This window comes from Mustela nivalis (assembly GCF_964662115.1).
Source record: "Mustela nivalis genome assembly, chromosome: 6".
Taxonomy (NCBI): Eukaryota; Metazoa; Chordata; class Mammalia; order Carnivora; family Mustelidae; genus Mustela; species Mustela nivalis.
The window spans coordinates 10,966,623-11,106,484 of NC_139025.1; the positions used below are offsets into that span (position 1 = coordinate 10,966,623).

Below are 139,862 nucleotides of genomic sequence, written 5' to 3' on the forward strand. Positions count from 1 at the left end.
GTGAACCCCAGCTCAGTGCTCTCTCTCTCTCTCTTTTTTAAGATTTTAATTATTTATTTGAGAGAGAGAGAGTGACAGAGAACGCAGGAACACAGGTGGGGAGGAGAGGGAGAAGCAGACTGCCACTCACTGCTGTGGGACCTCAGGTGACTTCCAGACCCTCTCTGGGCCTCTGCTCACTTACGGAGAGAGTTGGACAATCTGAGCAATTTCAAAAAATAAAGAGAGAGAGAGAGAGAGACACTTTAAAAATATTTTTTAGTAAATGAGCCTTTTAAACAAAAAAATCTTACCCAGAATTTCAGTGTATGTGTAATGCACTCTTTTCCTTAGCTGCCGCTGGAAAGAGCGGGGAAAACTGTCATCTCTTTGGTCCTAACAATCAGTCTTCTTCCTGAGCTTTTTGAGGGCTGCTTGGAAGACAAAAACAGTCCAGTTGGTTTTCAGGCTGGGTCTGAGTTGGAACTGTGAACAGTCCTCTTAGGGCCTGCCCCACGGCTGGGTATAAACAAACATAATCTGGTCGGAATGGGCTCTCTTCTTCCCGCACTGCTTTGACCCGGAGGCTGGCTGGGTTGTCTGGGTGGAGGGGTCTGGAGGAGGCTGCTGCCAGGCCACAGGTTTGGAGATTAGGGTCTCAGCCTCTAGCAAAGGAGCTGGGCACCTGAGGGCTGGAACCCCTCTCTCTCCCAGTATTTAGGGCTGGGCTCTGTGGCCCACGTGACTCACAGTTGAACTTTCCCAGGCTGGCCAGGCCCCGGGTGTGCTCCCAGGAAGACCACACATCATTACATACAGTGTGGCCCCAGCACACCTTTCTCACCCCCCTGCTCCCTCACTTCCCCACTTCCTTAAGTCATGAACTTAGGATGGTTTCAAGTGCAAGAACCTTCCCCGTGCTTCCCCATCTCACAGCCTTTGCTCCTCGGGTGCGCCCGTTTCCCAGGCTCTGTGTGAAGCCCTCCCGGATGGCTAGGCGGACATGAATTCCTCTGAATGTCCTCCACTCTGTCCTCTGTCCATTGTCCTTCTATGGTGTGGATCCCTCGTGGCTATGACCTGGCCGGGGCAGGAGGATGTGATAATTACAGGTATGGGCAGTGGCATCAAGAATATTTATGTTGTGATTCTCATGTAATAGCTCTTGGGCGAGCCACTCCTCCCTGTGCCTCAGTTTCCTTATCTGTAAAGTGGGAGTATTTGTACCCATCTCGAAGGTCAGTTGCAAAGACTAAATGAGATGACCCTGAAAAGCACTTGACACCGTCCTTAGTATCCAGTAAGTACCCAATATATGTGGGCTTTGCACGGTAGAAGGGTCTGAGTCTTTTTTTATCCTTGTGTGACTAAGCCTGAAGGGAGCGAGAGAAGAACGATCCTTGGGAAGACCAGGAACCCACAGGGTTCGAAGTGCTTCACCTCTGTGCTCTCGCCGTCCTCCTGGCTTCTCCCCACTCCTTCATGCGGAGCCTGCCACTCTGAGCTGGAAAGCTGGTTGAGATACAAACCTGTGTGCCCTTCCCTGCTGGGGAAGATCTGGAAGAATCAGAGCTGGAGATGGAGTTAGCCCCCCTCCCCTCTCCCCAACCCCGACCTCCTGGGAGCTGCCCTGTCTCCCCAACCTTCCATCCCTGCCCCCCCCACTCCCCGCTGGGGGCAGGGTGGAAGAAGAGCCTTTATTTTGCAGAAAAGATATTTCCAGGAAAAACAATGGAAGTTGGGAGATTTGAGAATGGGGAGGCAGGTCTGGCTGAACGGGAGAACATGCTGGAATTGGGGGAAGGGATGGAAGCAGGTGTCCCAGAACAGGGGCACTCCTCACTCTGGCATCACCTGCTGGCACCGCCCAAGGGAACACAGGTTCCTGACCTAGCTGGCGAAGGTCCCTTCTGTCCCTCCCTTCAAGGCGCTGTATATATTAGGTCAAGGAGCGCAGCAACAGGACCAGAGGCCGTCCATTCAACACTCCCAAAGATTCACTGCAGGTCTGATGGGTGGATGCACGACCTGCTCGGATACGCACATCTGTGCACAAAACGGGTGAAAACCACTGCCCTCACTCAGCCTCCATTGTCTTGAGGATGTCACCACTAAACCCACTGCCCAGGACCACACTACCCCAAAAGGGTTGGCGTAGGATGGGTGGGAGCCCCCCGCCCCCCGCCAAACAGCTGAGATTTAATTTTCCACCAACCCCAGGAGAGGGGACACCCAGTGAGAGTTAACTTTACTGTGGGAACGATGAAAGGACTGTGATCTTCCTTGTAACCTCAAAGTGGGCTCCAGGCTGCTCAGGCTTTCCAAGTGTCAGCTAAGGCAATCTGGGAGAGAGAGAAATTTATCAGGCTAGGTTACCCCACATCTCTGCTCGCTTCTCAGATTCAACAGGACTCACAGCCCCAGGAGAGTGATAGATGGCCCAGGGCTCTAGCCGACTGCCCATCTGTGTGTTCCCCTAGGTCTGGGGTTTGAGAGCTAATATGTCTTCAGCTCAGAGAGCAAACGTTGGACCCCAGCAGCCCCCCGGGGCCAGGGGGCGAGTGCTATCGGGCTTTCACGGGAGGAGAGAGCAGGGCGTGTGGTTTACAGAAAGCTGAGGCCCAGGCAGGGTAGGGGTCCTGGGCCTGGTGGGAGCTGCCAGTCCCCGCCCGGTCCTCGCCATGCTGAAGAGGGGCAGGGACCCCAGCTCCTGGACAGTGTGTCCCAGTTATGAGACTGGACTGAAGCCTCACGGACAGATGCAGAGCCAGATGCCTGCCTAGCCCTGCCCAGATGCCTGACCCCAGGAATAAGCAGCAGGTAATAAATGTTCATTCTTTCCAGTGAAATTTTGGGATGATTTCTTACACAGCCTCAGATGACTAAGACAGCCTTTCTTGCTCTCAGCCACAGTCTGCTCCTCCGTGAAATGGGGTTAATGATACTTGTATCTCTGGGTTGCTTTGTGGGTGACCCCTGTGGCTTCCTCAGGCTCCCTCTGGAGACACAGTAGGGGTTCCACCCCACCATCCTCAGTACTGCTGTAGTCAGACAAGATAATGTCTAATTGCAAATTCTGGCAAGTGCTAGGAAAAAAGCAGACAGGGTGTGGTTGGAGCCCGTGACTGAGGGCCCTGGTCTCATCTGGAGGGGAGGGAAGTCTTCTCAGAGGAGGTGAGTTTTGGGCTGAAGTCTCAAGGATGAGTTGGTGGAGGTGACATTTGTTCTTATCTTCCCTGCCCCCGGCATTCGTCTCTTTCTCAGCACTTTGTGATTCTGTCCTGCCGTGGATCACAGGGCACGAGGACTGCTGTGTGCCTGCCTCGGGGCAGGTCCCAGAGCACAGGGACTAGGTGAGGACAGTGTGCTGAGATGGGGGCACACAGCACGTACTGCTGTGGTCGGGCCAGAGACCGGCCTGCAGGGATGAGGAGGGAGCGCGCAGAGCAGGGAAGTGTGCAGGGTCGGGGAAGGCCACATGGGTACCACCTGGCAGCTGGCCAGGTGTGGAGTGGCAGGACAGAGGGTCTGGGGTGACTCCGAGATGTGCCCGCCCAGGGGAAGGAGCCATGGGGGAGTCAGCGCAAGACAGTACAGCCTCAGTGAGCCCAAGCAGAGCTCAGGGCCTGAGAGAGTCCCGTGAATGGCATCTCCCAGGACATGAAGAATAGAAAAGCTCAGGGCTCTGTGATCCCTGGAAACTCTCTAGGCCTCTGGAGAGCCTGTGTTTACAGATAATGGAGCTTCTCTGCCCGAGCCCCAGAGGCCCCCCGCCCCCCCAAGCTCCGCCAGGCAGAACGCGGAGTGCAGCAGAAACACAGAGCAGCTTTCCTGGATCATCTGTTGTCCTCAAAGATTTTGGCAGGGAGAAAACATGCTATTTTTTTTTTTTTTTTTTTGGTACAAGAATAACATATTATGAAACATAAATGCGAATTAGCTTGTATAAAATTTTCCAATGAAACACAAATGTGCAAAGATGTTCGGTTCCCCTCAGGCCTGAGCACCAGGCCCCTGAAAAAAGGTCTGGGTTCACTCTCCTCAGTCGTTAGAGGAATTTAGGGGAAAGTTCTAGAAACTTTATTTAGAAAAAGTGCCCTAGTGCTGAGGTCAGCCAGACTCGGGTTGTGCCGCCTGGGGACTGTGTGACCTGGAACGAGTCACTGCGCCTCTCTGAGTTGAAGTATTTGTTTCTTAGAAATTCATTTCTTCCCTCCCAGAAGAACTTGGAGCCCATGTTCCTCTCAGACTGGCTTTTCCACTCATGATTTTCGTCTTCTCACCACTTCCTGAAGGAGAATTAAAATCAGGTGGCAGCATTTTGGCCAGAATAATTTCTTACATGAGATTACAGGAAAAAGGTGAAACCCAAAATGACAGGAATATGGGTGCACCCCGGTCCCCTACTGTGTCCTATCTAGGACTTGATAGCAAAATTCAATACAATAGGATAGTAAAAATCCTATAAAGGTCTTGGATCAACTTTCTGAAAACTTTTAAAATGATGTGCTATTTTTTTTTTAAGATTTTAGTTATTTATTTGATAGAGAGAAGGAAGGAGAGAGAGAGAACAAGCAGGGGGAACATCAGAGGGAGAGGAAGCAGGCTCCCCGCTGAGCAGAGGGACTTGAACCCAGGACCCTGGGATCATGACCTGAGCTGAAGGCAGATAGATGTTTAACCAACTGAACCGTCTGGGCACCACGAATGTTGTACTATTCTATGTGAATGGCAAAAAGACAATTTGAGAGCCCGTGACCTCCATGAGCCAATTTTCTAGAGAGTGTAAGATCTTATTTTTAGTCAAATCTTCCCAAACCCGTCCTCTAGGTAATCTATCCAGCCATTTGTGAATACATTCGTAATGGACAGAAATATAAATATTAAATTTAAAAATGCATGCGCATACACACACACAGACACACACACACACTCATGGGGTCCATACCATTTTTCTATTCCCTTCCACCCCATCCATCCCAATTCCATGTGTTAAGAGCCATGAGGTCTGAGAAGCTCGAAGGAGAGCAAGGCTCTGCTGGGTCCCCAGAGATGGGCGCCATCCTGGGTCTGGGGATGCTGGCAGCCCCCAGGTCCCTTTCCCCCTATTCCTTGGTAGTATCCCAGGGTGACTAGGCGCAGCATCCTTGTGATCTGTGATACTGTGGAGAGTGGGGACAGGGAGCTCTGCCCCGCACAGTTCCCCTGGAGAGCTCCTTAGCTCTTGGCCAGTTTATTAGGGCTCCCCCAGGGAAGTACTGGGCCCTGAGCAGAAGACACGATGACCCTGAGGGCCAAGTGGTAGCCAAGATTCCTCTGCCCCCTGTGGACCCCTCATTTTTGTCTCCTCCCTGTTCCTTAAAAGTTTCAACTTAGAGATTCACTCCTTTGTTTAAGACACACATTCATTTACCATTACACTGAGTCTAGAAGGAGACTGTGCCAGACTGCACACTGGGGCTGGGGCAAGTGGTGAGAATGAAGCCCTGTCTGGTAGACCCAAAGCTAATATAATGCTATATGTCACATCTACCTTAATAAAAGACACATAAAAACAAACATAGAAACAGAAAAAGATGAGCCTTTTCTCTTGAGAACGTCTCCTTCCAGGGGGGCAGTGTAAGCCTAAACAACTACATCTACAAGCAGTAGGTGAGACACAGAAAATTCTACCAGTGGCTGGGAGGCCCGAGGTGGGCTCTGCTCTCTCTGCCCGGGGCAGGGACAGGTGGGGAGGTTTCCGGGAGGAGGTGAGGCTGGAAGTGGCAAGGGCGGGGCAGAAGGGACCTCCCGCAGAGCACACTCTCAGACTGCAGTTTCTCCCCTTGCCCCGCCCTCCCCCAGGCATTGCTCTTCCCAGATCACAGCCTCTGTGCAGAGCCCCTGGACGCTGAAAGCGAGGCGCCATCTCAGAGTCACATCCCCACATGAGGAGGACGCCCAGCTCATTCAGAACAAAGGAGACCAGCACTACATTGTGCACAGGGATCTCCGGGGATCTTTCTCACAAGTGCCAGGGGATGCCCCGGTGGTAGGTCCTTGGAGCACACTTGGGGTGGCAGGCGTCTGCACACGCTCTCTTTATTCCCTCTGGAACCGTTAGAGATTGGAACATGGACTCCTGCTCTAGTTCTCGATTCTCCTTTATGGAGACAGCGACGGGCTTTCTCCCCTTCTCCTCTCCTTCTTCAACCTCAGGCGAGCGTTTCACCTCTCCGAGCCTGTCCCCTCGTCTGGAAAGTGGGGACTGTCGCTCTCAGGGTTGGAAGGCAGACCACCCACAGCCAGCATCCAGCACCTGTTAGCTTCTGTTCTTCATGTTCTTTTTGTTACCAAACCGTCAAACCGTTTCCAGTTACAAGGACAGTTGTTTCTTTTGGAGCCAATGGACTGGGGCTCCCAGCCCCACTCAACCACTAAGCGGCTGCACGATCTTGGACCAGTCACATCCCCATGGAGCTGCAGCTTCCCTTTCTGGAATACGGGACCCAGAAACTGATGCTTCCCAGCTCCTGACTTGTAGGGAGGGCGTGGGGAGGTACAGTGGCCCGTAAGCATCATTCTGGTTCTGCACTGGCAGGTGCTCACTGCGGGCAGACCATGGGAGCCCAGCCCTCCTGATTCACTCACGCACCTCTCCCATCCCTGGCTCTGCACCAAGCCCAGCCAGGCACGGAGGCTGAGGAACCACAGAGCGGCAGCTCCGGCCCTTGTGTGTCCCCTTCCATGGTGCTGGAGAGCAGCTGGTAACCCAGCGCTCTCACTGTCTGCACTCAGCATGCAGCACCTCACACAGCACTGAGCAGTGCAGAGAACGCACGCAGCTGGTGGCCAGGGACAAGCGGGCACCAAAGGGCACGGAGATGCCTCCTAACAACAGTGGGGTGCATGCTGGGGCCAGGAACAGAAGCCTTGAAGTAGCCCAGCTGTTCCCAGGCCAAGAGCAGGACTGGGCAGGACATCACTCCCCAGGTGGGGCGCTGGGAGTGAAGGCTGGAAGGTCTGGTGCGTTTGTAGCAGGGCCCATGGCCAGATAGCTCCTTCCAGATGTTTCCTGTCATCCCCATCTGGCCAGCTTCCTTACCTAGGGGATGGAACTCAGCATAAGACACCACATTTTAAGGCTAGAGACCGATGGGGACTAATTCAGAGTCGAGCCAGAGTCCCTGAACTTGGAGGAAAGTCGGTATTCAGGGAGCCAAGAACCCTGTCTTCAGTTCTGAAGATGGTCCTGTAGGTGGGTGAGTTGACAGCCAGCCTTTTTCTCAGGGACACCAAAGGGAGGATCAGTGAGATGCTAAGAAGAGTTAGCTTCCAAGTAGTCTTTCCATTTTTTCAGTAAAGCTTTCTTTCTCTAGTTATAAAAGTGAAACATGGGGGCGCCTGGATGGCTCAGGCTGTTATGTGTCTGCCTTTGGCTGGGGTCCTGATCCTGGGGTCTTGGGGTCGAGTCCTGCGTGGGGGTCCCTCCCTTGCTCTCTGTCGAATAAAAAAAGAAAATCTTAAAAGAAAAAGAAGTGAACCATGCTCATTGCAGAAGCTCCAGAAAATATACATACAAAATCATTAAAAAAAAAAAAAAAAGATTAGAGTCCTGGGATCCAAAGCTAACCATGGTAAACATGGCCCTTAGCCTCCTAGACTCTTCTGACCATCCCAGCACGCCTTAGGAACACAGTTCATGCCCCTCAGGTGGACTGGCTCCCCACACACTGGTGATGGTTGGTGATGGTTGGGTTGCGGGGATCATGGAATTTGAAGGAGGTACAGGTGTGTCCAGCAGCTGTTGCTATGATACTGTGTAACCAATGACCTTGGCTTCACTGGCTGACAATTATAAGCATTTATTTCTCATTCAGGGTTGTCAGGTGTAGTCTCTCCTCCGCAGAGCTCATTGGTGATAAGTCCTATTGCTGGTGAGGGTTGGTGGCGCGGGGTGGGGGTGGGGGGGAGATCATGTTTTCAGCTTCTGATTATGTCATAATGCACTAGTAGCCTATCTACCAAAACAAGTCACATGGCCAACCTCGAATCAAGAGATGGAGAGGAGTCCTCCACGTACCATGCGCCTCTGGCAAGCCCCTGGAAGTAGACACCGCCACGGGGGAGGGGACACCGGGGACCCCTGACTCGATGTCTTGCACCGGGTGGATATTAATGCCCCCTCCACCCGAGGGCCATGACGCTCCCGCTCAGAAGCACTCGTTTAGTACATATCTTTCCACTCTTTTCTACAGAGGACTTTAACCAAATTTGGCTTGGATTCTATTTTTTTAGATCCCTATAGAATTTTTTACCGAATGGGCTTAGATTCTATTTTTTAAATCCCTCCTTTTTTTCACTGAACTTTACATCCTATATTCATCCTTATACTAAGTTTGAAAACCTGTAACGGTGGCTGCAGATTTATAAAATCACGACGTTTGGGCATTATTGGACTGAACTCTTCCTCTGAGATACTGAGGTCATGTGCAGTTCGGTTACTTCAAGTAACGACGTGGTGGGCATCTAGGTCTAAACACCCCTAGGGCACCTGTAACAGGCGTGTCTGGGTTTTGCCCACCCAGTGTCAGGTCCCACCTCCCGGCGATCACAGTGGCCTGCGGTCCCTTCGGGGAAGCCACATGTCCCCTTCTTTTAGCCCATGTAGTTTATAACGCATTAGCACTGGCTCCAGAGGATGGAATCTAGTCATAAAAGATGGGCCACCTCACTTAAACTCAAGAATTTGACCCAGGCCTGGCCAATCAGAGGATGGATCTCCCCCTAGTTGCAGAGATCAGTTGAGGATTGGATGCATCGCCCAAGCCTGGCCAATCAGGAATTTGTTTATAGTGAGGCATCTGACCCAAGAAGAGCCAATCAGAGTGAACCCTGGGACTTGCCCTGGGACTTACTGTGAAGGCGCGTCCTCTTGTTCTTCCTCTGACCTCCGCTTTAGAGAATGCGGAGCCGGGGTGGTTTACCTGGAACCGGAGAGTGAAGCCAAGAGGTAGAACAGAGCCTAGAGAGAGAATTCTGTCGACTTTGAGCCCCTGATCAAGCTGTGCCTGAAGCTAGAGTCCTTGGCCTTTCAGTTTTATAAGCCAGTACATTCCCTTTTTGGCTTAAGTGAAGTTGAGTTGGGCTCTCTGTCAATTTTGAACCAAATAGCTCTGTTTTTTTTAGATTACATTTCTTGGCTTGGAATTATGGAGCCAAAGGACATAAACATTTTTTTAAGTCCCTTGAGACCTCCAGTTGAATTACTTTCCAGAAAATTTATGCAAACAGTGTAAAGGTTTAGACACTAGCCTATCTTAAAATCATTAGTGTATTACCTTAATTTTTTCTTATGGACAGAAATTATGTGTTTAGTCTTATTTTTAGTGAGGTGAAAAATGTTTCTTTTTTTTTTAAGATTTTATTTATTTGACAGAGATCACAAGTAGGCAGAGAGGCAGGCAGAGCGGGGGGGGGGGGGGGGGGGGAGGGGGCAGGCTCCCCGCTGAGCAGAGAGCCCAATGCGGGGCTCGATCCCGGGACCCCGAGATCATAACCTGGGCCGAAGGCAGATCATCAACCCACTGAGCCACCCAGGCACCCCACATTTTTAATTTTTATGCAGTCAGATTATTTTCAGGTTTCCCTTCTGTGACTTTCGTGCTTCCCAACTGAAGAGCAGGTCAACACAGACCAGATTTTCTTCTTTTTGGCATTTACACACCCAGTATTTCTTACCCTGATGTGGGAGAGCCCTCTCATTGCAACTGCCCCAGTTCTTACTAAGAATGCAGATTCCTGGGCCCCCTGCCCAGAATCAGCGTCTCTGAAAACAGGCTCTAGGCGTCTCCATGGTTAGCAAGTATCGTGGTGGTTTTAAGGAACATGGAAGTTGGAAAGCAACCACCCAAAGGAACTGGAATGCCCTACTGTATATGGTCTAAAAAGAGGACATAGTTTTATTTTCCCATCAAACAGCCAATTTCTTCAGCACCAGCCACTTGCCAATAACACAACTTTCCCAGGGCAGTCTGTAGGAAGAATTTTCTCACACTGGGAGTTACTTAAAGCTGAAGTCCATTGGCAGGTAATGAGTTCACGGTCTCACAGAGTGTCCAAGCCCTGGGCCACCTGGGGTCTTGGGGTCTCAGGGTCTAAACAGGCAGTCAAATGAAGTGACATTTCATAAGGTACTCAAACCTCTGCTTTTTTCTCCAAATGCATTTGAAGGTCTTTTTGCAGCTAACATGGGACCCAAGAGAAAGCTTTTGAAAATGTATGAGGTTGGGGCTGAGACAGCTGTTGGACATAAAAGCCCAGAAAGCACGAATCCCGGTGTTGCAGGACATGCCTACAGCAGCACCGCTGAGCCCAGCCCCCCTTCTGTTGATTTTGTGACCCAAGCCCCTCAAGGGGAAGGCGGGGAGCTCCTAAACCATGGGGCTGCCTGTTGCAAATGCGGACTCATACCCAGGCCCCTGCCACCCCAGGCATCTGTTCTGATCGTTGTCCTCCCTGAGGAGTGTGACAGAGAACCTGGAGCAGACCTACAAAGGCACGACCGGTGCCCAGCATGCAGATGGCAGGGGACAGGCAGACAAGAGCCCCCTTCTCCCACAGGCCCTCACAGGCTAATCCAGGAAGCCCGAGAACCATGCCCTGGGCATATAGAAGGATATATGTCCAGTCCCTCCCGGGAGGTTAGACAGGGTGGGGACTGTCACGCAGCCCCATCATGCTGAGGGGACACTGAAGTTCGGCCAGGGGGAGCTGGTGCTCAAGGAGGAGCAGAGCCAGGCTAGGCATTGAGAATTTGCATTATTCGAAAGCAGCGGTTCCCAAACTATGGCCCTGGGCCCTGCGGCATCCGCCTCTCTTGGGGACATATTAGAGATGCAAATTCTAAGGCCTTTAAGACCCCAGATTGTGCCATCAGAAGCTCTGGGTGGCCACACTCTGTTTTCACAAGCCTTCCTGAGGATGGTTCAAATCTAAGAATCACTGGACTGGCGTGTGTCCGCATTACAGGGAGAGTGATGGGTCACTTTAGATCTCTCTGGAAAGCCGATGTTGTGGCAAGAAGAACTGAGAAACATTAAGAATGTGAGAGGCTCCTTGCAAGGGACGAATGAGTCCTTCCACCCCAGATTCACATGGTAAGATCCTAACCCCCAGTGTCTTAGGAGGGGAGGCCTCGGGGAGGGGAGGAGGTCACGAGGGCGGAGCCTCCACGGGTGGGATTAGTGCCCTGATAAGAATGAGCCCACAGAGCTGTGTCGCCCACCACGTGAGGGCACAAGGAGAAGACGGCCGTCTATGAACCGGAAGCAGACCAGACCATCGGTCTCCCCAAGTGTGAGAAATAAATGTCTGTTGTTTTAAGGCCCCAGTCTGGGCTCTTGGGATAGCCACCCAGGAGGACTAGGACATCCCTATGTGTGGCCTCCAGACCCAAGTCCAAACCTTGTAGCCAGCCTGGGTCCTGCAGTCCACGTGCTCACCAGAACCGAAAGCTCCTCCCCTCGTGTTCCCTTCTGTTTCTGAGCCCTCCCATGACCTTGGCCTTCTCAAACCCAACTCAAGCCCGACCTGAGATGTCCGCTTTGCTCTAGAGGCCTGTGAGATCAGAACTCGAAAACATGCTCCCTCCTCCTCGTTTCCTCTCTGTTTAAGCTGCTTGTAGGGAGGGACGTGAGGGTACGGAACTTCTTTCACCGATTCTGCAGCCAAATCCTTCTCACGCTCCCACGTTCCCTCCCTCAGAGCCTCCTGTCCCCTCTCCTGTCCCCGCTGGAAATAAGCAACCCTCACTGTTTGTTGACTGCACAGCAGCATCTTTTCTGAAACTCTGAGAGTTAATTTGCAGACCACTGTTCACAGCTCGCTGGTTGCTCTTGTCCGACAACTTTTACCCAAACCGATAAACTGATGCAGACCTCCGGAGGTGAATTCTTTCCAGGGCTGTAGGGTTGCTAGGAGGATTCCACGCCGTGACACAATAAAACCAAACCAGGGCCTTCCAGGTAGACCAAGCTGTCCCGGCCCTGGTCTAAGAATGTCAGACTGGGGAGGGGTCTCCCTTAGACACACTGTCACCCAATCTTGCAGGTGGCAAAGCAGCCTGGAGAGGGGCTTTGCCTGGCTAAGGTGTCTCTGGGAGCAGCATTCATTGCAGGCAGCTCTGGGACCCTCGGGAAGGCAGGAGGTCTGACTCGGTATCCAGCTTCTGAGAACCAGTGACGAGATGCCCCCAAGAGACAAACCCAGTAGCCCCGGTCTGCTGTGTTCCCCGGTCTGCCATGCTCCCCAATCAGCTGTGGGTGAGGGGAGTTTCCATGCCTCCTACAGCCCTGGGTGGCTTATAGGAGAGTTCCTGTGATTCACATGTTCCTAAAAGCTAGACATCTACCCCAAGTTCTTCTCAGACAAATCCGCTGCTGTCTGTGAGCATGCGGCCTCCAACCCGGGACCTCCAACCTGACTGCCGCTTGCAACCCAGGAACCCGCTTCTCTTTTCCCCAGTCCTAGCCTCCATGCCTGCTAATCCCCCAGGATGGGGAACAGTGCCCCCACCCCCAGACTGCCTCCCACCCCCTTGGCGGGGGCGCTGTGGTGAGAAAAAGAGGCTGGACATGAAAGAAGATGGTCTTGATGCTGACGGGGTGTGCGTGGCCGCTGGCTGGCTCAGCTCGAGCTGGAGCGCTCCGAAGTCTGGGTGCCCGGAAGGGGAGTTCTGGGGACTGAATCTTGATTCCTTGGGCATTTCCTGAAGGAGCTGGAGTATCTTCTGGGGTTCTTGAGACGGTCCCCTGACCGGCATACTCTGGGTTCCATGAGCAGTGAGATAAATTTCACTGTCTCCATTTTGTCCAACATAAATTCCTGGGAGGAAAAAGAAATTTCTCTCACCTTCCAGGGCTTTGGCTTCCCCTTCCCAATGGCCAAAGCACCCTCGGAGGCTACCTACACTTTCATTAACTCTCTCAAGTGCCCTGCAAAGGATGTGGTATCAGTGACTCTTGGCCACTGTGCAAACGGAGGCTCAGAGAGGTTAAGTAACTTGCCTGGAGCTGCACAGCCCAGGGCTGGCAAAGCTGGCAAAGTCTAAGTCCTGCCGTGGCTTCCTGATGGCAGTTGCTAGTCTCTTTTCACTACTTCCTCCGCGAAGCCCACCCTGTCTGCCCCCTGGCTCCCTCTCTGAGAGGCATTCATTTCTTAAAGACCTTCCACCTCCAGCTCTTTACTTAGCACAATGCTGAGCACATGTGGGCGACTCAGTAAGTCTTGGTTGAGTGATTGTTGCAGGAGACCCTCGGCACCTCCTGACATCACCGTGTAATTTCTTCCTTTTTCTCGGGGGGAAGATGAAATTAACTCAGTGTGACTATTTAGACAAATGTGCCCTTATTGAAAACGAAACCATATCACAACGTGAATATGAATAACATGAGTTGTGCCCCTGGGGATGCCAACAACGTGAATGGTGTCCCTGGAGCCGTGCCGCGGAGCAGCCCTGACGCTGTCTGAGAGCTCCTGAGGAGTCCTCCAACAGAGAGGCAGGCTTTCAGACTGTGGGCTGTTGCCACGGCAACCCCGGGGCAGGGACTCGCCCCTTTGGTGTTCCAGAGGAAAGGAGCATCTTGTGTTTGAATGTCCCCCCTGAGCCTGCATCAAGTGAGGAGAGCTAGCTGTGACCTAGGCGAGGCCAGTCTTGAGGATCGCTCAAGGCAGAGCGTGGAAAGGGTGAGTCGTGGCTGATCCAGGGAGCCTCGGTTCACACCATGCCTGAAGCCCACCCGGCTTCGTGGTGATGCTTCGCATGATCCAAACATGCCCCGTTAGAAGAGTCAAACCACCTCAAAAAAAAAGGAGCAAAGTTGGAGGACTCCCATCTCCTCATTTCAAAATTACAAATCATTACAAAGCTCTAGTAATCGATATTGTGATACTGTGATATTGGCATAGGATAGACACCCAGACCAATGCAATAGAATTGAGGGTCCAGAAATTTACCTTCACGTTTGTAGGCAATTGATTTGTCACAAGTGAGAGGAGACAGTTCAAGGGGAAAAGATAGCGGTTTTTTCCCCAATAGATGGTACGCGGACTACGGAACATCTTTATGCAAAAGAATGAAATCGGACCCTATATCCCATACCGTATACACAAGTTAACTAAAAATGGATCATAAACCTAAATATTAGAGCAAAAACTATACATTTCTTATTAGAAAGCTTAGGTGTAAATCTTAGTGACTTGGGATAATAGTTTTTGCAATGTGATGTGTTGTGCTAAGGACAAGTAGCCCAAGGGAAGAAAATAGCTCAGCTGGATTTCATCCAAATTAAAAGTTCTTGTTCTTCAAAGAACACTATCAAATGAAAGGACAACCAACCCACAGAAAGGGAGAAAATATTTGCAAACACATATATCTGATAAGGGACTTCTACCTAGAATATATCTTAGAAAACAACAATTTTTAAAAAACCCAAATAATCTGATTTAGAAATAGGCAACAGATTTGAGTAGATATTTCTTCAAAGAAGAGATGTAAACAGCCAATAAGCGCGTGTAAGACACTCAGCGTCATCAGTCGCCAGTGGCTTGCAAAGCAAAACCCCAGTGAGATACGACTTCACACCCCATGGGATGGCTGAGTTACAAAAGACAGACCACACCGGGTGTGGACAGGATGTGGAGGAAGTGGAACCCCCGCACGCTGATCGTGGGATCGTGGGATCTCCCAGCCACTCTGGAAAACAGTTTGGCAGTTTCCCAAAATGTCAAATATACAGTTACCATACGACTCAGAGATTCCACTCCGAGGTATCTAGCCAAGATAACGAACATACATGTCCATGCTAAAACCCATATGTGAATGCTCACAGCAGCGTTATTCACAGCAGCCAAAAAACCCACAAACAACCCAAAGGCCCATCAGTGGATCCACTGGTCCACACAGCGGCGTATTATCTAGCCCTAAAAAGGAATGAAGTATGGATTCATTCTATGACGTGGATCGACCTTGAAATCATTATGCTAAAGGGAAGAAACCAGATGTAGAATGTATCTTTTTGGGGTGAAGAGCTCTTCTGGACAGCGGTGACGGTTGCCGGGGTCTGACTAAACTGAAAACCTGAAAGTGTATGCTTTAAGAGGGAAGATGTTATGGCACGGGAATTGTGTCCCAGTAAAGGTATTATTGAAAAGAAAGGGGGCACCTGGGTGGCTCAGTGGGTTAAGCCTCTGCCTTTAGCTCAGGTCATGATCTCAGGGTCCTGGGATCGAGCCCCACATCGGGCTCTCTGTTCCGCAGGGAGCCTGCTTCTCCCTTTCTCTCTGCCTGCCCCTCTGCCTGCTTGTGATCTCTGTCTGTCAAATAAATAAAATCTTAAAAAAAAAAAAAAAGAAAAGAAAAGAATGAAGACGTGCGCTGTGGTCAGTAGAAGCCAGTCTGCCGACACACTCTCTGTACTGCAGCATCGGCGTCTGACGGGCGGGGGGCTGGTTCCGGGGAGGGGGTGGTCAGTGAAAAGGGAAGCTCAGGGGACTTGACCCAGAGTCTGAGGCTTCCACTGAAGAGGCTCCCTTGGTCATTGAAATGTGTCCTCCCAGAGTGCCTGCGAGTGTGAATGTGTGACCACACCCCCATGGGCTTCTCTGTGTCTGCGGGTATGTCATGTGTAACGTTAGGCATGTAGAGAGCACATGAATGTCTGTGTGACTGTGTGTGTGCATGTGTGTGTGTGTGTGTGTGAGACACGTGCTGTGGCCGGGCCACAAAGAAAGACCAGGCAGAGCTGAGTTCCGTTACAGCTGCCTCCGATCCTGCATCAAATGGGAGCTTGTTCCAAGTTTGTTGAGTGACTAACAAACACCCCAAGACTCACTGCCCCAGGAGCCTGCATAGCCATGGACGGTCGGGCTCACAGGAGTTAAACATGAATGCACCATGAGCTGCGGCTCAGGAGGGGCTGAGGTTTGACACCAGCCTGGGGCGGCAGGGAGGTCTTACCTGAATTAGGTCGAGCTTCGAGAAGAGGCCCATGCTCTCAGGCGCGCGGTGGGCGGAGGCAGAGCGGTGGGTGGAGGAGGAGCACTGCCGGACCATGTTGTTGATGATCCTTTGCAGGTCGTTGAGCAGCTGGTTCTGCAGGAGGAGAAGGTGGAGGACGACGAGGTTCTGGTCCTATCCCAGCAGCCCCTGCCCCCCGATCCCCAGCTTTCTTGGGCCGGAAAAGCTACCTTCTGTGCCCCACTCCCAGAGGGCCTTGCTTGCGTCCCCCAACTCCAGGGCCTGAGCATCCTCCCCTGCCATGAAGGACATTGAACCAACTTCCCAGAGGGTCCTCCTGGCTAGAGACCCCTGCGGGCCACACCAGGGGCCGGGCATGGGAAGGGTCATGAGGGAACCCTGGAGCCCCTCACTCTGGACAGCCCCGGAGTCCTAGACTTAAGATCTTCAGGGCTGTGGCCAGTGGTGGTGGTTTTGCTTTCCATCTTAAAGAGAAAGATCCAGAAGGGGCTAGATAAACAGTAGCCAGTCTACTCCCTCGCTAACCCCCTTGGCTGAAGGTCAGCAACGTGTAGATCCCAACCCTCATGTCTTCCAAATTAGGATCCCCTGGAGACTGAGAAGGCCCTGCATTTGCTGGCCACACTCTGTCTGGGCCTTGGTCCTGGTGTCTTCCCAGCAGCCCCTGTGGCTGGGAGGTCAGAGGCTCTGGTTTTAGTGAGGACCCAGGGGCCAGAGGTTAACCAGTCCCTATTCCAAAGGCCAGGAAGGAATAGCTCAAGGGCTTAAGCCCAGAAATCCTGGCCCCTGGTCGTGGACTTTGGCCATGACTTACTCTTTCTGAACATTACTTTTCTTATCTGTGAAATAGACACAGGTAAGGATCCGCCAACATTTAAGAGTGCCTGTCCCAGATGAGGTCTGTCCTGGGTTAGGAGGCCAAGCACTGCCTGGGACGACCATGGAGATGTAGGAATTACTGAAGATAGTGCCTAGTAACCACTCACTTAAATGCCACTGTTCTGTTATTAACCACAGGCATTACAGAAGGACTGGGCAAGCACCCAGTTTATGCCAAGCCCTGGGACTGGGCTGGGGATCCCAGTTCTGGTTCTTGTCAGGGGTGTGAGTGTGTGTGTGTGTGGGGGGAGTGTGAGTGTCAGGGGTGTGAGTTTGTGGGGGATGATGCTTATTGAGGAGACAGCAGCCCTCAGCCCTGCCCTCACCCCCATCCCGCAGATCAGACTCACATTATAGCTGTCCATGTCCTTCCGGGAGGTGACACGGTGTCCCAACCCCCACAGCTTCCACTCATGATGACATCGCTTCTGCAGCTGACACAGTCGAATCTTGAGGGTCTGTGAAGGGAGAGGCGTGTCACCCGGTGCAGCAAACTCTGTTGGGGCGTCTGCCCTGGGCCTGGTCCAGAGGTGCTCACAGCCCCGGGAGGGAAGGGGTGGGGGAGGGGTGTGCTCAGCCAGGGTGGGGGCAGGTGGAGGGGAAAGTTCTGGGCTTCCCAGCTGTTCAAGGTACCAGGAAAGACCCGAGTAGGCATGTCCAGGCTGACTGAGGTTTGAATGTTGACTCATGGCTCCCAGAGCCCCTTTTCCTCCAGTAACCAGAGCCAAGAGTCTGTGCCCTTGCGGCCCCGGGGGGCCGCTGGGAGGGCATGTGGAGCAAGGCAGTGGACAGCCTCTTGTGGCCCAGCCTGCTCCTGCTGTGTTGGCTGCACCCTGACGAGGCCCCATGGGGCTTCAGTTCGGCACGGGACATATGCAGGTGTCCTCACTTCTCCCCATCTTAATCTCCTCCCGTGGAAAGTGGGCACAAGAGTGCAACTGGGTCTAAGATGTGAAATTTAAGGCGGTGTAGGAGCACTCAGCGTATGCTTAAAATGAAGACAAATTAATTAAGATAAATAATATCTTAATCCAATGTTTTTAGAAAGTCAAAGTTAATAGAAAGTATCCACGATGGACAAAATATTAAAATTTTACATAAAGATGGGCTCCAGTCAGCACCTGAATGCTCACCTGTCTTATATCCCCTTGTCTCAGGAATTAAAGCACTTAGCTCTAGGTGCTGGCGTGAGATTTAAATGAGATAAAGCAGGTAAACTGAGGCTACCCCCGTCCTGCCCAATCCTAAAGGGTCTGGCTCTCCAGAGGGGAAAAAAGGTGCAGGGTGGTATAGGTTTTCAGTGCGGCCACTAGGGGGCAGAGACTCTCTGCAAACATCACGCAACGGTCCTTTGCAAGAATCAACTCCCCCTCAGCCTTCCTATCCAGGTCCCCTTCCCCTCCCAGCCCTCAGGCCCCAGGATGCAAATTCATCCAGCCAGGCCTTTGCCTGGGCACTTTCTCCTGGCTGGAGGGCAGGGCTGGACCTCCTGGCCGAAGTTCTGTTTATTATACGATTAACCAAAAAGGAAAGAGAAGTGACTTCTTGGGGCACTTGGGCACCGCTCTGTGTCACAACAACCAATGAGCTTGGTTGCATCGCCATTGGACAGATAGAGAAGCTGAAGCTCAGAGAGGGGCCACCCTTGCCCAGGGTCATGCAGCTAGTCAGAGACTGACGTGTAATTGGAACCCAGTCTGTTTGAGTCTAGAATTCGTGTCTTTTCTCCCACCAAGAACACCTTTTGAATATAAGCTTCAGGAAAGACCCCGAGTCAGCCAGCACAAGGGGAGAGAAAGGGATCCAGAGCAAGGCTCTGGAGAGACAGCGCCACCCAGACCCTCCCAGCAGCCCACCGCTGCTCCGAGTCTTCCCCTGGAGGTGCAGAGGGGAGGGAGACTCCTCTGCCCCCAGTCCTATGGGCTAAGGGCAACAGACCAGGCTGCAGATAGCTGTTACCGGGATAAGAGCCCTGTGGCTCTCCTCTAGAGACTCCAGCCTCTGGTGGAAGACCTGGCTCATCTTGGAGAAGGCTTCCAGATGCTCCCGGATGTCCTGGCTGATCGTGAAGAGCTGCCCATAGTGCTCCACCATGGCCCCCACCAGGGCCTCGTCTGGCCCCTCTGGCTCCTCCCCTTCATTGTGGCCTAGGGAGACAATGCCGTGGTGGGATGAGCGGGTGCAGAGAGCCCAGCCCTCACCTGTCCCCTGCTGGGGCGATGCTACCAATGTGTCGGAGGGGGGACTTCTGCCGAGGTCTTGCAATTCCAGCGGCAACCCCACAGATGAGAGGCGCCGGGAAGAGCCCGTGCGGGGCTTAGCCCAGGACAGCAGGACGGGTCCAGCAACTGGCCAGCTCCCTCACCCACCGCCCGCCTGTTCAAGAGATGCATTAACATTTGAAAAGTGCCCTACCAGCCAAGAACCCAGATTCTGGAGCCAGGAGCCCCAGTGAGACAGGAGGTGGTCTCCAAGGACCTGGAGCCTTCACCCCTCCTTGGCTTGGTTCTCAAAACTTTTTGGTGCTACTCAACCTTCCAGTCACATCTCCCAGCAGCCCCTGCCAAGTTCTGGTGCTGCAGCACACTGGAACACACCATGCACAAGTTCATCCTGCAGGGCTGTGGCTCCAGCCTACGTTCATGTTGTTCCCTCTGTCTGCAATGCTGTTCCCTGTTGCTGAACTCGCTGGAGCCCCTTGAGAGGCCACCTCTTCCTTGAAGCCTTCCCTGATATCCAGAACAGTTTGGGGGGGCCTCTTGTCGCTCCACAGCATTCAGTGCAGTGGCCCTGAAGTCAGACCAGAGTCTGAGACCCAGCCTCACCACTTCCTGGCTGGGCATTTTGGGCACGTTCCTTAACCTCTCTGAGCCTAGGTAACACAATTCTCAGAAGCTCACACAGAGGGGTAAAATGTTTTCCAAAGAGGTGAGCACAAAGTTAGTTAATAGTCATTAGTAAATGGTAATAGTTAATAAATGGTAAGAATTATTATTATTGATGATGATGTTGAGATAATGATGGTAAAAATACATGGTTGATTGCCTTCCCTTTCCTAACAAGCTTCTGGCACTGACAACAACAGGCTCTGGTACTAATCGCGATAAAACAAAACACAAAGGCCATTTCTGGTGTCTGCATAATTTTAACTGATAATAGCAAAACAAACAAACAAACAAACAAAAACACAAAACCAAAGACACACAAAATAATAGCAATCCTAGCTAACATGGACTGGGCGATCGCTGAATGCCGGCCACTGGGCTCCAGGCTCATGAAGGATGAGTTCATCCGATCTGTGTAATGGGTGCTGTTCCCCTTGTACAGGTCAGGAAACCAGGGCCTTGGGGACACCTGGGGGCCTCAGTCCGTTAAGCGACTGCCTTCTGCTCAGATCATGATGCCAAGGTCCTGGGATCGAGCCCTGCTCTGCGGAGAGCCTGCTTCTCCCTCTCCTGCTTCTCCCCCTGCTTGTGCTCTCTCCTTCTCTGTCAACTATATAAAATATTTTTTAAAAAAAGGAAGGAAGGTAGGTAGGTAAAGAGGAAGGGAGGAAGGAAAAGACCAGGACCTCGAGAACTTTCGCCGGCCACACCAGTGGCTCTGGTGGCACCGGGTTCACAGGCAGGCTCGCTTGGCACCTGTGCCCTTTCATACCCGGGCGGCATCGGCTTTTGTGGGTCCTCCTCCTGCAGATGAGGTCAAGTCTCACACCGCGCCCTAGTCCCAAGGCTGGGAGGTGGCAGCCGAGACGAACCGAACAGGCATACATACCCTTAGGGATTATCTCAAGGACCTTAATCAGATAGTCTTCAAAAAGCTTGTGCTTCTCAACCTCTCTCTTCAGCTTCCTCTGCCTGCAGAGACATTTCAGGGACAGCAAGACATGGTTTAGAGTCCCCGAGGTCATGACCTCTTGCAAGGCCATTCTGCGTGGATCTCTGGCTCAGACGTGCCCTGGACGGGCCCACCACCCCCAACCCCATCAGTGGGCCGCTGACTTAAGCCTCCCCACCCCATGTCCTGATGAGAAACTGAGCCACAAGCAGTTCAAAGAACTGCCATGATAGGGCACGAGGAAGGAGCGCCAGGGAGAGGGGAGTCTAGTCTTTCTGGTGTGGGATGGGGTCCTACGGATCCTCCCTTAGAGGCTGGTCTGAGTCCCCCTCTCCCCGCAGCCACCAGCTGGTGACCTGGCCAGGTGCTTCTGCTCTGCGCTTGGCGAGCCCATCTGTAGCAACAGTAACGTCATCCCTCCCTGCCCCCTGCCCAGGCGGGCCGGGACCATGTGTGGGGCCCCCAGCACATAGCAAGGAGAGACTGGGGACCTCAGCACCCCCAGAGGGGAGACAACCATGTGCCGCCGCCCAGCCATGGCTGACTCTCGGGCGAGCCCCTGAGCAAGCTGAGTCTCCAGTCTGTTGCCTGCTCTGTGCCCAAGTCAAGTCAGTGGTCAAGGGCAGAGGCAGAGTGGGACCTGCCCCAGCCAGAGGCAGCGCTTCCAGGGACTGCGGTGGGCTTTCTGAATGGCTGCTCCGGGACCCAGGGCAGGCCTCTCCGCCTCTCAGGCCTCACTTACTCATCCATACGGTCCTGGAAAAGGCAGGGAAAAGCCATCCTTCCCTACAAATACCGTGTGGACCCTGCACACACCACGGGGCAAAACCTTAGTGGGGTCGGAAGCCCTGACAGGATCTGATGGAAGACTTGGAACTTTGCTCCACAAACTCGCTCACAGCCACAGCCTTTGCATCTAATTCAGGCTTTTATGGGGCAGCCCGAAACTGATGTGCTGCCCCATAAAAGCCCCAGGGGTGAGGACCAGGGTCACCCCATGAGGCAGCTTCACTGGTTGACTTGAGAGGGGCTGAACTGACAGGTGCAGGGGTGGCTCCCCAGCTCCCCACAGCCCTGCTTCTGGGATGGGAGACTAAGCCCAGAGTGGGCCGGGGAGGGCCCAAGATCTGAGCTCGAAGGACCAGAGCCAAGCCCCCACCCCCTCCCCACTGATGCCCCTCCTGTTTCCAGGGATTGCTCCCCGCCTTGTCCCTTCCCTGCCTGGCCCTGCTGTTCGCTCAGCCCCAGCCACCTAGCCCAGTGTGGGCACTGCTGGGCATGGGGCCGGGGCCCAGTAGGGCCTGAGACCTCCCGTACTTTGCCTGGAGCTGGCCGAGTTCCTGCAACAGCTCCTGCAGGTCCCTGTCCTTGTCGCTGGCAACGCTTGGGCCAGCCCCCTGGCTGGTGTCCATGGCCACCAGCATCGCCCCTCACCACTCTGGCCGCACAGGACGACGAGGGTCCCAGTTCGTGGAAAAGGAAACAGAGGCTCAGAAGGGGTCTGTGACCAGCTCAGGGACACACAGGGGGGCTGGATCTGAACTTGAGGCTCCTTGAACCTGACGTCGGGGGTCTTCCAACAGGTGCCGGAGAGAGTCCCAGAGTCAGGGCTGGGTCTGGCTCAGAAGACAGTGTGCACAGGGCGGGGACACCTTGGTGGCCTCTCCTATCCACCCGCCCTCCACCCATTTATGCCTTCAGTGACATCACATATTCTGAGCGTGTGGAGAGCTCATCAAAGGGGAGTGGAGGCTGAGGCAGACACTTTGAATGAGCTCATGGTCACGCTGGGAAGGTGGCCTAGGTAACAGGTAGTTTCCACGAGGCCTTGTGAAGAGCTCCTAGACCATCTGCCTAAGACTTATTCCCAGTTATGGCCCAAAGGAGAAGGCTGTCTCCCTAAGCCTGACATTCATTGGCCATCTGCTGGACCAGCCGCAGCACAGGGGTCGGAGCAGGGAGAGAAGGGGCAGGGCTTCGTGGTGGACCTTTCCAGCCCTGAGCATGACTCTGGGGTACAGGCAGCGTGGGGAAGGAGGAGGGGGCCCAGCTGACTCCCTCAAGGATCCAGGAGCTCCAAGCCATGGCCACTGGGCCGTGACATCATAATGCTGGTCTTTGTCCATTGCAGGACCCACCTGTGGGTACAGAGCCACCTACTCTGTGGCCTACGCCTGCCTCCTTGGTTCCCAAAGACAAGGGGGAGAGGCATTGGTGACCCCAGGAGGGACTCAAGCTATTTTTTGTCCTTTCTTTCAGGTTGGTCATTCTTAAGACCCTTACTTGGTGGCTCCCCAGATCCCACTCGCGTGTCCCTGTTACCTCCTTCTACCTGAGAATGGGCATCTAGAGCTTGTGGCTTCCCCAGTGAGGGCACTCAGCAACCCGTTCGGGTTCAGCTCTGCCAGTGGCTCAGAACCACACCTGGCCCAGGGCAGGGGAGGGGGCAAGGTGAAAGAGGCTTCAGGTCCTCAACCTGGGACCTGCCCCTGCCTTATGGCTTGGCCCTGGTACCTGCTGTTGGAGTCTGTGGGCCTGTGGCCTTTGGGGCATCTGGGCCCACTGCCCACCCCTGATGCCCCAAATAGCTGTCCAGGCCTTCCCCCAGCAAAGGCCCCTGATCCGTCAGAGCCAGGGCCTCCACAGAGGGCAGCCTGGGGAGTCACCACGGGAGGATGGGGTTCACTGAGAAGAAGGCTGGGGGAAGAGAGGGACCAGGGTGAGGGCAAAGGCGGAGGGAGGAGCCTGGGGCCCGGGCTGGAGCAGAGACTAAGGCAGCGCCTCTGGAACATTTGAGGAGCTTCAGCGGAGGCATGAAGGTTCGGGCCCCGCGTTCGTGCGTGGGGACAGCCGGTACCCACAGAGGTCTGCGGTCCAAGGTCGTCCAGAGTCCGAACCTGCCTGGGGAGGGGCAGCCGGGCTGGAGGAAGTCGTCGCCGAGTTGACAATGCTGGAGGTGGTCCCCGAGGATAAAAAGGAGCCGGGAAGGGTCATCCCGGCGGAGAAACAGCTGGGAGAGTTCAGAGGCACAAAACAGCATCCGTGGCGGTGGGAGCTACAGGCAGATGCTTAGAGGAGAAGGTCAGGGAGAGGGTGGTGCGGCTGCCACGGGAGAAGCCGTCCAGGTGTACGGGCCGGGCTCTCCGCGTGCCTGCGACAGAAGCTAACAGGCTCTGGGCATCGACGGCGCGGGGCAGGTACCAGGGAGGCCAAAGACCCAGGCCCGTGGAGCCCAAGGGCCCAGGGCAGCGCTGAGATCCAGGTAGCGGGAACTCAGAGGGGTACCTCCCCTACCCCTTTCCACCAGCGCCTTCATACCCAAGAAGCAAGGGCCTCAGAGAAGGCACCCGATTGGCTGAGCCTCGTCATGTGCCCGCCCCTCAGCTTGATGGACAGTCACATCATAGGCACAGCTTTGCGGGCTGGAAGTTTCCCAGAGCAAATCCTGGGCCCTTTGGCTGGAGGCTGGGAGGTGGGTGCCCAGCGGGTGCTCAGGACACGGAGGCCCAGGGAGGTCCCGGGGAGTCTGGGCTCCGCTGAAGGAGTGGCCTGGTCATATGGGCATTTTGGTGCGTGCCCTTGGGCTCGGAGTGGGGGTGAGTATTGTCAGGACACTTCTAAGTGCTTTCCATGCAGGGCTCAATGTTAGGCAGCATGCCACGAGGCCAAGCGGTTCTTCCCCAGTGGGGAAACTGAGGCCCAGAGAGAAACTTGCCTGAGGCCTTGCTGTTGGGAAACTGGTGAGCTGAGCTGTTAATCTAGAAAGTCTGGGAGGGTGGGCTGCCGGGACTCGGATGCTGATCCCGTGGGCATCCCACAAGCGGGGACATAGGGTGAGGGGGCTGCTCCCAGAGAGACCCCATTAGTGCCTCTGTCAAGGGCAGATGCCTGTGCCCCCCCCCCCCCCCCCCGCCCCCTAGCCCTAGGCAGTCGCAGGAGCCGCCTGGTCAGACCTCCTCTCTCTCTGGGCTCAAAAACCCTAGGACCACATCTCCATCTCGTTTCAGCCCTAAACCTCTGGACCCAGTATGGCCGCAGGCAGGGGGGTGTGGGTTGGTGGAACAATTTACTTCCCAGTAAGGATTTTATTTTTGGCCTCAAGGTTCCCACACCCACCCCAGGCTGGGAGATGAGCTGTGGCAGTTCTGGAAATCCGTCTCCCTACCAGGCCTTAAAGAGCGACTGTCTGCGACTGTCTGCGATTACCAGGGATGGACTGCGATCATCTCCTGCTGCCTGGCGCTTTACCTGCAGTCTCTCATTTACTTCTCGAGAAGTTCCTCCAAGTTCGTGGAAGCACGGCCCCATTTTGCAGAGGAGAACCCTGAGCATCTACAGGGCAAAGGAACTTGCCAAGGCGCCAGGCTAATCTCTGGTGGCAGGATTGGCTCCGCAATTCATGGAGCCTAGTGCGACCTGAAAGTGAGGTGCTCCTGGTTTTAAAAATTAAGAATTTCAAGACAGCAGTGGGAACACAAAACCGGTAATGGACTCTTCTGAGCATGGGCCCAGGGCCAAGCTGCTCTGTAGGAATTTGAACTCCTGCCTAGAGATTCCAGAATCTAACTCTTACCCAGGTCCCTTCCAAACTCTACACCTTATCCTGCCTCAGAGCCTCTGCTGGACTCTGACTCTTCCTCTTCTCTTCCCCACCCCTACCCTCACCCAGCAAGCTTCAGACCTCACCCCCACCCCCATTTTCTTCATGAGGGGAAAAATTGGAGGCTGCGAGGAGCTTTAGACCAGATAAGAAGATCCGGGTGTAGGAAGGCTGGGGTTGCAGCTGGTGAGGGGTCAAGTCTCAGAAGCCCCCCGATTTCCTCTCTCCCCGGGGCTGTCGGGGAGGTAAATCCAGGACAAGGCTGTCTATTCCAGACAACTGAGAACCTTGAAACCTGGGGGTGCACTTCAAGGGCAGAGCCACAATAAATGGCAATAGAGCCCCATGTTTTTAAGCCTTAACAAGGACTCCTGGGGCTGGAATTTGACCCCAGGGCTTGCGTCTCCCCAGTGCAGCCAAACGGATAGCCAGATCAGGCCTCTGGCCCAGAGTTCCAACCCTACCTGGCCTGCAACCCTAAATGTCCCCAAGGGGGACAAGGCCAGCCCTTGGCCAGACGTAGGCGATGCTTAGGACGCAGAGTGAGGCTGTGCGGCCAAGCAGGGGTACCGCCTGTGTGACCTTAGGAAAAGTGCATAACCTCTCTGAGCCTCCAGTTTAAATGAGACATGCAGAGGCCCCTGGGTGGCTCAGTTGGTTGAGCATCTGACTCTTGATTTCAGCTCCAGTCATGATCTCAGGGTCCTGAGTTCGAGCCTCCCATTGGGTTCCACACTTAGCCTGGAATCTGCTTGAGATTCTCTCCATCTCTCTCCGCCCTGCTTCCCAACCTGGTGTCACACACGCACTCACTCTCTCTCAAAATAAAATTTTTTAAAAAGGTAAATAAGGAGGCCCCTGGGTGGCTCAGTTAGTTGAGCATCTGCCTTTGGCTCAGGTCATGATCCCAGGGTCCTGGGATCAGGCCCCACATCAGGCTCTCAGCTCGGTGGGAAGCCTGCTTCTCCCTCTCCCACTTGTGTTCCCTCTCTCTCTGTCTCTCTCTGTCAAATAAATAAATAAATAAATAAATAAATAAATAAATAAATAAAATCTTTAAAAAATAAAAATGAAAAAATAAAAAAGGTTAAGTAAATGTAAAGTGGAGACCATTACCGTACCTATTGTGAAATGATATAATCCGCATAGAATGCTTAACCTCATCTATTTTTTATTTAAAAAAATCTGTGTGTGTGGGAGCACGTGTACAGAAGAAAGTCTATGTGGGCCTTATTTTAGGGGCAAGAGGTGAGGGGAAACTTCTTTGCCACCGTAACTCCGAGGACAGCGAGCAGCCCAGAGCCTGACACAGAGCTGGCCTTCGTCAGCCTTCATTTTGATCCCTGTCCTTTCCTCCTCACTCCCTTCAGGTTACAGTGGTGGGGACCCCCTAGCCCAGGACCCTGGCTAAGAGCCTTGCTTCTGGGGTTGGCTGGCGAAGTGACTTCAGGGAAGGGGTGAAGTGTGAGTGAAGCCTGGGCCTGGCTGTAATCAGGGGTTGGGGGTTGGGGGGGCTATGGGTGGAGGTGGGTGCAAGGAAGACAGTCATGACCTATTCTGCCTGTATGCCAAGACCCCACACTGCTTAGCATCCCATGCCCTCACGGAGATGGGATCTCAGAACTCTGTTCCTCTCCCCTGCCTCCCGGCCGAGGTACTGAGGAGGCAGAGAGCCAGAGAAGCCCAGGGCCCGGACAGCAGGACGATGACCGCCCCGCTTCTGAGGTCCCCAGCCTGCCTTCTGCCCTCCTCCTTGCCCGATACCAGGGCAAGGTCCAGGTCCCCGAGCAGGGGAATTACCCGAGCAGGTCCTCAGACGCTCTGAGATGATCTCTGGGGCAGCTCTCCAAAGGATGGGCCCTCCTAGCGGGGAGCGCTGAGACATTGGCCGTGACCCCAGGGTACCCACAGACCTGGACTCAAATTACACCTCTCCCACGTTCCAGGAGCGCCACTGGCCAGGCCATCTCCCCGCTGTGAGCTTCAGTAAAGAGGGTCCGGTCGATGAGGCTTATTGGTTCTGCCTCCAAAATCACTTGAATCCATTAACTGGCCCACTCCGGTCCAAACCCTCCTCTCTCCGACGTGGACCAACACAACGGCCTTCCTTGCTGGCCAACATGCTGCTCAGTCCCCAACAGGCCATTCTCCCCCCAGCAGGGGGCTCTCCTTCAAAAGCAAACCTAACCTCCCCACTTCTCTGCCCAAAACCAGTGCTATGCAGGTAAAAGTTGTATGGTTGGCTGTCCTGGGGGGCAAAGTCAGGATTTGCGGAGCTTCCCAATTTCCACGGTGTGACTACTCCCACTGTGGCTGATTTCAAGCTGCTAATAGTTTATGGTCCCTGTTTACAAGAGTCCTGAAATTTAACAGGTGGTTTTCATGAGCAGCCGTGAGTGGCTGCAGCACCTGCTGTTTTAAACTCCTCCTGGGGCTCCTGGGTGGCGCAGGTGGTTAAGAGTGTGGCTCTTGGGTTTGGCTCTGGTCATGATCTCAGGGTTGTGGGATCAAGCCCTGAGGTGGGTCCCATGTTCAGCACAGAGTCTTTACGTTTCTTCCTCTCCCTCTGCCCCTCTCCCCATGAGCTCTCTCCCTCAAGTAAATAAATACATCTTTTTTAAAAAAAATCCTCCAGGGGCACCTGGGTGGCTCAGTGGGTTAAGCTGCTGCCTTCGGCTCAGGCCATGATCTCAGGGTCCTGGGATCGAGTTCCGCATCGGGCTCTCTGCTCAGCAGGGAGTCTGCTTCCCTCTCTTTCTCTGTCTGCCTCTCTGCCTATTTGTGACCTCTGTCAAATAAATAAATAAAATCTTAAAAAAAAAATCCTCCAATAATGACAAATGAAGTTCCAACTCTGGCTGGTCAGGTTCTAAATGTTCCACAGTGGCCATTCCTCCCACATTGGTCTTAATCTTCCCCTGATCCACCCCAGGGCCTTTGCACCTGTGGCTCCCTCTGCCCAGAGCACTGTTCTCCTTGCCCTTCATGGTGCTTTCTCCTCCTTGCCTTTCAGGTCTAGCTCAGGTGCTACCATCTCAGAGTGACCTTCCCTGACCGTGTCGAACAACCCTGGTCTCCCCTCACTCACGCTGCATTCCATGTTAGTACTCATTACTCAGGATTGTCTTCCTGGAGTGTGACCGCCACGAGGGCCAGGACTGGTATGAGAGTGTCCCCAATGGAGTGTCAGCATCTAGAAGAATAGTACTGGATACCCAGCAGGTGCTCAGGATGCGTGTAGGCACAGGCAGAGCTCTGGAGATACACAACTCAGCGTGTGAATCACACCTCCCCACTAACCATCTGCAGAGCCCTCATGGAGTCACTTAATGTCCTCGAGCCTTGGTTTCCTCATATGCAAATGGGGACAGCAGTGCCTATGTGACACAGCTATTAGAATCTACAGACGGCTGAGCGTAAGGCACTCAGTACCGGGTCTGTTATTAGCAGAGCCTCAAAATGAGTGTTCTTTTCACTTGCATATATCCAATGACAGGCAACTCATCCCCTCCCAAAGTAGCCTTGTTCACCTCTGGGCCACTCTGATCTCTAGAATATCTGCCCTTCCTTACACAAGGGGCAGAAGTGTCTCCCATAGTGTCCTTCCTTTGGTCCTGGTTCAATGCCCCCTCCCCTCGCCCCAGTGTCTGGCTCTCACAAACCTGTGATTAACAAGGGAGCGCAGATTGATGGAGCCTGTTTTGGTGCGGTAGGGACAGTGAAGGCAGGCGTGCTGTCCCTTGGCAGCCCTGCTCTAGGCACGAGTTGTCTGGCCTTGGGTGAGTCCCTTAACTTCATTGAGCCATAGTTTCTTCCTCTGTAAAATGGGTTTAACAATAGTACCTCCCTCATAAATACCATGAGAACTAAATTAGCTGGTAAACACATAGACTTAGCACCTGGCACGTAGGAAGTGCTCAAAAATCAGCCACTCCTATTCCTGCTACTCTGTCCAGGGTCCGGCCCACAGCCTCCGGGTCCACAGCCATTTCTAGCGAAGGCCAGACCCTCTTCTTGAATGCTCTCCAGTCAAGCTGGAAAAAGGGCCAGTCTGTTTGGGTCATCTAAAGCCATCAGACCCCTGGCCGTCAGAGCTGACCCACAGACAAGAGTCAGCACTTCCCACAGTCCCCCAAGGGCTTATCTGACCTTGAGCGGTCACTCTATTTGCTGAGCTCAGAGGAGGTCAAGGCCCTAAGTCTCTGGGACACGAGCTGCCTTGGAGTAGGGAGACTGAGTGTCCCCAGCTGGGGTGGCTTCTGCCAGCTCCCTGGGTGGCCTGGACCCAGCCCTTTTTTACTATCTTTTTTTAAGGGAGTCTTGATGATGCTGGATGAACACGGCAGAGTCCAAGCAGGGGTAGCAGCGAGAGGAGAGGAAGACGAGAACCACGCTGCATCCTGAAAGCATGGGGACGGTGGCGGGGAGTGCGTGCCGAGTGGGAGAGGAGACCAGATCCTGCCCGGGGCTGGGTCTGTGACGATGATGGGCAAGCCCGCCTGTGATTTTGCAGCTGTAGCTAAGGCTTTGATCAGTGAACCTGAGACAGGGAGCCCCCCCAGGGGGCCTGATCTAATGGCAGGAGCCCTGGAAAACTTCTCTGTCCGGTAGAGGAAGAGGGATCCCGAGGGATTTGCCATGAGACAGAGATTCGAGGTGAGGGAGGCTCTCACACGCTGAGATGCAGGGGTCAGGGAGCAAAGATCGGGGAGCCCAGAACAGTCCCCGGCTGATAGGCGACGAGCAGATGGGGACCTCCGTCCTCCGGCTGCCAGAAACTCTCTCTGCCAGCAACCTGAACAGGCCTGGAAGCAGATTCTCCCCCAGCAGCTGCAGAGAAGAACCTGGGCTTTGAGCTCAGCCTTAGGCAGACCCCGAGAACCCTGATGGGTGGACTGGGACAGGAAATGCTGCAAGAGACAGGCTAAGGACTGAGGCTGGATTGTGGGGGCATTCAGGACCTCCCGGGCATGAAGAGCAAGGTCAGAGCGAGACAGCCTTGAGACCATCATGAGACCTTCAGATTCTAAGCTCTCAAAGCCAGGAGAGTATTTCTAGATGAAGTCCTGAGGGCTTCCTAAGAGGGCCATCTGTGAACCCCACTGAGCTTGCTGGAGGCACCAGAGGCTTCTGCACGCACAGGTGTGCCATACTGTGAGCAGAGTTTTCCCTGGGCTGAGGGGGTGGGTGCGGGACTGGGCAGCTGGTCCCCAGGCCCCGAGAGGCCTTCCCAGTACTGGGCGTCCTTGGGCATCACCGAATGCAGTCTGTAATTCTCAGACAGCCTGTGCCTCCAGGTCCTGAAGCTGCCAACCCCTCTGACCCTGGAACAGCATGGCTGGGCCTTGCCCAAGGTCAGAGGGGACCAGCTGGCTCTTTCTGAGGACAGACAGTCTGACTCAGTGCCTCTGGCCAGAGGATGGGGCTTGGACTTAGGGTGGGGCCGTTTACCCCTGGGCTCATTCAGACTCCTGCTGTCCTCAGGTGGTCACCACCTCTCCCACGGGCTCTGTCCTTCACAGTTTACAAAATCTCTTTTGCAGCAAGATCTCCCAGAGTTGCAGACCCACGGGGTCCCATACTCAGGAATGCCGAGTCTCGGTTCTGACGTGGCTGCCTTGAAAGTCTCGATCTCTGAACAAGGGGCTTGCATTTTCAGTGTGTGCCAGGCCCTGCAAAATACGGAGGCATCCAGCTATCTCCCCTCGCCTGAATCTCAGCCCAGAGGCAGCGAGCACACCCATCTTACAACCTGTGCGCGGCTCCAGCATCTGGAGCTTGCTGGAACGCACGCCCTCCCAGGAGCAGGCAAGGGACTGAGGAGAGGCTCTGCTGCGCGGAACAGAACTTGCCCTCCAAGGACGGATTGGGAGTATGCTCTGCTTTTCTGATGCCCTCCCCCCTGTTTTCCTGAAGAAAAGCCCGTATCTGTAAGTGCCTGTGAGCCCTGGAGGGCCGGGCTGCCTGTGTCCTCAGCTGTATCCTCAGGGCCCAGCACGTTTAAGGTCCTTTTCAGTGGGCACCCAGTGAGTGTCATTAAGTGACCAGGGAATGGACTGGACCTAGAAGAGGTGACGTACTTGCCCAAGGTCTCGAGCCAGGAAGAGGCTGAGCTGGGTTCCAGAGTGGGTCAGTGGACTCCCAGTCCAGTGCTCAGCTCTCGGCCACACAGCCTCCAGACTCTCTGCCCCGGCTTCCGGGAGCCATCGGGCTGGAGTGCAGGGAACGGACATGGCTGTCAGGTGGGAGCTTACCCTTGCCTGTCCCTTCAAGGGGCCATTTGAAAGGAAATCAAGTGTCCCTTGCAAACTTGCTATGTACGTCTGACATTGTGGGTGTCCTGCTTGGGTCCCCAACCCTGACTACTCAGGGCCCGCCTTCAGTCCTCCACCTGCTAGCACCTGTGTGTCTCGCTCAAGCATCCTTTGCCACGTTAGAAGCCAGAAGTGCCAGGGAGTCGCTAGCCCTCAAACACGGACTGATGGGAGGAGCAGACACACCCCGCTCGTCCTCCTGGACGACTCTGAGGCTCCGATCCCACACTGGCTGCCACTGCCCACGGTGCTGACCGGCCCGAGAATATGCCCTTTGCTGAATTGCCTCTTCTGTCTCACGTCCGCACACCATGTTTTGTGCACTACCTCCCCACATACAGGGTAAACTCAAATCCTAGTCGGCTCCTGGAGGCCCCAAACAAAGAACACAGCCTCGTTTCTTTGGGGCTACCTTCTCCTGGGGCGGCCTCGCAAACCCTCCTCGGTGCTGTCAGTTGTGTCATTTCCGGGGGCAAGGAAGTGGGGCTGAGGCCACTGGCCACCACAGAAGTGGTTTCCCCTTCTTCCTGGGAACAGAGCCAGAAAACGTTCCCCAGCCTGTCTGAAGTTACTAGTGGCCGGGGACCACGAGCTGGCCAATGTGACAGGAGGAGTGTCTAGCCTTCCCAGGCCGGGCCGACAGAACGTTCTCTGTGTCCTCTTTCACACTCTCTCTCTCTGCTCGCCCCTCTGTGCACACGAGTGCGGCGGCCCAGGAAGGCACACGCGATGGTGGAGACACACCACAGACACCCACAGACACAGCCTAGGTCCCTGCGTCACCTCGGGATGGACAGCTGTGAGCCGATGAAGACCAGCAGCTGCCTGTAGATTTTCAAGAGCGGGAAACATACTGTTGTGTTGAGCCCTTGTAAATTTTGGGATTTGTTACAGCAACAACTATTTCCTAAGTCAGAGGACGACAGGCTGGGCCTCGGGAGGCGGGCAGGCCTCAGTGTAGTCCCGAGCCTGTCGCTTACTGTGTGAGCGCCGCGAGCTGTCCTTCACTGAATCTCACTGCGGGCTGCCCTCTAGGAATTACTGTCCCATGTTACGGATGAGGAAGCTGAGGCCCAGAACCCCATGGCTAGGGAGTGAGAGAAAGGGCATTCGATCTCCGCACCCAGTTTAAAGTTCACAGGAGGACACCAGATCTTTTGAATGCCCTCTCTCTCTCTCCAAATGTCCTTGTCCTGGTTGCCAGACCTGGTGGGGCGCTGCTGTGGCCTCAAAGGTGCTGAGAATCGGGTCATGTCACTGTCAATGGCTAGGACCTGCTCATGGGAGCAAGGACCCGGATGCCTCTGCGTGCGCTCCTGGGGACATTTTAGGAGCTGATGCCAGCAAGCGGGAGATGTCTGGGTCAATCTCAGTTTTAGGCTACGTTCTGGTCCCCAGGGCAGCCTCCCGCTGTCCCATCTTGAGAAAGAAGCAGCCCCAAGTGCTGTCTGTGCATGGGAACGTGTAAGGGGTTCAAACCCACCTGTTCTGGAAACATTCTATGACTCACGGGACACGTTAGTGTCTATCAAGGGCCCTGCAGCTAGGACTGTCAGGTTTGGAAAGAAAAAGACAGGATATACAGTTGGATATGAATTTCAGATCAACAGCAAGGAATCAGAGTGTAAGTATGTCCCATGCCATACTGAAGATATACTTATACCAAAAGTGCTTGTTGCTTATCTGAAATTCAAAAGGAACCGGGCATCCTGTATATTATCTGACAACCCCAACCGCAAAACACCGCAGGCACACGCGTCAGGTAAATAAAGAGAAGCAATGAACTGGTAGAGGTGTGGGCAGGTCAAGGGCGCTGAGACTGAGCAGGGCATCCGGAGTCCAGCCGGACAGGTGCTGCGGCCATGGCAGACGGAGTCCCCATCAGAACCCCCGGTGCCAAGCAGGGGAGGAGCTGGAGAAATAAACCCCTTGCCCCCTTGCCCTGGTCCCGCCCACCTGGCCTCCCATTGGCTGGATTCAGTCAAAAGCCAGAGGGCGAGTCTGGGGCAAAGCTCTGCGCATAGAAGGGCTGGGAGCACCCGACAGCAAAGGAGGGGCCGTCTCAGTCTAGAAAAGGAAACCAGGGTTTCTTAATCTCCCTTGGGCTCTGTCCCCTTGATCATGTGTACCGAAGACACTCCTTGCAAAGATGGGTAGGGACAGGGACGGAGTCGCGGATCCCCCTCAGGGACCCCCAATCCTCCGTTAAGAGACTCTGTTAGGAGCCCAGCAAGAGGTGCAGAGCAGAGGCAGAGCGCTGGAACCTGATGTCCACGGGGTGTCTCACCTGCGTGGCAGTGCCGTGATCGGCTCCAAGCTCCTCAGGTCCCCGGGACCCTTGTGCCCAAACCTTCCCCTAAGATTTCTTCTGATGGTGGGGCCTGTGCTCTCCTGCCATCCAAGCCCCTTGCTGTCTCCACCCCGGCGGGACCCTGTCCCCAGCACACTGGCCGCTGTCTTCAGCAGCCACCGTCCAGCAGCCCAGCTGGCCTCTCTGGGAAGTGCAGGCAGGCGGGCAGTCACCTGCGCAGGGCTGGCCCTCCACACCGCCTGTTCCCACTGCCCTCCTCCCTGGGCCCACACTCTTCGCTCTGTCCTGCAGAGGTCCCCCCCCCCCCCCGCTGAAGACCCCGAATGAGATGGGGGTCATATCCACCCCACGCTTTCATCCAAGTATTTCCCAACACAGACACCTGGCTCCCTCCTCCCTTCCCCCCTCCCCCATCTCGCTCCCTCTCTTCCTCCTTCCTTCCTCAGACCCCACCCCCAGCCCCTAGACCTTGCACTAGGCTGTAGAAATGAAAGAAAAGAGACTAATTCTGAACTGCTAAAAAACTTCCCTGTGCTGCTTTTGTCGAGGAAGGGTAAGCCGAGAAGGCAGCCGTCTACAAGCTAGGGCTGGGGGCCCCGCATAGACGTGGGGCTGGCCTTCCCAGCCTGCAGAGCTCTGCAACCTGTGGCAACCACCCCTCTAAACATGCGGACGGATGGACAGACGGACGGCCACAGGCTTTAAGGAATGGCTGGCAATTTGGGAACCCAGTTCACCGACTGAGAAGCAGAGCTCCCTGCCACCCTGGTGGGCTGACCTTGGGCTGATACATGAGCCAGTGAGAAATGTCTGCCTTTCGTAGGCCAAAAGCACCCCAACACCAAACCCCAAACCACCACACCCCCTTTTCTCTCCTTTGCACCCCCATACAGTACAAGCCCTTGACACGACGCACAGAGCTCTCCCGATCCAACCCTGCCACCTGCTCAGGCCCACGTTTGCCCTCTGGCCACGCCCATCGCCCGTGGCTGCCAAGCTGGCCACCAGCCTCAGTGCTGTGGACCTTGGCTCCTGCTGTGCCCCCTGCCTGGGCTACCCAGCACCCACCTGTGCACCTACACACTCCTCCTCTGCCAAGACTCAGGGCGACCATAATCCCCTTTGTTGGAAGGCCTCCCTACTCCCTCCTCCCCGCCGCACCCCTCCTCCCTGACCCGTTCCTCCTCCCCCCCCTCCTCTCGGCCGCTCCCCATTTGGGGGGTTTGAGGCTGGTTTGAAGCCTGGTTTGAGGCCGTGCCTCCCGACAGGTAGGGCTCGAACATCCCAGCAGCTGACATTGCTTCTGGCTCTCTGTAGGGCTCACAGCCTTTAATGTGTGCTTTGAGGATGGAAATAGGAGTCACAGTTACTGAGCACTCGCCTCAGGCAGCTGCTGCCCTAGACTTTCTGGGTGTGTTACTCAGGTCAGCCCTATACCAGCCCCATGAGGAAGATGCTAATTGTGACTCCGACAGACAGGTGAGAAGGGCCTGCTCCCCGAGCCGGGGAAATCAGCTGCCTTGTGTATGAGACACTCAGCGGGAGCACCACCCACCCCGCACCCCTGCTCTGCAGAACCTGCCCAAGGGCCCAAGGGAATGTGCATTCGAGTCCAAGAGGGTCCAAGAGCCTGCGCATGCAGACAGGGGGAGGGAGGAAGGGGCATCTGATGAAAAGAGGGACCGAGGAAGGTGTGAGGGGCTGGTCACAGGGGGACCTTGGAGACCCCATCAAGACGACTAAGCAACAGGCATGACCCTGGGCCTGTGTAGATTCTCCCAGGATCTGCTTTCCCCCGGGGGAGGCGGCAGCCCTCAGCCGGATGGCCCCGGACTGCCCCGGCCACGAAGCCAGTCGCTGGGCACAGCAGCCCACTGAGGACTCTCTCCCAGGCCTCTCTGCACAGCAGACACCTGCTCCTGTCGGCGCCAGCACTGCTGGTAAATATAGACCCGGGGCCCTGGCGGGAAGGGCGAGGACTGAGGGGCCACAGAACAGGCCCTGCACGGACAGAAAAGTCAGCTCCCATCCAGGAGCCCTGCGGTTGGCAGCAGCCCCAACCTGAGCAGAGCCCTGGCCGCTGCAGGCGGCGGTGGCGGGGGGTGGGGGGGTGGGGGTGGGGATGTTGTGCCCGGGTCACACGCTTTCTGACAGCCAGGCCAGGAGCTATGACAGTGCAGTTTGGAGCCGATACTGGCTGGCATCAGCGGCCCCAGGAAAACTTGAAAGTGAAGGACAAAGGGAATGCACAGAGAGAGAAAGGAATTTTAAAGATCGGAACCCCGTACTAACTGAGCGAACTTGGAAATTCACCTTAAAGTCTCTGAGCCTCCATCTGCTTAGTAAGATTGGGGGGGGGGTCACATCCCCCTGCCACACTCCGCAGGTGTGAGACACATCCCACCCTCCTTCCCAGTGTCCACTCAAGCCAGGGTTCCCTGAGGCCTGGCGGGCTTGGGGGAGGGGGTGCAGCCTCCCTAGGTCACGTGCAACGCGGCAAGCGTGCATGGGTGTGAGACTGTCTCCGCGCACGAAGATCAGCGGCAAACACATTAACTAAATTGTGGCCAATAGCCTGTATTTGGAAATTACATAGGATGAGGGGTTGGAGCCCAGGATTCAGGGACTCTTCCAAAATCATTCTTATCCATTTTTTATTTCTGTTTTGAAAACATGTAAAGTAGGCTCGGTTGGAATTCCAGCTGACGAGTAGGAATCCTGATCTCAGAGGACAAAGGTGCGTGCGCCGACCCATCTCACAGAGACTCAGAGTTCTCAGCATAGCCCAGAATAGCCCATTCAGCATCTGGAGCGCCAACCCGTGGGTTAAACGCACCTCTTTTCTTCATTTAAAGAGTGTGAGCTCTGTGCGTGTGGTGTGCCCCTGCACGTCCGTGTCTGAGTGCGCCCGCCGCCAGCAGGAGCCTGGCCCGGCAGAGCTGAGATTACCTGGGGGCCGCCCTTTCCTGCTAAATGGAGAAACCCTAACCTTAACAATGATCACCGAAGCTATTCCTTTTGCTTTGCTCAAACTGTGACTGCATTTCCCTCTGCCTGTGACCTTCAGGGCTGGTTTACAAGCCCCGTTCAAGGAGCAAGTAACAGTCAAAGACATTTGAAATCCAGACACCTGGGCCCCATTGATGGCAGCTCTTCCTGAAGTCCGAAGTCAGCCCAGGAGCGAAGGGGAGACCCCTGCGCCTCCCCTCATCGGCTCAGGGCAGACCTCATTTTCTTCCCACTAGCCTTTGTCCCATGGCAAGCCAGGCTTCTCCCCCACAGCCCTGCGGTCATCTGGGCTGTTAATTCCAACAGTTAACTCTGTGCTAATTCTATCCTGGGGAGGTGGTTCCCTGCTTTGTCGCCTGTTTGTTTGTGTGTTTATCCTTTGGAGGATGTTTAGAACATCCCGGGCCTCTAGCCACTAGATGCCAGGAGCAACGCCCCTTCGGTCCTGGCTACCAAACATGTCTCCAGGAATTGTCAAATGTCCACTGGGAGGAAATTGTCCCAGTGAAGTAGTTTTTTCTTTGCCAACCCGCATCTCCTCTGTCTCTACAAGGAAGTTTAAGCTAATAACCACTACTAACATTTATAAGTCTTTATTCTAAGGAAGATATGGATACTTTCTTATGAGATCTGGGTACGGTTATTCTTCCTTTATTTTATGTACCAGGAAGCCAAGGCTCAGAGAGGTTAAGGAGGTGGTCCAAGGTCACAGAGCGAGCAAGGGGCAGGGCTGGTGGATGACTGCAGTCTGGATCTTTGGCCACTGGGCTCCGCAGGGAGATCAGGGACAGTCACCTCCCAAGTGGTCCTACGCTGGGAGTGGCCCCAGTTTGACCTCTTGGAGTGGGAATGATGGGGCACAATGACATTGACCCCCAAACTGCCTGTGAAGCCTCCTGCCACTCACTAGGGCTGGCCGTCTATCGTAAACCTAAGGTCACAGGTGCTTCCTCACCCAAGCACCTCTGGGATTCACCGGGGGTAGCACACATCTTGAATGCACTCATGAGGAGGCCCAGCCTTGCTTTCTGGGCTCATCTTCCTCTGCTGTGGCGGGCTTGCTGTCCATCTGCCCAACAGGGGGAAGACAGGCTCCACAGCACCCTGTGACTGTCCATCGCTAAGGGCGCACTGTTATCCTGGGAGGGAGCTGCAGAGAAGGCGGGAGTGGGTTTCTAGAAGCCGAGGCCTCCACAGAGGCTGGCCAGCTCCTCTTGCTCTTTGACTCTGGCTCCCTGGCCTCCGAGAAAGGCTGCTGGATCCTACAACCTGCCCGTTCCCATATTCTTTGCTCTTTGGCTCTTATAGTTCTGTGTGGGAGAGAGGCTGGTGGTCAGATGTGTCACCGTCACCGAGGGCAGGTAAGTCCCAGGCATGCCCCGGGGCCTCCACCTATAATAGTAGGGTGCTGACTCTCCTGTAGGAGGCAGCCATGCTGCAGGACCCCCAGTCCACTCCCCTGGCCCATCACACCCAGGACCCAGGCCCTCCTCATCAAAGCAACCCCAGGACCCTCCCCAGAGCGGCGGCGCTGGCCAACACCTCTGCGAGGTCACATCGCTGGCCACTTTGGATGCCCCAGGAGCAGGGCTGGGGTGTAAGTTAAGCCTGGGAGCGGTCCACTGGCCTGAGGTGCCAATTCTGGGACAGCTGCGTGTCTGGAGTGAGCTCTGCCTCCAGAGCAGCGGGCCCAGGGCCTGCGTTCGAGAGGCATCTGCTTTCCCCTGTTCATGGCAATTCCAGAGCCAACAGGTCCACGAATGGCACCGGCTCTGGCCGCACTGGGAGGGGCGAGCCGGGAGCTGCTACGTCCCCATGGCCCTACAGTGCCTGACCCGGCCCATGGCTCCTTCCTGGGGAAGGAGGCTGGGTGTGAGGGTCTGCACGCAAGGGTCCTTTCTCTCCTGCCAAAGGGTAGTAGGAAGCTCCAGGTCCCACCGTGGACACATTGGTGTTCCTAGAAAACCCATTCCCAACAGTTAACTTGGGTTGAACTTTGTTTCTCAGTTCCCAGGGGTGACTCCGGCACAGTGAGATCAGGCCCTCTTGGAGGGGGCCAAGGGACCTGACCCACGGATAGGGCCAAAAGCCTCCAGGATGGGTCAGCCTCAGGCCTGCCCACTGCCTGAGCTCACCCGACCCATGGGAGACGCCCTTCCCTCCTCCACAACCCCCTGCGGGTGGCAGGAGCAAAGAAAGAAATCCCGAGGATGAGCGTGCCCTAAGTCGGGCTCTCTGAGCCCTGGGATCTTATCAAACCCCCTACGAGCCGTGGGACGGAGGGTGGTCACTCCCATTTTTCTCCAAAGATGAAACAGATTTGGGGAGGTGCAGGGCCGTGGCCAGGGCCCAGCAGCAAGGGGGGAACAGGCGGGGATTATCGGACCCTGGTGGCCGTGCGGGAATCGGGATGGTGTGGCGCTCCCTGGAATTGCACGTGGGCAGCGTCTCCCAAAATAGACGATACTGTCTGCACAGTGCAAGCCAAGCATGTCCCAGCCATGTCCCTGCCAGGCCCAGGACACCCTCCAGGGGCGAGACAGCGACCGGCGGGTGTCAGAGGGTTCCGGACTCCAGGGTTTCTGCTGGAGATGGGCCTTTCCCCAGGGCTCTGAGAGCCAGGAGCGGTGCCAGGTGGCCTCGCTCTGTGCCTCTGGGCAGGGGTCCCTCAGCACGGCCAGCCAAGGGTGGTTGGTGGGATGTCTGAGGGGTCTAGAGCAGGGAGCCACGAGGCCAGCTGATCCCAGGGCCCTGCTATGTCTTTTTGTCCTGTGGCTCTGTCCAGGCTGCTCTTGTCTGGGGTCAGTTATGGCTCAGGAAGGCCCCAGCTGGCTCCAAGAGCCCCACGTCCCAGGATTGGGTTTCTACCTCAGATCTGCTCATACAAGGTAACCCTTGTAAGATCCACAATTCCTCCCCTCACATGCACGTGGGGCATTGGAGAGAGCAGGGGGACCAGGTGGCCTCTTGCCAGTCCCGAGGGCTCCTTCTCTATCCGCTCATGTAGGCTGTGGGCAGGGCACGAGGCCGGCCTGTGCTTTCCTCCCGTCTGAGGGCTGAGCGCCATGCCCCGCTCTGCTCTCTAGAAATGGGAAAGAGCGTCTGTCTTTTCTCCCTTGGCCCCCTGAGCTGCGAGGTTGAGGGGGTCCGGATTGTTCCAGAAGAAAGCGTCGTTGGCCGCACAGCAGAGGACATAGTGCCCACTTTAAAGAAAGGCAGAGAAGGGGCGCCTGGGGAGCTCTCGGTTAAGCATCTGCGTTTGGTTCGGGTCATGATCCCAGGGTCCCGGGATCGAGCCCTGCGTCGGGCTCCCTGCTCGATGGAGGGCCTGCTTCTCCCTCTCGCTCTGCCTGCTGCTTTTCCTGCTTGTGCTCTCTCTCTCCTTCTCTGTGAAATAAATACATAAAATCTTAAAAAAATAAGAGAAAAAAAAAAAAAAAAGAGAGGCTGGGGTTTGTCTCTGCCTCCTCCTTGATCCCTGCTTTCCCTTTCCATAGATGCACCCTCCTCCCTCCCAGAACTCAGCCTTCGTGGGCACCCCTCCCCCCCCCCCCCCCCCCCCGCCGTCTGAGCTCTGTCCATCCCCCCTCCCCCATCCAGGAGGCTGTCCAGAGTGAGGACTGGACTCTTGTCCGTGCTTCATGTCTTGAAACCAAAATAAACTAATATCAAGAGGCAGCCAGGGCTGGGGGCCAGGATGCCAAGGCCACAGGGGTGCTTATTTTGGTGGCTGACATTCCATGGCTGGGTCAGAGCCGTCCCTGGACTTGGCACTGACCCACATCTCAGCTCCCTCCTCCCTGCTTAGCTGGTGCTTCCTCTCCTCGCGCTCTCTCTCTTTCTTTTGTTCCTGGTTCCTGGAAGAGGTGTCATTGTCATAGGAAAATATGCGGGTGTCGGCATCCTCTCTGGGCCCTGCTGGGGGTAGGGCTCTACGAACAGCCTCCCCATCACATGCACACACACACACACACACACCCCTCTATTTATGGGAATTCAGATTAAAGTAAATGAGGAGGGAAGCCTGAAAGTGATAGGCTAGAGGTGTGTGTGTGTGTGTGTGTGTGTGTGTGTGTGGCCAAGACTCAGGCTGAAGCTGGCAGGCAGGGCTGCAGGCCTCCCCCGTTCAGACCTAGAAGCTGTGTGGCTTGAATGTTAGCACAGACATTCAACACGTGGCGAGCCCTTACTACATGCCAGGCACTGTTATAGGCACTGACAGCCAGCAGTGAACAGAAAGACTATTTTAGATGGGAGACATAGGCAATAAACCAATGACATAAATCTGTGATAAGAAAGGGGGGGCGGGTATAAGGGTTATAGAGAAAAAGAAAACAGGTTAGGGGACTAGAGAGGGAGGGAGGGTGGGTTCTGTTTAGGATCAGAATGTAGAAGCTTCCTGGCGCCATGTGTGGGCCCAGGGGGCTTTGTCTTGAGGGTCGTGTCCTTGCTGCTCCCTGCAGGTTGACCAGTTGTTTGCTTGTGGCCCCAGCAGGGACCCATCCCTCTTCCACCCCTTTTTGTCCCTATAAAAACGCTCCCTGGAGGGCTGTTCCAGGGGCCCACCTCTGGGGTCTTGTACAAAGTTGGTGACCCTGGGAGGGCTCCGGAGGTCACGGGGGCCAGGGACTCTCTCTGGTGCTCAGTGTTGTTTGTCATCAGGGACATGCGAATTAAAGCTGCAATGAGATGTCTCCAAAGCCCATCAGAACAGATAATATTAAAAATGTCAGAGCGACTAGAACTCTTATCAGCGCTGACAGGAATGCAAATTGGTACAACTTTGGAAAACTGGTAGTTTTACTAAAGTTGAACACACGCCCATCCCAGGACCCAGTGACTCCCATCTGAGGTGCATCCCCAACAGACATGGGACATGCATGCAGCAAAGGACAAGTGCTGGAATGTCCATAGCTCTGTATTCCTCACTGTCGCAATGGCCCACATGGCCACCCATAGTAGAACAGATAAGCTGTGGCGTAGTCTGGGTGGAAAACCACATGGTCCTGAGAAGGAATCTTGCCGTACACCGTGGAACAAAAGTAGACACAGGTGTGATGCCATTCGTATGACACTGAAAACAACATTTACCGTTAAAGGTCAGGGGAGTGGTCACCCGCCTATGGCAGGAGGAGATGGGTGGTGGCTGTCGAGGCAGAGCAGAGGAGGGGTGCAAAACTGGGATGTCTTTTGGGGTGCTGCTAATATCCTCCCTTTGGTGCAAAGGCTGGGTGTCTTCCGTCTGTGAAATTCCATCGAGCTGTACACGTATGTGCACTTTCATGTGTACGATGCTTTAATAAAAACTTGTAAGAAATCAGGACTGTTCAGGCTTCAACTCAGATGAATTCATAAGGATGTCTGGGGTAGAGTGACGCTTGGGTGGCTCAGTTCATTAAGCGTCAGACTCTTGGGTTCGGCTCAGGTCATGACCTCAGGGTCGTGAGATCGAGCCCCACATCGGGCTCCATGCTGGGTGTGGAGTCTGCTTAAGATTCTCTTTCTCGCTCTGCTTCTGTTCCACCCCCTTCTCTCTCTCTCTCTCTCTCTCTCTCTCTCTCTCTCTCTCTCTTCTCTCTAAATAATAATAATAATAACAATAAAGAATCTCTGGGTAGAGTCAGGCATAGATAAGTTTAATGGGATTTCACTGCCGGGTCCAGAGGGAGCAGCCCATGACGTCAATAGCCAAGTGTTGGACGTGGGCTTGACTGCAGGGTTCGCCTCCCGACTGGGATGAGTGAGGACCAGGGGAAAAGCAAACATTCACTAACTGACTTTCATAACCTTGTGGGGTTCCTTGTTCTGCCCCAACGTTTGGATTCCCTGCTACATGGGGGAGGGCCAGGGGACGGCGGGCAGACCTGTGGCCGAAAGCGCTGCTTTTTATGTCAGGCAGTTGTTCGGATCTAAACCATCCCTTATACAGTTCCCCAACTCCCTGAGCCTCAGTTTCCTCATCTGTCAAGTGGGGGTGATGACAGCACCTGCCAGGAAGGTGGTGTGAGGACAGCAGGACGATGCCATTTAGTTACTTTTTTAATTTTATTTTACTTAAATCCAATTCGTGGACATATAACGTATCATTAGTTTCAGAGGCAGAGTTCGGGGATTCGTGGGTTGCGTGCGACACCCAGGGCTCGTTCCATCCCGTGCTCTCCTTAATGCCCTTCACCCAGTTACCCCAGCCTCCCCCCCCACACTGATGATGCTATTTGTTAGAGGACTGGTGCCTGACCAGCCCCTCCCCCTGCAGGCCACCCCCAGAGCACTCTCTGTTCCCCGTGGCTCTTTACCCACAATTGAGGCTTTGGGTTCTCAAAAGCAAAGCGAAGGCAAGAGGCAACAGGACTAGGAGAGCGAGTTTCTCCAGCTCGCTCCACTTCGAGAGGTTTGGATTGGGAGCGAGAGGAAAGGCGGAAGGCCACTGGAAAAGGGGCTCTTGAGAAGGGTTAGAGAGCAGAGGGGCCTGTGCCCTACCCCTGGGGAGCCCATGGAAGCAGCAGGACCCCAGGGATGCCCTCCGTGGGCTCCGCTAGAACTTCTCCCGCCGAGGACAGTCCCCAGACAGAAAGAGAACTGGATGGCCCCTCACTGCCCTTCGCTCACCCCACACCATGTCACAGGGGTCTGGGAGGGGCTGAGCGTGAGCTAACCTTGTGGAGCCACCCACTGCAGTAGCCTGGGGGATGGGGCAGCCCCACCTGGGGTGAAACATGATTTAGCAGGTGCCGGAGCTGGGTGGCTGGGACGTAGTCTGGGACTGACCTTGCAGGGACTAGTCCCCTGCACCAGATCCAACGTCCAGAACCTCAACCAGAGCCCAGGATACCCTGCAGTCACTGAGATTTATTTCCAGGTGGAACATTCCAAGAGCCTGTAAAGGCATCCTGAGGTTCTCTTGCATTTGACTCCATAAGAAAGCGTCCTGGGAGATTGTAACTCCAGTATCTTCCAAGGGGAATGGGCCTTTGAAATTGACATTTTTTTTCCATTTAGACCAAGTGACATTTCCGGCCCCGTCCCTCACTCCAGCCAGTGGGGATGTAAGTGTTTGGCAGTGTGCCAGGAGCATCCTGGAGGCTCAGTGTGTGTGGCTGAGTTGAGGGTGGGGCTTGGGCTGAGTGTTCCAGAAACAGCGGCTTTCTTCCCTGGCTGTGTGCTGGGGGAAGTCTTCCGTCTGCTGTGTGCTGCTGCCAAGGCTGGTGCATGCGCTAGTTTGTTTGTTTGCTTGTTTGTTATCCTGCCTTTTGCAGCCCAGCCCAACCCAAAGACAGCCTGGATTCCTGAACCTCCAAGGCAGGCTCTGCCCCTGGGGCATGCTCAGCAGACTCTGCTGCTAAGGCTGCTTATCCTAAACCCAAGTACCTTCCCTCCAGCTCTGCTCTGCTCTCACTCCATTTCCTAGTTCATCTTCTGCCTCCCCGCCTTCCCTCTGGGCTCCCTTCTTCCTCCCCGCCCTCTTCCCAGCCTCCCTGCCTCCCCCACCTTCCCTGTGCCCTCCCCCTTCCCTGCTCTCTCCCTTTTACTCTTCTGCCTTCCACACGCCCCTTTCCACCCCCGGATTAATCTCAGGGTCCCTCTCCCTTGCTTCCCTGTTTCCCCCAATTACCTCTTCTTTCTCCTCTCATGGATGCCTTATCCCCTCTCCTCCTGCTCCTGGTCCTTTCTTTCTTCCTCTCCATCATCTCTTTGCATGCACTTCCCTCCCCTCTCCTGTCCCCTAGTGTTCCCCCGCTCTGCTCTGTCTCCTAATCTCCCAGCCCCAGCTCCCCACCCTCTTTCCCTCCCTGTCTCTCTCCTCTCTCTCCTCTCGCTGCCTCCTGGGGAGTTCCAGAAACATACCCATATATGGCCTCCATGTCAAGGATCACAAATGACGACGTCACGTGAGGGCCAGCGCTCCGAGATGCTCTCTGCCTCGAGGTCCGTAATTGACGCACGGTGCAGGGACGGAAGGCGGGAGGGCAGCCTCCTCCGTGCGATCTTCAAACAGGACATCCAAGAGGCACAACGTCTTATAGTTTGGCTGGCCATCACTGGTCATGCGGTGGGCCCGAAATAAACACCCTGCTTCAAAGGAAAGTGTTTCAGAACGGCCTGGCAGAGCAGCCAGGAGCTCGGGGCCAGGGCAGAAGGAAAACTCAGGGAGAATGTTCTGAATTAAGACACTCAAGAAAACTTTCTTTAGTCCCCCTGAATCGTGTGCCCCTGTTTCAGAGCCTAACAGGTAATGCATGCTTTCAACTTTCTTACACTGACTTCGAGAAAGATTGTTTGGCTAGGACTTGACCACCGAGCTACTTGTTGGTGACTCCTTGTCGTCAAGACTCCTGTCTGCGTCTCTCTCTCCTGTCTCTTGTGTTACAAAGCATGCTGGGGACTCTGGCTTTGGAGGTGGGGGAGAGAGAACCAGCCGTATGCATGTACCGGTGCCTTCTCCACAGGACAGTCGCACAGAATATGCCTCCTCTGTGCACTTCTAAACATGGAAATGGAACAGGGTTATCCACGGTGCTCTTGTGGGTGCCCTGGACCTTTGGCAGGATCTGTGGGGGACTAATGACCTTCAGAAAGGCTTTTAGGTCAGGTGGGGAGATAGCTCTGTTTATGCACGTGGGCATCAATGTCCATGGTGCTGAGGGAGAGTCTCTGTGTGCAGTTGCGCAGTTTGGTGGGGGAGACAGCCGCCAGGTGCCAGGAGTTGTACCTGCAACAGCTTGGGGCTCAATGAAGGGATGTATGATCTGCAGAAACTATGACACAATGTAACGAATGAGATGTTTGGTGAGATTTAACAGAGCGCCGTGGGATTGGAGAAATGCAAAGTACCTCGAGTGCGCATGCCTGCTGTGCGTGTGCCCCCGCGTGTGTGCGTGTGTGTGTATGTGTGTATGACCATGAGGACATATCCAGGGACGGGATAGCTTTAGCTGGGTGGATGTCACCAGGCAGAGGGACAGGGACAGAGACCTCTAGGCAGAGGTGCAGCTCTGGCAAAGACAGACACGCCACGGGGGGTCTGGGGTGTCAGCGGGAATGCAGAGTGGCTACAGCAAAGGGTCATGAAGGGGAGAGGTAGGGACAAAACTGGTAGGGAGGGGAGGGAAGCCAGAGCGAGAGGTGGCTCCCACCAGGCCAGGCAAGAGGATGTAACATTTTTGGGTTGTTTTGGAGCAAAGGGGATGTAGGTGGGATGTGACTGCAGGGAGCTTCCCGGTAGCAGGGGGACATGGCCTGGAATGGGGGGGCGGGGTGGAGAGCAGTGCCAAGTAGGGAGGCCAGGTAAATGACAGAAACATGAATCAGGGCAGAGGCCAGTCCACCTCCCTCCTCCTTGTACAGGAAGGGTGGCGGGGGTCTCCTCACATAAGGTGCATGAGCCCAGGGTGGAGATGGCTCCAGGGCCCAGGCAGAGGCAGCTTGGGACCAGCCTAGCAGCCGCAGTCGGCGCCCTCTGCAGCGAAGGCCGGGGGCAGAGCACGACAAGGCAGCCAGGGGCAGAAGCTCCTGTCCCTTCCAAAACAGTTGGATGGGTCCCGACAGCTGGTGGCAGGCCTGTTTACAGCGTGGCCTCCTCCGGGAGCTGGCAGCAGCCCCCACCTGGCGCTGTTCTCCTTTGCATCATCCATTCTTTGCACAAACAGACCGGGCAGTGAGCACCCGTGATCCTCTGCCCCCAGCGACCTTATAACAAACCACACGGCCATCCATATCCACGGACGTTCGTGGAGCGCTGACTGTGAGCCAGACCCTGGCCCAGGGCTTCGGGTGACTTTTCTCCTTGACTCTTCTCAAGGGCATCCTGTGTTAGAGGTGATCGTTAGTCCCATTTCCCAGATGGGAAAACTGAGCTTCTGAGAGGTTCAAGGTCTTGCCTGGAGTCAGACAGCCAGGATGCGTTGGAGTTGGAAAGCCGATCCTGGCCTTTTGGCCTCCAGCGTCCGCATTCAACGCCATGGCCTCCCTGGGGCCCAGCACAGCAGTAAACAGACCCGTCCCTGGCACAGTCAGGGTATCATAAGGTCCCCGTATATTGTGGACAGGCTAGGTCCAAGAGAGTTTTCCCGAAGGAGGCACAAAAATATCTCTGGACCCGCCCAGTGTCCTTCCATTTCGGAGCTGCAGAGGGTCAGGCTGCCCAGAGGAGATGGTGGTCATGGGCTGGTTTGTATCTTTTTTATCCTTAGCGCCGTCTTTTGGACTAATTAGTGCCCAGGAATATCAAGGAAACCCTTAAAAGCTTTGCAGCTGGGGGAGAGGTTTTGGAGAGGGGTAGTGATGTCAGAGTAAGGGACTCCTAATTTGCCAGATTTTTTTAAAGAAAGGGACACAAAGGAGAGGGTAGACAGAGGAAGCGCAGGGCAAGCTGGGAGAAGAATGAAATGATGGCCGGAGAGTGGGAGGGAAAAACAAAAGGAGAAAGATTTTGGTGGGATCCTAATTCAAAAGATTTCCTGCCAGTCCTGGGGTTGGGCCCTGGTGAGACATGAGACCAGCAGGGCTGGGAGAGCTCTCCTGTCCCGTACCCCACCCCAACCTTCCCACTGTGTGGCCTGGAGCTAGAGCTTCCAGAAGCCCCTGCTCCCCAGGGGCCAACTGAAGGCCCCCGCTTTCCTGGAGCCCAGGACAGGGCTGGCAAGGTGGCGCTTGGGCTGCAGAGGGACAGAGCGGCCCCAGAAGCCCCGCCCCTCCTCACCCCTACCCCAGGCTGCCCACAGAGGTGCAGAGGCCCGCATTGGCTGAGCTCCAGGCAGGAACTGGATTGAGGCCTGGAATCTGCCCCCAGACCTATATGTGGCCAAGTCCTGCTGATGGGCCTGGCTGCAGCAGGAGAAGGACAGGGAGGTGGACTGAGGGGTGTGGAGGGGCGGGCTGGGCAGGAGGGAAGAGAAGAGCCCTCCATTTGGGAGACTGAGGCAAAGGCTTGCTGCCAGGGCCCTGGGACCGGAGATTCAGGTCAGCAAGGCACATTCACCTCCTCTTCAGGTGGGGCCCCCGCCCCCCACAACCCATCCATTGGGCAGAGTCCGGGGTAAGGTGGAGTGGGGCAGAGCCAGCTTCGGGCAGGTTCAAATCTCTGGTCCACCTCCTACCTGGGTGACCGTGGCTGGTCCTGACCCCACTCCCCTCCTCAGGGCCTCAGCTTCCCCTCCATACACTGGGGGACAGTGTCCGTGTTGGGGGGTGCGGGTTGGCTGGGGTCCGCTGCTGGGAGCAGTATCTCTCAGTAACTTCCAGCCCAGCCCAATCTTGGAAGTGGGAAAGTCCTGGCCTGAGGGAAACCAGCAGCACGGTTTCACTTGTTTGTGGAGCATAACAAATAGCATGGAGGACAAGGGGTGTTAGAAAGGAGAAGGGAGTTGAGGGAAATTGGAAAGGGAGGTGAACCGTGAGAGACTATGGACTCTGAAAAACAATCTGAGGGGTTTGAAGGGGCGGGGGGGTGGGAGGTTGGGGTACCAGGTGGTGGGTATTAGAGAGGGCACGGATTGCATGGAGCACTGGGTGTGGTGCAAAAACAATGAATTCTGTTATGCTGAAAAGAAATTAAAAAAAAAAAAAAAGATATATGAGGTAAGAGAAAGCCCTGGACTTTGATGTTCTTAATGAATCCTTACTTCCCAAGTAAAAAATTAAAAAATTAAATTAAATTAAATTTTTAAAAAAAGGGCTTGGGATTAGCAGAGCTGGGAGGAGCTTCTTAGAATCTCTAGTGTCTGAACAAAAGACCCCAACTCCCAGTAGCTGTGAGGCCATCAGCACTGCCCACCAGTTAAAAACCCACCCTGGGGCTTTGACCTGGTGGCCTGGATTCCACGCCCCCTTCCCCAAGCCTGCTCACCTCTTCTCCAGAGCAGAAACTTCCGGAGTGAGTGACCTCTGGGTGCTGCCCTGAATACTCATTGCTGGAGGATCCGGGGAAAAGAGGGGCAGGCAGGCCTGTTCTCAACCTACTGTGCCGGCTGTAGCTCAGTCTTCCCATCTGTGCAATGGGAAGATCCCTACGCCACCGCCCCCCCCCCTCCCCACCAGGGACCAGAAAGGTATACATGAAAAAGACCTCCAGCACCAGCTGTTTTTATGATTGTGATTTTTATTTATTTATTTTAAATTTTATTTATTCATTTGAGAGAGAGAGAGAGAGCACCAACGGGACAGAGGCAGAGGGAGAAACAGACTATTTGCTGGGCAAGGATCCCAAGGTGGGACTCGAACCTAAGACCCTGGGATCATAACCTGAGCTGTAGGCAAGTGGTCAGCTGACTGAGCCCCCCGCCCAGGTGCCCATGACTGGGATTTTAAAGCAGTAGGATCCAGGAAGGGAAGAGAATATTTTAATGGTTCATGGCCAAGAGCCCTCAAGCTGGAAGTGTTGCCATAGCTTTTCTGGGACCCCTCTGCAGCCTGGGGGGAACGGCAGACCAGAGAGAAGTTTTGACAGAAGATATTGAGCCCTGCAAGGGGTGATAGGGTCAAGGACCCTGGGGAACAAGTTCCCACTTGCTGTCGGGATCACCTGGGGCCGAGGAGAGACCCTAAACGTTTGAAGTCGGCTGAGGGGTGGAGCGCGAGTTGCATATACACATGTGTAAGGTGGATATGCCTGTCTCATGCACTCCCAGTGCTTCTGAACACACACCCGCCGTCTTCAGCGGGACTCGGGCCTTTCCTCAAACCCAGAGAACCCCCGGCCCCTGCTGTTGGTTACACGGGGTGAGGACAAGGGTCAAGTCAGACACGGCAGCCTCTAGTCTCTTCCTTGTCAGCTTTTCCCTGGTGTGCCTCGGTTTCCTCATCTGTAGAATGGGACCAATAGTCTTATCACAGATTTATCTTGTGTCTCAAACCAAGAACACACGTGAGACCATGAATGAACCACAAGAGGAGGCCGTACAAGTGTTCTTTCTTTCATTCTGCATCCAGCATGACATACACATCCACCGTGTCTCTGGCCTTGGGTTATGTCCTTGGGGTCATGATACGAATGCGACACAGTCCTGCAATTTAGAAGTTTCTAGACTCAGTGGGAGGATAGGTCCAGAGCAGGCTGTTAGGGCAATGGAGGAAGCTCAGGATGCCTCAGACAGACATCAGATCAGGGAGGCTTCCTGGTGGAGGAGACGCTTGAACTGTATCTGGAAGGATGACGAGCCAGGAGACAGGCCGAGCGGACGGGAAGGCGGATGACCAGGGCTCCATCTACAAACAGCCCGAGGCCGGGGAGGAGCTTGTCCAGGCTCACACTCCTGACCCAGGTCCCTGGCTGAAGGGGAGCCTGGCCTGCTGGAGGATGTCTGTCAGTCCTCCTCCTTGCCCCTGGCCCTCCCGGCCACACCCCCACCATCAGTCTTCCGACTAGATGTTCCAGGAGCCGCTCTTTCCCTTGTAGCCCCCAAACCGTCCAGAGATCCCATGCCATGCACGGAGCCCAGGCCCCACTGCCATTTCCCAGACAGACCAGCCGGCCGGGACTAGGAGGAAGGGAAGGAACAGGGTTGGAGGGGAGGGGAGAGGGCGGAGAAGGACCACCTTTCTAATGCGAAGCCTTGGCACAGCCCTGAAAGGGCCATGTTTCTATACCCATTTCACAGATCTAGAAACTGAGGCCCAGCTTAGAGGAGCACTGACGACAGATGGACGGGGTGCTGCTCTGAGTGCTTTGGATGTGCTAACTCAAGGAATGATCATGAAGCCACTGTTGTCCCATTTTACAGATACCCCTGAGGAGGGGGTTTCACTGGAAATAATGTTTGTAGCACTGCAAAGGGGGTAAGGGAGTAAGGGAGGAGACCCTGGAGGCCCCAGTGGTGGCCCTGGTCTCCCCGTTCCAAGCTGGCCGTGGACTGGACGCCCTTGAACTCTATGCTCCCCTGCAGGCCCCTCACTTGCCTGGGCAAAGCTACCAGCCTCCTGCTTTTCCTGGGAAAGGGCTATTTTTTTAATCCCAATCAGCCTCCCAAAATGTCCCTCGGGACTGCTGGCCTCTCTTCAGGACTCAGACCTAGAAGGTGGCCCAGCCCCAGGCAGGGGCCTCAGAAATCAAACTAGGCAGCGTGCAGAGGTGGGAAGCTGAGGCCGAAAGAAGGACAGGGCCCCCCGCAGGACCACCCCTCCCTCTGACGTGACACAGGTGATCTTACCACGTCCATTTAACAGACGGACAATATGAGATTCTAAGAGACCACACAGACAATAACTGGCAAAGCTGTGGCTCGAACCTGGTCTGAGCCCACCGGCTGCTTTATAACTGCCCCTCAGGGGAGACCGAGCAGCCCCAGCGGCACCCCCCCGCCCCCCTCCCCAGGGCCTCCGTGTCCCTGGCAGGCGTGCCTGAGCCCTGGTTCTCGCATTTTGCACATGTGGGAACTAAAAATCCAGCACTTCCCCAAGGACCCCCGATGGCTGAGGACCTCCGTGGGAAAAACGAGAGAAGTCTGGGTTCGCAGCAGGCCGGGGGAGTTCACCCTCTCCAAGGCGGAGACATACTCTGTCAGCGTCCCTTCAGGGTCATCCCCCCGCCCCTTACCTGCCTGTGTGCACCTTCCTCTGGGTCAGCCAAGACTCTGATGCGGGCTCCGCGCACAGGCGCAGGTCAGGTGGCCCGGCTGGTTGAGCAGGCAATGTCAGCCCTGCCTGCTCAGAGCCCAGGCGCGAGCCGGTTACTTGGATCGTGCTCCTGGAACCCCCAGAAGGAGGGCTGGGGCTCCAAATCCCAGCTTCCCAGCTATCTGTCCTTGTGCAAACCTTCCCTTTCCCCGTCCTTGAACCTGAATTGCCTCATCTGTAAAATGGGGAGCAATGGCGCTGGGCCATCAGGTCCTTTCAGAAGGAGTGGAGGAATAGAAGAGTTAACATCAGTTCAGCGGAACAACGTTCCTACCTTCTCGAGCTGTCGTCAGGGCCCTGCCATGAAATGACTGAGAGGCAGGAAAGTCTCTGGATGCCGCCCGCCTGGAACTGGCTGTAGGAGACTGGCAGGTCCAACTGACTGTTAATCTGGCCCCTCCTCCAGGGTCTGGTGGGGCAAGGGGTAAGGTAGCCAGGCGGGCTCTCTCCGTGAGCCTCTGATCAGCCCATGCCAGCCTGCAAGGCTGTGGCCGCCAGGAGGTGAGGGGCAGAGGGTTCCTATCAAACGCTGCTTTACTGCTTTATGAGCCACCACCCCAGCGCACGGAAGGCCTCGACAGCGTGGTGAAGTGGGTTGTCTCACTCCCATCTTTACTGATAAAGGAACTAAGACCCAGCAAAGGGAAGTGATTTAACCAAGGTCATGCAGCTTTTAAGTTGCAAATTGAAACCAGACCATGGGTTTTTGACATCTGGATCTGCGGTCCTTCTGCATGGTTCCTTAATCCCCCAGAACTGACACTAAGCTCTTTGCATAGGGTAAACCTATTAAGTGGCTAGAGGGGACCCCCAGGGACAGAGAGTTTAGGGTTTTATAGCACGAAGATAAATCAGATGTCTCACAGAGTTATAGAGACTAAAGAATTAGAGAGCACTTGGAAACAACTGAGGCCCAGAGAAGGGTAGGGAGTTGACCAAGGTCACACAGCACTCTAGTATCAGCATGGAGAATATAACCAAGATCTCTGTCTCTCTCTAGGGTTCCCCTTGCCTCCTGGCCTGAAGCAGATGCCCTCAGATCGGGGCACCACAATGGGGGCCCTGGGGAAGCTGAGTGGGTCACCTCTCACGGGGCAGAGCCTACTCCCCATCCTCCTGAAGGCTGACCTGGGTCCAACCAGACCTCAGGCACAGGGAAGGGGGCCTGGGCCAGCTGGGCCCCTGTGGGGCAGGAGGGTCAGAAGGCGTGCTCTAGGCCATGCTGACATTTAACGGATGGAAAAATCAAAGGCCTGGGAGAGATAGAAAGGTGCTCACGGTGAGCTGGTCTGCGAACCAAAGTCTCCCGATTCCCAGTCTGTGTCTCTTTTTACAATAAACAAAACTAATGCCGAAGTCCCTGCAGAAACAAGCAACACCCCAGTCAGGCACAAAATGACTTTGAGGTTACGGTGCCCCTTCCACTCACCTAGTGTGGAAAACTAGCATGGCCACCTGACGTATTGATCTAAAAAAAGGGTTCTCAGCCCTGGGGACCCACTACAATTGTCAGGAAAGCCTTGAACTCCAGGGAAGCCCAGAGGCTTTGAGTCCTTAGCTCTGGGGTGAGATCTGGGCCTCTCAAGATTCTGAGAAGACCTGAGACTCAGCATTAAGACGATTCTGACAGCATATGACAGAAAATCCAACCAACTCTGGCTTAAACCAGAAAGATCTTCGGTCTCTACCTAACAAGCAGGCCAAGGTGGGTGGACCCCAGTTGTTCAGCAGATCGACAATATAATGAAAGACCCAAGAAGGCCTGTCATTCACTCTGTCAAACTCATTGTACCAGCACTGTTGCCCTCATGGTGACAAGATGCCTGCCCCTGCACCAACCATCAACTCCTCCAAGTTCAAAGCTGGGATGTGGGCAAGGAGTTATTGTCTTCACTGTTCTTTTTTTTTTATTAGGAAAAGGACAGTTGTTTCCAGGAGGCCCCAGCAGAGTTTTCTTTATGTGTCTTTGGACAAAGTGAGGCTTACATGCCCCCTAAACTAGTCACTGAGATGGTTCCAATGGGCTTGGAGCAATCATGATTCACCCGTGGGAGAGGGCACACATTTGCCTGAACAAAGCCACGTTCTGCTGGCAGAGAAGATTCGGGAACCAGCTGTTGGGTGGGCAGTCAAGGGGGTGCCTTCTCCTCCCACCGCCTTAGGAAGAGGACCCAGGGTCAAGTCCACACAGGAACTACTGACCACGGCCCAGAGGGAGAAGTTGTGGTAACAGAACACTTCTTGGAAGATGGAGGCACTTGCTCTTGGTCTTGAGGAGTGAGAAGGGATTCTGAGAGTGCAGAAGGGCAGGAGACAGGTTGACACAGAACAAGCAAGGGCACTGGGGTGGGGGGCGCAGGTGGGTTGGGGGAAAGGTGTGTTTTCATCTTACCTGGCAGAGCGGGTGTGCGGAGGTAGAGGGGGAAGGGACAGCGAGGACTAGATTCGAAGGGCCAGGAGGCCCGGGTCCTAGGCGCAGGCAGAGAGGGGATTTGGGGAGGTCTGCAGGGGGCGCTCAGAGAGGATGGTGGGTGGGTGGGTGGGTCTAGGACACCACCACGAAGCCACCACTGAGGCAGGCAGGAGGAAGTCCAGGCCTGAGCCAGGCGGAATGAGTGCAGAGGAGCAGACAGAGGGCCGCGACAGATAACCTGCCAGACTGTGGCACAGAATCTTCCATCCCAGATGCCCTCGGGCCACTACTCTGCTGTCTTCACACCGGCAGCCTCCTCTAGTTGTGTTCGGAAAGCCCCAAAGCCCTGATCTGCTTAATAATAACTTTGCTGGTGTCTCATAGCACAAGAGTTGCTGGTCCTAGGGCTGTTATCAGAATTAGAAGAGTCTTTATCAAGCACTTAGCCAGGTGGCAGTTCCCGCTCCTGGTCCCTCCCCCACACAAGGGGCATCCCCCACCCTCTACTCCTGCTTTATGATTGATCCTTCCCCAAAGCGGTGGCTCCCCCCGCCCGGCACCTGCGGAGGTTTTCAAAGAGCTGGGATAGCTGGGTCCCACTCCCAGAGATTCTGACTTAATTGGTCTGAGACGGGGCCCAAGCACCAACACCCTTTAGAACCTTTTTATATACTTGTAAAAGTATATACAAATACATACGTTTTAATTAATATTTTTCTTTTTAAAGTTCCTCTTCTTCTTTTTATGTAGACTTCGCACCCAACGTGGGGCCTTAACTCACAACCCCGAGATCAAGAGTCCCTCGCTCCACCGACTGAGACAGCCGGGCGCCCCTATCCTTTAAGTAGAAGTGTCATTGCAGAATAATGTGGTTACAGAGGATCGTACAGACCACACTTGAGCAGGTTCCTTACGAAGGGAGCCGACCGATCCCGAAACCGTTTAGGCCAAGAAATAGAGTGTGACTGGTTCCCCAGAAGCCTCTGTCATGTCTCCTCCCCAGTTAGTAACCAGCAACGGTCTGCCTCCCATCCTCATAGCTTAGTCTGCCTGGAACTTTACAGCAGTTGAATCATGGATCTATGTTCATTTTTGCTCGCTGTGGCTGTGTGAGCTTCACCCTCTTGCGAGCAGTGGTGGTCTGTCTGTCTCACGGGTGCACGCTGTCTATCACGGAGATATCCCACAGCACCAGTCCGTTCAAATGCTGACAGACATTTGGGTAGTTGCACTCCGTTCTGTTATGAGTCGTGCTGCGATGAGTATTTTTGAACTTGTCTTATGGTGAATACATGGACCCAGTTCTCTCGGCCATGGAGCTACGAGTGGAATTTTGGGGTCACAGGATGCGTTGGCTCAGGTTTAGCAAACACCATTGATTTTCCAAAGTGGTTTGACCATTCAACACTCCTTCCAGTGGTGGTGAGTGTTCCCGATGCCCCACATCCTCCCCAACACTTGGCGGTGGTCATCTTTTCCACTTGGGCCATTCTTTTTTTTTTTTCTTCTTCTTTTTTTTTAGAGAAAGAGACAGCGTGCAAGGGAGGGGGCAGAGAGTGAGAGAGAATCTCAGGCAAGCACCACGCCAGCCAGGAGCTCAATGTGGGCCTTGATTTCATGATCCTGTAATCATGACCTGAGCCAAAATTGGGAGTCGGAAGCTTAACCCCCGGTGCCCCCTGCTTGAGCCACACTGTTGGGTGGACGGTAGTACTGCATTAGGATCTTAATTTGAGTGTCCTCCCAAATGCTTAGAAAATCAAGCATCCTTACATTTGGTTTTTGGCCACTTGGATATCTTCTTTGGGATGTGCCTGGCTTAGTCTTTTGGGGGGTCAGTTCATAGGGCCACAAGAATGCTGGGTAGAAAAGCACTCCAAATAAGCACGGATTCTCGTGATCTGGGTCTGCTGGCTGCTGCAGAGGGGCTGACGTAGGCCATGGGGTGCTGGGTCTGCTGGGTAGGGGCCCCCCGTGCAGGTCGGGCTCAGGCAGCCCCAAGTTGTTCGGGTCACTCTGGGGCCCAGCGAACGGGCAGTGGCTCCAGGGGGAGCTCTTCTCCTGTCGATGCAGAAGGGAGCAAGCTCCAGGCCCAAGCACCTGTCAAGGGGCTGCTTTATCGTGCCCCCAACATTCATTGGCCGGATGAAGTCACATGGCCAAGCCCACTCTCAGTAGAGAAGGGAGGGGGACGCCCTGCCGCCAAGGAGAGGGGAGTGAGTATTTGCCAAACAAACCAAATTATAACACTGGTATTTTGGATATTTTTTAAATGGCCTCATGTGGTTCTCATGTTCTGCTAAGGCTGAGAACCATTGACCTACAGTCACATTGCATGTCAGCCAGTCAAAACAAAAAGCAGGCTTAGTGAGTTTACTTCATTTCCTAAAATCAGCTGATTCAACCAAAGTTCACTTCTCCCTGAGGCAATTTTTTGTAAGGAAGGGAGTCCTTGGAATTCACATGGCAAATTACTGTCATGATTGATTTTAACTAGATCATACACGCTGAAGCAGCAGGCCCATGTCTGATCTGTCTCCAACGTTCTCAGCCCAAGCACGGCACAGAGATGAGGAGAAATACCGGCACGGGATGTTGTCAGATAACTGGAAGGAAGGGATGCAAGCCCTGTTGTGTGAGCTCCCTGAAGGCAGGCATTTTTGTCCATTGGCATCATTGCTGTATCACCAGTGCTTAGAGGAGTGCCTGATACAAAGTAGGTGCTCACCGAGTACTCTCTCAGTTAATGAAGCATGCATGCACATGTGGACAAGCTGCCTGGAATGGAAAAATGAATGGTGGGTGAGTGGAGAGTTCGTTGGGTAGATAGAGGTATGAGTGGATGGTTGGATGGACGGATGGATGGATGGTTGGATGGATGGGACGGTGGATGGATAAATGGACAGGTGAGTGGGCAGATAGATCATGGGATGGATAATGGTTGGATGAACCGATGATCAGGTCATTGGGTAAATGGACAGGTGTGGGTGGGTAAATGAGTAGATGGGAGACAGAAGGACACATGGGAGAATGAGTAAATGGGACAGGTGAGCGAATGGATGGATGGATGGTGAGAGAGGTGGGTGGACAGGTGAGAAGACAAGAGGATGGATAGATGTACAGATGAATGGGTGTCTGGGTGGTTCAAAGGACATGAATGGATAGAAAATGATTGTGAGCTTGCCACAGGAAAGTACAGCCTTCGCTGTTGGTGAACATTACTCTCTTGCAAAATTGTTAGTGACCAGGATGGTTTTGGTCTCCTCACAGGGCTTTCTGGTTTGCTGCTTCCTCCTCCCCACGGAGTACCTCTCTTCTGGTGGCCAAGGTGAGAGGTGGGAGAGGATGGCCACGGAGATCAGCGCTCGGGGCAGACAGCGCGCCATCGGGCATGAGGAGTATAGTCTGTATAGCAGCCTGAGTGAGGATGAGCTGGTCCAGATGGCCATTGAGCAGAGCCTGGCTGACAAGACTCGGGGCCCAACCACTGCTGAGGCCACCGTGTCCACACGCATCAACCGCCAACCTGCCCATTTCTACCCATGGACCAGGTGAGTGAGGCGAGGGCAACTAGGGCAACGGTAAGGGGCTCATCCCAATCCAAGACCAAAGTCTCCTGGTCTATAAGGTGCATTTTTACACCTTAATGACTTCACATTTGTTATCTAAACCCTTCTGAATTTGGTGGTGCCAAGCACTGTGGTAGGTAGTCTACTCACTTCACCTTGTTTAACCCTCTTGGGGACCTTCCAAGAGGTTTTATGCTATATTCCCATTTTACGGATGAGGAAACTGAAGCTCAGGGGCAGTAACTAGTGCCCAGGTGCACAGCTGATAGATGGTGTTGCAGAGACTAGAGCGATCTGGTTGCAAAGCACATGGCTTGGCTTGGTACCACTGGCTTTATCTTTGAATGCCGTGGAGTTGGTGTTCTGAGTCCAAGCAGAGCTCCCAAACCCATCTATGCAACCTCCCTGGGAAAAAACATGTCTGAGAAGCAGGTGACATCTGCCCAGCAAAGCCACCCTACCTCCTCGTTCTGGCTCCCTCTCCCCAGCATGACGTCAACATCCCAGTGGCAGGACCACACCACAGGGCAGCCCTGTGTTGTGTCCGTAGAAATAGGACATGGGCCACACCTGCAGTAACATATGCAATTTTGAATATCCTAATAGCCACACTAAAAAGTAAAGACGAACAGATGAAACTAATTTAGGTCTCAAATCATATCATCTCCACATGTCATCCATATCTAGTCCTTGGAATCCAGTGTATTTTGCACTCACAGAACACCTTCATTCAGCCCAGACGTGTCTCAACGGCTCACTAGCCCCACATGGGCAGTGGCTACCGTTCTAGACAGCATACCGTCTTCGTAGGAGGAGGCATCCCAGAGATGTAATTAAGCATTGGATCTTAAAATGCTTTTAGAAAGGAAATATATAAAATTAAAAACACTTTTGTTCATCACTGAGTCCAAGTCAGGTATGTATTTGGGGGTGGGAGGCTGAGGGAGGGGGATTGCTGGATGACAGCGTTGTGTGGTCTTAGGACATGGGCCTCAAATCTCATTGTCTCCAGCCACCAACTGACTTGCTAGGTGGCCTTGAGCAAGTCCCTTAAGCCCTCTTGGCAACAGACAGAGACCATTTCCAATGTCCTGTCCCCTGAGGATACCCACCAGGTCTTCCCCACGTGACCCTGGCCCTTGCTGAGGCTGGACCTCCTCTGCCAGACAGATGGGGCAAAGGCCTGGGATGCCCCAGGCCACACTGAGACGCCCCTTCTTTAAAGGGGAAGGCAGATAGGTAGCCTCCTTGGGCGGCTGGAGGAAGTGGGAAGGCTCCAGGTTACTGAGTTTGCCCTGAGAGGGTCCCATTCTGAAACCCAGCCTGAGAAACAGAAGCGAGGACCCAGCGCCAAGGACTCTCCATGCCCGGTGTTCGGGGAGGCCCCGGTTCCTCTTCTAGCTGGTTCAGCCCAAGTCAGACCACAAGTTCCTCTTTCTCAGGAGGGGATCAGATAGAGACAAGAGCACCCCCCAACCTGCCCCGGTGCATCTGCAGCCTTCTCTCCAGTGTGGGAGCCACCCGGGGCGTCCTGGGGACACCTACAAACATTAGCACCGAGTGGGCTCATGAGGCCCAGGTCCTGACCTCTTCCTTCCTGTGGTGCACGAGGAAGTAGAGACCCACCATGGGACACAAACTCTTACCAACCTCCCAAGAAAAAGGCTCTCACGAGAAGGGAAGTGACTTATCCAGGGTCATGCACCCCTCACCTAAATTCCAGGCACAAGTAACTTAGGGGACAAGGTTCAACGAGCATCTTCTCACTCTGGATGTGAGCTGAAACCTTCAGATTCAGTTCTGCCCTTCCGTCTCTGGGAGAAGATGGGTCCTGCTGGGGGAGCTGAGCCCTCCATCCCCAGATGCCCACCGAGGGCTTCCCATGTGCCCAGCATACGGCCACTCAGTTCATCCTTCCGGAAGCCATGCAAAGGCGTCATTTCTGTGACAGGTTTACGCACACGTGCACCGCAGAGCCAGAAACGGAAGTTCAGACACTAACCAGCTCTGCCCAAACTGCAAAGGCCTCTTTCTGTTCCTGTCCCCCCTCCACTTTGAGGTGGGCTTTGGGTCTCATTACAGCCATCTCGCACCTACAGAGATGCAGGGTCCCCAGCGACAAGAGACACCCAGCTGGTGCGCACATTCCCAGACGTGATTTCAGAAAGTACAGGACCCAACGGAGTCCTGGGTCCCTTTTATCCCCAAATATCACAGTTTCCATCCGAAGACCCAGAGCATCTTTGGGAACAGGACATCACAGGCGTCCTGGGGGCTGTCTCAGATTTCATGTCGCCTCCTCAGCAAAGCCCACCTCCCAGGTCAAAGAGGTCGCCCCCTCACTCGCTCTCTTGGCGGCCAGTTTCCTTCATCACCCCGACTTACAGTTTCTATGTATTTGTTTTGGCCTTGAGGGCAGGGGCCTCACCCATCTTCCTTCCTGAGAAGCCTCCTGTCTAGCGCACAGCGCATGGCCCGAGGCAAACACCAAACACTCGCTCTCTGTGAGCGAATAATGAGTGCATAAGAGAATGTGAGTGAAGAGGCAGCAGAGCAGAGTGGAAAGAGAAGTGGGCTTGGAGGTTCGAATTCTTCCTCTGTCACGACTGGCTGTGTGGCCTCAGGCAAGTTACTTAACCTTTCTGAGCCCCAACGGGCTTCTCCTTAAAATGGTGACAACAAAACCTAGTGTCCCCCAACTTGCAGTGTTTTTATGCAAAGCAAGTGAAATATTGGCACCTTCCTCACACCCCACAGCTTGAATCGACCTCCCCCAGCTCCTCCCTGACCACCTGGAGTGCTCATGTCATGACTGCCTCTGTTTCTTGGACAAGCTTCTGTGTCACTCTAGGAAGGCATTATCTCGCCTCCTGAGAGTGTCCCCAACTATACTATATGACCTCTTTGGGGACAGGGAACAGATATTGCTCACTTTTATATCCCCAGTGCTTGGCAAAGAGCCCCCAGGTCACTGTAGGTGCCCCAGAAATGTTTTTAGGCAAATAAATGCATTTTGAAACCAATAAAATGCTTTGTTTTTATAAGATTTTTTTTTTAATTTCTTTGACAGAGAGAGATCACAAGTAGGCAGAGAGGCAGGCAGAGAGAGAGGAGGAAGCAGGCTCCCTGCTGAGCAGAGAGCCCGATGCGGGACTCGATCCCAGGACCCTGAGATCATGACCTGAGCCGAAGGCAGCGGCTTAACCCACCGAGCCACCCAGGCGCCCAAAACCAATAAAATGCTTTGTAAATAGACTTTATTGATATCATCTTGTGACCAAAATGGCGGCTGTAGACATAAAGGTCAACTGAGCCATGGGGATCCTAAACACAAAAGCAAGATCAGCATCTCAGAGGAAATATAAGGTGCCCTTCTAAAACCATTTTTTTTAAAAGATTTTATTTATTTATCTCAGGGAGAGAGAGAGAGAACACGAGTTGGAGGTGAGAGCAGCAGAGGGATAGGGAGAAGCAGACTCCCTGCAGAGCAGGGAGCCTGGCGCAGGACTCGATTCCAGAACCCAGGGATCATAACCAGAGCCGAAGGCAAACACTCAACCCACTGAGCCACCCAGGTGCCCTTCTGATGCCATTTTTTCCAACTTGCTTCTCTCCCATCGCTGTGTAAGGATGAAGTCAGAAACATGCATAGGGACCATTGGCCAAGCCTTAGCCCACTGAGCGCTCTCTGAAAGGCAGACCCAACTTCCCATCCCATAGAGAAGTAGGGTTTCAGGCAGTCAGGAAATAGGGAGCCCAAGGTTACAATGATGGACCAGCTAGAGTGGGCCTAGGAAGCTGGGTCTTCCCAGTCTTTAAACTTCTGAATTTTTTTAAGGTTACATTTCTAAGAATACAAAGGAGGAAAGCATGAAGTAGGAACGTGTTTGGGCTGATGTATGCACAGCTACAAATAATTCAGATTGAGCCGCCCACAGCTACCATGTTCTTACAGTGAACAAGTTGCCTTCCTGGCACCTGGATGTGAATCAGGCCTCACCCCTTCCCTCCCCAGGTTTGCCATCTAACAAGGGTCCCAAATGTACATAACGACCCATCAGGAAGGGTGCAGCAAAGAGGTTTGCCTCAGTTTCAGAGGGACACAGAGTGGGTCGTTCACTCAGTCAAGCAGGTGGGCTTTGCAGGATGAACAGGAGTTTGCTAAGCAGGCTAGAGGAAGCAGACAGCTGAGCCTCAGTTTCCTCTTCTGCAAAAGAGAGCCAATTATGCCTCCTTCACAAAATGGACCAGAGGATGAAAGGAGATGCTCTGTGCCATGTGTCTCTATCACAAGGCAAGCCATGAGGCGAGCACTCAACAAATCCCAGGTATGGACGGGAAGCAAAAGTTGCTGCCCTTTGGAATTCATGTTTTCCTCTACATGGGACTCCTCTCTGGTTGGCCCAGAAAGAATGGATTGGCCAGCCGGTGGGAGGCTGATTCCAGAAACCCAAGGGAAGGGGGGTAGAGGTGGCTTGACCACGTGAGCTCTTATTCTCCTTACCCTGGAGGGCTGGGGGCTGCTTCTCTGGGAACTTAAGGTCCTGCCACGGCGCCACACAAAACCAAGATTACCATTTGGGATATTACCCCTTTGAAGACTTTTGTTTTGTTTCATTTATTTAAATGTATCAAGCACCTGGTGTGTGTCAGGCACTGTACCTGACTCCTGTATTGATGAAGGCTTAGTGTGAGGACCGGAGGAGAGGACAAATAGAAGGTAGTGGGCTTAGGGCAGACTCTTGTACTCCCTAGCTGTCTCCCCCTTGAAGAGGCCTGCTTGTCTCTGTTCAGCCAGGTCCAGCCCAATTCCATGCCCTTCCTCGGGCTGGTGGCTCACTGAGAAGTTAGGGGGCAGAAGCTGTCCTCATAGCCTTTCTCTGTAGCCGCACCGAGCCTGACTTGTGTCTGAAGTTATGGGCCAGCTGGACTCCAGGACTGTGGGGAGCTGGGTGACACTGATGCACTCCTGAGCCCCTCCCCCTCCCCGTCGCCCGACCTGCCCACCCACATGAAGTCCCGGCGCCCTACCTGGACCTCTTCTAGGGCATGACCTGCACCCACATCCCGCCAGGTTCCTCTCACCTCTGATGACTCAGCCCCTGTGGTTTTCTCTGCTGGGAATTCCCCTGCTCAGGGCCGAGAGGAAGGGGAGCCAGCAGCCTGGACGGGACTGGGCCTCGCTCCCCCTCCAGCATGCCTGTCCCTAAAGCCAAGTTAATGACCCTCTACGGGGCTCCCAGGGGAGCTCCTGCTCTCTTTCCCCCCTCCCCCGTGGCCTGTGGCTGTCTAGGTCCTTGTTTCCCACCCCACTGGCCTCCAGACATTGTGGGGGTGCACAAAAGTGTCCTGCTGACTGGTATCTCGGGCGCTGGCACGAAGCTTGGGATGGACCGAGGACTGGGGAACTCTTGCTACAGGGAACTCAGTCTGTCTGCTTCCTCGTCCATGAAACGGGAACAACACAGCGCCGGCCTGCATCAGCTGGTGGGGAGGCTGGAAGCGAGGCTCTGGCCTGCATAGTCTAGAGGGACACCCCCGACGCCATCACTGTCACCCCCGCCAGCTCGCTGGCCGCATCTTGCTGCTGTCATTTTACCATCAGAGATGGCCCTGGCTTTAGGGTGTGTGGTGGGTTTTTTTTTATCAGCACTTTTCACCTTGCTAGACACATCCTAACAACAGTAGGTGACGGGAGGCCACACACACTGGCCCCGGTGCGGGCGGCCGGGACCTGAGATCGTGTGCGGACTGAGACCCAGGGCTCCGTCCAGACCACAGGCTGCGGGACTGCGAGGTGGGCCTGGCCCCGGGGCTGCCTGCCACCAACCGCAGCGTGCACTCATTTCCCTGGGGGGTGGGGTGGAGAGGGGGCCTCGGCGGGGGGCCCGCCTTTGCACCCCTGTCCCAGGATGTGGTCTCCTAGATCTGTCTGACAGGCAGTTCCCACGTAAGCCACAGCGGCAAGGAAAACCCCACTCTGGTCCTGCCCGCGCACCTGGCAAATGGGGAAACCAAGGCACAGGGCTGTACAGGGCCTTGTGCAAAGTCGCAGGCCTGTCAGAATGGAGGCCTTCGAGCAGGGGGGTGGGGGAGATTGAAGAGGGGAGAAGACCCCACCTCTGGGGAGCTCTGCACGCAGATGTGAATCTGCCTCCGCTCGCCTCACTTCCCCGCTGCAGCCATGAGCCTCCTCTCGGGGCCTCAGTTTCCCCGTCTCTGAAGGTCAGGGACATGCACCCACTCTAGAGGACAAACGAGTGAGCACTTGCGGGCACCGTACTCAAGCTAGTGGTGCTCCGGAGGAATGGCTGCTGGCGGGAGACGGAGAGGGGGACAGAGAGGGGGAAAGGACACCATGAGGACGGTGAAGGCGGCCAGCCTGGTGGGCCCCCCGCCCCCAGGGGGCTGAAGCATAGGCGCAGGTTTTCCTTCCTTCCCCTGCGTCCTGGCCTTGCCGAGGGTGTCCACAAAATCTGTAGGTTCTGCTCCATCTTGAAAGAACGTGGGTCCTTGTCAAGGTCAAGGTTCCAGCACCTCCAAACACCACTAGCAGCAGTGTCCCCCTCGATCCCATGGGGGTACCCCTGTGGGGCGCAGGACACCAGGCCAGGCCTGCTGTGGGGTCCGTGGCCCCAGGGCCCAAGCTGTCACAGGTGCGGTCGGCATGGGCCACACGCCCCGTCCTCACGGTCACCCCCGTCAGTCACATGCGTGGAGTGGCCACCAAACCTCCTTTCACTCTCTCATCCTCACCACAGCCCAAGGGGTGGGAAACTGAGGCTCAAAGAAGCAAAAGAATGATTCCGTTAAGGATGGATGATGCGTGCCAAGCACCCCTGAGTCCGGACGCCAGCTGGGCTCACCGGCTCCAGCCTCCCCCATCTTCCCACACTGGGCTCTGCAGGCAACAAAGCCCAGAAAAGTCCAACCTGTCTAATGTCCCTGGCCAGGATGTGCCAGAGCCTAGATCTGAACCCGTGTCAGTCTGACTCCATGCCCTGGCCGTGAAGCCTTTTGCACTAACTTCCCTACTGTTAGCTCCTGCCTTCAGGACGGCAGGACCCTCTAACAAGGACCCAGCCACATGGAGGTGCGAGTACCTGGTCTGGCTTCCCAGCTCTGCTCCCCCGTCCCCCGCCCCTCCAGGGACCTCTTTGCCTATCCCCACTGGGACCGAGCCTGGCCGGCGCGAGATGGAGCCCCCTTTCATCCAGGGACCTGCTGCTGACCCCTTCTCGCATCCTCCTGGGTGAAGAATGTCACCTTGCTTCCTATCTGCCTCCCGCGTGGTTGGCTGGGGAGGGGGCCTGGGGGTGGGGATGAGGTTAACCTCATTGTTGTCTTATATGGTCATTTAAATCTCCCAGGGCTTCCTCCAAGGGCCAAAAATAATCCAGAGACACAGCAGCTGTGTCCAGCACACGAAAGAGGACCGGCCATCTGCTTTGGTTCAGAGCTCTGTGTCTGTCCGTCAGTCTCTCCCCTCGCTAGCCCTCCATCCCGGCTCCTGCCTCCGGCCATGACCCGCTTCTCATATGCAGAATATTTTTCCCTCTTTCATTCCTGCCCTGCGCCCTCCAGGTCGACTGTGCCTCCCGAGAACCCGCCCGCCTCGGCCCCCAAGGGCCTGTTCCAAGGGGTCATGCAGAAGTACAGGAACTCCCAGCTGGCGTAAGTGACCCCCCGCCCCTGAGAGCGGCCAAGTTCACCCTTCCAACTAGGGTTAGTGGAGGGCGGGGAGCGGGGAGCAGGCCTGCAGGCTGAAGGAAGGGGGGCGTTCCGGAGGGACCTCCCAGGCACGCGCCTCCCAGGTGTGCCCCCCTGAGCCCCAGCTGCCGCTGCTGAGCTGGGCTTCGTGCTCACAGACTCAGCTCCTCAAGGGACTGTAAGCCGTGCCGTGCCTGTGATTAACGCCTCCATGCCCCCAGAGTGGGCCCCGGGGGGCCCCCCTCCAGCCCTGGGATCCTGGAGACCCAGAGGAGCTCAGAGCAGAAGCTGATGAGCCGGCCTTGCCTTCTATCAGCCCAGTCGCCCCCACGCGTCACTGCGGGGACATGGGAGCACATCCACAAGGCTCACACCCATGGGTTTTGTTTTGCTTCCTTGCCTCTCTCTATTTGCTCCATGGCAGGTGGTAAAATCCAGAATTAATCCGAGCTGTAGGAGGGGTTCTGTGCGCCTGGCCCCGGGGTGCCGGGCTCTGTGTGTCCCCCTTTTCTGCTCCCCCATATTGCCCCCAGAAGCAGTTAAAAGCCAAAGAGGGGCCCCATCGTAGAAGCCCTATTTCCTCGCTCCAGTTAATGTTGCCGAGGAGAGGAGGCAATTGGCCAGTGTTCTGTGTCTCTTCCCAGCTCTTTCCAAACCCTGCTGCCCCCACTTTCTTGGTGCCATGGGGGGAATTCTAACCGTCTGGGAGACGGGGACCCGGGCTCTACTCTCAGCACGGCTGCCTCCTTCAGTGTGGCTGCCTGGGAGTCACCGTCCTCTCTCAATCTCCCCTCTCTGCAAGACAAGGTAGGGGATTGCAGAGTGGCCTCCCTGGCCCGTCCAGCTCCTTAGTCTCTGATGGTCTGACACCCCCTGCAGCCTCCCCAACCCTCGGGGCGGGGCTTGGGCTGAACTCACAGAGCTTCGGGTCCGTGCCTCAAGCTGGGCGGCAGGTCCGGGAGTGTTCTCAAGCACTGCACACCCCCCAGGCCACAAGACCAGGCAGCCCTCCTCTCTTCCACTTCAGCCGGGGCCCCACAGGAGACCTCCTAGGGGAAACAGAATACATACCCCACCGGGGCTTCTCCTGACACCAGCAGGGGCTGCTCTGGCCGCTCGTAAGAAGAACCCAGCAAGGTGATAGTGACGGCGTTGATGGGGACTTTGGGGCTTATCTGGTCGGTTACCCGGCGTGCTCGCGGGTCTGTCCCTTAACCAGCATCTGTGCTCTGACGCTATTAATAACCAGAGAGGCTGAGAGTCAGGAGGAAGTGCCTGGGGCCACGGAGGAAGTAGCTGGAAGGGTAAAGTGGAGGGGGGGGCGGAGGGGCTCTGTAGACCCTCTGGGCTTATCCTGGCCCCTGACGTGGGTGAGGATCTTGGGAATAAGCCCAGCCTCCAGTCTCACCTTCTCCATCTAGAAAATGGACCACTTAGGCAGATCAGTCCCCGGGATTAGATCTGGGAATCACAGCATTCCAGGACGGAGGGAGGGGAGCTTAGTGAATGAATGAATGAATGAATGAATGAAGTAGCAAAGAAGTTTTCATTCACATTAGCCCTGAAATCTTCCCGATATTCGGAAGTTTCACACTGCAAAGGTTTCAGATGTATTAATCTTTCAAGTATATAAGTCTTTCCGCCACTGAAGGTTCTGGGGGTGAGGAGCCAAGGAGGGGTTGGAAAGACCCCACAGAGATGCTCGCTGAAAAGAGCCCCCCTCGGAGGGACTCTGGTCTCAGAGCTGCTTAAAGGGTAAACTGGCCAAGATTCTTGGTAAACTCCGGAGCGCTGGGCTGGACCCTGCCACGGGGTTAGCTGTCCATCCCTTTGGCGGCTGCCAGCGTGTGCCTGCATCCTTGTGGTAGAAATGGTCTGGGTGTGACCTTTGAGGCAGCCCTGGAGGCCGCAGGGACAGAGGGGCTCCCTAATTCTCTTTTGGCCACCAAGGAGCTCTGTCTAACAGAGACCCCCGGTTTCCATCTGTGGAAGTGAATGAACTTGCATGTTTCGGCCCATTTTGTGTAGACTTTCCCTGCAGGGTGCCCACTCGGAGCCAAGGGCATGGAAGTGCCCCCAGATCCAGGGATGCTCATGGGGGGCCAAACACAGGTGATGCTTGATCAGAGCCCCCACAGTAACTTTTACAGAACAGTATGTCCTCCAAACACTCCCAAGCAGGTGACTGCAAAGAATGTTTTGAGCAAGATATTTTATTTTCTTTAAAGAATTTATGTATTTGTTTGAGAAAGAATGAGAGAAAGAGAAATCATGAGTTGGGGGGAGCGATAGAGGGAGCAGCAGCCCCCCCTCCAGCAGGGAGTCCAGTGCAGGACCCCATCCTAGGACCCTGGGATGACCTGAGCTGAAAGCAGACATTGAATCAGCTGAGCCACCCAGGCACTCCTGAGCAAGATATTTTAAAAATTCCCAAAGAAACAAGTGAAATGCTAAGCAGGGAGAGGCCTTTTATTTTTTTATTTTTTTAAATAAAAGGAATGAAGGAGTGAAATAATTGTTGGGGTTCCTAAATTCTTATTTTTCCTCCCTCCCTTCGCCCCTTCCTTCCTTCATCCCTCTGTCCTTCCTTTCTCCACTTTCTCCCTCTCTTCCTTCCTTCTTTCCTTTCTTTCTTTCTCTTTCTTTCCTTCCTCCAGAAAATATTTACTGAGCACCTATTACGAAGCAGACTCTGAGCTGGGCCCTGAGAGTGAAGTCATGAGAGATGAAAGGAATAAAGAAATAAAGACACTGTTCCTGTCTTCTTGGAACTCAGTCCAGTGGGGAGACAGACAGTAGTCAAACGACCATTCAAAGCCTTGTCAAGGCCAGCGATGCCATGAGGGCTCAGGACCGGAGGCAGGGAGAGACGCTGGCCTGCCCCCCCACCCCCAGGCTGAGCCTGCCAGGCCTGAGGAAGCCGTGATGGAAAGCGGAGGGACGGATAAGCTGGAGGGTCCAAGGTCAGGGCCAAGGTCGGGGCTGAGTTCCAGAGCACACCCTTGTGGGTTAGGAAGGATTATTCTCCTTATTGAGGAAGATACGGGCCGCCGGGGGCCTGAGCACCTGTTCCAGACCAGCAGGGGCAGGCAGAACCGAGTGGTCCCACGGCCAGCACTGCCCCCGGCCACCCGTCGTCCTCTTTCTCCTCTTGGAGAGAGGCTGCCCTGCCCCGCTTCTGCCCTGCCTGGGTCCTGAGGAATAACCCTCCCCTTCCTGTCACAGGCCTGTGGACCCTGTGCTGAAGGCCATCAAGGAAGGGGACGAAGAGGCCTTGAAGGCCATGATCAAGGCGGGGAAGAATCTCGCAGAGCCCAACAAGGAGGGCTGGCTGCCGCTGCACGAGGCGGCCTACTACGGCCAGCTCCGCTGCCTAAAGGCCCTGCAGCAAGGTGAGGGGACAGCTCTGGGCGCAGCAGGGGGTGGGAGCAGGACTCCAGGGCAGAGAGTCCCTCCTTCTGGAGCTTCGTGTTCTTTGCTCCACAGATCTTGGCAGGGCTGGTGGAGCCAGGCAGGGTCATCACCCCACTGCAGAGCCGAAATCACCAGGCTGGGAGAAGGAAGTGGCTTGTCCTCCCCCACCCCCCCGCCCACCCCCGGCTGCCACCTCTGCAGGCCTTTCGGGACAGGAGAGCCCAATTCCTAGAAAAGGAATGAGGGAGGGCTGACTTTGGGGGAGAGCCACTGCCAGCTTGTTCCAGAATGTTCCAGGGGTTGATCTGGTGTGGAAAATACCACAGCTGTGCCGAGGCCCCGCCAAGGCCGTCCCCCACAGCTGTGGGAACCTGGGCAAATCATGCCTCCTCTCTGAGCCCCGGCATCCCCCACACCAGATGGGGATCGGTAACACCTGCAACAGGACTCAGCTCTGCCCTGAAGCAGCAGGAACCCTAGACAGCCCACCACCATATGCTAGGGCAGAAACAGCTGTCTGAGACAGAGCTTCTGGCCTTGGCTGGTGGGAGTATAAGGGAAGGACAGGGTCATTCAGAAAGGGAGGGGGCTCAAGCAGGGAAGGCTTCCCAGAGGAGGCGGCGTCTGAGCTGAGTCAATATGACTGGGAAGCTGAAAGAGCCCTGTGAAAGCAGCCAAGTCCAGGGCCAAGAGGATGGATGATAAATTTAGGTAGAGGTCACACACGTCTTTTGTGGAAATTGGGGTTATCTTTGTGCTGGGGAGGAGGGGGTATCTTTCCCCCTCGTGAACTTCCCATCTGTTCTCCCCAGCATACCCGGCCGTCATCGACCAGCGCACCTTGCAGGAGGAAACGGCCCTTTACCTGGCCACGTGCAGGGGACACCTGGACTGCCTCCAGTCTCTGCTCCAGGCTGGGGCCGAGCCTGACATTTCCAACAAGGCCCGAGAGACACCGCTCTACAAAGGTGAGCCCAGCCCCCAAGGGTGGGCTTCCCCTGGGGAAGGCTCCGGAGAGTAGACGGGCAATCGGCAGCACTGGTCCTAAAGTGAATCACCGTCTCATTCCCCGCTTCGCAGCCAGGGGTCTCCTTTGAAAGGACAGTCTCATTCAGGTGTAGGACTTGTATAATTGGGTCGTTCATTCATGCACCTATTCCGGCCCAACGTCCCAAGTCCTCCCTTGGGTGAGGCTCACTGAGGAGCGCCGAGGGCCCAGAAGTGAAAAGATATGATCCGTGCCCATGCGCTCTCCCAGCCCAGGGAGCATCAACACACAGACAATGTAACAGCCAGCTAATGGCCTCACAGAGCTCAGCCTGATGCTCCTGGGAGCTTGGGGGAGGGCCCTAAGGCTGGCGGAGGGGAGGGGCGGGGGGTAAGCCCCCACAAAAGGGGGTGTTTGTGCCGAGTTGGAAAAGGAGGGAGTTACCAGCTGGACAAACAGAGGAGACAGCAGAGGCAGAGGCAAAGAAGCATGAAAGAAAATGTGTACCTCTGGGATGTTTTAAAAAACCCTAGAAACTCCTAACTCACTCAGTATACCATCCAAGGATTTCGGCGTCTCTAGCATATGCCTGGAGTCAAAATCTGAATGATCATAACAGCGGGCATTTACTAAGTGTTTATTATGTGACAGGAGCTGTTCTTCCACTTAACCCTAATATCCATCTACATGTAAGACCAGCCCTACATGGGCAGTATCCCCATTTTACAGATAAGGACCCATGGCATAGAGACGTGGAACGAGACCCCCAGGATTCCATATGTTCCAGCAAGGGCCAGACCTGGGATTTAAACTCACGGAGCTAGCTGCCAGCACTGCACGCTGAGCTATGACATTTTGAAGCCTTCAGATCATGCCTGCACACTGAAGCAATCAGCCTCAGGGCTCATAAATAGGATAGGACCTTTAACTTTGAAACACTACAGAAATCCCTGATTTTCCCATGTGCCTGGTATCCAGTACCTGGAATATTCCATGGGAAACAGGAACTGGGTAGCTGGTAACTGGGTCCCTTGTGCACCCATGGGGGAAGTGTGTCTCAGAAGCCACATCCGCCTGGACACCAGAGCCATGGCCTGGAGACACAGAGGTCCCAGAAAGAACTCCCGAACTGCAGTTCTCAGCCACGGTTGAGGCCCCGGGGCTCCGTGCAGTCCTCCCATGGACCACACACAGTTCTAGAGCGTTCCATGCACTACCTCACCCGGGGCTCCCACAGGATCCTCTCAGGAAGGCTTTGTGATCTCTGGTTTACAGGTGAGGAAACCAAGGCTTTGAGAGGTGGGGAGGTTTGCCTGGGGCCCCTTCTTATGCTCACTCCTGATTGACTCGAAGAAGTGGTTAATTTGGACGAGAGCCCAGCCTCCCTGGTGATAATCCTGGGCCGGAGCCAATGGTGCATTTAGGTTCTAGAAAGCAATGAGGCTGAACAAGGAGGTTTGAGCAGGTCGAGCAGTCTTGAAGAGCTGTACTCAGAAGTCCTATTTTACTTCAGTTTAGGCGCCTGGGTGGCTCAGTCAGTTAAGAAGCTGTCTTTGGCTCAGGTCATGATCCCAGGGTCCCGGGATCGAATCCCGCATCTGGCTCCTTCCTAGTGGGGAGCCTGCTTCCCCCTCTCCCTCTGCCTGCCACTCCCCCTACTTGTGCACTCTCTCTCTCTCTCTCTGTTAAATAAATGAATAAACAATCTTTACGTGAACAGCCTTGAGGGAGAGTTTCGAGCAGGAGTAGGGCTACACTCCTCCACCTTTTCTGACCTTGGCAATGTGCAGGACTAAAGCAGGTGGCATCACAGAGGGAAACAAGTTAGGGACACCCTGGAACCTCCCAAGGGACAGAGACTCTGGACCTGACTGCCTGAGCTTGAATTCCTGTTCTGCCACTTATGTGTGTGACCGTGGGCAAGTCACTTAACTTCTCTCTGCCTCGTCTTCCTCCTCTGAAAAGGAATAATAACACGACATCCTTTAAGGGTGACTGAGAGAATCCTATTAGTTGGTCATGTAAGGTGCTTGGAACAGAGGGCCTGGCCCATAATCAGTGCCCTGTGCATCAGCAAATAGTATTGCTACGAGGATCGCTATTATTTTAGGTGTATTTCCTGGGTCGGGCGCTGGGAGGAACTGGACCCCAGTACAGACCCGGTGGGTATTTGTTGAATGAGCAGCTGGTGAATGAATGGGTGATTGGACAAATAAATGAGTGAAGTCTCAGCTGGCCAGGATCTGCCAGGGCCCTGCTGACCCTCTGGCTTCTTCGTGGGCGCAGCCTGTGAACGCAAGAACGTGGAGGCAGTGAGGGTCCTGGTGGAGTACCACGCAGACACCAACCACCGCTGCAACCGAGGCTGGACGGCCCTGCACGAGTCTGTTTCTCGCAACGACCTGGAGGTCATGGAGATCCTGGTGAGCAGAGGCGCCAAGGTGGAGTCCAAGAATGCCTACGGCATCACCCCCTTGTTCGTGGCGGCTCAGAGTGGGCAGCTGGAGGCCCTGCGGTTCCTGGCCAAGTACGGTGAGTGCTCGGGGCCCCTGGTTCACATGGCACATCTGGAAGGGGCGCAGCCAGGAGGGACCTCAGGCCTCCCGGGGAAGGCGAGTTTAGGTCTCACCCTTTGGACATGCTCTGATCGATGCTAGTGTCGGAGAAGGAGCACTGTGCCGAGGACTCAGGGGCTGCGTCTGGGCTCGCTGGGAGACGTGAACCGAGCCACCGGTGATGCCTGCAATTAGGCACAAACCTGGGGTGGAGTGGGGAGTGGCCCACGTGCCACCTATTTGTCATCTCTAATCTAGCCCAACATCCTCATTTTACAAATGAGGAATCTGAGGCCCAGAAAGGGGAAGTGACTTATTTACAGTCACTTCGTGAATTACTGGTGGAAGGAGCCAGACTCTGGAGCTCCTGACCCTCAACCGTTTCTGTCTCCACCATGTCACACTTCAAGGCCACAAGGTGACATTTAGGTAACCTCCTCATGTTACACGTGATGAAACCAGGGACCGGGATGGGAAAGTGATTGGTCCAAGGTCACACCGCAGAGTCATAGAAGTGGTGGAATTTGAACTTGGGTCTCGGCACTCTTTGCCTGGGGAAGATCTTAGTCACTCACGGGGAGAAAATAAAACACCATGGCCCACATTAGGAACAGAAGACACCCCGGGACAACGGCAGACATTCTTCTGGCCAAAGAGCATCATTGTTCTATTCTTCTCTGAGAACACCTTTGATTTCTCTTCTCTCTCTCCACGGAGGGTGAGACTCCCTCTCTAGCAACAGAGGGACCAGGAATAAAGCCAGACAGACCCCCGGGCTTAGTTGAAGTGGTTTGTTGAGGACGTGCTGTGTGCTAGACACTGTTGAACAGGAACACCGATCAGGCCAGCGGCCTTCTCCACAGCTGGGATGAGATGGGCCATGTCCTCCTCCCATTCGGCACATGAGGAGACTGAGGCTGAGAGAGGTTAGAGAACCAGTGGTGATCAGAGCCTGGATTCCGACAGCATGCCTCTTGGGCGCTGCCACACCCTCGCAGGCCTCGAGAGTTACCAGCATGAGACTCTGCTTGGATAAACCCCCGCTTCCCCAGCACGTGCCAAAGCAGTTGGGAAAACAAACCTGGGGCACATCCTTGAAGCTGGGGACAAATCTGGACTGATCCGCTTGAGAACAAAGGGGCCCAGGCGGGGTCCTAGGGGCCCAGGCAAGGAGGCTGGGCGGAGGGCAGGGTGCTCAGCCGGCGGGGGGAACAGGTCGACTCCAAACATCTGTCCAGCTTCCCTGCCGACAGTCTGAGTCAGGGGCTGCTCCCTGTGTGGGCTGCATCCACTTTCAAATCCAAATATTTTTCTGGTGAGAGCGGGCGGTTTTGCTGGTGGGGTCCAGCTCCCAGGGAGCCCGGCTTCAAGAGCCTGGACCTGTTGGGTGACTTCCCGCCGGGTGGAGAGTGGAACCAGCCCCTGGGCCTCAGTCCCTCCATGCTGGAGGACTGGCCTTTGCAGAGCACCTTCTCTGTCTGGGCCGCTGTAAGAGAGCGCCGCGGACTGGGGACTTCCAGAGCACAGATGGTTATTCCTCACCGTTCCAAAGCCTGCGAAGTCCAAGATCAAGGTGCCGGCAGGTTTGTTGTCTGCAGACCGGAGACAGGCTCTCCCCAGATGAGAAGTCAGGCTGGGTCTTCTCACTGGGTCTTCACATGCTGGAAGGCACCAGGCAGGGGCGGGGGGGCAGGCAGTGTCTCTCTGGGAAGGGCACAAATCCTGTCAGGAGCACAGCTCCGCCCTCATCACCTTCGCACCCCCCCCAAAGGCCCCACCCCCGAACACCATGGCACTGGGGATTGGGTTTCAACATATGCATTTTGAAGGGACACAACCAACCAGCCCACAGCAGATAATTACTTATTTTATCTTATCTACTCCTGGAAGTCCCCGTAATTAGTAGGCACTATTATTCCCATTCAACAGACGGGAAAACTGAGGCCCCTGAAGGCTACCCGAGGCCCCAGGCCTTTGCGAGCCACAAAACAGAAACTCCTGCTGATTCTTGTTTCTCAGAAAAGCCTGTGCTCTTTCCCCTAGACAGAAGTCAGTTATCAAAATTGAAAATTACCAGAAAGCCTGAGATAAGCAGAATGCGCACGTGGGCAGAACTGTGGCTAACGGATGCTTCTGATTTCAGCCCTTATGACACACCGCTGTGTCTCAGCTCTATCTCCTCCCAGAACAAGGAGGGACTGGTGAAGGGGCTGTACTTCTTCTTGTAGAGAAGCCCATGGGTCTCTCCTTTACCAGCAGGAGATGGAGAAGATGTAGGAGATGAGGCTGATGGAGTCTGTCCTTGGCTCTATTCCTCACCTCCCAACGTGCTCTCGTGTCCTCCGCAGAGGAGACGAGAAGCAATCCCTCTCTTACTCTTTGCCACAGAGGTCAGAGAAGAACAAATCCCAATTAATAGAGATCTTGGGGCCTTTCCTTATCAGGGGGATCTGCACGCTCCTAGAGCCAAGGGGTTTCCTCAGGACAGGGCCTGGATCATTTTCACAGGGAGTGAGGGTGAAGAGCATAGCCTCTGCTGTCAGACCATCAAGTTTTATCTCTGCACTTAGGAGCTGGGTGGTCTTGGGCAAGTGGTGTCTGTCCTCTGTGCCTCCATGTCCTTGTCTGCCACCTGCAGACGAGAGCACGAGCTGTGTTGTGGATGCAAAGAGAGAGAGCCCCCGTCACGCAGTGTGCTTCGCACATTTTAAGTGCTCATTAAACTCCAGCATCATCAAGGCAGCTTTTCGATTCTAAGAGGCCCCCCCGGGGTCTCACTGTTGCAGACAGGCGTTGTTAAGTGACCCACTGTGTCACGGTGGTTGGCACAGTGTATAGCGGTGACCGCCCAGCTCACGCCTCAATCTGCTTCTCCTTGGCCAGGCGCCGACATCAATACGCAGGCCAGTGACAACGCGTCAGCCCTCTACGAGGCTTGCAAGAACGAGCACGAGGATGTGGTGGAGTTTCTGCTCTCGCAAGGCGCGGATGCCAACAAGGCCAACAAAGACGGCATGCTACCGCTGCACATCGCCTCCAAGAAGGGCAACTACAGGTCAGCGCGGGCCCTGCCCCCCCGCTCCGTGGCTCCCCACTGCTGGGGCGGGGGCTCAAGCGTCCCACCCGTGGGACTCGGGATGCCCAAGAGGGCTCGGGGTGGAGGGGACCTTCCAGGTAGAAAGGAGGAGGACATCCTGCAGTTGGCAAACTAGAGCCCGTTCCGTTATCAACTTACTTCCCCCTCCTGATGGTTCTGTGGTTAACAAGCCTTTTACCAAATCTCTGGAGGTAGATACAATTATCTTCATTTCCTCAAGTGAGGAAGCTTAGCACAGAGAGGTTGAGTGACTTGCCCAAGGTCACACATCTCGTAGTAGATGGTCAGAGCCCAGCTGCAACAAATGTCCCATCTACGGGGACAGGATAGGAGTCTGGCTATTTCTGTTGGGGATGCAAAGATAACCTCTCAGGCAATTAGGAAGCCTTCAGAGGATGCGCAGAAGAATAGAGTAGTACCAGCGAAACAGGACCACAAAGAGTGCCCAGGATAATAACTAGCCTTTCCTGAGCACTTGCTATGTGCTGGGCACTTTGAGCAAGACAAGAGAAGCCTAGGTTCTTGAGGAGGGATCTGGTGGGCAGGGCACACACACACACACACACACACACACGCACACACGCACACACAAATGCATAACAATAAAAGAGCATGAAGGCTGAGCTCCACGGCAGTCCTGGAGAAGAGAGACCAGCCTGGGCTGGAAGCAAGGGTGCCCTACAATCAGCTCGTACCAGCTCACGGGGGGTGATTCTTCACAAGGGCAGCCTGAAATGTACACCACGGAAATGGGTGAATGCAAATTTCAGGGCCCCCTGTGCCCCCAAGAAGCCGGTGGTTAAATGTGCCTCAGCACCACCGCTGGCTGGTGGGCTCAGGGAAGACTCCCCAAGCAGGCAGAACCCCCAGCCGCTCTTGAAGGACGACGGGGTTCCGTGATACCCACCGGACCCGTGTTTTCCAAACTTGGACCATTCACAGACCGCCTTCCTGATTGTAGGCACCTGTACTCTGACTGTGGAGTAGATTTTCTTTTGAAGACCCGTTTGCTTAAAATGAACTTGTTTTCAAAAGGAAACATTCATCACACTATTAAATCACTGAAATTGCCAATTTGCAATGAATAAAGAACACATTTCACATAAAACTCCATCGAGTGCACCCCGGAGGACACACTTTGGGCAACACCGCCTGCCATTGGGCAGAGAGAAGAGGGAAGAACACATTGTGCACGTTGGGGGGTGTTGGCTGTGTTTGCAAAAGCAGAAGGAAATGTGGATGAGAGTGGCATCCAGGGGGAGTGAAATGGAGACAATGAGAGAGACCCCCAGAGCCCCAGGCTCTACTCTGCAGGCTGTCTGCTCATATGGCCAATCAAAGATGCCCCCCACCCCCCGCGATATATACGTGGAGGAGACCCCGCCTCCTCTGAACCCCAGAACAGGGTGCAAGGCACACAGACTTGGGTTTGCCTTCCTGCTGAAGCTTTTGGTCATGTTGCTTAATCCTTCTGAGCCTCAGTTTCCTCTTCTGTAAAATGGGGGACAGTTACACCTGCTTTATGGTGTTGTTGTTAGGACTAATAAGGTAGATAGACACCACCTTATTATTTGTGGATTCAAAGAGAGAGCCCCTGTCACACAGCGTGCTTTGCACATAGTAAGTGCTCATTAAACACCAGCATCATCTACATCTACCAGCTACAGAACGGAAGTAAAGCACGCCACGGAGTGCGGGGCACGGGTACCCCGCAGGTCGGCATTCACACTCTCTTAGGTGGGAAGAGCACGTTCCATCATTTTTCAGTTCAGCGGGTAGAAGGAAGAAAGCACCTGGCGACGGGCGAGATGGATGCTTTCTCTTCAGCCCCAGAAAGAACCAACCTCAGTCAACAAACAAGTTTTATCTCAGATGTGACCCAGAGGGACAGACCCGAAGAATGAAGGAGACGGCACTTGGAAGTCTCCAGGCGCCCTGGCTCTCCACACCTCCCGGCACCGCACGGCGCTGTCTCTCCGGGCTATTTGTTAAATGACACATCCCAGAACCACTAAACCAGAACATCCAGAACATTCTGGGGGAGGACATCTAAGCCTCTACTTTTGAAAACCTCCCGAGCCAACCAGATATGGCCCATCACACCCTTGGAAGAATCACTGATCTAATACCAGGCCTGATTTTGCGGAGAGAAATGGGAAGCAGCTTGCCACAGAGTGGCTGAGCTGGCTGGCACTGTCTCTTGGCATCCTTCCATCAGCCCCGGATGCCTCAAATGGACCCCGATGTTGGCAGTCTGACCCCAGCTGGAGGGGCAGTGGAAGGAGAACTGGCTGTGCCTAAGGATGACCAGGGAGCAAGGCCAGTCCCCTCCGGAACCATCTATGTGAACAGCTTGTGTTCTCCCAAATCTGCTTTGGACTCATGACTCTCAAAGCGATTTCCCTGGTCCTCCCCCCCCTCCCCCATTCCCAGGCCCCATTTCCCTCTGCTCTCCAAGACTGAGAGGGGCCAGACCACTCTTGAGGGCTGCCCAACAAAGGATTAAAGCTGGGTTCCCAGCAGCTTCTGCCACCTGGCAGGGCCCATGGCCAGGCAAGCCCTGGGCCCCTCACTCCCCAGGCATGGGGCACTAATGGCCCTCTCCACGCAGACCTCCCACAGGCTGCTGGGAGATTTGATGGGACTTCCTATAGGCATTCCACGCATGGCCACCGGCCAAAACTCCAGGCACATCTACCCAGCATGGAAAGCAGCACTCTGTGTTCGCCAGAGGGTGCCATCTCTACATTACCTTTAACCAGAGGGTGTGACATTCGGGCATGGCTGAGAAAGGAGCCCACAGGACAAAGCACGCTTTACCTCGTCTTCACTTCCAGTTTAGCAAAGACACCTGATGAGATTAAAACTCAACACCTAACGTGGACTTGTTAAGAAATGGTTGGTGTTGCATTAGACTAGATGGCTCACGAATCCTTTAACCTGAGTTTAGGAGAGCACCAAGACCGGGGTTCTCAGCCTTGGCTACACGCTGGCTCTGGAGGACTCTAAAGTCCCGGATGTCCAGGCCTCACTCGTCCTCAGAGATTCTGATGGAAGCAGTCTGGGCTGGGCCAGGGGACTTAGGAGTTTCTAGAAAGTGCCCAGATGATTTCACCGTTTGAGCCTGTAGAGAATCAGGATCTTAGGGTCTATTTTGTGGCTGACACATAACAAAGACTGGCCTTTAGGGCCTCACATCTGATGCCCTCGCTTTTTTTTTTTTTTTAAATATTTTATTTATTTATTTGACAGTGAGAGATCACAGGTAGGTAGAGAGGCTGGCAGAGAGAGAGAGAGAGAGAGAGAAGCAGGCTCCCCGCTGAGCAGAGAGCCCGATGTGGGACTCGATCCCAGGACCCCGAGACCATGACCTGAGCCGAAGGCAGCGGCCCATCCCACAGAGCCACCCAGGCGCCCCTGATGCCCTCGCTTTTAACTATCCTTTCTCTTTTACTTCTAATTTACATTACTTTTGCAACCCCCTTCTCCCTTGTTTGGGGAGGGCCTCTCTGGAACAGCCCTGAGCTGGGTCTGCTGTGGGGCTTGGGGTGGTAGGTGTGACCCTAGCGCTGGGGAAGGGAGAAGGGGGAGCAGGGAATCTGGTCTCCCAAACACCAAAGGTTCTACTGGGCAGTGGGCACCTTTGTTCCTCTTCATGAGGTACACTTTGAGCCCCGTGGGTCCAAGACCTGCCTGTGGGAGGAGGAGGAAGGCTCCAGCCCTTCTCATGGGGTCCTGAGTGGGGCAGCACGGAAAGGCCTAGCCCTGGGCCTTCCAGACGCCTACACCCTGCTCTGGCTTTGCCATCCACCTCTAATCCGACCTCACTCTCTTCTCCACCCCGTGCCCAGGCCTCAGTTTCCTGTCCCATAAAATGGGAGGGCTGTCCCACAGGGCGCATTTACTTTCAGATTGGCAGAGTCCACAGAGGCACACAAATGAGATGATTTTCCCGCGTTAGTAACAGGACGATTCCCGGATTCCCAGATCATAGGCGGCTTCCAGCCATGTTCTCACATTCCGGCCACTTTCCCCTGGTTGGGCAGCAGGTCGCTGGAGGCCAGCTGTGACCTGCCAGGGCTACCACCCCCATCTGGCCGGCAGCCCCTGGGCAATCGCTCTTGCTGTTTCTTCCCGAGCTCAGGCCTGCCACGGCTGTTAGGGAGCATTTGTTGGCGATGGCTGTGGTCCAGGGCGAGGCCACAGCCCTGCCTTTGACCAGCACCTCTACGGAGTAAGGTCAGGCCTCCTATGCCTACACAAATAGAAATTAGGAGGCAATTAGCCCCCCTGGGTGTGTGAATTTCCTTTTGAGGTTTCAGAGGCAGATTTTAGGCAAACAGAGCGTCACTAACAATAATAAGACTTTCCACTGAGATCCTAGCAGGAGGCCACTGGCATGAGATTTCCAGGAAGTCGTGAAGCCAGCATGCCAGAGAGGCATGGGAACAGGCCTGGTGGCACCTGCTTGCCCCACCGTGGCCACCTCCTTGGAGCCTACATGGGGCCGCGAGGTCACCCACCAGCAAGGACTGGAAGGATTAGGGTCTGGAATCACGTTGGTGGCAGGAGCTCCTTCTTGCTCGTGGGAGGGGTCGAGGAGAAGAGAGCAAAGACAAGGGGTCAAGAGCCCCTGGAAATGAGCCCCCCAAATTGCTTATGACCTTTGATGAGTTGCTGCCTCTCTCTGAGTCAGGTCTGTTAAAAGGAAGGCCACAGAGCTACTCAAGCTACCCCACAGGGCTGCGGTGAAGGTAAAATGGGGTTGTCATGCAAAACCCTGCCTGCTACGCAAGACACAGGGCAATGACCGAGAGCGTGGCCTGGGCCATCAGTCTCCCGAGGTTCAAACCCTGGCCCCATCACTTACCGCCTGTGTGTGCTCGCGCAAGTTGCATACCGTCTCTGGACTTCATGTTTTCTCATCTGGAAAAGCGGACAGTACAAGTCCTAGGGCTACTGGGAGGATATAATAGATGGGTGGAGATTAAGTCCCTAGAGCAGTGCCTGATTCAGCAGGAGAGACCAGATCCAGGGTTCCCAGGACCTCCAGCCTCTGCAGAGGCTGATCAACCCTCTCCAGGCCTCAGGCAAGGCAGAGGGCCTGGGGGAGGCTCGAGTCAGCCTTCAGAAAAAGAGGCAGTGAGACTCACAGGAGAGGCAGGGGGACTCGTGGTCACCAAGGGCTGACAGGGGCCTAGAGCAGGAGTGGCTGGGGCCGGATACCTTCGTCCCCTCCTATCCCCCAGGACTTGGCTGCTCCATAGAGATGTAAAACAGCTCAGTTCTGGGGCAGGATCAGGGTACATTTCTTGGTTTGCCTCTCCTGATACACGGCCTAGACAAGTCCCTCCACCTCTCTGAGCCTTGATCTTTCTCATCTGCAAAATGGGGATGGCAAGACATAACTTGATGGGTTGTTGAAAAGGTTAAACCAAAATGTGTTTGTAAATCCTTTAGATGTCTCCTGGCATATCGTGAGCTCTCAGATACAATTTTCACTGCCCCCCCCCAACCCCTACCTCACCTAGGCAGGGCAAGTGCCAAACTTCTGGCTCTAAACATCAGCCGGGTTCCACTGCCTCCTGAGTTAGGTTTGGGGGCTTTCCAGTCAATTCCCTCAGATCACTGAGCTGGGAATGGGGAACACTCCTTAGCCTGATATAAGTCTGCAAGGATGTCTTGAAACCACAGTCCTGTCGGGCCGAGGTTTTGAGGAATTAGGACTTGGATGGCCACGGGTTCTGGGTCTGAAGACCAGCTCCATCCCTTACTCACTGTGTAACTTTGGAAAGGTGGTTGAAGCTCTCCGAGCCTCAGTTTTCCTGATCTGTAAAATGGGGGATAGCAGCGACCCATCCTCCCCAAAGGGGTCATGGTGAGCAGGCTGGCTCCCCCGCGACCCCTGCTGGTGGGCCCGTGCCACCCCACACGGCAGTCCTGAGCGGCCGTGGCCCGGGGCCCTCAGCGCCCTCTGCCGGCGGGGCCGCCCCCTGACCCTCGCTTGCCTGCCCGGCCCGCAGGATCGTGCAGATGCTGCTGCCCGTGACCAGCCGCACGCGCGTGCGCCGTAGCGGCATCAGCCCGCTGCACCTGGCCGCCGAGCGCAACCACGACGGGGTGCTCGAGGCGCTGCTGGGCGCGCGCTTCGACGTGAACGCGCCGCTGGCGCCCGAGCGCGCGCGCCTCTACGAGGACCGCCGCAGCTCCGCGCTCTACTTCGCGGTGGTCAACAACAACGTGTACGCCACCGAGCTGCTGCTGCTGGCCGGCGCCGACCCCAACAGCGACCTCATCAGCCCCCTGCTCGTGGCCATCCGCCAGGGCTGCCTGCGCACCATGCAGCTGCTGCTGGACCACGGCGCCAACATCAACGCCTACATCGCCACGCACCCCACCGCCTTCCCCGCCACCATCATGTTCGCCATGAAGTACCTGTCGCTGCTCAAGTTCCTCATGGACCTCGGCTGCGACGGCGAGCCCTGCTTCTCGTGCCAGTACGGCAACGGCCCGCACCCGCCCGCCCCGTCGCGCTCCAGCCGGTTCAGCTACACGTCCGCCAGCGACAAGGAGCCCGCCGTGGTCCAGGTGGGCGGGGGCGCGCCTGGCGGGCGGGCCGGTTCGCGCGCCCAGGGCGCACGGGTGTGGACCGGTGGTGGATGCCCGCCCCTTCCCGGGCGGCCGAGTGGCATCGTAGGGGGCGCACTCTGGAGGCAGTGGAAGTCCGCGGCGAGCCTGCCTTAGAGGCTGCAGAACTCGGTTCACAGGAACCGTTACATCTTTTTTTTTTTTTTTTTTTTTGCTCCTGGTTCTTGGGGAGTGTAAGGAACGACAAGGGAGCAGGGGATTGCTGGGGAGTGTGTAAAACTGAGGCGTCCGTCACTGGCAGCAAACCTGGAATATGATGTTGCATGATCAGGATGGGGAGGGATGGGAAGCTAAGGTAAGATGAAGGGCAGGGTGGCCCAGAGGCGGGACCTGACCGCGGTTTGGGCTTTACAAGTGACAACTCTAATGACTAATGGGAATCATTTACGGCCACCTGCTGTGTGCCAAGAAGTTTTTATTCATATATTACCTTAATTCTCATTAAAAAAAAAAAAAAAACCCTCCAGTTGTCATATTCCCATTTTCTAGATCAGGAAGTTGAGGCTTAGAGAGGTGATGGCCAGGATGCCCCCCCCCCCACTTTGGGGAGCAAAGGCTGTGTTGATGAGGGGGGAGGGGATCTGTTGAAATAGATCATGCCAGGAGTGCGCCCAGGGTCCATCCTTCGATCCCTGCCCTGCCCTCCCCAGCCGTGGCTTCCCTGACAAACATTCTCGCCGATGCACGGCCTCTGGTCTTGGGAGCCTGAGCCCCAGTGCGTGATCTCTTTCAGTTCTGTGAGATCCTGTCTGCCCCAGAGGTGAGCCGCTGGGCAGGGCCCATCATCGACATCCTCCTGGATTACGTAGGCAACGTGCAGCTCTGCTCACGGCTGAAGGAACACATCGAGAGCTTCGAGGACTGGGCCGTCATCAAGGAGAAGGCAGGTAGGGGCTGTCGCAGCGGCTACTGGACGGCCACCCTGTCTGATTCAGGCCCAGGACTCAGGGCATGGGACTGCTACTAACATTTGATGAGCACCTACTGGGGGCAGAGCTCTGTGCCACATGTCGCATTCGGTGTCTCTGTGAATCTCTCCTATAAAGGAAAAGATGGACCCTCTGAGAGGTGATGTCACCTGAGCCAAGGTCTCATGGCTAGTTAGTGGCAGAGCAGGGATTCAGACCTAGGTTTGGCCCCTGAGTCTCTTCACCAGATTTTTCCAGGATGTTTTAACTGGTTCCAGCTTGCTGAGGGTTATGGGGACTTTTGGAGTATGTTGCCCATGTTTGTGGGTGACTGAGAGGTAGTGTGGCGGGGTAGAGGAGAGATGGTGGTCTTGGACAGTTGAAACTGCAAAGTGCGTACAAAGCACCTGGGCATTTTGTTAAAAATACAGACTCTTGACTCGGCAGGCTTGGGGCAGGGCCTGAGAGGGCATTTCAGCATGCTCCCAGATACTGCCCTGCTGCTGGCCCACAGACCACACACTGGGAGCAGCACTGGTCGGGGAAACCGGCCTCTGGAGCCAGGGGCTTGCTGCCGGGTGACCATTCACGGGATGGCTAAGGCTGTGTTGGGGGTCCGGGCTGTGTATATAGAGGAAGGAGCACAGGGCGAGAGGGATGGCAGCTCGGGTTCCAGGTGCGGTCCTTGCTACGTCCTTACCTGTGAAGTGGGTTTATACCTGCCTCATATACTTCCTTGGGCTACACAGATCAATGAGGAGCGACAAGAGGGAAGCTCCTTTGCTAGATCTTTTGAGTCGGCAGGAGCTGGGGTTATAGAGCACTGCCTCTGGTTTTTAAATACGCTACATGCTCAGCGTGGAGCCCAGCGTGGATCTTGAACTCATGATCCTGAGATCGAGACCTGAGCTGAGATCAAGGGTCAGCCACGTGGAGTGCCTGGGTGGCTCAGTCATTTAGCATCTGCCTTCGGCTCAGGTCCTGATCTCGGGGTCCTGGGATCGGGTCCTGAATTGGGCTCCCTGCTCCACAGGGAACTTCTTCTTTTCCCTCTGACTCTTCTGCTATCCTCTGCTCATGTTGGCCCCTGCCCCCGATAAATAAATAAATAATCTTTGTGGGGATGGGGTGGGGGAGTCGCACACTTAACCCCTTGAGCCACCGAGGTTCCCTTCTAGCACCTGCCTCTTCTCCAGTCACATTGACCCGGTGTCTCCTACCTGCCAGCGGTCACAGATGCAAATTCCTTGTGGGTTGCTGACGTCAGCATTTCTCTTTTCTCTCCTCGGCCCAGAGCTTCCCAGACCCCTGGCTCACCTGTGCCGGCTGCGCGTGCGGAAGGCGGTGGGGAAACACCGGATAAAGCTGCTGGACGACCTGCCGCTCCCCGGCCGCCTGATCAGGTACCTGAAGTACGAGATCAACCAGTAGCCGAGGCCGTGGACTGTTTCACTAAAGCCTCAGGGCGGCGGTGGCCCCGGATCCTGGCGGAAGGGACCCGGCAATGGACCGAGGCTGTGGGCGGTCTCCCGGCCAGCTGGGACCACCTCTGTGACCTCGCCAGGTCTCTGGGCCAGAGCTTTGCCCGGACCAGAGAACAGAATGTGTCAAGTAGGAGAAAAACCGTCTTCATTTTCAAAAACTGCTGAGTAGACCCGGGACCCTCTGGGCCATTGGGAATGGTGGAACCTCCATTCCTGGGGCTGGCGGGGGGTGGCAGGGCGGCAGGGCAGAACTTGGGGTGAGGGCAGCCTGGCCCCAACCCTGGGCTGTGGCTGGAGCACTTTCAGGGAGGAGTCTGCCTTTCCAAGACAACCTCGCCGCGGGGCTGTCTCTGTCCCCTCCCCACTGTGCTCCACCGAACTCTCCACTTGACTTCTGAGCTTTCTTCCTGGAGCTGTGGTCTGGTGGGGGGTGGGAGGGAGGCCCACATTCAGTACAATAAATGTTGCACAGATGACACCCAGCCCAGCGAAGTCCCTCTCATCAGAACCCCACCCCCACCCCAGGACCTGGGGTCCTCAGCGCTGCTCCCTACAGGAGTGGGAGTGGGGCAGGCGTGAGGACAGGGCGCACAGACCCCTAGATGTGCTCTCCCTTTGGTCTTCTGGAGGCCAGAGCGGAGCTGGTGGCCCAAGGAGAGGGGCGGCTTCCTGTCCTGTGAGCCCAGCGGTAGGGGTTGGTTTCATTCTCCTGCTTCAATCACCATGGAAACGGGAGCTCCGTCACAAACAGGACTTGGTGTCTACAAGTCTCGTGACACCTGGGATTGCCTCGCACACACTTGTTTTCTGGCATTCCGTCTTCACGTCCTGCCTGCCCCTGTTTTGCTATAGAAGTTGAGATACTTGGGATGAGAAGACATGTGACTGCTGGCCACGTGAGCCACGGCACTGGCCGCCGTCATGGGGCCATGAAACCCTGCCCCTCTGCTGCCTTCCTGGGCCCCTGTGTGGCTCTGGGGGGTGCCCATTCATTTTCTGGAGCCGCCAGCCTGTGTTCAGGCAGGCGTGGTCATAGCACCTTCTTGGGCTCTGAGGCTCCGGCACTGAAACCGGCTTGCCCTGTTTCCACGAAGCTGCAGGCACCCACCAACATTCCCTGCTGGATGACCTGCCGCGTGATGAAAACCACAGGAGTCAAGGCCAGTCTGTGGGGACACCAGAGCAGGTGACCTCGCGGGGAGCCCGCACCTGCCCCGCCCAGATTCTGGAAGCCTCTTAAGTGCAGTCAGGGTGTCACTTCTGGGCTTGGCAAAGTGAGAAGCTGGCCATTGGGGGAGTACAGCTAGAGGTCCAGCTCAGCCCTTGGCTTGTTTCTCTGGGGCGTCGTGGTCCCCGGCGTCCTTGCCAACTCCTCCATACTGGTTCTTCACAGACCCAGTAAGACCCAGTGTCTTTCCAAAGAGAAAAAGTCTGCCAAGCAGCATTTTCCAGCCACAGACCAGAGGGGACCCAGCTGCGTCTCACCCATTCATTCCTGGTCTTGATAGGGAAACAGCACCAAAGAGGAAAGTGGACTTGCCCAGGCACACACAGCAAGTCCCTGAGGTTTTAACCCAAGAGAGTCATGCAGGCTTGTTCCAAGGGATCCTAAGGAAATCCCCACAGAAACCCTCATCCTCTCACACTGGAGATGTTCCACTCAGGGGTCCGGGGCAGTGGCCAGAGACGACTCAGTGCATCGTCAAAAATTGACCAAAGACGGCCTTTGCCCTTTGGGCAGTCAGAGGGAAAGACTTTAATCCTGGCTGGGGGCTCGGCAGTCCCTAATGAGTCAGAGCAGAAAGATGTGTGGGTTCATTGGGCTGGGGCTGGGTATCAGGCAAACTCCTCCATCTCTCAGGTGCCCTGTACACCCTGAGTCCTAACAGGCAGTGACTGCAGGTACCAGGCCAGGTGGGGGCTCTTATCCGAGGGCGGTGTCTCCCAGAGGAGGGGAGGTTGAGAAGATAGGAGAGGCAGGAGCACTCGGCCTCTGGAGTCAGCATGGGCACCACCGACTGTGGGATGCCGGGTACCTGGGGCTGGGAGGCGCCGGTACCACACTGCGTCCTCAAAATACTGATGCTCGTCCACACTGGGCCACAGGCACTGGTCAGGGCCCCTCCTCCCCAAGCGTCTTTCCCTCCGTGGGCCTTCTCAGGTCCTGGGGGTGGGGGACCCCCACTTCTTCCCAATCCAGAAGCTGCAGGGTTAATGGTTAATGCCTGGCCAGCGGGAGGGGGGCAGATGCCGCTTCCAGGGGTGTGTTCTGATTGGTCAGTGCTCAGGCTGGGCTGCCGGTGACATTTCTTGACCACCACTGCTCCCCAGAGGACTTTAGAGCCAGGACCCTCTGCAGAAAACCCCTCCCCACCCCCAGACTTTGGCCTCAGAGATGTCTCAACAGCATCACCAAACATTCAAAATCCTGAAAGTGCTTCTGTGGCAAGACCACGTGCGAGCTAGTGCTGGAGATCGGAGGCTAGGAGGTGAGATCCCGTGTTTCCCTCTGGGCCAGCCCCACTCATGACTTACTTGTTGGTCAGGGGGTCACCTGCTGCTACTGCGGCTGCTTCCCCCCCCCCCACCCTCCTTAAACCACAGCTTTCTTAGAGGTGTTTTTCCCTAACTTGCTTCTGCCCGGGGAGTCACGGTGTCCTGGGCTTCTGTCCAGCCGCTTCCTAGCAAATGTTTCTGCTTCCAGAAGAAGCCTCCTTGTGTTTGAATTCATGCATTAGGTGTCCCCCTGGGAAAGGAGCCCAAGAGGGGCTATGGGGCCCCTGGCATGGTGCGCTGGGGCAGCACTTGGAGAAAACATGCCCGGGAGCTCTCCCCCAGGGAGCCAGGTGGCCAAGATGACCTAGGGAGGTGACTTTAGGTTGGCGCACTCTCCTTCGAGTGCGTCGCACTCAGTGCGGGGCGATTATATCATCCTCACAACAACCTGTGAAGTTCTATTTTCAACCACATTCTTCTGATGAAGACATTTTGGCAACAGAGAGGTTAAGTAACTTGCCCAAGGTCACACAGCCGGTAGGTGGCAAAGCCTGGATTGGGGCTTTTAACATCCCTCTGTACCGCACAGAGGGGCTGAGCCTCGTTGGAATGGATCTGGAAGGGCCTTCCTGATGTGCCGGAGGAGAGAAGGCACATGCAGAGCAGACGAGAGCAGCTTGACGTGAGGGTCAGTCCTCAGGCCCTATCCTGGGTGCTACCGAATTACTCCAAACAACCCTGCTGGTGTCACATGGCTTCCGGGGCTCTCAAGTCCCCCCCAAACTGGGAGATATAAACTGCAGAAATCCACCGGCTTCCTAGTGAGCAAGCTGCCCTCCCATGGAGGTGCCCCACTCCACAGGAATCCTAGAGGAATAGCAGGCAGGAAGGAGAAGGACCCTTAACAAGGACTAATCCTGGAGCTTTGGGTTAGGAAGGATTCTGAGGGCATATCTGGCCCCAAAGGAGATAGCCTCTGACTAGAGAAGAACGGGTGGGCGCCTCTGTTTGCCGTTGCTGGCCTAGTCTCCTGTTTCACGGAGTGGGAACCAAGGCACAGAGGGAGATTAATTTTCCAACATAGTGCTGCTAATAAGGGCACCATAGCCACCAGCCGGGGCTGGCCCTGCACGCGTTGCAGCTTTGAGAACCGAGTTCTGACAGAATGAGCAGCTTGGGGCCCCCTGCAGGTCAGTGCGCTCTCAGCCACGGAGCCACATCTACGCACAGTAGGGCAAATCCCCGGTCATGGCGGTGCATGTCTCTCCCATGGCTGGGCCGGTTGGGCAGGATGAGGGCAAATCCTAGGGCCACCCCGTGCCACCAGCACCCCCCTCTGGGCATTGTCGCAGACAGAGGCCCACATCATTCCATCAATGGGACCCCTGATGGGTGCCAGGCACTGTACCAGGCCCAGGAATCAGGCCATCAGCAGGTCACCCAGGAATCGGAGTTAGTCAGATCCGCCCCCCACCCGCTTGTCCACAAGGAACCAAGATCTAGTTTGTCCTGATTTTTCCCTCTAACCAGGCACAGGAGGGACTGCCTTGGCCCAGCCTCTGCTCTGAGGAAGGCACAGCAGAGGGGGACCATCCTTGCCCTGCCCCTCGAGCTGCAGGTGGGACAAGGAAGCTTCAGGAGGAAGGGTCAAGCCCCATATCCCATTGCAGAACCGGGACGGGTGCACCCTGGTACTGGCCTCCCTGTTCTCCAGAGCATTTTAGACTGTCTGGAAAGCCAGGCCTCCCCCGCACTCTGCTCCTGGATGCGAGCAAGCAGAGCATCTCTCCCGGGCGCTCCTCCCTGCCCCTCCCTCCTTTGCATTGAGCTGCTGGCCCACAGTGTCCATCGTCAGATGTCACAGAGCTCTCTGGGCCACTCCTGGCCTCCCCCACAGCCTCTGTGTGCTGCCCTCTGCCAGGACCCTGCCAGCATTTCATAGCCTGAGGACCATTCAACTCCATGACATCCAAGATGTGGAAACTGCAAAAGAAATGTCTTTATTCTTTTAACCTTCTTAATATTTACAAAAACCAAAACGAACAGAACTGAGATTGGCTTACACGGTGGGCAGCACGTGAACAGAGTGGCAGGAAGGCCAGGGCAGAGCCCCACCACCCAAGACCGGCCCAAGGACAGTGCGACGATCGGTCGGTCTCTGGTCTGGCTGGAGAGGGGCTGGCTGAGCCCAGCCCCCCGGCTCCCAAGGCTGCAGGAGCTGACTTGGAGACTGCCTGCGAGGCCCCTGCCCCAAACCCTCGCATCCTCCCCCTCTCCTGGACATACACAAAGAGAAGGCTCCCACTGCCCAGCTCCCTCTGCACAAGAAGTGCTCTCGGGAGGGGCCCCCAACATCTCTGCCGGCCAGAGCGGGGGAGCCAAGGCCCTCCCAGCCCCGCTAGAGGTAGCCAAAAACATTGAAGATGGGCGGGGGCACCGCCGGCTTGGTAGGGATGGGCTTCAGAACCACGGGTCTGTACACTTTCTGCCCCGGCCCGTCCACATCCTTGCAGAAGTGGGCCAGCTCCCCAGGAGGCGCTGGGCTTTTCCTCCACAGGCCCAGGTTGGGGACGGGGTTCTGAGGCAAGGCCCCCGGGGGGCCGGCGTAGATGGGCTGTCCATGGTACTGGAAGGGACAGTAGCCCCAGGCATTGACACGGCCCACCAGGGAGACCCCAGACATCTTGAGCGGCTCCTTGCCAGCCGGTGCCCTTGGGGACGCAGGCACAGGGGCCATCTCAGGATCCCAGGGCTCCAAGCCTTTGCAGTGTTTCTTACCCTCATAGGGAGATCCCTCCCTGGGGCCCAGCTCCCCCTCCAGCCCCAGGGAGTAGCTGTGGGCGGGCCGAGGCTCTTCCCAGAAGGAAGCGGGCAGCTGTCTTTTCCTCATGGGCACCTGGCCAGGCCTGGCCGCTTCTGGATTCTGCCTCTGTAGGCTCTGCTCCTTAGAGAGACATTCCTCCCTGTAGGGGTTCCCCAGAGCCTTCTCCTTGCAGCCCCCCACCACGCTGGGACTGGAACCATGGCCGGGATCGAGGAGCAGCCTCCCAGGCCGGTCCTCGGGTCCCCTTTTCAGGTGAGGCTCGGTGCCTCTGCCGGGGAGGCCCCGAGGAAGCCGGGAATACTTCTGGGAGAAGCGTTTGAGCTGCTTCTGCAGGTACTTGCGATGGTCCACGGAGCGGCGGCAGGGCGCCGACTTGTCCAGGGCCGCCTTGATGTCGCTGGACGCCAGGTTCACAAAGTTCAGGAGCATCTTCACGTCACTGTCGGATGCCATCACCAGGGGGCCACGGCATGGGGCTGTCCATGAAGAGCGCGGGCTCTGCTGGTGGCCGGCAGCTCCAGGGACAGGCACAGAGCTGACCTAGGGTGCAGGGGACACGCCGGTTGTTGGCAGTCTCTCCAAGCCCCCGAGCCCAGCCCTCCCCAAAGGCCCCAGGACCCCTCCAAGGGAAACAAAGTCCTGGGTCCGTGGGCCACCCATTCAGGCCGCTGAGGGTTTCCTCTTGTGTCGGTGAGGGCACAGGCGAACAGGCAGTCTGCCCGAGTCTGTGGCCCTCTGCTTGCCGCTGAGGCTCAGAGAGGTTGGGCGACTCGCCCAAGGGGACCCAGCTACAGGTGGCATTGCTGGGGACCGAGCGCGAGTCTCCACGGGCCCAGCCCACCGCGTCTCCCACACACCACGCTGCCAACGTGTACAAACTTGCCAGCAAGGTTTTTATTTTCTGAGCTCAGGCAACTGCTCTACTTTCAAGCAAGGCCAAGCCCCCTCTCTCCCTGGTGGTGCCCTCCTCCTCCCACCCCCGCCCCCCGCCCGGCTCGCACCAGCCCCCCTCACCGGGTCCCCACGCTCCACCCACAGCGCTCACGCAGGACCCCTGTCTGGCACTCGAGCCTCGGCCTGCCTGGCGGGCTGATCTCAGACTGCAGGCAGCAGGACGCCCCCGTAGAAGCATCTGCAGCAATTTCATGCCTCCTGGGCCACCACCCGAGGCACCTCGCCCCTCCCCCAGACCCCGTCCAGCCCCACGCCCCCACCCGGTCGGCTGGAGCCGCCGGAGGAGCCTCCACACTGACCAAGGGTGCGGGCCGGCCCCGGGCCCCCGCCGCCGCCGCCGCCGACGTGGCCTGGCAGGTTCCCCGCCGCAGACCTGGGCCAGGCCCGGCGTGGCCGGCGAGCTCCGTGCGTCCGGCTGGAAACAGTCGTGCAGCCCTCGAGTGGGCTGGGTGGAGGACGAGTCCCTGGAGCTGGGGGGCCCCTCAGGCCAATCAGGAGCGCCTCTCCAGATACAAAGCATCCCAATCAGGCGGCAGCGCCCCGTTCCCACATTCTTTGCCGTCACAAATTGTCACCATGGGGACCATCACAAAAAAGACAGCTCCCAAATGCAATCATTTCCCGGTAAATTTCTACCCTTCAGCCCCTCCTCCCCTTGACCTCGGTTCCCTGGTTTCTTGAGGGGGCAGAGTGTGTGTGTGTGTGTGTGTGTGTGTGTGTGTGTTTAAAAAGTCCAGGATCGAGGAGGGGCTGGACCCAGAAGAGATGGGCTTACATACCTCCCCCAAAGGCTCCAGGCCTCCAGCCTCCAGCTGCCATGCTCCAGTGCGGACAGACAATCCGACGGGGTAAGCCGGGGCGGGCTGCTTCCCCCTCTGTCCTTGAGTGTGGAGTGTCTCTCCCTCTCTCTCCCCCTCTCTCTCTCCCTCTCTGCCCCTCTCTGCCCCTCTCTCTGTCTCTGTCTGTCTCTCCCTCTTCCCAGCCCCCGCTCCCCCCCCCCCCCCCGCCCCGAGGCACCAAGCCCGGGCCAGCCTGGGAGGGCCAGCAGCGCACTTATGCCGGGCAAGGTAGCCGGGGAAGGACTCTGTAACGAGGTGCTGGGATATCCATGGGAAGGCAGCCGGAGCTCTCAGGAATCTTGTCTTTATGTTTGCTTCCTCAATTGAGCTGCACAAAGCCTGAATTGCCCATTCAGCGCGGCCGGACAAAAGGCTGGCGTTGCACGGTCCCCTCGCATTTGTAGTCAAACAGTTAGGGACTTAAATCGAGTCGTCATGATGGAGAAAGAGGTGGACAAAGCCCATAGAATTGCCATCAGCAAACATTTTCCTGTGTCATATTAGCCAGTCTCCATGGCTCCCCCTGGCCTGGGGACAATGGCACAAGTTTGCACACTTGGCTACTGTCACCGTGCCAACGCCGGCGGGGTTGCAAGCGGGCCGCTCCGAGCAAGGGAGCCCTGAGCCGGCCGCTGGCCCTGCCCACTGGCTGGCGGAGGGAAGGTGAGGCCGCGGTGCAGGGAGGGTGTCTGGGGAATGCTGCTGGGCGCCGCCTCCGTGGTGGTGGTGGTGGCCCGCACCTCCTGCCTTTCTCCCCCCATGCTCTGCTCAGCCTCTGCTTTCCAGTCCTCTCCTTTCTCTTCCATTCCTCCTGCCCCCACTTGCTCTGCCACCTTCTCCTGACCACCGGTGGCCTATACCCAACCACACCTTTGCATGACAATCTGAAATGCCAAGGACTCCTCTCCAGGCCCCCCCCTCTCGCCCGTAAGGGAGCAGTAGCGGGGGGCGGGGCGCGCCGGGGACTCACCCAGGAGGATGGTCCCACCCCCTCCTGCCGGCCAATAGCGGCAACTGCTGCTGGCACACCTCGGCCTGGCTTCAAGCCACCTCCCTCTCTGACCTGAGGGTCCCTACAGGCAGGGCAAGGGTTTGGAGGAGAGGGCCCTGCGCCCACCAGCTGTTAACTCAGTTGCAGCACTTAGGATCCAGTGCGATATTCTCCACTGAGGGAGCTAGGGAGCGTGGCTGACACGGAGGTGTCCTCAGGCTGGAGCACCCTGGACCAAGGACCGTCCCAGGCCCTGGAGAGTGACCTTCATCTGCTGAGCAGTGGGACCCCCTAAATCACGGTTGTTGTCAGCCCCTGAGATCTGGGGGTTGTCCCTGCGGTGGGACCTAGCCAAGCTGACCGAGAGGGTTGGGAAACATCCTTTTTGCTTCAAACCAGTCTTTACACGAGGCTGTGACCCGAGGTCACCAGCTTGGGCTCCGTGCTGCCTATTGCCTGGGGGCCTGGGAGCACAGCTTGGCCAGGGTTCGAATCCCTCCATAACCCGGCGCTGGCCCACTCAACCCTGTTCTGCATCATTCTCTGCTGGGGCACCGGCCTCATCCCTGCCCATTTCCATCTCAGTCTCCTGCATGCTCTGTGTCTGCTCACGTGCTGTGGCCACAGGGCCTTGCTTGCTGCTGACATCATTCCCTCACGGCTCAGACAATGGCAAAGGTCGGTGAGCTCCGTGTGCTCCAAGTCCATATTGTAAAAAATCATTCCATAGCTCTTAATATGGGCTGTTCTTCTTGGATGTTCTTCCCGTGTATTAAGGAAGGAAGGAAGAAGGGAGGGTAGGAAGCCCTTAAGTCTCATACATGCCATGAGCTGCAACCATGGATCACACGAGAAAGATCCACCTGACCCCGTGACAGCTCAGTACAGGGACTGTGGCTGCCACTTACGCACGAGGAGTGTGAGGTTGAACTGCTTTCCCAAGGCCTCACAGCCCGGAACTGGCAACACTGAACTTGAAGCCAGGCCAGTCTGCATGCAAAGCCTGGGTTGGTCCCACCGTGCGTTGCTTCCCTGAGCGCCGACCCAGCACTAGACCCTGATGAAGGGCTCTTGGGCTTGAAAGCATCAGAAACCAGATTTCATATGTCAGTCCTTCATGTCTTCCGTCCATCTGTCAGAATGAGACTCTTCAGGTGTATGGAAGCTGCAGCTCGGGGACATCAGTCAAGGTGACAGGCAACAGCCCTGAAGAACTGTGGCCTGAGACAGATCCATGGCCCTACCTGGCCAGGGACCTGGCCACACCCAAGCTCTGGGTGCCTGCCACCCAGGCTGCGGAAGGCTCCTCTGGGTTTTTCTGTCCATAGGTCCTACTGGCAGGTGGGGGACATCCATAATACCAACTCTGCCTTATTCTAGAAAGACTTCCTTTCACAGTGCTTCTCCCATATGGTCCTCATCTGGACAGGGAGAGACTGTTTTCCTTGTGTACATTTGGTGACACACCCAGAGATAAGCTGCCCAGCTCAAGACTGACTTAGTCAACCCTGTCCTCTCGGCATTCTTCAAGGCCCAGCTTGATGCTGGAGGCCCAGCTTCCTCCAGGAAGCCTTCCATCAACTCCCAGCATTACCAGTGACACCCTCTCCCATCCCATTCATGCAAAATGAATTTTAACCTCCTTGGTTTAACACGGAAACCCTTAGTAATCTGACCATCAAACAGAGCCTGGCACAGAGTAGTTTCTCACTAAAGGTTTCATGAGTTAAATATTTTGCCCATTCCACTGAATAGAATTTATCCTGCAGACTGGAAACACAGCTTCCTGCAACTGTTTGTTTACTGTTTGTCCCACCTCCACCTGAGTGAGCTCCACAAGAGCAGGGCACAACAGCTGATTCATCTCTGTATGTCCATGGACTAGAATGGCCGTGGCACAGATCAGGACTCATTCAAAGACACTTGTGATCGCTGTGGTTGAACTTGACCACGAATCCTCTGTGTTCCTTCGGAACTGTGGGTGACTTGAAAGCAGGAAGACTCAGTTCACCACCGCATCTCCCTGCACCAGAGAGGGACTCCCAAGTATCCGTTAAAGTCAAGTGAGGGGTGCTGGCTGAACTTGAAAGTCCTTCCTGATCCTCTACTGTCACAGGTACCAGTCTCTGCAGACCCATCCTCAAAATTATTTACATGATGCAGGGTCAGGGACCCCCAGCTTCGAGCAACTCCATTCAGCACCTATCGCGTGCTTGGAGACCAGAGGGTGCGGCTTGCTCCTGTCCCCAATGAAGCTCCCTGGAGGGGAGATTGACTCTGTTGTGACAACACAACAGCCATCTTCCATCTCCGCATCACTGAGAGGCACACCCTAACTTTCCCTGGTTTCTCAAACAGCTGGGAACCACCATCCAGAATGTCTGGATGTCATTTGACATAACCCACTTCTAGAATTTAGCCAACACAGCTGCAGATCATAACCGAAAGAGAGAGGGGACAGTTGGCAATGACACACACTTACCTGGAGGGGACCCAGGCCGTCATCAGAAGCAGTGGGCTCTCAAGCTGCGTTTATGCAGAGGAACCCAATACCTAGAACAGCGACGCGGATGGGCTAGTTCAGATCTATTTCACACACAGGAATGCATACTTCTGCTTCTTTTGCAAACAGTGGCTTCCAATGAGAAGGAGGTTTGAATGACCTACGACTTAAATCAGGGGTTGTGGCTTATGGGTCTGGCATCCACCATCTTTGGCGTTGGTTGCAGAACCCATAAACACTTTGACTTAGATAAGCAGCTGGAATGGAAACTTGTTCCGTCTACACTGCGATCTCAGGATCGTCATCCAGCGACAACCGTTCACCCAGGAAACATCATCTCGTCCCCCGAGGCGTCATTAACCGGTTAACTGCCCAGGTTTACCAGTCGCCAGCCTCGTGTGTTAGCCTGTGAGCTAGAACTCATTTGAGTATGTGTTTATTAGTACAGTGTTTAGAATATGGTATTTTAAGTTGCCAAAAATAACTTGGAAACTTTACTCATCCACACCTCGGTAGAAGAGCTCGGTTCCAGAAGATGGGCCGTCTTCTCATTTTGGTAGCAGAGTCAACAAGGCCCAGGCTGGGGACATTGTTCACCCAAGGCTGAGCCGGGTAGGAGCAGGATGAAGATAACAGCTCTGTCCCGCCGCCCACCACCCAGTCAGACCCCAGCCCTAGCCAGCACTCACCACTCCATCACAGGAGGTAACACCTACTAAGCCACTTGCTCAGGAGATAAAAAGGCTAGTCTGAAGTCCTCTGGTCGGTAAACAGCAGAGCAGGGACTGGGATACAGGCATCTAGGTCCAGACGCTTGATGGTGACTGTTGTACGGTACGGCTCCCTAATGGCCTAGGGGCTTCGCTAACCCAGAGACCCAGACATGCCCCTCCCGACCCCGCAGAGTTAGGTCTGATCCCCTCAACCCAGGAAACATACAAATGCCACCTCAGAGGCCCAGCGGTGGGGCCAGCGCCTCCTGGACGTGTGACAGACATCACAAGGTGATTTATGTAACCCCCTTACATAACGGGAGCATTTCTATCAAAGAGTGGCCAGAGGGAAGCTGTCAACCGTAATCAGAACAGACAGGCTTTCCACTGTCTCAGAATGGAAGGCATCAGGTTGAAATAAGCCCCTTTGGGGCTTCCTGGCCAGGGGCTTGCTGCCCTGGCGACCACCCCTCACTGCCCAGGCTGAGCACCAGCCCGGCGGGACCCTCAGGGCAGCCAGAGACCTCAGGATGCTCCTGAAGAAGTCACAGCTCAGCTCGTCAGTCCCTGCAGCCCAACCACAGTGACAAGTGTCAGTGTGACTATCTTGAAGGCTTGCTGGCAGAGTGGACCGTGAGGATTAAGAGAGAGCGTCTGTGACAAAGACTAGTACAGTGCCTGGCTCAGAGTTGATGCCCTGCCCCCAGCTCGTCCCCTCTGCGCTGGGGCCAGGGCCGCTCAGGGCAGCCCAGCCTGGGTGCGTCTCACCCATAAAGAGGGGCTGATACGACAGGAATGACGTCGCAGTGGTGCCTCTGTGTCCCTGTTGGGCGACCCCCAGGGACCACCACCCTCTCCCACTGATCCCCACTACCGTGCCATGCATCCATCACCTGGACTGTATCTCCCGGAGCCTCTCTGGTGTGTCTCTTCACCCCACCCAGGGCACAGGCGGAATGAAAAGTCCGTTTAATCTCAACTGCCAACTCGGATTTGATTGGTGATGGCTGGCAGGTGCCTGGTGGGAAGATTCCGAGCCTCCCCCTCCCACCCACCCTGACGGGACTCAACCGTTGGAATGCCCTGATCAGCTAGTCGTGTCTTCAGTGGACACGAACATTGATGGAGATGGGCTGGGGGCCCGCACCCAGTTCCCAATCACAGGCTGCAAAGCCAGGGGTGCAAAGTTTGGCATTCTGGAATTTTAATCAAGGGAACAGAGTCAGTCGTAGAAGAGGACGTGACTCCTCCAAGTCCTCCAGGGCTCCTATTTCCTGGACCAGAGATCCCGGACTCAGTTCAATGAACCAAGACCAGAGAATGGAGAATTTTGGAGAATGGAGGCAGTAAGAAGTTTAGGACAACCGGGGGGAGACATCACCATGGGGAGGGGCCAGATAAAGTTAGGAAGAAAGGCTGAATACCCTTTGGGTTTTTGCATGCAGGAGGCACATAATAAATGCTGTTGAACAGAGGAATGAACCAAACACAACAAGGAACAAAATGACTGGCTGGTTTCTGGACCACCATGGGGGCTCCTATAGCCAGTCACACAGCATCCTGGGGACAGCAGATGCTTCTCGGCCCTCCTGGCCACTGCTGTCCCTCAGCTACTCCGCATACACGGCATGCTGGACCGTCAGGGAAGAGAGGAGTCCTCGACTCCCCGAGCCTGGATTTCATAAGAGAGAGGTGATGGGGCAGGGTCCCCTCGAATATCATGATATGCCTAGCGCTTTAGATCTGCTATCTCATTTCCTCATTGGTAATAAATCAATGACTGAATACATAAAACTTTTTTGGGGGGGGGGGTCATCCTTCTCCTTGGACGGATTAAGAAACTGAGGCCGGGGGAGGTAGAAAAGCTCTCCCTTGACCACTGAGCGAGGTGGTAAGGACCAGGAGTTTGGACTCAGTCTGTGCCTACGCCACAGCACCCCTCAGAGAAGGCAGGGGACACATGGTCTTTTCTGGTGTATCCCCTCTACCCACTCCCTGGGTCGCCTGTCCCAGTTCAGTAAGATACAGGGGCTCCCTTTTATCATCCACTTTTTATTTCCTGACCTCTGATCACAACTGTGGTCTGTAGCCCAAATCCAGTCCAAAACACACATTTTAAGAATTCTCTGAATAAAGTCTTGCCGAGGGAGAGGGACGTTTGTACAATCAGCAGCCCCAGGCTCCCCCACGTGGTCCTGCTCAGGTAAGAAGAGTTACCACAATGAAGTCAGGAGCCCCCTCCACCTAAGTGGAGAGGCTGAGCTCCACGGGCCAGGGTCATCAAGCATCACCCCCGTGGATGGCCTTCCCGTGCTTGGCACGTGGTATGTACTCCTTGGAGCACACATGGGTCCTGGAAGCAGAGGTAATGAATATATCTTAAGAGTCAAACCGCAGCATTCCGGTCCTGCCTCTGTTACTCTGGGCAAATAATTTCACCCTCTGGACCTCGTTTTTCTCATCTGTAAGATGGGGGCAATTCTACTTCCTCTGCCGGCTTGCTGGGACCGTGGAGAAAGACTTGGGTCTGACCAGACTGTAAGAAGTACCAGGGGGTGGTAGAGGGGGAGAGAGAAACACCCGTCGTGCCCAAGGGCTTGACCACATGTAGTTCCAAGTTCAAAGACGTCTGTCTGTGAAGGACTGGCAATGGTCATTCCCATCAGACTCTGAATGAGGACCAGTGGTTCTGGATGATAAAGGGGATGGAAAGACGGCCCAGTTCCACAGGCTGAAGGATGAGGGGCGTGACTCTAGCTCTGCTGAGATGGAGCGAGGGGACTCTAGGGAGGGGGAGTGTAGGTGGAGGAGGGAGGGAAGAAGCTTCAGACGTGGGCTTTCGGGCAGGTCCCCGTTCATCCTGTCCAGAGCAGGAAGCCAGGCAGTGGATCTGGGCTCAGCATGCGTCCAGTGAAGGCTGGAGTTGGGTCCTTGGCCACAGCTCCGGGATCGGGGGTCGGGGGGCCCTTCTCTCCTCTCCTGCACCCGCTGCCCAGAAAACCCCATGGATCACATGAACTTCCAGTCCATCATGATCATTCCCAGTTTTAATCTCCAGCCCAGACCTCTCCCCTCAACTCCAAGCTCCTACCCAGCAGCTCCCTTGCCATTTCGCCAAGGACCTTCAAGATTCCCCAGCTTTCCGTGTCCCAAACTCAGCTCTGGGATTTCTCCCCAAGTCTGCTCCTCCCACGGCTTTTCCATCTCAAGTCACGGTGGCTCTATCCTTCCTGGCGCTCAGGCCAGGCCTCAGAGTCATCCCTGACCCCGCTCTCATCCTCCGGACTCTGCCTGCAAACGACCTCCAGAATCCGACCACTTCTCCCCAGCTCCCCTGCTCTACCCTGGGCCCATCACCCACCATCTCTCACCTTACTTGCATGGTTTCAGGGCCCCCTAACTGGGCTCTTTGTCCCCCTCCCCACACACAGAAAAGTTTTGCCAATATTTGCCCTAGATATTTGTCCTGAATATAACGTTGAGAAGGGAGGAAGCAGGCTCCCTGCTGAGCTGAGAGCCTGATGCGGGGCTCGATCGCAGGACCCTGGGATCATGACCTGAACCAAAGGCAGAGGCTTTAACCCACTGAGCCACCCAGGTGCCCCAAGCATCCAACTCTTGATCTTGGGGTTGTGAGATCAAGCCCCGCAGCACGCTCCATGCTCCGTGCAGAGTCTGCTGGAGACTCTCACTCTCTCTCTCCCTCTGCCCCTCCCCCTGCTTGCACACTCCTGCTCTCTCTCTCTCTAAAATAAAGAAATAAATAGAATCTTTAAGAATAAATAAATATTAATGAATAAAACCCACGAGGATCCAAGTGAACATTGGCGTGTCACTATTTCCCCCTCCCCCTTCAATTCTGTCAAATTATCATCTCACTTGGATGGAACATCCAAAATCTGGTCCAAAAGAAAAAAAGAGGGGGCCGGCTTCTAACTCCCAGGGAACCGGCACACCTGAGATCTGAACCCAGGGCTGTCTGAGTGGGGAGTCTCCTTACCTCTTCTCATTGGTTTCTTCCTGAGGACTAGTCCTACAGAGATGTGCCAGCCCAAGGAACAAGGGACAGAGTCATATATGAGCTTCTCAGACATGCCCAAATCATCCCACAAGGGCCCCATCACCTCAGCCAGACCGAGAGGTAGATATATCAGGTAAACTGAGGCAGCATGCGGCCCTGGATAAGAGCTGAGCCCTGGGGCCAGCCTCCTGCTCCTGCTTCGGCAGTTGGCCCAGAGAACGTTGTTGTGATGGCTAATTGAGTGGTGGCCTAATTGTTTCCCCTGCAAAGGCTACATTTTGTGTATGGGGCCACTCTCGGCCTGGATGCCCAGTCAGCTGACTCTTTCCTTCCAGTCTTGGCCGTCTGCAGGGACCTTAATGGCTCGCTTAATGAATGAGAATCTCTTCTCTCCAGCAGGCCCCCTGAACCACAGCAGAGGTCAGGGGGATCTTGGAGACCCTGAGAAACAACAGGGAGTCGGAGGAGGGGACACACTTTGGGGTTACAGACCTGGCTTCAGATCCCACTGCTGATGCTTACCAGCTGAGTGAGCAAGGACAGGTTGCTTACCCTCTCTGGGCTTCCGTTTCCTCCCGTGTCAGGCAGCATCCACCTGCCAAATCCTTAGAGGCGGTCGAGGTAGCACACGGGAAGGTAGCACACGGGAGTACTTCCTGCTCCCCAGCTCACACACCCACCTGTGGTCAGCATTTCCATTTGTGGGTGCCATTCATTTCATTGATTCCCTTATTCTCAAATGAAGAAACTGAGGTTGAGGTTGCCCAAGCAACCTGGTGAGTTAGTGGTCCAGTCAGAACAAAAATCCTGACCCGGAGACCACGGGTCCCACCTTTTCTTTTCACACACACCCTTGGCTGGGAGGAAAAGGCAGAATTGTCCTGGGAGCACTCAGCCTTGGCCCCAAATGGCCACCAGAGGGCGCCCTGGGAGTGGCTCAGGGTCTCCTCTGTTGCCCAGGGAAGGAGCCCTTCAGTCTCAGGTGCCTGGGTCGCTAATGAGAGTCCCCAGGGGCGCTCGCACTGCTGACCCCGCCGCAGCCACCTTTTTGTCAGCAACAGACAAACAAAAAGACAAAGACCTGAAACGCACACAGTGTGGCAGGTAGTACAGAAAGTTCTGTAGGCACTAGAAAGACTGTCAGGAGCTTGGGGGTGCTGACTTAGCGGGGCCTCAAGATGGAAAAAAAAATAAAGTTCAGAGTTATGTGTCTAGTAGGACCCCATTTATGTTAAAAAAAAAAAAAGGTAGAAAAGGTAAAACAAAGTAAAAGAGAATGCTTGGGGAAAGCCTGGGAAGAAGGCACTCCAAGCAGATAATTGTACTGATTTAGGAAAGGTGGTAGGATAGGTGGGGTTTGAAAGGCGTTTCATTTTTTTTAGTTTATAAAACTTACATTTTTTGGAATTTTTTTCTCAATGAGCATATATGCTCATAAAATGCTTTCGTCTCATATATATTTGGTTTTGTTCCAGAGTACCCACTTCAGAGTGGTCCCGCTTAGAACCTCTTTTTTTGTTTTTTAAGATTTTAAAAACTTTATTTATTTATTTGATGGACAGAGATCACAAGTAGGCAGACAGGCAGGCAGAGAGAGAGGAGGAGGAAGCAGGCTCCCTGCTGAGCAGAGAGCCCAATGCAGGGCTCGATCCCAGGACCCTGAGAGGCTTGACCCACTGAGCCACCCAGGTGCCCTCGCTCAGAACCTCTTAAGTAGGATGACAGTGAAATCATTTGATCAACAAACATTTCCCACATGAGCCTCTGCTCCACAAAGCTCTGAGCTGGGTCCCCAGGATAGGAAACACTGTCCCTACAGGGAAAGATACCTCAATGGACAACGACCTCCCAGCAAGACAAAAGCTGCGATAGGGTTTTCATTTTACAGGGACAGCGGGGACAGGAAGCCAGTGTGATCAGTTTCCCTGGGTGAAATCAAGGGAGGCTTCTTGGAGGAAGTGATGCCTTGCAGTCTTAGAGATGATTGGGGCATATCAGATGCATCAGTGGGAGGAAAGTGGGGGAGTCTTGTGAGAAGCATTGCTGGAGGGGAGGTGTGAATGTGTAGTGCATTTGAGGGATCACACCGGGGCGGTGACCGGCATGACAAGGGGCAGGAAGGAGGAGGGGGGGCTGACCTCTCAGGCGGTTGACGCTCTGATGTGCCAGCTGCCAGCAGGGGGTGCTCGAATCTCTTTAAACCACGGAATCTAGAGCCCACTGGAGGAGTTGGTAGCCGGGCTTCCTGGGACCTGGGGTGGACGCTGGGCTCTTGGGCTTCCAGGCTGGATGCTGAAGGCAGGCAGGTAGACAGGAGACGCCACCGCAGACAGTGAAGAGAGTCGGATGCGAGGGTAGGAGGACACCTGCCTGGCCCCCTGAGGGACCATGGGGCCACTGGTGGTGTCCTACGGGGCCACTCCCGAGCCCCTGGCTTCCGCAGCCCACCACAGCGATTGTAGGGATTTTGCTGCTTTCCTTTCCAAATACATGTATTCGGGTTTAATAAGAAAGTCCGCTTCCAGGAGAGTGTGAGTTCACGGTGCCCCGGGAAACCGCAGCCACAGGCAATGAATGACTGGGGGTCAAGGACAGCAGAGACAGGGCGCCCAGAGGGCTGGGCTGTCTGTGGTGTGGCTAAGCCAGGACCTGCGTGTCCTGTCCACCACCCTGTCCCTGCTCTCTCCCTCTCTGCTCTTTGCTGTGCTCCTCCCAGCACGCAATCCTGGAGCCTTGGCTCCCACTCCTGAGCACCCCGAGGTCTTTCCCCCAACCCCCTGGAGCACTGCTCTGTGCCCGGTCTTCTTGGGACACGGGGCCACCGCAGGAGCCCAGGATGGCTGCGTATGAGAGACAGACACTGAGCACGGCAGAGCTCCGAGGGCAATGGTCCCCCGCAGGAAGCGAAACGAGGCCACGGGCCGGATGGCAAGGGCCTTTCTGGGAAAGGGACCTAAACTGGGACCTGAATGTCCAGTGAAGCCAGACGTAAGAGTAGGAATGTCCCAGAGAGGGCTCCCGAGGCATGGATGAGTGTGCGGCTTTCAAGACAAAGGGCGAGATCCGAGGCCACTCCAGACTTGTGACCTGGGCAACGAGCTCAATGGCAGGAGGCGGAAGAGGTGACTTTGTGGGACACCCAGTGTCAGACGTGCAGGGGGAGTGTTTCCCCTCCAGGCAGCTGTTAATAGGAGTTTGGTTCTCAGGGAGAGCCCTCGCGAGGGGCTCCACGGTGGACAGGTACGCAATGCCCAGGACTAGGTAAGGTTGCTGCCTGGGCTGGATTTATAAAGGTGACCGAGTGGTGACCCACACAGAGGCCAACCCCACTGAAAGGCAGTGTGAGCATCACTCCCTAGAAGCGGGAGGCCCCACGTGCCCTGCGGGACCATGGGGTGGGGGCAGGCACAGGGCTGGGGAGGGGGCAGCGAGCAACAAGGGGCCAGAGGGCGGGGGGTCACAGGCTTTACTGCGGTCTCCTCGGTAAAGGCAAGGCTTGCAGGCAGGCAGGTCGGGATATGAGAGCAAGTACTTGGGGCGGGCTGGGGACACGGTGTTTGCCAGCTGTTGGGTACCCAGCACCGGGTGCTGAAGGCAGTGGAGGTCAGCGGGCTGTGGGGGAGCAGTCGGGGGTGTGGACCCCAGCGCAGTTGGAGGGTTTGTGCTGCCCTGTCCTCGCACCCAGGAATGCTGGGCGGCAGGGAGGTGCAAACAACCTCGCTGTTCCTTTGGTCCTGTGATTGACGGACGTCACAAAATCTAAGGGAACACAAGACAGTTGCCCAGGAGACAAAGGACCAGAGGAGCTGGACCCCAGCCCTGGGGCCCACAATGTGAGTGAGAGGAGGGGGAAGGGAAGAAGAATGGAGAGCCCCCCAAGGTGAGGGGGCATCAGGTGAGGAAGGTACCCAGTTCAGAGGCGTGACCCCCAAAGATGCAAAAGAACAAAGAGTAAAAAGTGGCTCTCACCCTCTCTCTCTCCCCTGCACCAGCCTCCTGTGTCCCCTCCCTGGAGGCAGCTGTCATTTCCAGCTCCTGACGGCTCCTTCCAGAGATGGTCCAGGCAACAAACTCAAGGCTGCTGGATGTAGACACAGCCTCCAACACCTTCCATTGTGTGTACACTTGTACACAGATGGTAGCACGCTCCATCTGGCCACAGGACCCTGGGATCAGTCCACGCCAAGGTGTAAGTGAGTTCCTCATTCTCTTTATCACTTACATAAAGGCAGGCCCTTAACTGGCATCCCCGATTCTGGTCTCCCCCACCTGAAGCTAGACTGGTGTTTTCAGAGCCGTCTTTAAATGCCCGCATGAAACTCTCCTCCTTGGGGAGTGTGTCATCAGTTCACAGTAGCTACTAGTACTTAAAGCAGCAGAGTTTGTGAATGATTTCATTCTTTTTCTGAAGGAATGACAGCACTTGTAATGCTATCCCTCTAATAATACCGAAGTGGGTTAGGAATTGTTTGGTTGCATGGAACAGGAAAGGTGCCAATCTGTCTGAAATAAAAGGGGAAATGTATTGGCTCTGGGTAGCTGAGAAGTGGAGCGTAGAGTCAGCTGCAGGTTTGGCTGGATCCAGGATTCAGACAATGTCATCAGGACCAGGTTAGTCTCTAGTTCTTCCACATCCTCCCCTCTCCAGGCGTAAGCCCCAAGATTCAGTATGGGCACCAATTTGGTCCCTGTCCTGACTTTCAGGTCTAGGAAGTAAGATAAGAATCTCTTTCCCAGAAGTCTAAGTGAAAGTCTTAGGTGGTAAATATTTTAGGCTTTGAGGGTCTCTGTCAGACAGACATTGTCTTCTTCTAATTCTCCTCACTGTAATAGTTAGGCGAGGCTAAGCTGTAATAACCAAGGGACCCCAAAATTATGTTATATTATATTGTGTTATTATATATGTCATATATGTTATATATGTTATATATGTTATATATGTTATATATGTTATATAATATAATTTTGTTATATAAACTATAAAACTCTATTTCACTCTCTTGTAATTTCCATGGTGGACATTCCCAATCAAGTTGTTCAAGGATTCTGGTCCTTTCCATCCCGGGATTCCACCCGGGGTTCCTCTAGGGCAGGAGTCTGTAACTTTTTCTATAAAGGGGCCAGGTGGTAAATATTTTAGGCTTTGAGGGTCTCTGTCAGACAGACATTGTCTTCTTCTAATTCTCCTCATTCTTCTCCTCCTCCTCCTCCTCATCTTTACAACCTTTAACAATATAAAAACCAGGGGCATGTCCTCACTTCGGCAGCACATGTACTAAAAAACCAGGGGCACTTGGCTGGCTCAGTCAGAGGCACATGCGACTCTTGACCTGGGGGTTCTGAGTTTGAGTCCCATGCTGAGTGTGGAGATTATGTAAATAAATTATATAAAATAAATTATGTAAATAAATACTTAAAAAAAACCTTTTAAATACTTTTAAAAATACTTAAAAAAAAAACAACCCACTCTTACCTTGCGGGTTCGGCAAAAACCATCCCACAGACCACACGCGGCCCACAGGCCTCGGCCGGCCGCCCTCCCCGCTGAGCCTTGCCATCTGCGCCTCGGCCGCAGAAGGGAACAGGAAAACCAGCAGACAACGCTCCCCGTTCTAAGCCCGGGCCAGGCAGCCGCACGCAGCTCTTCACCTCCTGCTCCATTACGTAGCCCCAGGCACACGCCCAGGCCCAGCTCAGTCTGCACTGGAAGGACAGGAACCGGGTTCCCGTCTCGTGCTACAGGCCTCACCGGCTCTCGGAAGAGTCACGTGCTTACCGCTTACTGAATCTGTGAGCCTCTCCGTTAGTTTTGGCTGCATAACAAGCCATCTGGGTCTCCCCAGGGCACCGAAACAAGGAGCCCCCTACTGGGTGGTTCAAACCACAGAGAGGTAGCCTGGCACCATTCTGGAGGCCAGACGTCGGACGCGAAGATGCCAGCAGGGCCTGGCTCCCTCTGAAAGCTTGGGAGGACACTCTGTCTTTGCTGTCTCCGAGCTTCTGGGGGCCACCTGCAGTGCTGGGCGTTCTTTAACTTGTGGCCACATCCCTCTGCCTCCGTCTTCACGTGGTCTCTCTCCCTGCGCCTCCTCCATGCGTCGAATCTGGAGCTCCCTCTCCTTTCTCATGAGGACCCCCATCCCCGGACTAGAAGCCTGCCCTCATCTGGCGGGACCTCATCTGAATTTGATCACGTCCACAAAGACCCTGTTTTGGAATAGGATCACATTCACAGGTCCTGAGGACGAGAACTTCCAGAAACCTTCTTGCGAGACACAATTCAAGCCACTGAGTCTTCTACACACGCCACGGAGTCTTCTCTCTCCAGAGTGCGCACGCCGTCCGCCGTCCCACGGTACAGGCACTGGGCTGGCTGATCCCTGACCACGGCAGGGAGCCATGTGGGTCTCAATGACAGAGTCCATGGGTCGTACCTGATCCTAGGGACTGAGCACTCTGTCCCGGGAGGTGTGAAAGCCAAACTGGGTTTGAAAGTGACTCAACTGAAGGAACTTAAGTCACGTCCATTAACACACGAGCACTCCCCTGGGCTGGGTGCCAGGGGGTGATCGCAGTCCTCAGGGGAGATAAATGAGAACACAACTGGGAGTGCAACCCTAGAAGGGGCTAAGCACGAAAGGCTAACAAGAAGCCAGAGGTGGGAGAGAGAAGGTGTCACTGAGGTGACAGGTCCCTGATTTTATGGGAAAAAAAAAAAAATATATATATATATATATATATATATATATACTGTTTCTCTTCTTTGATATAACACAGAGCAAAAGGACTGAGAGCCAATATGCAAAAAAAGGCAGCAGCGGCCAGTTCTGGGTAGTGCAAGGAGATGGTGGTTTTTTAATCTTTACTCTTAAAATGAGCATGTATCATTCTTAATTAAAAAAAAAGAGGGGGGGGGAGCGCCTGGGTGGCTCAGTGGGTTGGTTGAGCACCTGCCTTCAGCTCAGGTCATCACTCCACAGTCCTGGGGTCGAGCCCTGCATTGGGTTCCCTGCTCAGCGGGGAGCCTGCTTCTTCCTCCTCCTCTGTCTGCAGCTCTGTTGCTTGTGCTCTCTCTAGCTCTTTGTCAAATAAATAAATAAAATCTTAAAAAAAAAAAAAAGATTTTGTTAACTGTTTCCTTTGCTGTGCAAAAGCTTTTGATCTTGATGAAATCCCAATAGTTCATTTTTTCCCTTGCTTCCCTTGCCTTTTGCGTTGTTCCTAGGAAGATGTTGCTGCAGCAGAGGTCGAAGAGGTTGCTGCCTGTGTTCTCCTCAAGGATTTTGATGGATTCCTTTCGCACATTAAGGTCCTTGATCCATTTTGATTATATTTTTGTGTGTGGTGTAAGGAAATGGTCCAATTTCATTTTTCTGCATGTGGCTGTCCAATTTTCCCAGCACCATTTATTGAAGAGGCTGTCTTTTTTCCATTGGACATTCTTTCCTGCTTTGTCGAAGATTAGTTGGCCATAGAGTTGAGGGTCTATTTCTGGGCTCTCTATTCTGTTCCATTGATCTATGTGTCTGTTTTTGTGCCAGTACCATGCTGTCTTGATGATGACAGCTTTGTAATAGAGCTTGAAGTCCGGAATTGTGATGCCACCAACGTTGGCTTTCTTTTTCAATATCCCTTTGGCTATTCGAGGTCTTTTCTGGTTCCATATAAATTTTAGCATTATTTGTTCCATTTCTTTGAAAAAGATGGATGGTACTTTGATAGGAATTGCATTAAATGTGTAGATTGCTTTAGGTAGCATAGACATTTTCACAATATTTATTCTTCCAATCCAGGAGCATGGAACATTTTTCCATTTCTTTGTGTCTTCCTCAATTTCTTTCATGAGTACTTTATAGTTTTCTGAGTATAGATTCTGACAGAATGGGAGAAGATATTTGCAAACGACAAATCAGATAAAGGACTAGTGTCCAGAATCTATAAAGAACTTAGCAAACTCAACACCCAAAGAACAAATAATCCAATCAAGAAATGGGCAGAGGACAAGAACAGACATTTCTGCAAAGAAGACATCCAGATGGCCAACAGACACGTGAAAAAGTGCTCCACATCACTCGGCATCAGGGAAATACAAATCAAAACCACAATGAGATATCACCTCACACCAGTCAGAATGGCTAAAATCAACAAGTCAGGAAATGACAGATGCTGGCGAGGATGCGGAGAAAGGGGAACCCTCCTCCACTGTTGGTGGGAATGCAAGCTGGTGCAGCCACTCTGGAAAACAGCATGGAGGTTCCTCAAAATGTTGAAAATAGAACTGCCCTATGACCCCGCAATTGCACTATTGGGTATTTACCCTAAAGATACAAACGTAGTGATCCAAAGGGGCACGTGCACCCGAATGTTTATAGCAGCAATGTCCACAATAGCCAAACTATGGAAAGAACCTAGATGTCCATCAACAGATGAATGGATCAAGAAGATGTGGTATGTATACACAATGGAATACTATGCAGCCATCAAAAGAAATGAAATCTTGCCATTTGCGACAACATGGATGGAACTAGAGCGTATCATGCTTAGCGAAATAAGTCAAGCAGAGAAAGACAACTATCATATGATCTCCCTGATATGAGGAAGTTGTGATGCAACATGGGGGCTTAAGTGGGTAGGAGAAGAATAAATGAAACAAGATGGGATTGGGAGGGAGACAAACCATAAGTGACTCTTAATCTCACAAAACAAACTGAGGGTTGCTGGGGGGAGGGGGTTTGGGAGAAGGGGGTGGGATTATGGACATTGGGGAGGGTAATGTGCTTTGGTGAGTGCTGTGAAGTGTGTAAACCTGGTGATTCACAGACCTGTACCCCTGGGAATAAAAATATATGTTTATAAAAAATAAAAAATTAAAAAAAAGTGGTTTTTCTTTAAAACAAAAAAACTCTGAAAGGAAAAATGCCCAAATGTCACCTATTAACAGTGGTTCATTCTGTGTCGTGGGGCATATGATGTTGTCATTTTCCTATGAGTCCAATTTCCCTAAATTAAAATGAGGCACAGGATGGGGGCCAAAGCCTGAGCACCCCAGCCCTGGGGAGCCGCCCAGCCAGAGTCTTGTTGAAAACACACCAACCCTTCTTTCCAAGTCCCACACCAGTGCGCCTTTTTCCTTCTCGAGGCTTTTAGAAGAAAGAAGAAAAAATCCATCTTCCATATGTTTATCTCACTCCAGGGAATTCTCTGGAATGGAGAAAAGAACCCAAGGGGCATTTGTCTGCAGGGAAAAACAGAAGAAACGCGCTGTCAGCCGGAAAGTGTCCTCTACCCAGGGAAGGGCCCTCTCCTGCGCGGCCTGTTATTAATACGGACATAATGACATTAGGCCGCCCATTAAGTCAGCAGCCCTGGGCCGCACCACCCTTTATCTTGCAGCTACAGCCTCATTTTTCCGATCACACTTTAATTTGGACATCTTCCAAAAATGCCTGGTGAACACAAGAGTCCAGGAGGAGAACCAAGCACATTTCAGCCTGTCTTGTTTCTTTCCCGAGGAAGCCCACGAAGCATGTTGCCACTCAAGGAGTCTGGGATTGCTCTGTCTCCAGAGCACTCTGTCTCTGATGCTCTGTCTCCAGAAAGAATCACGGGAGCCCCATCAACATGTCACCGGCTGTCCCTTGTAATAACACAGAAGACGTGTAGAGCTGAGAGGATCCCCCAGAGATCTAATCCCAGCCTCTTCACTGATGATCAGGAGAAACTGAGGCCCAAAGGGGCCCTAACTCGCTTGGAGCAGAGCCAGACCCAACTCAGAGACTCCAGATTTCCAAGCCTGAATCAGAACAGCAAAGATCTCAAATGGATATTGGTGCCTCTGTGGCGCCATCCCGTCACCATAATAAATAGAGGGACCTTTGCCACCCAAGAGGCTGTACACATGTGAGGTGGACGGGGGCCGGGGGGGACTGGGGACAATGGAAGAGGGGGGCAGGTCCTGGGCACCTGCTTGCAGTTCCCAGGGTCGCCACCAGGTGGCCCCTGGCATCGTCAACAGCAGCTTCCAGGTTCAAGCAGCCTGGCTCCACTCCCAGGGTCAAGAGGAGTGCAGAATGCTCAGTGTTCCCTCCACCGTCCCCCTCACTTGCAAATCTGACCAGCTGAACACTGAGAAGTGTAGGTCTTCAAGTTTTGGGGAGGCGCAGGAGCACAGGGCCTGGAGGGAGAGACCTGCATGTGTCCTGAGCATCTCCTCTCCTATCTCTGAGCCTTGCCTTACTCACCTATGAACAGGTGTGTTACTAGCCACCTGCTCCATAGAGTTAGGATGATGATAATGGGCGCAAAGCCCACTTGGCTTTCCAGAAGTTTCCAAATGCCCACCTGCAAAGCAGATCCCCTGGGAGCTTGTTAATAAGCATCACCCAGGGTCCACCCCTATAGAGTCAGATGGAGAATGTTCGAGCCGGCATGTCCAGAGTGAGGCCCCTCCCTCCTCGCAGGCCGGGGGCAATGCAACTGTGTCTACCATCTTCACACAGGATACTGGCGAGGGGAGCAGGTGTCCTGACCCTTGGCCCTGGCCCAGAGCCCTCCCCACTGCACCACAGCTGTCTCCCCACCATGCCGCCTGCCTGGAAAGGGGTGATCTGGCAATCGGATGGGGCACGCTGAGATGCTGTCCCCTGGTGAGGGGCGTGGCAAGGCACCTGTGACCAGCCCTGGCCCAGAGCCTGGCACTTGTCAGTGACCGACTCTACAAATGAAAGAGGGTTTCAAGTTATTCCTATACTAACATCGGTCTCATCTAGGATTTCTAGAATGTCCTGGGGTACGGTTCGTACCACCATGCAGAGATCTGGGTCTGACCCATGCACTTGCATCCTGCTGAGGCTGCCCTGGGAAAGCACAAAGACAGATTCTCTGTGCTTCGGGGGTACAGGGATGGTGCTTGGTGAAGAGGGCATTTGAGCCGGGTCTTTGTGGGGGTGAGAGGAAGGAAGGGTGTGTGGGAAAAGGGACAGAGATCTGCCAAACGCTGATATTTTGACAGGGCTGGAGACAAGGCAGTGGCAGCGGGTGATGGGGTGGACGTTCTGCAGGGATTGTTCGGGAAGCCTTGTGCTTTGGTGACCAGAGCTCAAGGGCAGCCTCCCAGGAAGGTGAGCCTGGAGCAGGTGGCCAGGGAAAGACCTGGGGGGGGGGGAAGCCAGACAAATGGTAGGTGTCTGCTCTCTGGGACGGTTCCCTCCACGACACAAGGAGAGATGGAGGAGGAACAGGTGAGGAGGCGGGCACAGGCTGTGAGGGCCGGGAGCACAGGTGGCTCTGGTGTGAGCGAAACCAAGGACAGGTTCTCTGGAACTCCAGGTCCACAGAGGGGTCGGGGGAGCAGGCGGTGAAACGTAATTGGGACCAACTCACTTTGTGACTGGGAACAAGCCTGTTCTCTCTAAGCTTTAGTTTCCTTATTTATGTAGTAAAAAATAACAAAAAGAAAACAAAACAAACAAACAAAAATATGGGTGAGGTGGCCTCAAAAGGCCCTTCCAGTATGGACCTTCCAGAGTTGTCTAACAAGGGCATATCCTCATTCCCTCAGGAAAACACCAGCTAACAAGAATGATAGAGACATCTATGCTGCATATAGGTCACTTCTGGACATGCCTTTGACCCTTTCTGAAGAGTCTATTTCATGTGAGTTCCAGCAAGGGCTGCTGCATATGGTTGCACTAGTTGCACACTGCACAACTCCAGGCACTGCTATAACTTTTGACCAGAGTTTGATGGAGCCATGCTGTCTGCTGAGAGCATCCTGGCTGTTGCCTGGACATGCCACACACAGACCACCTGGAATACCTACCTAGTCCCAGGATCCTGGATTCTAGGCTGTGTCACATGGCAAAACCATCTCCTCTCTGCACCTCTGTCCCTTTCTCCATAAAGTAACTGGAATGAGCAGCCTCTGAGGCCTTGTCCAGCAGCTATGCTCACACTGAGAGGACCTCTCATCTCTGAGGAATGCTCAGCAGCCCCCACAGCTGATACAGAGGTCATGACCACTGCCCGGAATCTTGACGGACTCCAACATTGAAAGGGCCACGTGGCCTCTCCTGGATGGCCCCTGTCTGCCAATCCTGGGAGCCTCCTGGGAGCCCCAGGGGACTCATTCTGTGCATCGGCTGCTTCCTCCCGGCTACGGCCATGACCCAGGGCCTCATGACTCCCTTGGCTGCTGGGCCACCATTACACATCCGGGCTGAGCGGTTGCTCAGCACCTGACAGCTGGGGGGTTCTTACTCAAGCGGTCATTATCTCCTTTAAATAAAACATCTGGATTTGCTGCTGAGGAAAGCAAACAGGACATTCATTTCAGGGACTCTAGCCCACGGACAGGGTTGATGGGATTCCTTGCTTTGCAGGAACCTGGCCCATTACAGAGCATAAGTAACATAATGAGCAGCATTTCCTCCATGCCTCAGTCTGTGAAGTTCCTTTCACTCATTAAGTCATTCAGCAAACACTGGGGGCTGGCTCTGAGCTAGCTCATAGGGGCTGTGGACCGGAATCAGCTCCAGGTTTTGCTCGGAATTGCTCACAGCCTGCCTGGCTCCTAGTTCATTTGATTCTTATAATCACCTTGTGAGACAGGAATTACGCTCATCCCCGTTTTGCAGAGTGGGAAACAGGACAGGAAGGTGAGGGGGCTTATCCAAGATCCCAGAGCTAAAGGCCAAGCTAAGCCCCGAAGGCAGGCAAGAGACGCTAGCCCCCACTTTCTGTCTGTCCCACCACCCCCGTGCTGTACACCGGGGTCAACACTTTCCCTTTCTTCCGGTGTCCCTGTCTGTACAGAGAAAGGGCCCCTGGGTGATGACGTGCACAGATCCTTTGATCCCACGTCTCGCGCAGATTTGGCAAACAAGGGAGTTTGCTTCAAAAATCAAGTTGGCAGATCTAGAGCTCTAAATCAGAGTAGACCCTGCCTGACAAGCCAATTGGGCAAGCGGGTGTTTGAGCCAAGTTGGAAATACGCACAACTCACCCTTATAAGCTATAAACACATCGCGATCTGAGTTCGTTCTGTCCATCATCCCGCCTGTGAGTTGACGTCCACAGTTTCTGAGCCAAGTTTCAGCCCAGACACAGAAGTTCACTTCTCCCGCAGGGTCGCACGTTGTAAATCAGGTGCTGAGCAGGGAGAAGGAAGTGAGGGGCGGGGTCGCAGAGGACCGCGGGGTGGGGCGGGGTGGGGCGGGGTGGAGCGGGGAGTTGGGGGAGGTGGCCACAGCCCAGTAGTGAGCCTCCACAACATTGAGGGAGCTCGAGCTGCCCCATCCACCTGGTCAGCTGACCTTGACCGCGGAGCCTAAGCTCGGAGCACTGTGGTTGGGTGCAGGAGCGGTGGAATAGAAGCCGCCTTGGAAATACTGGCCCTACTGTGGCAGGCAGCTGGCTCCTAGCCCCGCCCCCAGTTCCACCCCCACTCTCCGTGCTATTCTGTGTCCCTGGAGGCCCATCACTGCTTCTCAGGGGTTTCGCACAATGGTAGGCACCTGCATAGGATCAGGATGCCGGAAAGTGAGGCTGGGGTGTCTATTCCCTGGCTCTTTCCCCACCAGCCAGGCTGCTCTCGCCCGCAGCCTCTACTGGGGTTTTGGCAACCTCTCAACCTCCTTGCCCTTCAGGTCCAGAGGTGACAATAGCTCCGAGGTTTTGTCAGCCCTGAGACACTGCACTGTCCCTTGTTGATTTCCCTTGGCCCCGCCTGTGACTTTGTGAATGTCCCCTTTCTCAGACTTGCAGCATTTCTCCCAGGATGCTGGTAATGCAACCATTTCTGTGCATCAGAGAATCTAGAACATCAACCTTGAGATGCATTAACATTTCTATCTCCCACTAAGAATAAACCTCTGCCATAACAGTGACACAAATGAGACCCTTAAATAGTGACATTTCTGGGACGCCTGGGTGGCTCAGTGGGTCAAGCTTCTGCCTTCCGCTCAGGTCATGATCCCAGGGTCCTGGGACTGAGCCCCTCCTTGGGCTCTCTGCTCATGGGGAGCCTGCCTCTCCCTCCTCTGCCTGCTGGTCCCCCTGCTTTTGCTGTCTCTCTGTCAAATAAATAAAATCTTTAAAAATAAATAAATTCAAAATAAAATATATAAAATAAATTTTAAAAAACCAGTGACGCTTCCCTGTTGCTTTAAAATTTTTAATTCCATATTTATTGAAAAACCTGTTTTAGATTTATTTAGACCCGATTTTTAAATTTTTAAATTTTATTTATTTATTTATAGAAAGAGAGAGTGTGCAGAAGGTGGGGGAAGGGGCAGAGGGAGAGGGAAAATTTTTTTAAATTTAATCTTATTTTAAGATTTTATTTATTTAACACATAGAGAGGGCACGAGAGTAGGGGGAGGGGCAGAGGGACAAGAAGACTCCACACTGAGCTCAGAGCCTGGCATGGGGGCTCCCTCTCAGGACTCTTGAGAGTGTGACCCAAGCTGAAACCAAGAGTTGGAGGCTTAACTGAATGAGCTGTCCTTAGGGTTTTTTTTTTAAAAAATAATGCATCACTCTTGTATATACATTAAAAGGAAAATATAAGCAAAACAAGTCAATTAAGGTATTAAGGTATTCCCTTTGCACTCAGAGCTCACTCTTGCCTCCGGGTTGTCCATGTTTGTCCACACTGAACCAGCTCTGGACCATCACGAGCACTGGGGATGCAACATTTCTTACAGAAGTGCTCCACTGTTGTCTCTGGGATTTTTTTCCCAAGCCACTGCCCACATTCTGCCGATTCTTGTATGCAAGCGTGAGCAATGCCAACACAATGACTATCAACCGTCAGCAGCAACTGTAAAGCATGCCTCCATTTCAGAGATGAAACAATGTGTGTGTCAGAACCAATGAAATATGAGTTTAATTCCATTTAATTCCATCCGCCCCTCAGGGACTTTGTGATTTCATCTGGAACAAGGTATCGTTGCTCAAATTGATCGACAGATTCGATGTCATCCCCACCAAAACTGCAGCAAGTTATCTTGCAGACATCAACGAACTGGTTCTAAAGTTTATTTGGAAAGATAAGAGACCAAGAATAGCCAATGCCACCCTGAAGCAGAACAAAGTCAGAGAGCGGATACTACCCTAATTAAGATTACTGTAAATCTATAACAATCAAGGTGGCATGGAACAGGTGGAAAAAAATAGATCAAAGGAATAGAATAAAGAGCCCAGATATAGACCCACACACAGTTAACTGCTCTTCAAAGGAGCAAAGACAACACAATGAGACAAGGAGAGTCTCTTTAACATACGTCGCCAGAACAAGCAGACATCCACACGCAAAAAAAAAAAAAAAAAAAAAAGGGAAGAAAGAAAAAGAAAAGGATCTAGACACTGACCTTACCCCTTCTGTAAACACTAACCCAAAATGGATCAAGACTTAATATAAAACCCAAAACTGTAAAACCTCTAGAAGATAACATAGATGACTTGGGTCTGGCTGAGAGTTTTTAGATTCAACACGATCCCTGAAAGAAACAACAGGTAAGTTGGACTTCAGTAAAATAAAAAACTGCTCTGTGAAGAAATAGTTGAGAGAACAAACACACAGGCTATCGATGAGGAGAAAATACCCACAAAACATATGTCTGGATAAAGGACTTGTATCCACAATATATAAAGAGTGTTAAGAATGCAATACTTAAGGAAACAAACAACCCAGTTTTAAAAAATGGGCAAAGGGTCTGAGCAGACATTTCTCCAAAGAAGATACTCAGACAGCAAACAAGCCTATGAAAAGAAGCTTCACGTAGTATGTCATCAGGGCAATGCAAATTAAAACAACAATGAGATGCCATCTCGTGCCAACAATGAGATACATAGTAACGTATCTAAGTGGCATCATCAGTGATGATCCCCCAATCATTGGGGATTCTGATCACCTATCAGAATAGCCCAAATCTGGACCATATAATCTGACAACATCAAATGCTGGCAAGGATGTAGAGCAACGGGAACTCATTCATTCATTGGGAATGGTAAACAGTCACTTTGGAAGATAGTTTCGTGGTTTCTTACAAAACTGAACAAACGGGAGGATGGTTTAAGGCAGAAAAACTCTTCCATATGATCCTGTAACGGGGGATACGTGATATTGTATGCTTGTCAAAACCCATAGAATATACAACGGAGTGAGCCCCGATATCAACTACAGACTCTAGTTCATAGTAATGTATCTAAATTAGCTCACTGGGCTCAGCAAACGTACCACACTAATGCAAGATGTTAAGATTAGGGGATACGGTGCGTGCAAAGAGGTCATATGGGAAATCTCCGTACCACCTCCTCAATTTTTTCTAAACCCAAACCATTCTTAAAAAATGAAGTCCATTTAAAAAACAAGGAGGCACATTGATATCTTCCTTCTTGGGCTGCTGTGAGGTTTAAACAAAGTGATGGGGGCAAGCACGTGTAAAAGGTCACCAACACCTGCCAACAGCTGAGGGTGCTGTCACATTGCCGGGTGGGCTGGGCTGGATTCTATCCCACGGGAAGCTGACTGCCAAACACCCGGGGACCTTCTGAGTTTACGTAGACAGGGTCTGAATTTCAAAGAGCGCTCAGTTTTGTAAGATGGAAGAGTTGAACACAACTCACCTTAGGCAAAAGAGGCAGATGTCATGAGGAAATGGCCCAAGCACGAAGAAGCAGGAGATGAGGGACAGAACAGGGTCAGGGAGAGCTAGCCCCGGCAGCTCCAACACCACAGACCTGGTCCCTGCTTCCGTGGAGGTGGCATTTTAGAATGTGGCTCACCATTGATAGAATTCTGTAGAAGTTGTGTGGTTTTTTCAATAGGAAAGATTTTTTTTAAAGATTTATTTATTTATTTGAGAGAGAGAGAATGTGCATGCAGTGGGAAGGGGCAGAGGAAAAGGGAGAGAGAACCTCAAGCAGACTCTACGCCGAGCGCAGAGCCCCTCTCAGGATTCAATGTCATGACCCTGAGATCGTGACCTGAACCAAAGCCAAGAGTCAGATGCCCAACCAAAAGCACCACCCAGTTGCCCTGATGGGAAAGATTTTTTAAAAATGAAGCGGGGGGGAAACCAGCCGTGCCAAGTGCTGGGACAAGCTGCCTTCTCAGCTCAGAAGCTTTAGATCCATCAGAGAAAAGGGCTAGAGTTCAAGGGCTGGGTTGCCCCTCCCTCCCATCCTCCTCCCGGCCTGCCAGTAGTGGCAGGAGTGGTGATCCTTTGTGTTTCTCCTCCATTCTAGAATGCCATGGCTGGCACCGGGTCCCTTCTGCTCTTGGCTCCGAGAGTTGCAGATCACGGCCTCCTAGGACGCAAGCTCCTACCTTTAGTTCCTGCCCTTCCAAGAAGGATTTGAGGTCTTGCAGTAATTGGAAGGAGGCCGAGGAAGGAAGTATGGAACAGAATAAGCAGGACAATTGGCAGGAGGAAGGAAGATGGCCATGAGGGTTCACTGCCAACAGCCCTGTCAGTGGAGCAGGGACCTGCAAATGCCAAGCCAGAGGCAGCAGTCCTCTGGGCCTTCCGAGGGAGCCTCTGACTCAGCTGGGCATCGAAGAAGACTGGGGTCTTTCCCTCTCGAGTAGCATTTCGGTGATACAGTCAACTCTTTCCCAATCCTGTCTGCGCCCTAGGAGTATGACTCCATGCTGGCCTTGCTTGTCACTTGCTTCCAAACAGACTGTGGTGGGAGTGACAGTGTCAGCTCTGACCCTAGACCTCAACACGTCCTGGGGCCTTTGGCTTTCTCCTCGGACCACCATCAGCACCCCAGGCCTGTGTGTCACAGGCTGATGGGTGACCACGGGCAGCAGAGGACACCCAGCCACCTATCCAGAAATCAGCCAAGACTGGCTCATATCAACACAACAGCCCAACCAACACGTACATAGACTGGGGAGAAAGAAAAATGGTTGCTTTAATCTCCTAAGATCAGGGCTATCTTATGCCTCTATAGCTAATTAACACAGGTATTTTTTCTTTAATATTTTCCTATGGGTTTCTTTGCATAGCTATGATGATATATATTTGGGCATTTAATTAGGTAGGCAGGGATTTTTTCATTTTGCTTTATGTCTGTTTCCATATAACTACATGCAACTGGGGCAAATCCAGTCCATCACCTGTTCTTACCAATAAAGTTTTATTGGAACACAGCCTTGCTTATTGACATATACATCGTCTATGGCTGCTTTCAAGCTACAACAGAGGCTTGAGAAGTTGCAACAGAGACCCTATGGTTCAGTAAGCCAGAACTATTTCCATCTGGCCCTTTTCAGATAACATTTGTCAACCCCTGTTTTAAACATGCTTTTGCCAAATTCTTTTCAAAATGATCGTCCGAGAAGAACTTTCTATATTCAGGACAGCACCCCATGTCTGCTTTTTGTTTTAATCTTTGTCCATTTTAAAGATGAGAAGCATAGTTTAACTTGTTTAATTTGGGTGTCTTAGATTACTCGTGAGCCCAAGTATTTTTTTCCATGCTTTATTTACTTCCTGGATCATTTCTTTTGTGAATTCCCTTTTGCTGACTTATCAGCTGGAGAATTGTCCTTATTTTATTGACCGATTTATGTAAGCTCTTTGTGTAATTAAAATAATGATTTTAAAAAGCCCAAAGACCAGATATTAGCCAATAAATAAGTAAATAAACTTTTAATCCACATCTGTCATTACATGTCAAAAAAGCCATAAACACAAAAGCCTTTGCAGAGGCACTTCCAGTCACGAACATGTTTAACGTCCTCAAGCTACCAAGCTTAGTTTCCTCCACAAGACAAAATACAGAGTAATTTTTTTCATGGTGTTCTCCTGGAAATTGAGTGAGAGCTGAGAACCACTCAAGAAGAGAGAGGTGTGGGGCACCTGGGTGGCTCAGTGAGTTAAGCCTCTTCCTTCGGCTCAGGTCATGATCCCAGGGTGCTGGGATCGAGCCCTGCATGAGGGTCTCTGCTCAGAGGGGAGCCTGCTTCCCCCTCTCTCTGCCTGCCTCTCTGCTTACTTGTGATCTCTCTGTCCAATAAATAAATAAAAATCTTAAAAAAAAAAAAAGAGAGAGAGAGGGGTTGTTGCTATCTGTACTACCTGCTTAGACAAGCCAGCAGAAGTTAAAGCATCAAATGTGTTCTGCCTGACCATTTAAGGATGACATAGAGCCATGGCATTAAACCATGTTTGTGACCCCAAACCCCAAAGTCAAGATTCTCTCAGTTATGAGTGAGAGAAAGCCCAGCTCAAACAGGTGTAAGCCAAGCAGGACATCCGTCGGCTCCAGTAACTGCAAAGTTCAGGGCTGCAGGTACAGCTGGATCCAGAAGCCCAGGCAATGTCACAAGCTCTCACTTACTTTTGCTCCATCTCCTCAGTCCGCCATCCTCTGATTTGCTTTGTTATTGGGAAGGCTGTCTCCTGTGGATGCCCACAGATCCTGGCTTACATTCAAGCGGTCCGGCCACCCCCAGCACGAAGAGCAGACTTCCTATTCAGTGCTTCTAGGAAACATTCCAAGGCCAGACTCCAGATGGGGCTCACGTGTCCTTCCCAAGCCAACCATTGCGACCAGGGTGTGGCACCGGCTGAGGGGCTAGGTTTGGTAGATGGACTCCCTGCCTGAGCATGGGCAAGGGTAGGTCCCCAGAGAAAAAGGAGGGGCTGTTGCCAGACCACAGGCACAAACCAGGCATCTCTGCAGGTGTCTGAGGGCCCACGCAGGGAGCCGGGGGTGGGGGGTCAAGCGGTGAAGGGGTGAAGGGACATTGCTTTAGGCACACCAGGTGCCTGGTTATCCGTTTTGTAGACTGGGCCTGCTGTAAGATTATGTCTGGGGAACAGCTGCTGCTGCTAAGTGAGTTTGGACCTTCTTGATGTCGGCCGAGGGAAGCACATCCAGAGAGAAGGCTGAGCCCGTGCCCCATCCGGCTTTTCACCAGCGGCCAGTGAGGAATCAGTGGCACGGAGACACTGAGGATGTGAGCATCGCACTCCCAGAAGGAGCATTTATTGGGCACCTACTGTGTGCTGGACTTGGGATAATAGCAGGAACAAGACACAGACGTATCCCTGGGGGGCTCACATTCAAACTGGGCAGAACAGCAACAGGAAAGAAGTGAATGCCGTGCTGCCTTATAGTCAGATAGAAAACTACACGGGAAAACGTGAGAATTAGGGAACACTTCAGCAAGGATGGCCAGAGAGCGCTTCTTGGAGGAAGTGACGCTAAGCTGAGCTCCTTGAGAAGGAAACTCACAAAAGGAGCATCCTGGCAGAGGAAACGGCACCTGCAAAGGTCCCAGCGTGGGTCGGTGCTTTGTGCAGTAGAGAAGCAGATGCCAGTAGCTTTGGAGCAGAGCAAGTAAGCGGGAGAGCAGCTGAGGGTGAGCAAGGGGCCCGGTGGTGCAGGATGTCACAGGCCTTGGCAAGGAGGTTGGAGCACTGGTCAAGGGCAGGGAGGAAATAGTCGAGGAAGACATGGCAAGCGCGTTCTGTGGGGCCAGGGCAAGGCGAGGCTCAAGGATGTGGCAATGACAGTGATAGGAAGAGAGTTTCAATTCCAGCTCACTTAGAAAGAGGACTTTTCCATCAGTCAGTGGTGTCCTACTGTGGAATGGGTAGCCTGGAGGTAATGAGATCTCTGTCCCCAGAGGTATGCAACCAGGATACAATGACAGAACAGGTTAGAATGCTGGGAGTGGACGGCTGGGTGAGATCAGCCGAGGAAAACAGAACCAAACATGATAATAATGCTTAACAAAGTTTACAGTGGCAAAGGACCCACTTAAAACATTTTAGCAGCAGCCTGCTGTGATCAGAGCAATCGCTGGAAATGATTTATTTACATATAAAAATGAGACATTTCCCAACAGCCTCGAGACAGCCCCTGGGGTGCGGCTCTCATTGGACAGCGCCTCCCCCGGGGCCAGGATGCTTGGCCTGCTCGCCTCCAGCCTTGGCGGGGGGCTGATTGCCTCTCCGAGGGGAGGCGGGGGCGCGGCCCTGCCAGCATTCTGGAGAGCTCCTTCTCCAAAATAAACCTCGCACAAGCATTTAAATGTGCGGCTGAGCATGAAGTACAGTCAACAATTTTATTCCAAGAATGCAAATGAGTCCCTGAGGGGCCAGGAAGAGATAAAATGCCCTGGTCCAGAAGCACTTTTATTTTTTAAAGTCTTGAGCAGGGCATAGAAAACTCCAACCCCTCAAACCAGAATTGGGTTTGAATTCTGAACTTCGGCTGGGGGAGGGGTGGTCAGCTCCAGCTCAGAGAGAGAGGAAAGGACAGAGTGGGCTAGAATGAACTCTATCCCTGTGGGCTGGGCATAGTAGGCAAGTAGCCCCGGGAAGGACAGGTGATTCGGTCATTCTGTGGAAGGGAATCGCTCAGTGAACTTGCGTGGAGTCCGTACTGGGCACCAGTGACCGGGGGGCGTCGGGGGAGCAGGGATCTCAGCTGCCCTGGCAGTAGCATCTGCTGGAACCCCCCCCCCCCTCTGGATGCTGCAGCCTGGCCTGGGTCCCTCCCCACCCTAGGTTCCTCCTGGAAACCCCAGGGGCCTGCCTCCCTCCCCAACCTAGTACTGATTAGCCCGCGGACCCAACTGGGGCACAAGAGGTAGGGGTGCTGGGCTTCCCTTTCTCTGCTGGAGCAAACTGCCTGTTTGCTCGTTCCCTGGAGAATTATCACTCACTTGGAACAAGAAGGCGGATGGCTTCGTGGCTGCCTCCCCCAGCCTAGCAGTTTAACACCACCTGACTTCCAATTAGCATCATCAAGTTTCCCCTGACACCCACCCCCTTCCAGGCGCAAAAAAGTTTGCTCAAGGGCAAGGCACATCTTTGCACATTCGTGAGCCCATTGATTGAATATACATTTATCACCACCCACTCTGCGCTATAATAACAGTTATGGGGCGCAGGCAGGGGGGTGGGGTGGGGGGTGGGCAGGCGTGACATCCCTACCGCGGATGAGAAGACCAGGCTGTAGAAAGCTCAGTGATCTGTGCATGGCTGCCTGCCCTGTGAGCCTTGGAGATGAGGTTTAACCCAAGACTGATCTCAGAGCCTGGTTGCAGCAAGGGCATTCATTGCTCTGGGGGTTAGAAGAGATGATCTGTGGAGGAGCAACTGGTTAAGTGCTACTGAACTCGGCAGATGTCAGCTCCCTCTGTTACTGGAGGTGCAGGCGAAGAGGTGCTGAGTCACCCAGGTGACATCCCTCCAGAGCTTAGAGAGTGACATGGAAGCGATGTCATGGCCCCATGGACTCCACCATAAGGGAGGCACAGCTGGCCCTGGGGATTAGAGGAAATGTGCATCCTGCCAGCAGAGGGAATCCAGGAAGGCTGCATGGAGAAGGGGGCTTGGGCTAACCTGGAAGGATGGGAGAATTTCCATGGGAACAATTCCTGCCTCATCTACTAAGGTGCTGGCATTCTCTCTCCCAGCCTTCGTCCTTTCAGTGGGCAGAGCCTGCCACCTTGGTGGCCCTGGGTCCAATCCCCCAGACAGTACCAGTGCCCTCCAGGGGCCCGAGTGCCTGGTCTCTGCTCTTTCCTTGAGTGCCCCTTAGATACTCCCCTCTTCTAGGCTTCTGAGCCATTGACTGTGAGCTTCCCGAGGGCAAGGACGGGTCTCGCCTAGTGCTGCAGGTGCCCAGTGGCCTTTACACGGCCACCCCTCCTCCTTCCTGCTAACCATGCCCCCGCCCACAGACCCAAACCCCTTATGACCCTGAATCCAAGCCAAAGGGTTCTGGAATTGGAGCAAGTCCCAAGGCAGCTGGGAGCCTCAGCTCACCTGTAGACAGGGAGAAAACCTGTCTTCCCTGAACTGTCATTCCTCCAGAGCCCCTGGAAAAGTCGGGTGAGATGACTCGGGTGGGGACCTTCTGAAAAGTATGGGGCCCTCTCAGACACTCCATAAGTGCACGCACAGGAAATGGTGTTGTGTGTTTTTTTGTTTGTTTGTTTGTTTGTTTGTTTTTAAGAGGGAGGAGGGGCAAAGGGAAAGGGAGAGAGAGAACCCTAAGCAGGCTCCACCCCCCAGCCCCCAGCAAGGAGTGGACCCAGGGCTGGATTTCCCAACCCTGAGATCCTGCATGACCTAAGATGAAATCAAGAGTCGGATGCTTAACCGACTGAGCCAGCCAGGTGCCCCAGGAAATTCTGTTTGTTTGTTAATGAACTTTAAAATATTGGAAATCTTTACTTGCTTTTTGCCTATGGAAAGTTTTGTTTTACCAAATCCTCCAGCGTATGAACTCTAAATTATCTGTTCACTTAAAAATTGATTATTAATGATCAACCAAAAGCCTTGATGAAGTATCACCTATGCATGCCCTGTCCTCGGGGAATTCAGCCTTGTCCCCTTTGAGAAGCTCACAATCCCAAGGGGAGGGGACAGCGAGCTATGGGGACAGAGAAGAAGCTGTCACTCAGCCCAAGGGTGAAGGAAGGCATCCTGGGGCCAAGGACATCCAGGTTGAGACTCAGAGGGGGAGTAGGAGCTCCTGGGGAGGAAGAGAAAACAGAGGGAAGCCACGCACAAAGCCTGGAGGAGTGGGGGAGAGCGGGTGCAACCAAATACATTTGGTTTTTTGTTTATAATTATTTGTCAACTAAATAAATATATACAATCATATAGAATTTTCTATTCAGAATTTTGTGTCTTTCCTTAAAGGAATTCCCCAGGCTGAGTACGTTTGCAGCCCCCCACTTTCCTAGATGCATGTGCAGACCTGCCCTGTGCAGAAACTTTGCACCCCACCTGGAACCTGGGCTTGGGTGACGGGGGCTAAGGAGGCAAGTAGCGAAGAAGTTCCAGAAGGGAAAAGCCCCGAAGTGTCAAGCATCTCAAACCTGGCATATCCAGAATGAAGCCCTCCATCCACCCTCCAGATCTCTAACCAGCCCCTCCCCATGCAGTCCATGGGACCTTCCAGCTGCTCAGGCCAGACCTCGGGAGTCATCCCTATGCCCCGCCCCCTGGCCCTCCTCTGCACAGAAAACCACCAGAAAGTCTGGTCTGTTCTGCATTCCAGAATTGCCCAGTCCTTCTACCCCGAGCATCCCTACATCTCTGCACCACACCCGTGTAACCACATCTCTTCCTCCAGCATCTGACCTGTCTGGATTTCTCCCCTAAGCTACTGCCACTGCCTCTGTGGCCACAGCCCACCTCCCTTCCTGCCTCACTGAGATTCTATTACGAACAAGCCATTCAGCAAAAAAAGCCAAAGCATCGCCCATCCAGCCACGTGGCTTCTTCCCCACCCCCACCCACCTGTCCCCCAACAGGGACCACCACCTCTGGGGCAGATCATCCCCCAGAGTCCTGCCACCTGTCTGCAGACAAGGGACTTCCAAGCAGACTCATCTCCCTCGTCAGCACCAGAGGGAGAATCACCTCCCCACCCTGCCTGTTGCCCGGACGCGAAATAAAGTAACGGTAATAAACTTGTTGGTTCAAGGTTTGCAGATATAAGAGATCGAGACCCGGAAACACTGAAAAAGGCTGAACACAAACCTGGTCACCTAAGCCCTCTGCCGGCAACAACCAAGTGGATGGCGATGATCGTAGAAACCGCTGAGCCCACTGTTTGCCAGGCCGGGTGCCGGACCAGGTACTGGGGACTCAGGACGAGGAAGCAAAGTCCCCTCTCTCGAGACTCCCAGGTGGCAGGACAGAGCTTGCACTTGGAGGCGGAAGTGGCCGGCTCTAAATATATCCCAGCGTGGAAGGGGCAGCTCTTTGCATGATTGAAGCCCCCTAAGGAGCGTAAGTGACTCATCTCGGCCATCTGCACTTGCCTGCCACCTCCTGATGTCGCTTCCGGCCCAGCTGCCCCATATTTAACAGGAGGAGATGGGAAAGCGGTCCAGGATTGCGGGTGGGCGCGCGCACGTCCCCACTCCCCCCAGTCCTCTGACTCGAGGAGCCCGTCCTCCAGCTCCTCTCTCCGTGCCTGCTGGGTCGGGGTTGGTGGCTCCAGCTGGGACGCCTTCTTCACTTCACTGCCCACCCCCTGGGCTCCACCTCCTCCCTTACAAGCACCCCCCGCCTACCGCGCCTGTCCTCAGGGAGGCCATCGCTGGTCTCCGAGTAGGCTGGCCTTCCTCCATGCTCCCATGAGCCTTCCCATCCTAAGTTACAATTTCTTGGTGTACTTGTCGACTCATGCCCAGGACAAGCACAAGGGAAAGACCTAAGTCACCTTTGAGTCTCCAACACCAAACAGAGCCAGGCATGTCGTAGGTGCTCAGTGACCGTTTCGTGAACAGGGGAATGGACGGGGACGCGTCCCCTTCAGCTCTGTGTGGGTCTGTCCTGTCTTTTGGTACCACCGCACCCATCTCAGGTGGGGAACTACATTTCCCAGAATCCTCTCTGTCGTGGGTTAAATTGTGTCCCCCCAAATCCATATGTCAAAGTCCTAACCCCCAGTATCTTGGAAGGTGACCTTCGGTGCAACTAAAGTCTTTGCGGATGTAATTGGTTAAGATGAGGTCATGCTGGACTAGGGTGGGCCCATAATCCATTGGACCCATGTCCTTCTGAGAAGGGCACATTTGGGCACAGACACACGCACAGGGAGAACGTGTTATGAAGACAAAGGCGGGAATCGGGGTGATGTCTTGACAGCCAGTGACAGCCAGTGATGCCAGAGATCTCCAGCAAACTCCCAGCAGCTCGGGGAGAAGCCTGGAGTGGGTTGTCCTGCCCAGCCTCAGAAGGAACTAGCCCCGCCACTGGCACCTAGATCTCCAACTTCCGGCCTCCATGACCTCGGGACAATCCATTTCTGTTGGTTAAGTCCCCCAGCCTGGAGCTGTTCCCGCAACCCAGGGAACCAGGCAGCTTCTGGTTAGGGCTCTCCAGTGAGACAAGCTCCCTTGAGACTGGAAGGTTCAGTTAGTCTTGGGAGGCTGTGGAGGTTAGAAACAACCACTCCCTTAGATGTGGATGAACTCTGTCAGTGGGGACCCCTGGCTCCTAGTCGCTTCCCCGCTCTGGGGCCTTGGGCTGAGGTTTGGTGACAGTTTCTCCGGGCCTCCAGGCTCCAGTTCTCCCCACATTCTACAAACCTGTCCTTCTCCATCGCAGCCCTATTCTCGTGTCACTTACAGTGGCTGTTTCCCTATCAAATGCTGACGGATCCAAACTTCAGGATGCTGTGATGGGAGCATGTGGCTGGGCCAGATACCGGCCAAATGCTGCCCTCGCTCTTTAAGGTGATGTGGTCTGCATCCACAAGGCAAACGAACGGCCCACTGCGAGCATTTGCTCATGGTGACAGTCATGGTGACTGGTGCACTGATGGATGAATTTTCATCTCTCAGTGGTTACAGTGACCCCTGGTCATGCCCACATGAAAGAGCCCTCCTTTCTGGGGCGACCCCATCACTCACCCAGCAGAAGCAGGTTTGCAAGTAGCAAACCTCGGAGGGGCTGAGGAAGCTTCCTAGGAATGTGTGGGGACCAGCTGCAGAGGCCACGTGGGGTTGAGGGTGGCATGCACAACGACCTCCCATCAGATCGCAAGCACCCACACTTACCCCAACTAGTCATCCTGGAAGAAGTTTCCAAGAACCAAGCCATCAGGCGTGTCTCCTTGCAAGGAAGGGACAGTGTGTAAGTTTCAGCAGAATGCCTGGAAGGCCTGGAAACCCAGAAGGAGCCTAATGAATCCAACACAAAGCCCGTGAGGGATCCTCAGACTCTGAAAGCATCCACACTTAGCCTTGACCTCCCTTCCACCACCCCAAGGGGCACTTCTCTCCACCTGCAGGACATCTCCAGCTCGTGGTACCCAAGAACTTATCCCTCCCCTGCCTCCACACCTTGGCACTCAAGTTTCCAATCGCCTTGTTGAGCCAAGGGCCAAGAGGCAAAGAGTATCATTCCCTACTTCCTAGAGGGGAAACAAGCCCCGGAGGGGCCAAGCAATGTGTCTGACATCACACGGGGGAGACAGGTGGTGAAGTGGAGGGTGGGCCTCTACTTTCAACATTAGAGCGGGGGTTTTCAAGCTTTGAAGGGTGGGAGCTTGTGTTTAAAATGCTGATGCCTGGGCCAGGCACCTGGTGGTCTTGATTTAGCCGCTCTAGCTGAGTCTCGGGAATAGACGAATCTGTTGCTGCTGGTCCAAGGCCCACATCTTGGCAGGCGGGGGAGAGGGGGGGATATTAAATGCTCCCGTCCACCAGCGTCTTCCCTCATCAGCCCACATTCTCCAAGCAGTGGCCTATAGGTTTCTCCCTCTGCACACTCCAAAGGTACATTCTGACTGAGCCCACTGTGTTGTGATGGTTCAAATCCCAAGTCCTTCACTCACCAGCCCTAAGACACTGAATGAGACATTTAACCTCTTCTTGTCCTGATTTTCTCATCTGTAAAATGGGGATCATGCTGGCACCTGCTTCAGAGCTGTTATGAATCCAAGATGAGCTCCTTTACAGGAAATGCTTGGAGAAATGCCCACGTGGTAAGCTTTTGACAGATATTAGCTGTCTTTAGTATTACAACCATTCGTGTGATTCTTACTATGGGGGAGCTGTTCCACGAGTGTCTGCTTTGTCTACACAATGCGATTCTAAACTTTTGAAGCAGGCAGACCTTAGCACGGGTTGGGTATGAAGTAGATAATAAATACTCATAGTGTATAAGTTAATCATTAAGTGCACAAGTAATCACATCTTGTGATTAATATATAAGGGAATAGACCATAATGATCAGAGCAACAGCACTGAATAATAGTATTATTGATCACTTGTTGATCACTTAATACATACCAGGATTCCATTTCTCATTGCAATGAGAAAATGGAGCACAAAGAACTTTAGCAATTTGCTCATATTCTTGAGCTACTAAGTACTCGAGCTGGTATTTTACTCTACTTTTTCTAGCACAAGAACTCACGCTCTTCTTTTTTTTTTTTTTTAAGATTTATTTTAGAGAGAGAGAGAGTGTGTGCATGCACAAGAGTTAGGGGGCAGAGGCAGAAGGAGACAAGCAGACTCCCCGCTGAGTGGGGAGCCGGATGCGTGGCTTGATCCCACAACCGTGAGACCATGACCTGAGCTGAAACCAAGAATCAGAGGCTCAACTGACTGAGCCACCCAGACACCCTGAATGCAGCTTTTCTTAACCACAACATTGTGTTGGTTTTCTCTTATTAAACCAAAGTTGCTAGCTGGAAGTTAGCGGAAAATTTGCTAGAAGTCGCTTGCTAGCGCCTCCAAGGGAGTAACTGAATCTTGTTCAATTTTATTTTCCTAATGCCAGACAAAGGACTTTACACAGACACTCGAGGAAATGAGTATTGACTGTGTTTGCATGGATGGATGAGTGCATGGGTGGGTAGATGCGTGTGTGGATGACGGAGGGATGGATGGGGAGGGTGGTGAGTGGATGGGTGATGGGTGGAGAGAGCCAGTGGGTGAATGAGTGCATTTTCAGTTGTTAGGGTGGCTGAGTGGTTGTGCGTGTGGGCGTATGAGTAAGTGGAAGGATGGGCGCATGGCTGAGTGGGTGGCGTGAGAGAGTACGCTGTCCGTTTATTCCATAGAGTGATAGTCCAAGAGCCTCGAGAGTGGGAAACGTAGGAAACAGATGTGCATTTGGAGATGAAAGAAGTTGAGAAATTGTTGCTGGTAGTGCTGTTCCTGGAAGGGCGAAAAAGGCGGGAAGACACATCTAGGTTACAGGAAGAGGTGGCCCCTCATTCAGCATCTTTAGTTTAGAAGGGCCAGGGCTCTGCATGAAGGCATTAATTGGATTTCATTAACACGAAATAGATTTCCTAGCGTGGGAAGAGCTGGCTCATTAATTTCACACATGCTGTCCTGGAGGAAGGCATGGGGGAAGGACCACCAGTCCCAGCCTACCCAGGCTGAGATTGAAGCTGGGAACATGGTGGTTTGGTGTAGTGCTTGGGTTCTGAGTACCTGCTCTGTGCCAGTGCCTAGATTGGCCATCGGGTGAGTCATGAGGAACAAGATAAAACCACTACCTCCAGTAACTCAGTCTCTGAGGAGAAGGCAGCCACACAAGGCAGGGTAGGCACAATGACAGAGTATTGGACAAGGGAAAGCACATAGAATGTCCTTCCTCTTCTCTGAGGGGGTCCTGGGAGGTTGCGTGGAGGTCAAGAGCAGAGTTGACATAGCTACTGCAAGGTTCATGAGGCCACGGTTTGCATGAAGTTTGCACGTCCAAAGTGGTGATTATACAACATCAAGGGAGAAGAGAAGTGGGGGCGGGGGCTGGGGTTCATCTAATTGTTCAAAAATATTTACTGAACGCTCACTGTGTGCTAGGTGTGCTCCAGGTACTGGACAATCAGTGAAGAAGACTGACATGGTGGTGTTGGAGCTAAGGAGAGTGTTCTGGGCTGGAATTCTAAATTGGGGACATTTGAACATATCAACGGTGGTTAATGCCAGGTCCAGATGAGGTCATCCAGGGAGAGAGTAGGAAAAGTGGAGCATCTTAGTTCTTTCTTCCTCTCAGAGCAAGAATTCTTTCCACGGTATCACTGACAGGTGTCTACCCAGCCCCTACTCCCACATGCCAATGACAGAAAGCTCATCACAAGCCAAGCCAGTCCTTTCCACTTCTGGAAGTTCTGGTTATTAGTACATTCTTTTGTGTGTGGGCCAAAACCTCCCTCCTGATTTGTACTCCTTGTCCTGGCTCTGTCTTCTGGAGACCAGCCCATCTTGGTCAGCTCCTTCTTTGCCCTGATTTGCTAGAATCAACCAATGTGGTCACCACATCTGACAGTAGGGCCCTGGGTACCACGAGGTACCATGCATGCCCCACTGCTGTCTCCGATCTCAGGAAGTGACAAAGTCTTATTTTAACTTCTGAACTTCTGAACTTGGTGACAAGAGGAGGGACACTTTAAAATAAGAGACTTTCCTCCCTCTAAACCTTCAATGAAGGACCCCCAGTTCCTCCCGTCACTCAGCTGTCTGAGGAGCTGCCAGGCTTGTATGTTTTGTCTCTGGCTGCAAGTCTCTATGCTGGAGGTCCTCAGATAAAAACAGCAGCTGTGCTAGGGACTCCCCAGTGGCAGTCCTGCCATTCATCTCAGCCCTCTCAGTTTGTCTCTCATCTCACACAAACTCTATGACAACAGCATAGGACTGAGTGGGACATCCCTCCTTGAATGGATGGCTTTGGCCCTCTGGTGGCTTGTCTGCTCTCAACCTTCCCTCAGTGTCATGTAGCAGCTTTCTCCTGCCAGCCAGGTCAGCTTCTCTCCTGCTTCCTCTCCCCACCCAGTGTTACCCAACGGGGAAAGACACAGACTCTCTGGGTTCTCTGTGTATTCTGCTGTGTGTAAAGGACTGTCCCCGCAGGCCTGGGCTGTCCACATGCTGCACATTCCAAAGGGAGGTCTGGCCCTTGACAGGGCTCCTGAGAGAAACCTTCTGAGCTCATGGACTCTTTGTCCTGATAGGAGCAGTCTTTGGGCCATGCCTGATAGTCCACACAAACAGTAGGACTTACAATCAGGGACTCTGGGCCACCTGGTACTAGTCTGATATCTGGAGGGGCTGGAGACTGAGTAAGGTCAGCCATCTTGTGGTTGGCCACACCTACATGCTGACCCAGACACCAAGGCTCAGGTGAGCTTCTTGCTGTCACACATTGTTGCCACACAGAATGAGCCGGTCTGTAAGTCTCCACATGGAAGCTGCTGCCCGGGGTCCCCTGGACCCCGCCCTACACACCTTCACCCCTTGCTTAATCTGTGTCCTTTCATTGTTATAAACCATAACCGTGAGTACAATAGCTCTCTGAACCATGCGGGTCCTTCTAGCAAAGCATCAAACCTAGCAGGGCCTCGGTACTTTCGAACACACCTGCTGTCACAGAATCCCTCCTGTTTCACTACATGTTTGTGACCCCATCCCCACTACCCCCAGGCCATGAGCCAGGATACCAGGTATCCAGGTTTCACCCCAATTCCCTACCATCCACACGGCTCCCTGTTCCATGAGCTGGATACAACAGGCAAGGCTCTAGTTACCATATGCATTTTGGTTCCAGTTACCTTAGACTGCCTTCTGATTTTTACTTGACAAATGACTAATGTGAACCTGGGTTTCTCAGGCTAATGCTGTATAGGAGAGGCAAGAAACCCAAACATAACAGTCCCATTGTAGACCATGGTCTATTTTCTGTCTGGGACAACAGAGTTACTTACACTTTTAGGGACCACTCCTTGGTCTTGGGTTCTGGATGGAAATCCACTGTGAGCCAAGCTGTGCAAGATCAGCAGAACCTTGGAAGGCCCCACCAGCATCCTCAGTAAATACCAGTCCCATCTGCTTACTGCTGATTGGACTACTTTTCTTCACCTCCCTGCTCTGATCCCTGAGAAAGGCAAGGAGGGTTTCTCTCAGGAGCCTGTCAAGGCCCCAGGAGCTCCAAGTGGCACTCATATCCCAGGCTATGGAGGGCCCGAGGTGACCATGGCCATGTCAACATGATGGCCCCTGGGTACCACCAAGAGAAAGACCAGATCTCCTCCTCTGCAGGATAGAAAGGGTGCAGAATCCTCCCGAGAGCTGGTTTCCTTGGCAAGGTATTAAAACAATGGAAAACAGCCAAGTCTGAGAGCAAAGAAAATCCTATTTGGTGACTTCATAGCTGGGCCTGAGCCTGGCTGGGCCCCACCACAGATCTGCTGGAAAGGACAACTGTCCTCATGACCCATGGATATGAGGAAGCCATCTCCTCCCCGGCCCCTTCCCCACACTCTCTGCTCCATGTCCCTAACCTCAGTCTGATGGCTGTCCTGAGAAAGTCTTGTGTGCCTGGGGTTCCTGAGAAGGTCTTGTGTGCCTGGGGTTGATGGAATCCTGGGGATAAGAGAGGGAGAAATTTAGGCCCTCTTTTTTTATTGTTCTGGGTAGACGAATGCCTCAGCTCTAAAAGCAAGACTAGAATCCAAGTATTTGTTTGGTGCTTCTTGATTTGTAAAACACTTCTCTAATCATTAGCCCTCCTGGTCCTCGTGATGATCCTGCGAACTTGGCAGGGCAGGAATCAGTCTCCCCATCACCACCCACCCTTTTCCAGACTAGAAACAGAATCAGAGAGATCATGTGGTTGGGAGGACAGAGGTGCTCCAGAATTGGGGTGTCTTCATGGCAGACACTGTGTGGGCCCAGCTGTGTGGGCTCCAAGAGGAAGGGACCTAGGTGAGAAGACGAGTCACAGCCCCTCAGAGTATCTCTGGGCTCCCCGGGCATGAAGCATTTGCTCCTGCTGTTCCCTCTGCCAGGACCTTCTCCCTTGCTACTGGTCGGCTTCTTACTCCTACCGCAGAGCCCCTCCTAAATGCTACACTCTTGACAAAAATTTCAGGATGTTTGCCCGCCAGCCAGATGATGTGATTCCCTGGGCCATCACAGCTTCTGGAATGACTTCATCACCCTCGTTGTCATTCTGGCTTTGCCATATACCTTCTTTATTGGATCCTATGCTCCCTGGGGACATGGGCTCCATCTGTCATGCCTGCAGCTCTGGCCCCTAGCAGAGGGACTGTCTCAGAGGACACATGCTCTTTAATGATCATTGGCTGAATGAACAAATGAATCGATCCGTCAAATCCAGCTGCCACTCTGTGTGTTTATTACCCACAAAGCAGCTGTCCCTTTTCTTTTTATTTTATTATGCATTTTTCTTTGCTCAAGAAGCACACAATTACATGTTTGCTGTAAGCTATTCAAGCACTACAGGGAAATCCCAGCTCCCCCCCCATCCCCACCCCTACCCATTGCCCTCTGCCCCTTTCACTCCAGTCCTTTCCCTGAAGGGAGCCCAGGCCCATCATCAGTTTGGGGCATCTCCCTCCAGACCTCTGGACATGCACTGACATACACTTAAAGCTGTACACGGAAACAGAAGGCTTGGCATTTTGTGGATCTTTTAATGTCAATGATTTCCCATGGTGCATCTCACTCTGCAACTTCTTGCTTTGACCACAGATCGATGGGTCTTGAACTTCTCCCCTCGTTGGTCTCGGAGAGCTCCCTGGTCTTTTTAGTTGCTGATCTGTTGTCTGTTTATCTAGATCCTTCCTGATGGGCACCGAGGCTTTCCCCAATTCTTCTTTCCCTCAAATGCTGTTATGGTCTGTACCCATCAGATAATTTCCTTCCCTCGGTGAGCACTTGCCAGATCCCTGCTGGAGCCACGGGGAAATTCTGGAATCCCTCTAGACAACGGGCACACGGAGGCCTGCGCTTGGTCACACCGCTGGTCTGAGGATGTCCAGAATTCTTCCAGTGCCTGAGACCAAAGGCATTTTGTCCCACTCTTGTCTGCAACCAAGTCACGGCCTCAACAGTGCTCCTCAACCCAGGGGGTGGGGAACCCCCTTCGAGGGACGGTGAACAGGGCGTGCATTCTGGTACTCCTGGTTTGGGGGCCTTGAGGCCTTGGGGTCTAAGTCTCCAATTCCTCTTCTCTAGATCAGGAGGACCAGCCCTTGCCGCCAGGGCTTCTGGGAGGGTGAAATGAGATGGGACGGTGCCTCGGCCTGGCCCAGGGCCAGCTCTTCCTGGGCGTTCGGGACCTTGGCTGCTGGCATCTGTTCCCCCCTTCCGAGGCTGGCCACTGTCGGGTACACCTCGAGCCCCCTTCCTTCTCCGCCTCTCCGGCTCCCCGCTTGTCCTCATTTTGCCCTCCTAATGGCAGGTCACAGTTGAGGAACGGTTTTCTGGTATGTTTAGAAATACGAACTTGGTGTTTCCTTATGTAAGACAGGACTGGAAATTCACCTGCTGCCAAAGTCGCTGACGGTCAGTGTTCCAGAACCCAAAATAATTTGTATCCGGGCCAGCTCCTTCTCTGCAGCTCCTCCTGGCACAGCAGAGCTGAGGCTGGAAGGGAAGAAGACAGATCAGCAAAGGGCTGAGGTGCCCAGCCTCCAGCGCAGTGCAGGGGGTCAGCAGGCCTGGGTCGGGGAGCCTGCGAAGCCCAAGGGGCTGTAGTGTCACCTGGGGTCCTGTCCTGCCCAGAGCCACATAGCATAGAGGGCCAGAGCCAGGAGGAGGGGGAAGAAATGGCGTGTCCCTGGGAAAGATCCCTCCGGAGGAGTGCACGGGGGTCACGGGGTGGGGCAAAGTGGACTTGCCTTGACAGACTTGAGCTTCACTTATTTACTGGGTGATGTTGGGCAAGTCACTCCCCCTGTCCAGTGTTCTCATCTGTGAAATGGGAACACGGCTACTCCTTCTCCGGGTCGTTGGCACAGCTCATGGAGAAGTTCTTGGTGACATCTCCAGTCTGAGGCATCGGGCACATACCAGACCTTCCTCTTAGGACCCTCTCGGAGAGCAGAGATAGGTAACGGCTTGCTCAGAAGCCCAAGAGAAAGGAAGTAAGCCTCAGGCCTGAGCTCTCTGTCCGCCTCTCCCTTCATCAGGGCAAGCGAAGGAGACACAGGAGGAAAATCGAGGACAGGAAGAAACAGCAGCGCAGTGTGCTTTCCAAAAGCCCATTTACTTCCTAAGAGTTCTCGGCCTTGTATTTACTTCCTAAGAGTTCTCGGCCCTGGGTGGCCTGGACTGATCTCCGGCAGTGCCGTGGAAGTCAGCGGGGCTCAGGCATGTCGTCCCCGCCATCCTGCGGCAAGCTGGCCCTGCACCCCTCGGCCTGCACCTGCACCTGCCGCCCGGCACTTGGAGGCACTCGCAGAATCTGCAGCACGGTGATCCTCTGGCTCTCTTCCTCTGCCGGTGGAAAAGCACCCTCACTCCGCTTCAGCCTGACCCACGTAGCTCACCATTCGCCCCCCTCCCTCCAGCACCCCAGCTCCTGGGAAAGGCCAAGGGGTCCCCACCTACCCTGGACCTCGGCCAAGGCTGTCCCAGGGCGTCGCAGAAATGTGAGACAGAGAAACCGAGAGATAAGAACACACAGACCTACAGAGAGCTCGGGTCAGTGACAGCCAGAGGAAGGGGGGAGAAAACCTCCCCGAGACCTCCAGGGATGAACTCCCCAAACCCAGAGACAGAGCCACATGAGGGGGAGGATGAGGACTCAGGAACAGAGAGAGAGAGACTCAGGGATGCGGAGAGAAGAGAGAGAGAGAACGGGGCAGACAGACAGGGAGCAGGACCAAGGCACAGAGCAGAGATCTAAGATTATTTCACAGGATGTTGTGGGGAGGAGGGGGGGAAGAAATGGTCCTTGTTGTCGAACAAGTCAGGGGGAAAGCACAGGGTACAACAGGACCAGGAAAGGTGGTTTTTCTGTAGGCGGGTCTGTGCCTTTGACACGCTAGAGTAGGCGTGCACCTCTGGGACACTCAGTAGGTTTCCCAGCGAATGTCGCCACTGCCGCAGCCACCAAAGATCCACCGAGGAGAACCTGGCACTCTGAGATACGCTGACAGAGAGATTTGGGGGTGAACGTGGACACAGAGACAGAGGCCTGGAGATGAAGGGAGAGGCGGACAGACAGAAGGACAGGGAGGGGCAGACAGAAAGGGCGCGGGGCGCACAAGGAGATGCAGATGCAGGGAGTGATGGAGAACTTAATTCAACGGGAGAGGCAGGAAAGCGGAGCCCAAAGGCAGGATGCAAGAGACACACAGAGATGCAGACAGAGAACCAACTAACAACGCTGACATGGGCAACAAAGGCAGGAGAAAAATTATTAAATGTCCTTAGTACCTATAGCCATTAACGAGTCCTTGAAACAGGCAAAGTGACCTTCCTCTAGGAAATCAGCTGCCTCGATGTTAATACTTTGCTAAGAGCAACAGGCAAGCTTAGCCTGACCCCAAGGGCCCTGTAAGTCCACTTCGACGTATAAGAATTCCTTTGGAAACTTCCTTTAGCTCTAACCGCTCAAGATACATGTTAGCAATCATCCTCCAAGCCTATGGCCCACCCATATACCTCTGAAGGGTCTCACGACAGAGGGTTTATTAACAGTAATAAATGACCCTTCCCAACGATAGCAAGCCCCCCCAGGGTCCTGGAAATCTTGTTTCCAAAATATCTGGGAGGCCTACCCTCTCCCTAACCCCCTCCCAACTTGAGTATATAATGGGCTGCTCCTCATGACCCCGGGGCAGTCCTTTCTGCCCACAGGCACGGTCTTGTCCCTGTGCCTTAATCAAACCACCTTATTGCATCAAAGATGTCTTAAGAGTTCCTTCTTGGCCATCAGCTTCGAACCCTAATGTCTGTCCTATACCAGTACCACCCCGAACCTAAAGCCAGGAATGTTCTTGCTCGTGGGGATGTGTAGAGCCCAGTGGGTCCGCCTTATCCTGCGCCGGGCAGACACACCTCCTCCCCCAGGGGCAGCAGACTGTGCCAAACCCCGAGGACACACATCCTGGGAAGAGACACTTAACCGACAGCAACACAGAATCAGTGACCCCTCCGGGGAGGGCCTGGAACAGACACTGAGCAGGCAAGAACACTGTTCCCTGCTGCCCTCCGCTTTGGAAAACCGAGACCATGTGTCAAGAGCTGACACCACGGCTCCGGCTTGGCTTCCTGCAGGCAAGGCTGACATTAATCTCCAAGACTTAACTGAACTGTTTTTAAAAGATCTGCCATTAATTTTCAGGTTCTGCAGGAGCTTTCAGGTGAGGGGATGGGCAAAGGACTTCAGAGTCCGCATGTCCCGGGTGTTACTGCTGACTCGACCCAGCGGGCCGCCGCCCCCTCTAATCCCTGGGATTCCTGCTTCTTCCAACCAAGCACGGTCCTAGGGGACGGCTCTGGGAACACGCACGTCCCCGCCAGGGCGGATCTCTTTGTATCTTTGTCCCTAGCACTCTCGTCTTGATTTGTGCTCCAGCCAACATATCCCAGAAGGCTCAGGGTCCTTCATTTGCTTCCCCGGTGGGGGCAGGGCAGTGACCGCTCATGGTGGTCACATTGCTGCTTGCTTCTCCTCATGAGATCTTCCCAAAGCCCAGATATGGGCGACTTCTCCCCTGCTCACATGTCTTTCACGGCTCCCACTGGCCACACGGTCCAACCAGTCATGCTCAGCCCTGGGGATACGTTCAAGCAGACTTACTTCTTCACGGGATAGTTCCCTGGCATACTCTGAGGCTGTCTCCTATGCTCTCCCAGGATCTCTGGATCTTTCTTCTGCACTGGCTTCCCATTCTGTGTTATAGGGTGACTTATGTACACCCCAGAATTCACATAGTAAAGTCCTAAATTCCAGTACCTCAGAGTGTGACTTGATTTGGAGAGGAGTCATTATAGACATAATCCAGGTAAAATGAGGTCACCGGGGTGTGCCCTAATGCAATCTGTCCTTCTGGAAAGGAAAACTTGGGACCCAGAGACAGGTGCGGAGGGAACACAGGTGTGAGGAGACACGGGACGGAGATGGTCTTCCACGAGCCAAGGAGAGCAGAACCAACCCTACCCGCGCCCTGAGTTTGGGCTTCCAGACTTCAGAGCTGTGAGTGCATAAACTCATGTTCAGGACACCCGTCCACAGGACTTTGTCACACCAGCCAAAGGAAACTCATGTACTCTGCTTGGCCGGCTCTGTCCTGAACGCACAGCTGAGTTGTACCCTACTGCTCACCTCAGCCCATGACCTGGTCAGGCTCAGTGTCTTTTCCAACACTCCGGGTGTGGCCATCGGCTGGTCCCAGGCAGTGCTGAGAGACACAGCTGGGAAGAATCTGTTGCATTCTGTTGCTTTTTCTTTCCTTCTCTGAGGAAAAATGACTCGAACAAAGGAAGGATTCCAGCCTTCCACTCCATGGAGGCCACTCCCTACCTGACAAGGCCACCATGGGATGCGACAGGAACTTGAAACTAAGCAAACTCAAAATCAAACTCACGATGCCCTCCCTTTCCCCACTCTGTTCCCGTGTCCCCCCAAATCTGGATTAATGCTAGGGTCAGCTCCCACGTCCCCATTCAGAGTGCCCAGAGTCGTCCGCACTCCCTACATCCCCTTGGTCATCGGTTCCAGTCTGTCCCATGTAAGAACTTCCTCTCATGCCTGTTCACTTCCCATGGCCACTGCCAGTTCCTGATCTCAGGTCTCATCCCCATGCTGGGCTCGTTCCAGAAACTCCTAACTGGCCTTCCTGCCTCCGATCTTTCCCTCACCAACCCACATCCCCGTCTTTGGAGACCTGATCGTGTCATCATCTTGTCCAGAGACCTCAGGCTGATAAAATCCATACCCCTGAACGCAGCCTGCACCACCCCAGACTCATCTCTCAGCCCTGCCCCTGCTCTTTCTCAGACCTCCTGGGCCCTCTCTTGCCTTTAGGACCTCCCATGTGACATTCCCCCTGTTGGGGTCTCCCCCCCACCCCCCAGTGTTGTGTCTGCCTCTCTTTGTTCAAACCTCTTGTTAGTGCTAATATCACATCTCTGTTTGTGCATTTCTCTTCCATCAGCCCAGAAACCCCTTGAGATACCCGCCCGAGCCCAGTTCTGTAAACATTTGTTGAGTGAACACTGGGAGGGATCCACGCATGGATGCATGGATGGATGGATGGATGGATGGATGGATGGATGGATGGATGGACAAGTAATTATTGGTCGCAGGCCACCTGTTGAGGCTGGCCAGATGACTGCAGCGGCTGCTCACCTGTCTGCAGAGGTCGGGGAGAGGGGAAAGCAGCCAGACGGTAAAACCCAGCTCCTGGCTCCTGGGCAGGGCTCGGCCTCTCCAAGCTGTCAATTCAGTAATAAGTAGGAGCTCTTCATCTGGGGCCTATGGACCCCTAGGTGCTTTGTAGTTGGAATTTGGGGGGGGGGTCCATGAACTTGGATGAGAAAAATTAGGTCACAGACAACAAACCTCAGTAATGCTAGCAGTACTTTGAAACCAAGAAGAATCACAGACATTTTTGTACCATATTATGGTTGTCACAGACATCTCGAAATAGCATTTCTGTTCATCACGACTTTGCTATTATGACCGTTATGAGATCCATAGAGAAACAGATCACCTTTGCCCAGTTTTAGTATTAAATTATTAAAGAAACACAGATAGTACTACGTCACAAAATGGGCTTTTACCATATCTTGACAGGTTTATCCTAATATTATTATTTCCCTGTGTTTTATCACATGCACTTATAAACGTTACTCTGAGAAGGGGTCCATGGCTGAACCACATCATACTCAGCAGTCCACGCACAGAAGTAGTTAGGAACACCTGCATGGTAGCAGAAGTCAAGGCAGCCCCCGAGGGAGTGGGGAGCCCAGGGGGAGAGCGAAGCCTCTGGCTCAGACAGCCCAGGCCTGACCGCCTCTCACCTGCGCTCCTCTGAGCTTCAAGCATAGACGTCCTCTCTCCCTCGGGTAGAGGTGGAAGGAGAGGCCAGCCCACCGCTGACAGCTGCCCAGCCGGGCCAGGCTCCCTCCTTAGCACCCGCCTATGCCAGCAGCAGGCTTCAGACAGGAATCCTTTGGGTGGAAATTTTGAGGGATCTGATGTTCAAAAGAAAGTTTCCTCCTAAGCCCAAAAGGCTCATTCCTCAGTATTTATGTGTCTTGGAGCTCCGGGCACAAGCTTGCCGCAGGTGCCAAGGAAGAGACACAAAGACAGAAAAGTGCACGTCCTCGAGGGCCGTCAGGCCTAGAATTAGCCTTCATTGCAGTGTGCCTCCTCCCAGATGCCCCTCGGGCCCAGCACCTCCCCCCCCTCCCCCAACCCCCTCCCCAGCCCCAGCTGCCAGCACTTCGGACCCCTTGGCGCTCACAGCTGAGTCCCTCCCTGCAAGTGCCTTCGGTGGAAGGGAGCTGAGTTCCTAAGGCCGTTCCTCATCTCCACACAGCCTGTCTCCCATGAAGGTCACTGTGGGGAATGCAAAGGCCCAACCTCTGGCCTTTATCTGGAACACCAGGAGGGCTGCCCTGCTCTGGAGCCCCCGGGGCACTAACCGGTCGGGGCCTCTATTGCCCCATTTTCTCCCCCGACCCTGCCGTGAGACACTGGACCTGGCATTACGGTGGTGTCTCTTAGCCAAGCGTGCTACCATGAAAGATGGCGTCCGTCATGCACGGGCCTGTCTGCGACTCGGGAAGGACACAGCAAACCACAGACTCCAGGCCATGATTTGGTGAAGACTACAGACCCCCTTCTCGGTATAATGTTTGCAAATGCAAACACTAAAATGCAGAGAATGACGATTTT

The 139,862-nt window shown here is 54.2% G+C and overlaps 3 protein-coding genes and 2 long non-coding RNA genes across 10 annotated transcripts; 1 reads left to right on the top strand and 4 right to left on the bottom strand.

The window, feature by feature from the left end:
• Positions 1-12,579: 12,579 nt before the first annotated feature.
• On the bottom strand, positions 12,580-22,800 carry CCDC197 (coiled-coil domain containing 197). Of its 3 annotated transcripts, none has more exons than XM_082734463.1 (6): positions 22,031-22,800; positions 20,651-20,733; positions 18,890-19,023; positions 17,227-17,334; positions 15,977-16,111; positions 12,580-12,843 (listed from the first exon to the last, which is right to left on the bottom strand). In XM_082734463.1, exons 1-6 carry the CDS (start codon positions 22,135-22,137, stop codon positions 12,646-12,648), a joined length of 765 nt encoding a protein of 254 aa, XP_082590589.1. In that variant the 5' UTR covers positions 22,138-22,800; the 3' UTR covers positions 12,580-12,645. The 3 variants fall into 3 exon arrangements, with proteins under 3 accessions (XP_082590589.1, XP_082590588.1, XP_082590590.1); XM_082734462.1 differs by having other exon boundaries at positions 18,836-19,023; positions 22,031-22,799; XM_082734464.1 differs by lacking the exons at positions 20,651-20,733; positions 22,031-22,800 and adding an exon at positions 20,448-20,556 and having other exon boundaries at positions 18,836-19,023.
• Positions 22,801-44,840: 22,040 nt separating this feature from the next.
• On the top strand, positions 44,841-84,825 carry ASB2 (ankyrin repeat and SOCS box containing 2). Its single transcript, XM_082733311.1, has 10 exons — positions 44,841-45,177; positions 57,241-57,521; positions 65,124-65,213; positions 68,475-68,641; positions 69,476-69,631; positions 71,938-72,183; positions 75,090-75,261; positions 81,327-81,891; positions 82,685-82,838; positions 84,154-84,825. Exons 2-10 carry the CDS (start codon positions 57,316-57,318, stop codon positions 84,288-84,290), a joined length of 1,893 nt encoding a protein of 630 aa, XP_082589437.1. The 5' UTR covers positions 44,841-45,177; positions 57,241-57,315; the 3' UTR covers positions 84,291-84,825.
• On the bottom strand, positions 55,806-66,933 carry LOC309866069. Its single transcript, XR_014312403.1, has 2 exons — positions 66,168-66,933; positions 55,806-56,748 (listed from the first exon to the last, which is right to left on the bottom strand). It is a non-coding gene; the product is annotated as an uncharacterized lncRNA (long non-coding RNA).
• A 3,991-nt stretch (positions 84,826-88,816) lies between the features above and the next one.
• Positions 88,817-96,660, bottom strand: FAM181A (family with sequence similarity 181 member A). Of its 4 annotated transcripts, none has more exons than XM_082733314.1 (2): positions 96,557-96,660; positions 88,817-90,203 (listed from the first exon to the last, which is right to left on the bottom strand). In XM_082733314.1, the coding sequence occupies exon 2, from the start codon at positions 90,114-90,116 to the stop codon at positions 89,238-89,240; it is 879 nt and encodes a 292-aa protein (XP_082589440.1). In that variant the 5' UTR covers positions 90,117-90,203; positions 96,557-96,660; the 3' UTR covers positions 88,817-89,237. The 4 variants fall into 4 exon arrangements, with proteins under 4 accessions (XP_082589440.1, XP_082589439.1, XP_082589438.1 ...); XM_082733313.1 differs by lacking the exon at positions 96,557-96,660 and adding an exon at positions 95,640-96,012; XM_082733312.1 differs by lacking the exon at positions 96,557-96,660 and adding an exon at positions 91,397-92,052.
• Positions 96,661-106,512: 9,852 nt separating this feature from the next.
• On the bottom strand, positions 106,513-112,944 carry LOC309867972. The gene is made up of 3 exons (XR_014313430.1): positions 112,688-112,944; positions 108,779-108,919; positions 106,513-106,787 (listed from the first exon to the last, which is right to left on the bottom strand). It is a non-coding gene; the product is annotated as an uncharacterized lncRNA (long non-coding RNA).
• Positions 112,945-139,862: the final 26,918 nt, after the last annotated feature.

Coding starts and splice junctions, on each gene's coding strand:
- CCDC197 (XM_082734462.1), bottom strand. CDS start 22,137: ATGCTGGTGGCCATGGACACCAGCCAGGGGGCTGGCCCAAGCGTTGCC. Junction 19,024..20,650: donor CCTTGAGATAATCCCTAAGG/GTATGTATGCCT, acceptor TTGTCTCCCTAG/GCCACAATGAAGGGGAGGAG. Junction 16,112..17,226: donor AGGACATGGACAGCTATAAT/GTGAGTCTGATC, acceptor CTCCTCCTGCAG/AACCAGCTGCTCAACGACCT.
- ASB2 (XM_082733311.1), top strand. CDS start 57,316: ATGGCCACGGAGATCAGCGCTCGGGGCAGACAGCGCGCCATCGGGCAT. Junction 65,214..68,474: donor TACAGGAACTCCCAGCTGGC/GTAAGTGACCCC, acceptor TTCCTGTCACAG/GCCTGTGGACCCTGTGCTGA. Junction 69,632..71,937: donor AGAGACACCGCTCTACAAAG/GTGAGCCCAGCC, acceptor TCGTGGGCGCAG/CCTGTGAACGCAAGAACGTG.
- FAM181A (XM_082733314.1), bottom strand. CDS start 90,116: ATGGCATCCGACAGTGACGTGAAGATGCTCCTGAACTTTGTGAACCTG.